The sequence below is a fragment of the Maylandia zebra genome, linkage group LG11 (genome assembly GCF_041146795.1).
Source record: "Maylandia zebra isolate NMK-2024a linkage group LG11, Mzebra_GT3a, whole genome shotgun sequence".
Taxonomy (NCBI): Eukaryota; Metazoa; Chordata; class Actinopteri; order Cichliformes; family Cichlidae; genus Maylandia; species Maylandia zebra.
The window spans coordinates 19,490,293-19,632,180 of NC_135177.1; the positions used below are offsets into that span (position 1 = coordinate 19,490,293).

Genomic DNA, 141,888 nt, shown 5'->3' on the forward strand with positions numbered 1-141,888 from the left:
CCAGTGTGGCACTAAATGTCACTGAAATTCAAGGGCTGACCTGATTTTACTGGCTCTGTAATGAAAAGATGAGCTGTGGTCACAGAAGAATCCCTCAAGTGAAGTTTACCATTTGTGAAGTAAGGTCAAATTAACTTGTGAGCTGTATCCCATGCATTTTATTAACTTATTCATGCAGTGTAACTTATAGCAAGCTTGGTCTATGTTCAGCTCACATAGGTATTAAAATGATACCTATGGAAAAATGACACTCTTTTTTTCCACTACAAGGTTATTTTAGTGTAGACTGACTGGTGTAGCATTACAGCTGTGGTACATGGGGCGATGCAAAGGAAACCACAGGACAGGAAGCTGGCAGAGACCCAACTGCTTCACCTAAGCCAAGTGAAAATCCCTGACCTATAGATAAGAACTGCTGGTATCCTGGGTGCAGTGGTGCTGATTAATGCACATGCAAAATAATCACTTGAAACAGAAAATGATATACAGAAGTATTATTTAAGATTGGTACCACAGTTGTTACGACAAACTATTTACTATCTGTTTCTTATTTGCACTCAACAGTCACTGTGTTAGGCACATATTGAAAACACTGGGTTGGAAATTATTTTGCCTTCAAAAATTTGACCAAAATCTTTTGGTCAAAATTGATAATAGCATCACTGAGTTGCTGCAGATTTACCAGCTGTACATCAGTGATGAGAATCTCCTTTTATGCCAAACACCCCAAAAGATTTTTTTTTAATTTAGCCTTTGAGACTGAGTGTCTCACTTCCAAGAGACCTGCTCCAGACAAACATATTAAAATTACAACAATAAAAAAGCAATAAAATGGCTAAATATGTATAACATACACAGTCATATTAAAACATGAACAAGTTCCCAGAGATGATTTCATAAAAACATTTGTATGTCTTTTAAAGTCTGCAAGTGAAATCAACTGAGAGAGCTTCTGCAATGTACTGCATGAAGACAGGGCAGGAAAGGACAATGCCTTCTTCCCAAGCTCTGTGCGAACTGATGTTGCTGAAGATGCTCTACTGCGTTGAGATCTGGTGACTGTGAAGGCCGTTTGAGTACAGTGTACTCACTGTTATGTTCAAGAAACCAGTTTGAGTTCATTTAAGCTTTGTAGCATGGGACATTATTCTGCTGGAAGTAGCCATCGGATGTTAGGTACACTGTGGTTATAAAGGGATGGACATGGTCAGAAACAATGCTAACATGCCCAAAGTGTACCGACATCATTACACCACCACCACCTGCCATGACCATTGGAAGGGAGAATAGATGCATGCTTTCATGCAAAATAAACATCCAAGGGACTCTACCATGTGAATTTCACAAAAGAAGTGGCATTCATCTGACCAAGCAACATTTTTCCAATCTTCTATCGTCTTTGCCTTTTTCAGATCATTCCCTGTAAACCCCAGAAATGGTCATGCAAAATAGGAAATTCATTGGAAGTCATAGTAGTTCAGCAGTTTCTGATCTGGTACCAACAGCCATGCCACGCTCAAAGTCACTTAAATCAAGTCACTTCAGCAGGTCATCTGCACTAACAGGTGCACCTAATAAACGGACAGTGAGTGTATAGTTGGCACAGTAAGTAAAGAGCCTTTACCTCTAGGCACGTAAACCACATGGTAGCATATTTAACTTCAGCATGACAGAAGACAAACTGCAACTTAATTATGTTTATTTTGCAAAAAATCAAATAGCATCTTATTTACATCCATAGAAAAAACAATTATTTGTTGTAATATTACAACAGAATATCTAAAGGATTAATATTAAAACTCATCAGAAATAAGCCTATTGCACACCTGTGATGTAAACCTACTGCAAATGACTTATTTACTGTACAGGAGTTTTTAAGTGTTTGCATTCTTAAAATAAAAATAACAATAATAAAGTTGAAAATACTATCCGGTAAGCTTCTTTTTAAAGCCCTAAGATAATTTTCCTGCTTTTTTGTTTTGTTTTTTTCAAATGGCTCAGTGAATTTGCAGTCAAATGTTAACCCAGCCTGCAAGAGCAGTCTTACTGATCATTTCACTAATTGGACATCAATAAAATATTAAGTACACCTGGTAACAACACTTAACAATGGTATGTACAATAGCATGGACGATAAGCTGAAAATGGTTACTGTTCTGTAACTACCACTTTTAGGATTACTCATTTACTCACTTCAAGCCCTTGGCCTGGCACCTGTTGCTAAATACACCAAACATGCAGTAAAAAGCATGCCTTATGAATACAAATGTCCATACATTCACACAAAAGTTGGACAGAACAATTCATGTCATTAATGTGAACTTTATAACTTATGGTATAATAAATAGACATTGTAAAAATGCATAGGTTTGTGCAGATGTCCACATGAACAGCAGTTGTCAATATTTTTAACAGCTATGCGGTTTCCTTTCTTGTTTTCAGTTACTGTAGGCAGCAGAGGCTAAAGCCATTCACATGACAGTTCCTTTTTGGTCCACTTGGAAACTTTGAGCAACAGCTCACAATGACATTATGTAAAACACAACAAATCCATTGTCAAACTGCACAATCTGAATTCATTTTCAGGGAAAAATATATACACATAGTAATGTTTACTAAGCTTTTATAGTAAGTACAGGAAAATATTTATATAACTGACTAAAAGTTAGCTTAGTAGGTAATTCAATCACATACTTAAGACACATTTTGGGAATAGTTTTTGCTTTTTTTTTTTTTTTTTTGCTAAAAAAAAAAAAAAAAAAAAAAAATAGTGCTTTGTGCTAGTTGGAAGCATCATCGTATCTCACTGAAGCCAAGAAGAAAAAAAACAACATTGATAATAGTTTCATATTGATCATACTGATCAATTCAAAGGGAATCAAACAATTTTACAAGGAACTGACCAGAACCAAATACCCTGTGCTTAAATACCTTAAAGCATGTAGAGTACGCCTTAAGCCACAATACAGCAACAACCAGAAACAAATGTCACAATGAATAATTATGGTTGGAGTCTGCATAATCAGATTAGAAACACCTTCGCTGTCACCGGTCTCTGGAACAAGACTTGGAATTTAAATCTCCTCAAACCAACCTTAATTAATTGTACTGCTCAGTTAAACCCTTCTCGGGTCGTAAGTACACACATGAACACCCTCTTCATACCAAAACCTCTCCTGCTGTAGAGTTTAAAAACTACTGAAACGTCTCAAAATGACACGAGACAGTCTCACACTACTTTGTACACCTTTCTTCCAGCAGTTAGCCACTACTCTGCCCATTCAGAGGGGCTCTGTTCTTCTCTGAACCGTGAGCATCTCTTGTTCTTATTTCACACCACCTCGTCAGACTCAAGGTTGTATTCTTCATATAATGCATCAAGAATGGCCAGCTGCTTCTCCATGGCAGGCAGATACACTCCCAGATCCCTGTGCATGCCGTTGATAAAATCGCTCTTCAGCTTGTCACCTTCTCTTGACACTAAAGCAGCTGTGAAACTTTGATAAGACGGGGAAGCTCTGAGCGCCAACTGGGGGGGGGAAAAAAAAAAAAAGTCAAGTACTTGTCACACAAAGAATAAATATACTCAGAAGGTATTAATACTGGACTGGGTAAAAAAATAAAAATACCTACAGCAAATACACCACGGACAACCCACCCGTGGTACTGCCGAAGAGTCTTCCCATAAGCGTTGTCTGGGTGAAAGAAAAGAAGGAACAATTCAACACTTTTACGTGTTTGAACTTATGTTAAGATGTGCATTGTAAAACAGAAATGCATTACTTAGTGCTCCCTGGATGTCTTGCTCTCCAGCGTTGACTTCTGACAGAAACTCCTTGAGGAACTTCAGCCCTCGTCTGAGCCACAGCAGAGCCTCTGTTGCAGAATTGCGCACCTGGGCAACATCTGTCTCTACTTCATGCAGCACAATAGACTGTAGTGTAGAAAAGCTCTCAGGGTCTGACCTTAGCTTCTGGTGAATTTTCTACAACAGAACACGAGACACTGTGACATAGTACTCTCTACTCCGGTAGACTGTTCTGACTTTCAACGACCAACTGCAATTAATGAATATTTAATACACAGTATATAGTTAAATATGCTTGTTGACAAAAAATATTAACAAGAAATGGACAGAACACTAAAGCTAAACAAAAAAGGGGAATGAAATAAATACCTCATTACTGACAAACTGTATGACTGATTGGACTCTACTCTTTAATGCAGTTTTGAAAATGTGATTGAATAATTTAGAGCAACTTTTAAAGACCAACTTCACTGTTATTCCTTCGATTAACCAAAATCATGTGCTCTTACCTTTATGTTTCCGACAAAATCCATTTTAACTGGTGCAAACACTGTGGATCCCAGTTTGTCTGAGAAGAGAGAATCTATGATAACTTTTTTTTGCTGGTTCTGAAGCACAGATTCTCAACTTGTGTCCTACTTTGAGTGCACAATGTTTTGATGTTTTTAAGTAATAACAGGCTGCTTAGATGTCCTTCAGATTTAAACTAAATATAACACTGAAATGAGGGATTACGGTGCACTCTAAGACCTACTGGACTGTATTAAGTATAGGACACACACAGACAAAAATAGGTTACCATCACTGTGGGCTGTAAACTTTCAAACAAAGCTGGGAATAGGCTTTAGCTAAGAGGTCACGTTAGTTCAGATACAAATTTAAGCTTATTGAGATGTTTTATGTGTTTATCTATAGACAACCATTACATACATCAAGTTTCTCTCTTATAAGTAATTTTAACTTTAGAAAACAGCTCACTGTAAGTAATAGAGGTGGGAATCACCATACATCCCACGATACGATATTATCACAATACTTAACGCACGATACGATATTATTGCGATTTTTTAAAAATATTTTGCGATATTCAGATTCTGTACATAAAGGTAAACTTTATCAATATTCATTTTATCTAATATCAAAGTCTCGCACTCAGTCTTTCTCTCATTTCAGTCAGTTTTATTGTTGACAAACTGAACGGTTTGTATTACAGTCTAGTCCAACTTAACTGAATGCAACCATCTGGTACAATTATAGCTATTCTGAACTATGCAATTTATGAAAACTATGCAGCCCATTCAGCAACTGAAGAATTTGAAAGTTAATTAAAACAAAATATAATTTTACATTAAATAAAAAAGTTTTAAACTTAATTAAAATAAAACATGTCTTAAATTAAAATACGTAAACTGTCATGTTTATTGCTACCAAAAAAAAAAGTTAAACACATTTGGACAGTGAAGGAATGTCAGGATTCTTGCTCAGAAAAAGGAGCTGATCAACATGCTCTGAAGTCAGAGTTCCAGTCCACAAAAACGTTTTTTGTAACAAAATATCGATTTCTGCTGTCCCTGTATCGATACATTATTAGCAAACAAAATATCACGATACTACACAGTATCGATTTTTTCCACCACCCCTAGTAAGTAACCTTTACTGATGTCAGTTCATGTGAAATACAGACTAACATTCCCTTCGACCTCTTACATGTGTGCTAATTGAAAGCTGTTGTTTAAAGATAATTCCTAATAATCCTACTTCAGCCTTGGTATTTGTTAACACAGGAATAACTCTGACAAACAAGGCAGACCCTTTTTATAAAACAAAACAAAAAAAACAATGTTTTTGGCTCCATGTTACTCAGGTCTTGCACTTCTTCACTTTGTAATTCTGTGAATGGCGACTTTTTATCATGACGTAATACACTGTGAGTAACAAAGTGTGCACACAGCACAAAAATGTGCATGACCTAATTCTTATGATTAACCTTGTCATATGATATTATTTTGGGCTACAAAGAACAACTAAAGACAGACATACATGTGCAAAAAGAAAGTAACAGAGACATGAAGGAAAAGTGTGATGAAGAACCTGTGATAGAAAGCTGCCACCTCATTAATTGCAAAGATTATGAAGGACAGAACATGTACATAAAAGAGGGGGAAAACAGCAAATGAAAGTGATTGTCTTTTTTTTCTTTATCGGAGTTAAAAATGCTGAGATTACAAGAAATGCAAATGGGAACCATGAGAATTAGGAACAGGGTGTCAGATAAAGATGAAGAGAGGCTTAAAGTAACCGGCCTACCTAATACAGGTACTATTGCATAGCATGAGTCCAAAAACTCTTGTGTAGGGATACCATTGTCGTCATCCAGTCTTATATCACTAAATCTAAAAAACAAAAAACAAGAAGTAGAATAGATTCAAACAGCAGAATATATTAGAGGGAAGCTATCCCATATCAGTTTTTATTTGACCAAAAGCAAACAGAAAGAAAACATGATAATAAAGATTAGAAGAACAATACTGTGGATGCTTAATCAACATCCACACTAATTAGAGGAGCATACATTTCAAAACCAAGCCAGAGAGACAAGTCACACAAAACATCATGCAACTCTGACAAAAGTACCCAAGACTACTTCATCTAAAACTTAAAAGAGCGGTGGTTTTCACTAATCTTTCCCTTTGTTTGATTCCTGCATTACAATAACATTCACCTCAAACAGTACAGATGTAAATCACACTCTAGCCACATGTTCGATTACACTCTCAGAATCTTAAAAAAAAAAAAAAAAAAAAAAAAGTATTTGAAAAAGAAAGAAAAGTTAACAAAACAGGTTTACAAACCCAAATATCAGACGAGGGCCTCTCTGTGTCATGTGATCAAGAGAGAACACACTGATATAAAACACTTGACTGTAAGATCTTAAAAACTGACTTTTTCAAACTTGTTATTAAACTATTCTGTGCAATACTGCAGCACTATTATTATTAACAAACTAAGTCACTGTGCAGTCTAGTCAGAAGATACAGCACAAGCGCAGAGCCTTAGTTACAAATATACTATACATATAAATTAAATGAGTTTAATACTGCAGCAGTGAAATATCACAGACAATTGTATACTTAAATTCCCACAGTAAGTAAAGTGTCCTAAGGGATGTGAGCTTCCTGAGTGGCATTTTCATACCTGTGACTCATTGTGCTGAAGAATGTTTCCACCTGCTCTGTGTCTTCTGACTCAGTTGACTTTCTGGGAATCTCGCCTTCTTCTTCACCCTCTTCTTGGTGCTGAAGTCGAAAATCCTTCACGTCCCCATTGTTGTTGTCATGCGTCTGACTTTGGTCCACTTTGTCCATCTGCTCTTGTCCTATCTGCTTTTGTTCATCATCTTCACTCTCGTCATCCCCCTCTGCTGGCTGGTCATAGTGTTCAATCTCAGGGGTGGTCTGGGTAGTAGGTAAGCTAGGATTAACTTGATCCTTGTGGACTTCTGAGCTGCTGGCTGTTTCAGTGTCTGCATGAAACAACGATGCATGAGTCTTTTTGCAAATTAGACTGTCAAAAATCAGTCTAGTGTCTACACATTTTTTTTTATTAAACACGACCTATGACCCTGAGAAAGCTACTCCAGTAGCATCACAAATTCACAGTTGGTACAGCAACTCAAGCCATTTTAGGTTCCTCATCTCTCCCTGTAAGACAACTTTCTTCTTATTGGCTGATGCTTGCAAATAGAAGATTTGAATAGCAGGTGGGTGAAGCAGCTGCACCCAGAGCCAGAGCTGTATAGCTGAGATGACAATATGAAGAAATACGAGCACTCACAAAGAGACAGCTATCTTTTTAAATGGCTATATTGCATATATTAATTTATTTTCTTATGCTACATTAAAATACAATATAAGAAAATAAACATTAAAAACCTCTGCATCTCCATTGACTTACTATATAGATCCCAATCAAAGTAATAAAGTATGAAAAGACTAGTCTTATTTCTCAGCAATGGCCCCTTTGTGTAAAGGCTTTGTCACTGCTAAGGGAAATGTAATAATGGAACAAGTCATCCATCACTGTACTCACTAAAAGACAATAATCTATTCACTTCAGTTCATAGAATACACAAACAACAACCAGGGCCCTTGAGTGCTGTGTAGTCTTTCCTTTGTGGAATGCGGTAATGGTTTTTAGTTCAGGAACTTCCCCAGCAAGAAAAGCGAGTGGCTGGCAACCTGACCTACCTGATGGAGAAGATTGGTTTTCTGGTCTGCCTGGCTCATCTGGTCCCTCTGGCCCGGAGTCAAGGGTCTGGCTGTCATGTGCAATTGTTTCTCCTGAGGTTTCGGACAAATCTTTCCACCTGTAATATGTTTCAGGACAATGTGTCAATTCTAAAAAGCTGGGACAGAAATTATGCCCTTGACAAAATGCAACAACAATGGCAGAATATCAACAGAAACCTTTTGAAACTGTATTTTTGTTTGAACATCTCTTTGCTCTGTGCTACCTTTAGCACCTACGTGGCACTTCATGAGCGATAAAATCATTCAATACAGTAAGAGAAGCCACCTACTTTTCTCCAAGGTTCTGATTTAAATGATGGCTGTGTTTAATCTGTGGAGACAGCACAACACAGACAAACACTGGGTGACTACGCATATTTTGATTTTTGGAAAACAATCCCAGAGCAATTATACTAGCTTGCCCACACAGAGCTGGTGAGAGAAGTATACCTTCTGAGGTTTGATGGGTGCTACTGGAGGAGTTCCTGGTGGACTCTGTGTTGCCAAATCTGTAGTGAAAGTACGATTTGCTATCTGCATGCATTCCTCTAGAGTCTTAAGGAAAGTCGTGCATGTAGACTTCACCATATTCCCAGTGTCTAGACCCATCTGAGAAGGAAACACAAACATACATGTTGGGTGTAGATTGCTAACGAAATCTGCTGAAATCCAAGCCAAAAGATTCAAGACGTATACAACAACTGTTTCTTGTCTATTAATACGTACATAGCAACTGCAAACTAGCTACTCTATACTGCAGTTTCACACTAACAGCAGCATATCACATTTCATCAGCTCATCCAAACTTTAACCTTACCTCTGGCGTGTCTCCTAGCTCATCATTCTCCTTGATCTTGTTTACTTGTTGGAGGAGAAGGTCACAGTACAATCTGAGTTCTGACATCTTAGTTTTCAGCGCCTCTGTATTCTCCTGAAGCTCTGTATTCATTGTGCACACAGACAGCAGATCAGAGTTTGAGAAGTCGTGCAAATGCCTTACAACACTTGTATGTAAGTATGGTCTGTACTATTCCAGGTCTAAACGCTTTTAGCCTGTTTTTACTTGCAACAGTATCTTGTAAAGTATCCAAATACCTTTTTCTCTCTTGGTTCGGTTGTCTGTAAGGCAAGCTTTGGCTGTTCCCAGCGCCACCAGCCATTTCTGCCTTTCTGCTGCATTGATGGCTCTGAGGTAAAAGTACTGCTCTCCTGGTATGGTCAGGTCAACTCGTGTAGAGTCAGAGGAATGAACTAAAAAAAAAAAAAAAACAGCAGCAAGCAAGGGAACATGCCTGTCAGTACTGCACCCAAAGGATGCTTGCTCTGGTTAAACCGTGCACAGAGTAAAGTGGAGCACACCGACCTTGGATTTCACAAACGGAAATTTTAATGCTGCCCTTGCACCCTTTCCAGGCATCTTCTTGAGAGTCATAGTAGGACAAAGTTCCTCCATGAAGCACAAACCAGCGAGGCTGCCAACCTATAAAGCGTATGGGAAAAATAAGTGAATCAATGCTGTGGCATTACTGTAAACTGCACTTAGTTTTTAGCATTAGAAAAGTCATCAACATACAGCGTTACCCAGCTTCGTGAACTTGACGAGTCTTAAGTTATGTTAGCAACAACTAATTGGTTGTGAAGTCAGATTATAACGACAGGTGGTGGACATGACCGAGCGCTGCTAGCTAAGACTGACGTAACGGCTCAACTCTAATTCACTGAACAGCTAATTTATCAAAGATAGGAATGCTAGTGGTCAATACGCTACCAAAGCTGGCGGGCAGCTAACGGTAGCTCGTCCGTTTTAACGTCACAAACTCGCTGTCATGCTAGCTAGCAGCCTCAAAACGAGCTCTACAACGGAAAGCACGCAAAGACTTTAGTGTTAACCTACCACTTATGTAATTGGTCCACTTATACAGCATTCCTTCCATTATTTAATTGCGTGTTTTTCCCGTTCATTACTTGTTTATCACAACAGGACGTGATGCCCAGCTGACTGTAGCGACTCCATTGGGCCCGAGTGTGATTTTCGGAGTAACGTTCACCGCTTTGCATTCCAACTACGTCGATAAAAGTGCGTAAACTTTTTCGTGAATCTGCCACTAGCCGATCCTGAGCGTTACTATCGCCTTTCTTCACCACACCCCGCCCCCCTCCTTCGTCATATGGGTTTAAGTAGCCTAGGTGTGGATTGTAGTGATTGGCACATGGAAGCATCAATGAAAGAAGAGATTCTAAAGAAAGGGCGGGGCTTAGGAATGACGCTATCCAATTGCAGATGGAGGAGGGCAGACAGCTCAACAGTGGGTGCATTCGTCGCAGAAGTTGGGTGCCACGTATGGCATTCTTTACATGTCTTTATTTTAAATTCTGTAGAAAGAGAGAGTGAAATTGAAGTTATCTCATCCACTTCTCATGAGTAAGTGCTGTTATCTATAAGTATGATCTTGTTTTCTCTCTGCTCGTTATTGGCATCACTGTTTGTGTTGGTCACTGGGGGAAAACTGCCCGAGCCCGAAGTGAAAATTGAGGTGATACACAAACCCTTCATGTGTCACCGCAAGTCAAAAAACGGAGACATGCTTCTTGTTCATTACGAGGGATTTCTGGAGAGTAATGGCACCATGTTTCATTCCAGGTAATAAATGTAACAGTGATGCATGTATTGCATATACTTTAGTCTCAACTGCTTATTAAAACTGTACGCCGCTGAACATGTGCAGCATCTCATATTTCTGCGTTTGTGCAGCTGTACAGTCAAACTCAACACTTATATCCTCACATAGTTGGCTGGCACTCACTTAACCCTCATTCCACTTACATTTGGCATATCAGTCCTCTGTATGGCATCCGGATATTGACTGCATGTCTCTTTTTGACTCCTGATAGCCGCAAACATGGGGATAAAAACCCTGTGTGGCTTACCCTGGGGATCCGAGAGGTGCTCAAGGGTTGGGATAAGGGTCTGCAGAACATGTGCACAGGGGAGCGCAGGAAGCTGACTGTACCTCCATCGCTGGCATATGGCAAGGAAGGAAAAGGTAACACAAACTATGTGCAACACATACAGAAAAAACAAAACAAAACGTTCCACTGTAACATCTCTGTCACTTGGACATTTTTATTGGTTTACAGGGAAAATTCCTCCAGGCAGCACCCTCATTTTTGACATTGAACTCATGGAGATTCGAAATGGGCCCAGGTCACACGAATCTTTCCGGGATATGGATCTAAATGATGACTGGAAGCTCTCCAGACTGGAGGTATCTGGCTAGCTAGCTTGCGATCTGTCTGCCTGGCTATCTGGCTATCTATTTTGTCATTACTATTTTCTCTCCACACCTTTCAGGTAAAAGAGTACTTGAAGAAGGAATTTGAGAAACATGGCTACTCACCCAACGACACACATCATGAAGTTATGGTGGATGACATCTTCAAAAACGAGGATGAAGATAAAGATGGGTTTATATCTGCCAGGGAGTTCACCTACCAGCACGATGAACTGTAAAAGACTTTTTTTTTTATCAGTTTTTTTAAAATAATATTTTCACACTATTTGAACTCCACTCTCATATTTTTGTGACTGAACTTGAAAATATCAGCTCGATGTCGTGTTATTTTATATTAAAAGGACTTTTTAATTTATATTTCTATTGTACATACACTGAAAATGCCACCACAAATGCATTTAGGTCACTGTTCTGGATTCATTAAACTATTATTTTGAAAATAAAAAAAATCTTTGTTAATTTATCTTTACTACGTTTATAATTAATGCCCCGAAAAAGTATATTGTGACATAGCTGGAAGTAGCCATCAGGAAAATGGCACATTCTAGTCATAAAAGCATGATAATGGTAGGCTGTGGTGTTTAAACAAGGCTTTATTGTATTATTAAGAAAACAACCTGATCTGTTGATGCAAGGTATAGCCTATAATGTATGAATGCCACAAAACAATCAACACTCATCAGACCAGGCAACGTTTTTCTAATCTTCTATCGTCCAATTTTTGTGAACCTATGCAAATTATAGCCTCAACTTCTCGTTTTCAGCTAACAGGAGTGGCACCTGGTGCGGTTTTCTGCTTCTGTAGACCATCTGCAATGAGGTTCAACTTGTTTTGCATTCAGTATTGGATTCATTTTGTATCTTGCACATACCTGGGTTGTAATAAGGGGTTATTTGAATTGTTTCGGGATTTCTATGAGCTCAAAGCAGTCTGTCCATTCTCACTCTGACTTCTGTTCTGTCATCAACAAGACATTTTCATCCAGGAAACTGCCACTCACTGGATGTTTTTATTTATTTGTTTGTTCAATAATCCTCTGTGAACCCTAGAGATGGCTGTGCAGGAAAATCTCAGTAAATCAGCAGTTTCTGAAATACTCAGGCCAGGCCATCTAGCGCCAAACCACGCTGTGTAAGAAGTAACTTAAATCACTTTTCTTCCTCCTTCTGATGCTCAGTTTGAACTTCAGCAGGTCGTGTTGAACATGTTGAAATTCTACCATGTGACTGGCCAATTAGATGTTTGTGTTAATGAGTAGGAGAACTGGTGTAGAGGCCCGTGAGTATATGTCTGTATTTTCTTCTGTGTGTTTGTTCAGCAGTCAATAGAGGGCACTCTTGTCCTTCTTTTGTTTTCTTGAATGCTTGCAACTCTTTAATCTCTCCAAATAACAAAGCCAGCGTTCTCCCTATGTTGGCTGCCTAATTACCCAAATGAGAATGCAGCAGTACAGTCCCATATAGCACTGCTTACTGTCGAGAGAAAATCATCAGACAGTTGCAATGCAGTTTGAGCCACTTATAATGATGGATATAAATATTCCATGTGGTGAGGCTAAAATAATTTTATCTCTTCATATTTTTCCAGTTCATTTATATTTACTAAGCTTTCAATAACTATCATGTTATATTAGTGGCATCCACAGTACTGATTTTCTTTCAGCGCTGAGGCCTAAAATGTGTTTTAGTGTTTCTTCAATCCTAAGTATACAACAGCACTTATCAGTGTATATTTAATCATATATACACAAAATCCGGCTGTCATTAAGAAGCAGACAGTAAGTGCGGCCACTGTTACTAAACTAGTTAACTTGACAGTGTGGCCTGGATAGGATGGTGGGTATGGAGTATCACAGTATGGAACACGGCATTTGCAGGATATTTAAGCCATACAGGATGTTGAGCAGAAGTTTAGTTTAGGGATGATTCAGCAGGCTGGTAATATTAAGTTGCAATCTGTTATGCAGCAGAACAATGCTTCACAGATGAAAGAAGTCACTAATTATTGTCAGTGCTGTCATTTTGGCTTAGCATGGATCAAATCGGCATATATCTTGTCAGTAAATCTAAGCTTCAACGGCTCCAGAAGTTATCTGATGATACTGTGCAGAAAGCTTTCCAGGATGCATGAATAAAGCGCAAGTAATTTACGCCACAATTTTTTAGATGTTTATAACTAATCGCTTAATAATCTTACAAATAATGATCTAGATAAACTGTGATGGATTAACGATATATTTTTATAGCAATCATTTCCTGCTAAAATGTAGTTCCAGTTAAATAAAATGCTGCCATGAACCAGTGATATGCTCTGAAGCCAGAGAGAGAATTTAAGCAACCAAACAGGAAGTGAACACTGTGGTGCAACTATGTCCTTTCTCACAAAGAGAACGACTGTTTTTTCCCCCCTCACTGCAGAAAAATTCCACCCTGCTGAACACACCTACAGGTAAAAGTGGATCAGTGGGAGGGTTATGTAGCAAGAATGAGGTTAAATGTTAAGACACTGTAGCGTTACTGGTTAACCGAGATTTTTTTTAAAAAGCTCTTCCAATCACTGCGCTTCAGGATATAAGCAATCATCACTAGCAACAGGGCTGGGCCTTCACTCTGCCTGAACCACTTCTACTGCAACTTACTGAAGTGCAGACTATCCCTATAAAACACTAAACTGCAGCAGCTCACCCCATTTCAAACTCAAGCTTTAAAACCTTTAATAAATCATCATCATTTCATAAATTACATTATCAACTGTCACAAAAATACAATTTGATAAAATGGATTTGTAGAAAGGATTCAATCGAACCAAGTGTGAAAGAAACACGCCCGGTACAGCTTTAGTATGACAGTTAAGCAAACTGCAACTCAAGCTGCACAGAGCAATGTTACTGGCAATAAAAAAAGAAGAAGAAAAAAAACAGATCATTATTGAAAATATTCCAAATTACAGCATGAAATACTGAAACACTGCAACATGAGCAACCGGCATGTATACAGAGGAGCTCTGCTCATCTGTTGCAGTCTTCAATAGGACATGAATAAATGACCAGTGTTTAATCCACATGTGTATTCCTCACATAACACTGAATACACTGAAAGTCGAAATGGTGCACCCACGCACGTTTGCTTTTTCTGACAGTACTCTTCTTTCGAGGACCGTTTTTGCATCGACACAAACAAGTCCACAAACAACCGGCCCCGACAGAATATATTATTTGTGACAAAGAACAATGCAGAAACACAAAAATAAACATCTGTACAAAATAAATCTATACACACGTTGCAAAAAAGTGCTTTATGAGCGCCCAATTGTCTCATTTCTTATTATTTCTCTTTGTTTGTACACAGAGTCAAAATATCGATCATTGGATGATCTGATTTTATGTACAATGACAGGATCTGCATTGTTTTATCCCATTTTTAAACCAGCATTCTCGCAAACAGTACAACATATGCACACGTCATGTTAGAAACATTAACTTGGCTGATCTGTGAGGCTTAGTTTACACAGCTTTCACTGACTGACAATGTGCCCAGAGCAGATTTCACACAGCACTGTCATTATGACTGAGTCTACACCAGGTAGTGACAGTCTTCAAATTAAACAGAGGAGGGAACTGCACTGTAGGTAGTTAGAAACACAGGATCCTTTCCTAATATCTAAATGATGGTCTTGGCTGAGCGTAGAGACCCAAAACTTACAGTAACAAGACGATGTCAACACTAAAACCGACAAAGTGAAACTGTCATGCGACAATGAATTCAGACTCTTCACTAGAATTAAGGTGGCTTGAATTTCCTCTGATAGAATAAATAGTTGTCCTTCTCTTCTTTTGTAATGGGCGGACGCCTCGCTCCTTAGAATAATACATCTTCATGCTCTATTATAAGCTGCACCACTAGCTTCTGCTGCCTCATGTCATTCAGGGTTGTCAAGGCGTTCTGCTCCGGCGGCTGCATAAGAGTTGGACCGAAGACAATCCCCAGGTTTTCAGCATTCATTAAGTTGTACTTTTCAAACATTGTCACCCTGTAAAATAAGAGAAAAAAAAATCAAGTTTGCACAGGGAACAGATTTATGAAGCATCCAGACGAGTGTTGTTTTGACATGTTTTTATTTTGAGCCATGTGTTCATTCAGTGTCTCCAGCCAGGGCACATGAACCTTGTGGGAGGAGGGGTTCCTGCAGTAGCTAGGAAGCTAGTGGACAGATTAGCTTGACGAAAAAAAAAGTCTGAATCTTAGGCAGACACTGTAGTTTTCAACAAATCTTTATAAACTTATGTAAATAGTGCATTTAATGGGGACTATTTTCAGTTGCAGGTTAATACACAGTTTGTTCTGTGGAGCATCTTTACAGGTATGTAGGATTGACTCAAAACAACCTACAGTGCCCATATTCATGGTTACGAAGAAACCCAGTGTCATCCAATCACAGCTTGTCTTTTTGTCAGTTTTGCAACAGCATAACTGATTAGTGGGCGAAGTTACCTCTTGAGGTGAGCCATCAGGTAGCGTAAGGTCTCATAGTGGGCCGGAGGGAGCTGCAGCAAACCTTCGTGAATGGCCTCCAGTCGGGATTCAGCATTTGGAAGTTCTGCATCACATTAGTAAAATGATTAGTATCAGAGCCCTGCAGAGAAGTACTAACACAGTAATGGTGCGGAATAGCAAAACCAAAGCACTCATACTTGCAGCTTGAATAAATTTGGAGTACAAGTCAAATGTAATGACTGGAATGGGGAGGTCTCTAAAGTAAAGCTTCAAAGCACCAGCAATTATGTTAATGTCTGCATAGGCACTGGCACTGATGTCAGCCTTCTCGCCATCTGTTGACACAAAACAGAAAATATATGACTAAGATGCCGTTTTGTATTTGTTCAAAATACAAAATCATTGCTGTAGGTTTCCTTTGCCATTTCCAAAATAAAATACAGCACTGTATCACGCTCCTCTGCAGCTGAAACACTTTACTCAAAGGTTCGAACCTCTGAACTAAAACCCAGAGCATAGAGCAAAGGAATTCACTGTCAACAAACCTCGATCAAAAGCAAGCCTCACATCCTCAATGTGCTCAGAGAAGCCAGACACCCTGTAGAGACCTTCGGATTTCATACCTGCAAGAGAAAATTGGAAGGTTTGTGTCTGTTTCTTTGTCACAAAAACATAAAAATGAATCAAAGAAAATGCAGGCGTCTTTTGTACAAAAAGGGATCAATGGCATTTCTAAACATTACAAACGAGTAAAGGAATAGAAATAACTGTGTATTCTACTTTCCTTTACCAGTAATAAGTGATGGATCTACCTCTGAGTTCTATTTCTCGAATACACATGTCCACCACCATGGGCCGCGTTGCGTTGTGAGCTTTGACAAGTGTCGTGAGGTCACAGCTAAACACTTTCTTTATCCTGCGCAGGTCCGGCTGGCAGTCGCTGGGAACAAGCTTGGAGCACTGTTTGTGTACATTCAGCCCACAGTCTAGCAGAGCAAAAGTGAGATAAAAAGAGAGAGAGAGAGAGACGATAACACAACCATCATCCCAGGCTTAAGAAAGCAGTTTGAAAAGGTTTCCCAGAGTCAGTGATAAACTGCACTGTCAGACAGTGCAGCTGCTGTTAAGCTGTCTCGGTGTACTGCGCCAACGGTGGATATCAGCGGACAAGGCAGCACTGGCGGGGGGCTCTTGTTGTAGTTTCGGTCACGTGGATTGTGCTGGACAGCTGGCAAAAGCAGTGTGTGTAAAAAGTAATGCCTGCTTGTGTGGCAGCACAGCTTGAAATAAAGGTTTTTGAAGGAGTGGTACTCGTAGACCAGGCGGCGTGGGGGTGTGGGGGAGGTTGGGGGATGTTACTCTGAAATCGTTCATCACAAACTTGTTTGTAACCGCCCGAGCAGCGTTAACGCCGGTCGGCTGATTGGGGTCCTCGTTCTCAGTCAGTGTTGGAGGAGATAAGCAGAGAACTGAGGGACAGAGAGAGAGACAAAGAAGTCTCTCCTGCTTCCCATAGCACATGAGGTGTCTGATGATACCGCCGTTTGCCTCTGGCTTATCAGCATGGCAAATGTCTAAACAACAAACTCTCTGTTTAGGGAGAGAGCAACAGAGTCCACAAGAGCGCACATCAGCCCCAGGATTGCGTCTGTGCAAGAAAACAACCCCGTGGAGGCCCTGAAAACCTGCAGTTATGCTGCTATATTTGGACAACAGCGACACCGCGTTTGGCCTGTGTTTGACCCGAGTTTTATATGTCATAGGTTATCTGTAGCATTTACTGTTGACATAACCTACATTTGGATATAAATTCTATCAGCATGAATTAGTTTGGACAGTGGCAGTTATTAAGCAGCTACGGAGTGCTGTGGAATAACATTTATTAGAATTATTTGGTGGGAGTGGTACAAAATATTAGTGAGTGGAGTGCTCAGAAGGAGTGATAACAGTTAAAGCTGTGATTCTATAAAGATGTCTGTTCCTCACTGTGTTTAAATGTCTTTTGATGAGTCAGCAACAGGACGATGTCATCTTGTTTGCCACAGATGTAACAGGGAAAATACATAACACCACCACCACCACGCTAAATAACTGAAACATCCGTGAGAAGACGCAGATCTTATAATGCCTCGTGTAATCCGACTTACGGGACAGGATATTTTCAAACAGTCTACCACATGCAACATTTTATGTTGAAGTGCGTAGAGTACCTGAGCAGCGGACTCCCTGTGCAATGAGGCCCCACATGAAGTTAGCACAGTATTCGCACCAGTGCGGCCCTCGAAAGGTATGTACCTGGGAAGACACACACACACACACACACACACACACACACACACACACACACACACACACACACACACACACACACACACACACACACACACACACACACACACACACACACACACACACACACACACACACACACACACACGTCAATGACCAGTTCACACAGGAGACCTCTCCACCTTTGATGCGCTGGATTACACTGTGATGCCAAGCCATACTGGATGGAACTCTGCACCAAATGAGCGCATTTGTAGTATACACGAGGCAGATTAAAGGATTTACTACAGCGCGTCTGGCATCTGTCCTGAGCAATTGGATACATGCGGGGGAGCACAGAGGCAAGCCTGAAAGTCAAAATAACAGATGTACGCCTATGGTAAGAACAAGGATAAGGTGGCAAATGGAGTTACACTGATGTGCACTTGAACACACCTTCATTGTTACTTTGAATAGGTAGGAGTGGATTAATGAGTGCAGAGGGCACATGGCAGGTGGTGAGTGGATAGTTTTTGTTCGGTTTTCAAAGACAAAGCAAACAAAAAGCTGGGGATCACTGTAGCTCACCTCTTAACTGAAACCCAAGACACCACTGCAAGAATTTTAAGGTGCCCAGAGGCAAGTATGTCCAAGTTCTCATTTGTGTATTAAGAGAGCCATAACTCTTGCACTTGCATGCAACTCTAACACTTTTTTTTTTTTTTAGAAAATCAGAAGCTTAAAACAAAAATAGATCTAAGAGCTTTTAAATCAATGCTAATCAATGTGTTCTGTTGTTAATGGGTTGTGGTATCCATTAGTTCCCCTCAATGCATATGGGTGTCAGCTGCATGTGTTCTCATCAAAACAGCAACACACACACACACACACACACACACACACACACACACACACACACACACACAGTGGTCTGTGATCCAAACACATCTGCGGATCTGGAGATGCATCTCGCTAAAGAGTTGCTTAACCAAAGGAAAAACAAAAGTGAGCTACTACAAAATAAATGAATAGTCATTTAGGAGAAATGTTAACAATGTTGTCAGCAGCTGACACTTTGACTCATTTCATTCCTTGTGTCTAAGAAGAAATTGCTCACCTTGAAGTTGTGGATCTTTTCATAGGAGCACTGCTTCTCCGGCATATCTTTCAAGGCACTCCGTCGCACCAGAGGTGAAGAGATCTGAGGACAAGAGGCCAACAGTTTAATAGGCTTCCACAGGAGAGTCCCCTTGCTCCCCAGCTTGACTCCCAGAGCCAAAGCCAGCAGCTCCTGGCGCTTCCTCTCCTGTCTCTTAGCCTTGTGGGTAATCAGCTCGGCTGCTAAACCTATGTTTTCTTCAGCTTCCATGCTTGACTGATCGGGCTCCCAGAGACTCTCCAATTCCTCTGAGGGAAGGTGTGAAGGGGATCCGTGAGTGCTGTGCAGCAAATGCTGTCGGCAACTGTCCAAAGCAGAGGCAGCAGCTACACTCCACTCCCCTGTGACCCAGGAGGGCGACTGATGACAGCCAGCGCAGCCTCGACTCTGCATCTGATCTGAATCCAGTGGCAGCAGTAAGCAAGAGCAGCAGTGGGAAGAGGACTGGTAGTGGGCGGCCTGAGGGCAGGAGTGTGCCTTGCACAATGGTCCTCTTTCACACACCCAGAAAGAGGGAGAGAAAGAGAGAGGGAGGAAAAGGGAGAGAGCGAGAGATAGAGCAGGGTCCTAGATGGGCAGGGGCTAGAAGGTTGAGAGTGAGGGCAGCCGGGTGCTGTCAGGACCAGTTCACACAGCTCAACAGCTCTCTAAAGCAGGATCAATAGTGCAGACGCCCTCTTTATAGCACTGAGCACACTCCCATTAGCACAGTGCCTTCCGGACACACTCCACTTCACTTAACTGCAGATAATACTTCACTGCCAGCAGCTCTCACTCAGCACTGGATCCTTTGAACAGGTCACTCGCCTGCTCAGAGACAGACCCAAGATTGTCAGCCTTGTCAGAGCTGAGGCTGTGTTGTCATAACTCAAACAGATCTTGACCTCTAGCTGTGTCTGTCAGCTGGTGGAATTCCCCACACAGCAATCCAAACTAGATCTTCCAGACACCCGGACTGCACTGCCCTGACTATACTGCCCTGACTACTCCAGTCTGTGACAATCACTTGTGTCAGAAGACCAGCAGAGCTAGACCATTAACTGGTATTCACAGGGATTACTGTAATAATCCTTACACAGGGAATAATCCAGGAGTGCCCAAATCCAAGCAAAATCCCATAGGAAGCTCATTTGCAGGTCTGCAGCAGCGTCTTTTTTGCCGGCGGGGGGTTGTTGCCATGTTCATGCTGAATTTGTCCCCATTAGCTGTGCTCGTTATTAGCCAGTAAACAGCACCACGAGACTTGCTTCCAATTGTCACAATTTCTAAAACGAGGTATTGCACACAAACGACACATCACATGACATTCCGAATAAACATCAGCAAGACTTCATGTCCAGCAGCTTCCAGGTTACAAAACAGATCAGTCCATCTATTGGATGACATCATTAAAAAAGTGATTTATTAAGCTACTGCAAAGGTTGGAAAGCCCGTAGGCACTGGATTTGTGAGATAAAGAGCTGGTGCAAAAGCAGAGTGGCGAGGCAGAGAGCAAAAGACCCAAAGGGTAACTGCAAAACTGAGATAAAATGAAGGGGTAGGAAGCTAGGCTGACAGACAGAGAAGCACAAGGGAGGGGGAAGGCAGTGGACATGTTGTGTACCAGCTTGTTCCTTTATGTCTCTGATATCTGTTGGGTAAACTAGGCCTTAGCTGTAAGAGGGACAAGACAGGTGAAGAAATTTGTCACTGTGACAAGCATTCTTTCAAACCTACGCATACCATACGGTACAATTTAATTCTGCAGCTAAGTCTGTATAGACAGATGAGGAATAGACCACTCCGTGATATTTTAGCCGCGCAGAGGGGAGGAGAGGAGAGGCAGGGGAAGGGAGGGGGAGACAAGGGTTGTGCTCTTTGTCTGCAGGCAGATGGCTTCTTGTCTCTTAAAGAAGAGCTTGGAAGAAAGGACACAAAAGGTGGTCCCACAACAAGCTCTGCATTCTTTTCAGCAGTTTGGCTCTTTTATTTCCCTCAGGACTTTTGTGAGAATGCAGCTGAGTGAACTCAGTTATGATTGGAGTTGTAGGAAAACAGCACAGTGGACACTGGCACAGTGAGACAAAGGGGACTAAAACAAAACTGCTCTAACAAATGGAAAAATAGGCATACTGTGAAGGACACAGTATTGAAAGATACTGAAAATGGAGGAAACTGTCACTTTTGTCTGGGCTAGGACCACCGAACATGCATCTATCACACTCTGGAAAAGTACCACATAAAAATACTGTTTAAGTAGCGTTTTGACATTTTGCAACTAAAGAGACATAAATAGTTGTTTTTGCATTTTTTTTTATAGCAGAGCAAACAGGTAATTATCCTAAAACACAAACAAATAAACAAAACAAAAAAAAAAAAACAAAAAAAAAAAACAACATGGCGAAACCTTTGAAAATCTTTCTTGGGCACGCACGCAGGGCAGCTTGTTGAGAGCGCCACTGAGATTAAACCAGTGTGGTGAGCATCAGGAGCAATGTGGCTTTAGAGAGGCTTTAGTCACTGAGTAAATTCCTGCACACGCAAAGAAACTCAGGAGAGTGATGGCTCACTCAAGTGCCCCCTTTCACCTTGTGAGAGGGTTTTAATTACACAAGCATTCACAGTTACGGTATTACATAGGTGTCAACCCGACACCGAGTAAACACGCGTGAATTTTGAGTGTACAGTGAAGCTTCTGTGGCTGTTAAAGGCCTCGGGGTGGAGCTGTGTAATTGGTAAACACAAAGTTTAAAAGCGACCACAGATTCAAGCCATCGGGTCAGGTCTCTGCTTCTCAGACGCGGAATATTTGAGCCGACAGAAGACAGTCTCTCTGTGAGAAGAGACTGGCAGGTGGTTTTCAAACGGTGCCTGACAAAGTCTGCCATTATCACAGCTGTCACCGGCTGAGATACTTGGCAGGAGGAATGCATAGTCAGTTTTTCAAAGACACACAGATAGCTGAAAATCTGACATTTAGCTAGAGACATGCTCCAGTTTTACTTGCCAAATGGGATGCTTATTACAGAATGCAGTCCACAGTCATTCAAACCTAAAAATCAGGCTGTGGATCGAACACACGAGGGACACTTTTCAATGAAGCGCTGCACATCTTAGAGGAGTTCTCGGTGTAGCCGTATCTGTCAAAGTTTATTTAAAACAGCAATAAGTCAATGGACTACTCGCTGACCAGCAGCCAATGCTTGCATTAATGCTCTCGCGTTACAGAAATCGAACTCAAGACTGATGATGTTAACACAGCAATGATGGTCCTCCTGACAGGCTGCCATCTGCCTGTTGCTGAGTGATGAACTAGAAGCTGACATTTTCAAGACAAAATATCCCAGAATAAATCAAAGCTGAGAGACACATTAACGATACAGCTCACGCGCTCACAGCAAAACAGCAAGAAATATAAAAATAGTAAATAAATGTAAACATTAAAGCTCGGCTGTGACTCTGGCTGCCATCACCTCTTAAAAAAGGCACAAGAACTAAGTTCAGATTGCCACCTAGTGGAAGGACACTTTTAAAAAACATGAAGAAGGCAGACATTCCTCATCCTGATTAAGAAATCATTTACAGACCTTAATCTGACATCAGCTTGTGAGTGCCAACGAATACAATGTGAAACCTGTCTCACCCAAGATCAACGTGTCTGATATGGATGGCAGGCCGGGCAAAGTCCCAGTCCCCTTGGTCATCATTACCTTTCAGTGAAGGCAATGAAGCATGGCAGCAGTGAACACACCCAGAGGCAGCAAGGATAATGTACGTCTCACTCACAGGACAAAGTGTCCTCTCAGGAATGCTCTCGTTCTACAGGAAATGTACTGGAAATGTTAAGTAGTATGGAACTGGATCAAAACCCCAGTATTTACCCAGTGCTGGTGATAAATACCAGCTACTGTAATCTGCAACTCGTTAAATCTTTGCAATAATGCTGGCTTGTTGTGGATGTTTTGAAAGATTATGGGCAGCCAAATAATTTGGATGAAAAAAATAAAAAGTGAAAACAAGTCTGTTTGTTATTTACTATACTTTAGTATTTTATACCATTTGGATGCAGAATTGTGAACAATATAATGGAGAAGTTTTCTTTTGCACCGCTCCCTTCCTGTTGGAATATTACCCAAGCCAAGAGTCAATAATTAGCTTGCTTAGGTCAATCCACAGAAGCAAAATTCAAAGAAAATCTAATTACAGTTACCGCATGTACCACATCCACAAAATGCAAAAATCTGCAGCACAAAACAAAGAAATATTTGGCAGGACCACCCTCAGCACAAATTCCCCCAGTTAAACATTGTTTTTGAAGGTATTTTGTAGAGCTCAGTTCAGCTTTGGGGAACTTCTAAGAAGTTTCTGACTCTTCGTGTAATTCCAGATGTTTTGATTAAGGGATGCGGAGCTACACAGTTTGTTGTAGGATTTCTTATTCTTCTTGCCACTCAGATTCTTTCCGAGTCTGAATGCCCACAGTTTCTGAATGACTCAGAGACCCTGATAGTGTTTTAGGATCAGAATCTCACACATACACACTTCTATTTACTCTACATGGTATACACTTGTTACAAACTGGATGAGCGCAGTACAACATCCAGTCATAAAACCCACCTTTTCATCTCTCTGGAAGGTGACCCTGCGTGGTTCTGTGCGTCCACGGCTCAGTCTGTGCACCATTTTGTCCTTGAGCAGCGACGTGTAACCAAGATGCTCGTAGATGGGGTTAGTGGTCATTTTGGCGATGTACTCTGCTGCCTTGGTCTCGATGTAAAGAGTGATGAGGGCGTCCGTCACAAGGTCGTGGACCGACTCAAACCGCTTCTCCCCGACAAAGTGCTTCCCATCGTAAAACAATCGGTAGTTGAGGGTCTGGTGTCCAAACCTGGATGGAGAATGAGGATGTAGTCGGTAGATACGTTTTAGAGGTTGAGCGGGTGAGTAAAAGCGATCAAAGTGGAGACTCGGTGAGTGTTGGGATGCTGGTAGAGCCGACCTCTCAGGGATTCGGTGCTGCATATTGATGGATTTGTTACCTTAAGGCCAAGGTGCATGTCCCTGGCTGTCTTTGGCTCTCCCTGATGAGGTAAGCACCCTCTGTTCCCACCAGCAGCTCATCAGCATAATCTCGAGAGATCACGCCATGAAATCTATTTTTTTTTTAAAAAACGTATATAAGTCCTGCAATGTGATTTCCTCCTCACTCATGAAGCTTTACATATTGAATGCTGATCAAAAGACAAACAAATAGATACATATCCACACCCACTTATAATCTACGACTGAAAACCATTCACTGTGCGTCGCGGGGGGAAAAACAACATAGAAATGATGAAAGAAATTCAGTTACACTCACTCTCTGCCATAGTATTTCGGTCTGCTCTCCATCTGTAAACCAGAAGAAGAAATATTGGCTGCAGCAATATAACATGAAAGCTCAATCAAATAGCTTTGCAAATTGTTCTTACAGCCTGTGTGAAAGATAAAAGGCCCAACACCACAGCACAGATTACCATCTGTACCCCCGTGTCTATTCACAGCTACCAAAGCCACAAATTCAGCTCACACACTGTGGAGATGAATTGGAGGCAAAGCACTAAAACAGCTGGTGATAGATGGCCAGCTGCAAAAATTTATATTAAGCCTGTTAGTGTCTATGTATTACAAGTCTACCAAGAGATATGGCTAAACCTATTTTTAATCTTGAATGTAAATATAACCACAGATATCGCTATAGTGATCGCCTGCAATAACACAAGAGGGGTTTTTTCATGTCATAGATTTGAGCTTTTATAGCACTGCCACGGTGAATCATGACTTCTTTTTTTCTTCCTCTTTCCTGGCCTTCTTTCTGTAATCTTTTATAGATAATAGCTATGACGACATTGGATTTGGTAATATGTCAAACATCATTTTGTAGTGAATTACTGGACAACTACTTATCTAGTAATAGCAGCCCACAGGCTTCTCTTAGCTCATCAAAGTGTGGCAAGACTCAAAATAGGATGAGACACGCATCATTTCTGGACGCTTATACAATAGAAAATTCACAGATCTTTCTGCGAGGGAAGTAAAAAGTAGAGCAACTTGCTCCATGAGCTTTCCTGACATAACTGAAGGGATCGAATCTGCAGTCTCCTTCGAAAGCGCCCCTGATCTTGAATTTCTCTTCTACACTTGTAACACATCTTGATGTTTCTTATAGGATAAAATGTGCAATTGTAGCTGCACTATAGGTGATGGCAGCACTTCAATCGGCCCTTTCATTCACGGGATTGAGAGAACAATCAAACCCTGTGCAAGCTAAAACGACATAGTAATTGATTTGGAAATATCATTAAATTTTGCCTTAAAAAGTCCCTGAAAAAAATGCTCCTAAACAAACTTTAAGGAAAGGAGCGTCACTTATTTAATTTTTATTTTGCAGTTTAAATGGTTACACTTTGGGTGCGGGAGGTTCAACAAGCAGCTCCCCGCAGGTTACCGAGTGGTCTGGCTCCCAGCTGCCAGACTCGATCACTTGTCAGCGAATGTGTTCCACGGGAAAAACCTGAGCGTGAAAACTGAGCAGTGGTGTACATGTAGCGTGGTAGACTGACTCATGAAGGGAAAGACACTCAGAAATAATAAATTCGAATTTGATGGTGTCGATAACTGTGTCAGTTAGCTCCAGCGCCTGACCATATGGTCGATTGTTATATCGGACATTTGGCAGCAATAAACAAACAATGAATACAATCACAGATGGGATTCATGCTTTGCTTGTATTCTGGCTTAGTTTCGCATCAGAACGTTTATTGTTGCTTCGCTGCTGCTGTGCGTTGGAAATTTTAAACCATACAAATGCAAGCCTACATGAATTATCTGAGCAATCAAGCAGTTTCAGAAATTTGGACTTTTTCTTAATTTAAATGCATTGAATTTGTTTATCATTTATCACTGAGGTAAGAATTGTTTTTCACATTTACAGTGACAAAAATATGATTATGATCCTTTCAGCATCTATGCAGTTGTTCACAAAGCTGCACATACCTCCTGAGGACATGTGATCCTCTTTGGTCTTGGGGCTTCCTGCTGTAGCTGGTACACTGTTAGAGAAACATGCATATTGATGAAGGCTCCATGTTTTCCACCAAATAGAAGCGTGGTTAATACACAGTTAAGAGGAAGGAAATAAAGTGTGCTGTGCAGCATTTACACAAAGGACAACAGCTATGAGTAAAGCCATATTTCCACTTAATAGGCTGCAGCCTGTGGAAGAAGCTTCTAACCGCTGCTCAGAGAGCAGAAGTAACAGGTACATAAGGAGCCATTAGCTTTTGTGTGCAGTGCTTAGCAGTGAGTGGTTTACAGGGCCATATATCTGAAATCCATTTGCGTGAATTAGGACCTGTTTACCTAATGTGCACTTATAACTCCATAGATTGCTTTCAACTTTGAAACACAAAGACACTTTTACACACGTGGTGCAAGTGCAAGCCTATTATTAGCGTTAGTAGTGAAACAGGGGAAAAAATGGAAATGAGAGATTTGTGGCAGGGATTTAATGAGCACAAACATCTCAGCCGCCTCCCAGAAATAGCACGTTCAATTAGCTGTTAAAAAAAAAAGTGAGCAGCCAAAACAGAGAATCAGAATCAGTAGCTAACCATGATTTTTTATGAGTCTAGAAGTGCACTTTCCCTTTTACCAAAGCAAACTTCACAAAATCGCCAACAAACAAATGAAACAAACAAAAATGTTTCCTGTTTTAATGCTCTCAGTCCCATCGTTTGGCAGCCTTGTGTGTGGATGACGGCTCCACTCCAGTGTCCTCACTACTGGCAAGCAGTGCTAAAGAAAGTGCTGTGTGAGGCTGAGCTAAGTCTTCACCGCAGCAGATTCTCCAGGCAGGGGGAAGGCTCTCCTGACTGTGAAATTTCATGTTTTGTCAGGCTGACTTAAGCCAACCAGCAAGATCTGGACATCATCCATTCCCAAGACAGAGGGAATCCAAAAATACCTCAACATAGGACGAGAGGAGTCAGACGGGAGCAGCATTAATGTAAAATTACGCAGACTAGACATTTAATTACAGGGGAAGTTATTTTAAAAAGCTATAAATTGTAATTAGTTAAGCAAAATGTAGGACAGACATTTTCCCCAGCAGAGACGATTTCAGCTCAGCTTCAATCAGTGCGTTTACCTCTATTCTGACGAGCCAACCCGTTTCCTCCCACATGGTAAAAACACTGCATAATGAAGTGGGCGTTCTGAGGACCCCGTTTTAAATGAGGCTCTTTAGCAGGTAGAAAATCCTATTTTCCTAGCTGCTGGTAACCTATTTTACTCAGAGATCAGGAATTGGCTGCTTTGCATTTGCGCTTGTGTGAATGAATTCAGTGGGCGAGTGTGTTCTCAGTGTGTGCCTTTAAAGCGTGTGTGCGTGGCCTTTTGGAACCTGCAGTGCATCTAATTTTGTTATGCTAAACCAAACCTAATTCTTCAAAGGACAGAAAACATTTCTGTGTGAAATGTGGAGCAGGAAAAAAAAAAAGGTGAAGCACACCAAAGGCAAAGTTAGGTGAAAGCACTGCTAATCAGTGTATAAAGGGAATTAATTACTCACAATAAGACTTCCATATGGGTGGCTGATAATCCTCAGGGTCTGCAAAACACAAAAATACAAAAACAGGCTTTTGTCACAAACTCATGATTGTGTTAATAAACTCTCCTGTTTTCTCTCATTACAAAAACTCCACTTCTAGCTTTTTCCCAGTGGGATGAGTGTGCGCCCTTTACCACTGTTATGTCACTGTTGTTTATCTCTCCGCTATAATTATGCATATGGATTCATGCTGCGCAGCTGCCTCTTGAGACGCACCAGTGAATACAATTCTAATCAGCGTCTGCGCTTCAAGGACAGTCGGTACGGGCTGATGTCCGCTTGCTAAACATTGTGTCGGCACGCACCTGATCTATATTAACAACCACCAAGGTCCCCGACAGCACCCATCTGCCCTGCGGTGAGACTACAAACACGCCAATCAAAATTAGCAGAAGTAAATACAATTTGAATCTTGCTACACACAGCAAGACATCCCCGTGGGAAATGTGGTGGCTGAGATATGATTATGTGATTATGGAGCACGATGTTACATTAGCTCAGGAAACGTTTCAGAGAAGGTGGAGTAAGTTCTCTGCAGCAAGTCAGAGTTTACTCCTACTGAGAAAAGAAATGACTTGTAATACTCTGAGAAAACGTCACCGAATGAATTAAAATGTGGCCAAAGGCAAGTCATAAAAAAAAAAAAAAAAAACCACGTTGACACCCGTAATCATAAGAATGGCTAATATACATCGTCAGGTTTTCTTTTACTGTACAGCAAAAAGGGAAATCACACTACAGCACTGTAGGCGTTACACTATAGTACTGTATATATTTTCAGTTTTCCTGATATAGTCCCCATAAACAGTTTGTTACATTAAAACTTAATACATTTGTGCAAAATCCATTTTTGGAGTGTTTGGTTTTGTTTTTTGCACAGCAACTTGTTACTTGTACACATCAGTTTCATGATGTAGAAACTGATATCCCTTTGTTGTTTTTGACTGTGTTTGCAGAGCAGTCTGACAAGATCCCAAACAAATCAGCGCTCCTGGCGAGGACTTTTAGGTCGTGTCAAGCTTCAACCTTCAAACTCAAACGTTTGTTTGTTTGGTTTTTTTAATCGTGTTACAAGGTTGTAATTACAAAAACCTGAAGATTTTCACAATCTATTAAATTGCAGTCAGTTAAAACATGCTAATTTGACACCAGTTACAGCTAAAAATCTCATAAAAATTAGATTTTCTTCCCTTAGAAGAAACAATTAATTGCATGTTTGAAAATTACTGAATGCCTAATATGCTCAGCATGCACACTGTGACACTGACTCAGTCATACAATATCAGTCCTGGTGGCCTATAGCTATCACATAGGCAGATTAGACTTCATGCCAAATGCAGAAAATAGCCAGCAATGTCACTCCCAGTGCCAGAGAGAGAGAGATTTACCCAACTGCGCCCAGATGATACATGTAAAGCATTCCTTTGTACTCATCAGCAAATCCGCACCACACCCCTCTGGCGAGGAAGGAAAGTAATAAAACACACCTCATATGGGGATGGGAATCAGATAATGAAAACCAGTGAGCACTTGCTGGATATGGCCACCGAGGTCCAGGCAGCTAAACTGAAAATCATTAGTCATATGAAGTGCATCTGTGTTAAAACTGTTCCACTAACATCTCTATGTTCCTCTTTGATTTTTTTTGTGTCTGACAGCACTTGAAGAGCAGACAGTCAGGGCGCTTCCTTCCTGCTGGCTTCTCTGCGAGCGGTGGCAGCATGAGTTTGACTGGAGGCTGGTTGCAGTATTTTCAAATAAAATAAAAAGCTCATCATTGCGGCACAGTCACTGTGCAAAGAGCTCTGTTTATTACAGGGCACAAACAAGACAGGTGCACACAATTAACAGCTGAATATGTAAATGACAAAAAGAAAAGGCAAACAAGCCCGACCCCGATAAATTTTGTTGCTGAAGCCCTTCACAGAGTGTCTGCCTTCCAACACTACCAAATAACCTTCGGGCTCCATTTGCCGATGCGCGGCTAAGCTGCCTTGGAAAATGTATTGTTCAACACTGACGCTTTGTCACTGTGTACTGCACTGGCAACAGCCTGAAAGATTTATTCCACTGCAGCTTATTTAAAGAATGTGATTTCATCTGGTGGGCTGCCAAATATTCTCTTTTCAATCTAATTCTTAATAATGACGAATGGCATTTCGGCCTGGAATTGAGCAGCAGCTTTGGCTACAAAAGAGGGAGCGCGTAAGTGCTGGTTCAGATGCAAACACTGGCAGACACTTGCCCAAATATACACATATGTGCAAATACCTACCCACCCCCACACACACACACACACACACACACACACACAAGCTCGCACATGCACATAAACACCCAAAGAACATCAAAAAGAATTTCCAAGTGGCTCAGAGTTTGTGTGGCGTCTCTCTGACGATGATCAGGGAGAATTTTAAAATTCTGAAGCAGCCAGAGGGCTCTTCCCCCCCGAAGAAACAGCTATTAATTGCGTTGCCCTCCATTACTCACCAAGTCAGAAGCATTCAATAAAATAATTACCAGCGGGTGTTTGCTTCGATGACAAAGAGAATTTGCGATGAATAAAGATCAAGCTAAGAGTTTTATCCCCCGAGATACCATCCGCTCTACTGTCTGTGCAAAATGCAAAAGAAATATTCCGCTTCAGCGCCTAAAACAATGACTTGTGTTGATGTACACTGAATGCGTGGCTGACAACAGCAACTTTGGAGTATTTTAAGACAGGATTTCTGTGCACAATCCTCACTGCTGTTGTCAACAGTGAAGGTGACACAGAAACTACAATTACAAGGAGAAATGAGACCAATACCTGACCATCTGATGGGATGTTTCCCAACATGCAATGCAATGCTGCATATCTGGGGGCGTATCTGCAGAGGTAATATGGAGCCAGTAATTTCACTGGAAACTGGGACCCACTGTCACTGTATCGTACGTGCAGATGTCTTTAAATCTGATTTGTGCAGTCCTTTTTACAGCTTATAGTCAGCTCCCAAAATTTGTGGGACACCACTACGGTGGATTTTAAATCAAGCAATTGATATGTGACTGAAGTGCAGACTTTCAGTTTTAATTCAAGGATTTCTTTCCTTCATTAACTGTTTAAGAATTACAGTCATTTTTTTAATCCACAGTCCCCCATTTTTCAGAGGCTCAACTGAAACTGGACAAATTAAAACAATTTTGAATATAAGGATTATTTTAATCACTTGAATGAAAATCCTTTGCAGTCATTGACTGCCTAAAGTCTGGAACCAATAGACATCACCAAATGCTATCGTTCCTCCCTTGAGATGCTCCACCAGGCCTTTACTGCATCATCTTCAGTTGTTGCTTGTTTGTGGGTCTTTCTACTTTCAGATGTGTCTTCAGCGATTGAAATGCATGCTCTATCGGGTTGAGATCAGGTGATCGACTAGGTCATTGAAGAATATCCCATTTCTCTACCATAAGAAACTCTACTGCTTTTACACTATGCTTTGGGTCATTATTCATTTGCACTGTGAAGATCTGTCAGTTTTGCAGCATTTGTCTGAATCTGAGCAGAGAGTACAGCCCTGTATGCTTCATAATTAATCCTGCTGCTTCTGTTAGCAGTCATATCATCAATAAACACTAGTGACCCACTTCCACTGGCAGCCATACATGCCCATAACCATAACACTCCCTTTGCCATGTTTGACAGATGATGTGGTATAGTTTGGATCATGAGCCGTTTCTTTCCTTCATATCTTTTTATTACCATCATTGTGCTAAAAATTCAGCTTTGTTCTGTTTATCTAAAGATTTTTTTGTATTGTTTGGGCTCTGTTAGGTGTTTTCTGGCCTCTGAAAATCAGGCACTGTGTATAAAAACGTCCGTAATTCCAAAATAGTTATTCACCGGACTTCAATCACATGCTGATTGTACAGACTAGAAAAATTGTGGGGATTTTTAAGCAAATTATGGACCAACAGTACACGACTGCTTTTAGTTTATTTTTTTAAACCTTTCAAGGTCTTGTTCTGGCAGGAGGAGTCCTTAATTTCAAGTCCTTTGAATATCTTCTACAGTTTCAAATACCATCTGATTTTTCCTCATTTTAACCATCTAAAGATGAAGAGAACAGAAATTCTTATTTCTGTTCTTCGTGAAGACTGTAAAGATGCTTATGTATGATCAGAAAAGGCCGTTTCATAAACATAACAAAAGGTGACTGTGAAAAATAATTTTACTGTTGACCACTTGTGGGGAAAAAAAAAAAAAAAAAACACTTTGAAGTTTTAGTTACAGGTTTGAGATTTATCCACACGCATAAGGAGGATTAAGAAACGACACATTCTGGAGAAGATCTCCAAGTGTGCGTACCTCACAAAAATACTTGCACACACAAGCATGTCAGTGGGATACATCAGAGCTGCAGCAGGGAGACCATCTGTGTGTTACAGTGATCCAAAACAAGTATCTCAACACAGTCTTAGCTGACCAAATAACATGTGACAGGTAGGAGAGTGTCTCTCTCTCTGTGGAGTGTGTTTGTGTGCTGCTGGCATAGACACCCTTAGGGAAAGCTGGCTGTTAAAAAGAAGTGTAGGCGAGTTTAAACAAGGAAAAATATCATTTGGTAACCTGATTTTGACATTTCTTTGAGTCTGCTGTGGAGAATGTGAATGCAAACATGCAAGTAAAACATGACACAAATCTAGTCCTGAAAGATTAACAAATAAATGAGGAAAAATAAAGAAGTAACAGAAATATGTTGAGATATGTTGTAAGAAATGTGTAGGATCGCACTTAACAGTCAGCCTGTCTGTAATGCATGGCGACATGTCTGCCTCCCTGACCAACTTTATCATTTAAGGCTGGATCTAAAGACATACTTTCATGCTGTAGCCCTCACAAAACATTTTCAAAGCTTCATTTCCTGAAGCCGTCTGCCAAATGGTGTGCTGCTGGTACAGTTACATGCTTCCATGCCTAACCACGCCAAGAATGTGTAGGAATCTCCCCGATTTAGACAGAAAGCCAGAGGATATGTTTCCAGGGAAAGGATGAGATTGCAACATTTATGTTGCAATCTTATGGCAATCATTTTGGTTGTCTATTGCTATAATCAACTTCAAAGAATAGAGGCTATAGCTATTATCTTCCAGCTGTATATTAAACATTCAGTTCAAAAATGTCTACAACATGCTTTTTGGTGATTTGCATACAATCTAATACCCCATTGTATTGGGTTTTGTAGATATTTTGCAGAAAGTAAAGAAACAAATCAACCCAGTTACCTCTTTTTGTTACTTGAAAATAAAAGAAAATTGCCATCAGTTACAATTCGATTGTGCAGATTTACAAATATGATGGATTTAGCCAAATATACCAAAGCACTTTGTTTGCAGCAAGAACAGAAGACCTAATATGGAGCTGGAATTTCACAGAGATTCATGTTTCAGTCATATGCCTCATAGACAAGATTATTCAAATGTTGCATCTGGCTGCCAAAGAGCTCTGCACGAAAATAATAATACCCTTGCGACAACCACTCCATCCCTGGCAACAGTGCAGCTTGTAACCTCTGATAATTATATTGAGAGCCCAACAGTAATGACAACCCTCCAATGCCACAGAAAGAAGAGACTTTCCTCTTAAAGCAGCAGCGGTCAAACAATAAATCCACTTCTTTCTGAAACGCACACATGAGATAATGCTTTGTGAAGCCTGTGGTCACCCTGGGCTATATCAGCTTGACTGTCTGTCCCTCCCACTGGGCAGTACCTTGGGAAATGTGACGCTGGTGTGTGGTCAGGATGCAGAGACAGTGAGAAAGTAAAACAAACACTTTATGGAATGTCCTCGTCCTGCCATAAATTAAATGAAAATCCACCAAAGCAATGCTGAATTTGACTTTTGCTGCAGCTTTTTTTTCCCCTCTTTTTTGCACATTTTCTTGATGTGATTTTATAGTCCAAACATAAACCACGCGTGCGGAGGCTCAGCGTTACAAACAGCCTCATCCCTCTGTCACACACGCTCGCCCCTGGTTGTTTGGTGGGGCTTCCACATCAAGCAGTGCTGCGATAGTGGAGGTTGTACTTTATACTCTGGCAAATACGAGCTACTCCTTATCAACACACAAGGGACTATGCGCAGAGAAAGCATTCTGCTGCTCCCACTGCATTTTCAGGGTTTATTTGAACAGCTGCTGACAAACATTCTGCTTTTCCTTCTGTGAAAAGCAAAGCACACAAAAATGACAAATAATATGCGCTAATCACTGAGCTATACCATTGTTTATGCAAAGGGGATTTGGCTGGAGTTTTCTGCAAACTGAAGCAGTCTGAGATGTATTATAATCACTCAACTGGGCATATTAGATTAAAAAAAATATCAGAAAACACCTCAGCCTGGTTGATGTTGCATTTTTGGAAAATGGTAGACAAAGGAGGCCAAAGATAATCACAGAAGACAGCCAAGTGGAAAGTCAATAGTGGAATTGTGGAAATGATTGGCAACGTTAAGGACAACATCCAAAACCAAGCGTCACACTGACTGCATCTCACGACCTTATAATCCTTGTGCACATGAAGGGCTTTCCTTTTACCCCAGTACCTCCACAGCTGCATCCACTTAGAGGGTTTTTTTTTTCTATATTATCACAGCTGCCACCTCGAGAAAGTTTAATGAAAGGAATCTGTGAGACAGATTAATAGAGATTAAGATAATGCGTGGGTTGTATACAAGCCAACGGGAGAGAAAAGTTTGATTCAAGCCAAACGAAAGCATTAGAAACTTCTCAAGAGGAAATGCAATCCTATTATTATTTCTATTATTTAGTGCAAAGCTTCTGTGTCTGTTCGTTTGGGGAGAATTTGAACTCTTACCAGAGGATAAAGATGAACCTGAGAGGCTTGAGTTGCTGGATGCTGCCATCCCAATCACTTTCACGACTCGGTTAGTCCTGTTTGGCCAAGGTGGGCTCACAGCAGCTCGTCCCTGGCGGTGCCTCCATTTCCCTCACGCCCCAGTGTGCTTCACCTTTGACGCCTGACTGGTGATCATTTCATGTCTTGTTTGATCCCGACCCCACCAACACCACCCCTGTCCGTCCGTTTGAATCTGCTGATCCTTTCCTTCGCCTCGCTGCGCGCCTCGGCGAGGAGTTCACGCTGCCGCATACACCGTGGGTGCCGTGGATTCAAAAATAAATGAGAAAGATGAAAAAGACTACAGGAACGTGCTCCGTGGGTCGGTTTCGTCAAAACGTTTCCTCCCCACAATGGACCGAACCTGTAGGTACAAAGTGTCGTGCCATGCAGAGCCCAGCCACGGCGTCCATGTGCCACTTTAAGGATCGCAATAAACACACCACACCGCAGCCTAGACGCGCCTTCTTAAAGTGAAAGTTTTGTGGAGCAAGGTTTTCCAGATGTAAGCAGTCCTGACAGGCAAAAACAAGCCCAAAACAGCAGAGCTCAGCTCCGCTTGCGGAATGTCAAACAGACGGAACTTTCTTCCTCAAACCACACTCGTTTGATTCATGAAAAGGCACAAATGGGCAAATTGTATTATTCCAGAGCTGGCAGTTCTTATTTTCATTTTTGATGAAACAGCTGTGGCGAGCCCGGTGTCTGTGCGCCATCTGGTGGTGCAAAAATATATATCGCTCGAAGAAATGAACGTTTTTATCAGTTAAAAAAAGAGCGATGGAGAAAACGATCAACTGGCTTACATTTTGCATTATTTTGACAGCTTCTGCACATCCACCAGTTACATGCTCACGACTTCACCCTGACCTCTGCCCAACAGCAGGGTGTGTGCAGTGTGGCTGCACCTGCAGACAGAATTGTGTACTATAAGCAAAACAGTCAATAAAAACACACCGGAAATTGATAGAAAAGCAGATTGTTAATGACGTTACAACCGCCTCAGAAAAAATCTCACCATCAGCTCTTTCCAAAAACCTTTTGCAAGCAGCTCCTTGTACCGTCTTTTTTTCACTGCATCGGAGGCAGAAGGATCAGTCATTCACACACACAGACACACACACACAAGAGATTTCCATCATTGTTTCAGAGTTGTGTGTTTGAATGTCCTTGGCACGATACATGCCAGGTTCACTGTCACGTGCCATTGCTTGAACAACAGAGAGCAGCCATCAATGATTTTATTAATAATAGTTTCCCCCTTCATAGTGGAAACAGGACAATAATAACACAACCATCAATCAGTGTTAAAGAATGAGTGATTTTGTTTACAGGTTATTGACACACTGATTGTATCATCTAGAATAGCCGACTGATGCTCACACGCCGACGAGTTTAAGCACCATATTCAAATCTTTTAGCTCTGGTTTGGTCTCCTCCACAGAAATGATCGCCAAGTAAGTGAGTCTCAATTCAGCAAAAGGCAAAATATCACTATATTTAAAACAATGCTCAGTCCCTCAGCTGTTGAGAACCGTTTGAGATCTGATGGACAGCTGTCTCAACCTATCACATCAGCCCTGGTGCCTGCCACTTTCACTTTACATCAGCTCCAAGCACTTTCCAGATGTCAGTGAGAAACAAACCCAAAGGATTCCTGTTTCATGATACCAAATAATATAGAGTGCAAGCTATTTGTTGATGCTTTAAAGCAGATAAACTGTTATTACTCCTATTTTAAATGTTGCCCAAGTTTGCAGTACTGTTAGGCTCATTCAAAGATTTATTACTTGCATCTGTGTTCACCAGAAACACCAGATAATTAGTTTCCACTTCACCTTTTTCCAGCTGGCCAGTGCATTGCTATTTTTCTATGTGAAGGTTAAAACACCTCCTTGGCAAAGGCTAAATATACAGTGCTCAAAAAAATTAAGTATATTATATATTACAGCATAAAATAAATTTTAGGTATACAACTAACTTAGTAAACATAAACCATTATTTCATCTGCTCTTATCCAAGTAAAAGTGACAGCAGATATCCTGGAGAGTGCCCGGTTTTTCTTTTTGTCAGTGTCCTTGTCAGCATGAAATGTTGCCTGCAGCACATTCAGGTTGCACGGGTAGCCCAGCGCCTCCAGGATGACACATCCATATGTGCCATCACCAGAAGGTTTGCTGTGTCTCTCAGCGCAGTCTCGACAGTCCTGAGGAGAAACCAGGACACGAGCTGTTACACGAGTGCTGTACAGAACCATCAGCTTCAACAGCAGGACTGTTAACTGCTCCTTTGTTTGAGGAGGACCAGGAGGAGATCTGCCAGAGCTTGACAGAAAAAAAAAATCAGGAGGGATTGGGACACTACCTGCAAAACCATTCCCTTTCTGGGAGTTGTTGCTTCTCCAGTGCAGCTGTTGTCACTTAACCACAGTGGTTTATGCTATGTGTACTGGACAGAGTAAAATCCCTGAAGTTTTACTGACTTTGTGTTATTGGATCTACTCTGTAGTCACTTAAAGAACTAATTACATTTTATTTTGAGCAGTGGATAAAGTATTACCAAAACAGCTACTGAAAACTGTCTTACTTTGAAACTTTGTGAACAAATTATGAGAGGAGATGAGATGAGATAGCCTTTATTTGTCAGTTGCAGGTCTTTTGCCCACAACCGAGATGACAGACCTTGCCGACCGTACATACAATACACAAACATCACATTGGGGAGACAGGTCAGGCTAGGTAGCGAGGAAAAAACATTGAAATGTGTAACACAAAAGGATAATACAGGAATGCACAGATATCAACACACCATAGCACAATAAACACAGACAGTTCCAGTGTGTACATCTGATCTGGGACCGCTGCAATCTTTCGACTGCGCCTCCAACTGACCCGATGTCCACATCAGAGGGGAGGTAAGCGTTGGAGGTGGTGTTGGATCCGGGGTAGGGAGGGTGATGCGTCGGTGAGTGCTTATCAGTATCAGTATATGTATGTGTGTGCGTGTCCATAGTTCAGCTGAGACAGTGTCCTTCGCCCTGCCAGGCTAAGTAAACAGTCTTCCAGCCAACCCTGGTGGCCTTGTAGGGAATGGGAAGGAACAGACTAAACACAGTCGTTATCAGGGTATTTTCTGTATGTTTAAAAGTGTCAGTTAGTGCTTTTTAAAAAAAAAAAAAAAAGTTAGGAACTGCTGTCTGCAATTTACAACCAGGAGACTAACAGAAAACATGCCAGCGTTGGTGCTGCATGGTGTAGTTTGTATTATACTGTTAAGGTCTGTCTAGGGACGTTGGTGTAATGACACATGTGGCCATTAAAGCCACAGTCGAATGGCGTCTCCTGCTAGGCACGACTGAGGGCTGATTAAACAACAACGACCACGTGATCCAGTATCTCATGTGACCGGCACAGAGCCGATCATGTGACTAAAATCACAGTGAGACCGGATTTGTTACTCCACCTGCCTTCGCCTGTGTTAGAAGGTGAAGTCTGTGTTGCTGCCGGTGTTTGCGACAATGAGGTGAGTTTTGAAAGAATGACGATAAGTTCATGCTCGCAGTCAGGGGCGTGCAGCCTCGCTGTGGTCGCACTGTTTTGAAATCTGAGTGTCTTGGGGGTGCTTGAGGTTCACACATCGTTGGCCAGGCCCGCATTGTGATATCTATGTTACATATATTGGCAGGCTGCTGAGAGAAACTCTGGGTGTCCTCTTACTGTGGGCCTGTCTGCACTCCGCCGCCTTCGGGGGCTGCTCGTCGTTTTTCTGCCGAAAATCTCCCCGCGTCAGCGGCCTGAACGGAGTCGACCCCGGTGCCCCTCTCTTTCTCACTCCTTATCTGGAGAAGGGCGCTATAGATGAAGGTAAACTTGTATTTGTGTTACTACGAAGTAAAGTACTATAGATTGGCTTCGTGCTTTTTGTGTTGCACATCCACAATGTGGCGATATCTCGTTCTTCCAGCCAGGAAACTGAGTCTGGTGGGAGACCTGCCAGGAGGCAATAAGTCAGTCAAGAGTTATGCTGGATACCTCACAGTCAACAAAAAATACAACAGCAACCTCTTCTTTTGGTTCTTCCCTGCTTCCATGGTAGGCCTAACTTCTTTTACCACAGGGGCTTCCCAAATTTACAGTACTCTTATTTGTGCAGTGTGACAGGAATCACTGAGAGGACGGAGAGATTTTAGGATCAAATCTGTGTGGGGTTTTCAGAAGTCAACTTTATCTTTAGTCCCTCTGTGAAGTTGTGATATTTAGTCAGCTGCAACCAGGAATACCCAGGTTTTCCTTTGCTGATTTTTAAAGCAAAAATCCTTACAGGAAGAGAGCTTGTTTTACTTTTTAACTTACACTTGTGCCTTTTTTATTATGTCTTTTAATCATTAACTGAGTGTTTTGTTTTTTAATTTTATTTATGAAAATGCTCCAGAGCAGTGGAGATTGACGCATTTAATGACAGCAAGTAAAGTTTGAATCTTACTGAATGTTTTTTACTAAAAAGCCTCCAGGGAAAAAAAGAATCTGGAAAGGTTCTAAACAACTTCCTTTTACCCCTGTTGGACCAGAATACATATACAACTGTGATCAGGAGTTTAAATCACATTAAAAATGAGCATGAATGTTAGGGTCACTATGAACATGATTTCTTTGCACTGTTTTTTCTCTAGGGTGGAATGATTGTGCAACACACATCTATAATTACGTAAAAAACAGGAATTGGGTCAAAAGTATACATAGAGGTTCAAATCTATTCATTCACTTAAATCTTTTAAAAAGTAGCGCTGAAGGTTCTACAATGTCTTTTAGCTTGACAAGGCCTATTAACTTCTGGTTGATTGATGACAAGTGGTAGGTTCACTGTCTCAACATAAATAGGAAAAAGTTTGACACTACCTATCAGACCAATGCTCAGAACAATGGGGAAAGTCCAAGCAACTCGGTGGAAGGAGAATTATTGATTTACACAAGTTAGGAAGGTCTTTTGGGGCCATTTCTAAACACTGCAGATTCCAAAATCATAATTTTAAACAACTGTATGGCGGTAAAAGTCCACTAGGTGGCGCTAGTTTCTTAAACTTTGTGCTTGCTCTGATGTGACTGATAGGCAAACCAGGAGAAAGCTCCAGTCCTGCTCTGGCTGCAAGGTGGGCCTGGTGGCACGTCCATGTTCGGTCTCTTTGTGGAACATGGGCCGTATGTGGTGTACAAGAACATGACGGGTAAGAACTGATTTGCAGCAGCAAGACTCCCAGGTTGTTTAAACCTTCTTATAAAGTTTATATCCTCTGTCTTTGCAGTCGGTCCGAGGGATTATGCCTGGACAGCCAGATATTCAGTTTTGTACATTGATAATCCAGTATGTATTTCTGATTTATCATCACATTAAAAAAAAAAAAGCAGTATTACTTAAAATGTCATTTTCACTTGGTGCTTTTGAAACATTGAGGAAGTGTTGGGATTTTATGTTTTCTTTTTTCTCCTCTCTCTCTAGGTTGGAACAGGTTTCAGCTTCACTGAAGATGACAGAGGTTTCGCTCAGGACCAGGATGATGTTGGCAGAGATTTGTACAAGTAAAATATGACCATCTAATTTGCATGTAGTCATTTCATTTATCTTCACAGTAATGATCGTTACTAACTCTTTTTCTTATTCTCCTCTTTTCTTTTATAAGTGCTTTGACACAGTTCTTCCAGATCTTTCCTGAATATCAGTCCAATGAGTTCTACGCAACTGGAGAGGTCAGAAAATAATTTTTCCACACTTCACAGAGCAGTATGACACGAGTAGCTATTTAAACAGAGCAACATGATTACAGGGCTAGCAGATATATACTTACCATGCTAACCAATTAATACTTTTTGCAAAATATAATGAAATTTTAATGTCTTATTTTGTTAAGATGGCCTCCTCACCATGCAATACATTCTCTTTGCAGTCATATGCAGGGAAGTATGTCCCTGCCGTTTCTTACTACATTCATAAAAACAACCCTACTGCCAAGGTGAAAATCAACTTCAAGGGGATGGCTATTGGCGATGGACTCTGTGATCCAGAGCTGGTGCGTATGTAGAAGAATTTTATTATTTAGACGTAAACTCTGTCCTAAGATTGTTCCTGAAAGTGCTAATGTTTGATTCATAAGACATGCTTAATCATAAAACTTGCTCAGGCAGGAATGACATTTAGAACTTAAGCAGCTGTGTTGCAATTTTGTAGTTGCACAATGCCATCGCAACTCACGGTGCAGTCGGAAAACGGCCAACAGAAAAGCAAACTCTTTAGAAGACCTGATCGTGACGATGGTAGAGAAGGTTTGGTGCTGCTGCGGTGAGCGAGGTGTGGCAGAACAAAAAGAGTTTTCTAAAGGCTTGGACTTATGTGTGACCTAAACTGCCATATCCCTACGTAACCGGCAGGAAAATCTCCTGGATAAAGTCTAGAGTTGGCTTAGAAAGAGTTTAATAAAGCATTAAAGCATCTGTTTCATGAACAAGACTCATTGACTTACACATTTTTTTCCCTCATATGGTCTAAATGTGTGTCTTCATTGAAACACAGGCTGCTGTGTCTTTTGCTTTCATTGTCCACACTGTACGTTCGTCCTCCACTTTGCTCATGTTTGATGCCATCTGCTCCTATATGCTGATGCAGAAAGGTGACAGTATAGTGACAGTTTACTGTTCTTCCACATCAGATGCTGGGTGGCTACGGTGAGTTCCTGTACCAAACGGGAATGATAGATGAACTCCAAAAGCAATACGTTGACCAGCAGACAGACCATGGAGTTAAGCTCATCCAGCAGGAGAAGTGGGTGGAGGCTTTTGAGGTAATGAGTTGATGTTGTTCGTCATCTACATTTGCAGTATTTTCTAATTGTTGAAGGCACACCTGTCATGGATGCCTTTTTCATTTCAATCGTCTGACTTCAGGTCTTTGATCGTTTGCTGAATGGCGATGTAGATCCTTATCCCTCCTTCTTCCAAAATGCAACAGGTTGTACCAACTACTTCAACTACTTGATATGTCAGGTACTCGGAGTTCCTTGAAGTTCTTTTTTGTAAACTGTTGCTTTTTAACAGCTTAAAGAACTCACAAATTTCCTTTGTGTTCCTCAGGAGCCTGAGGATCAGGACTACTTCTCCCAGTTTGTGACCCTGCCTGAAGTGCGACGTGCCATCCACGTGGGCAACCTGACGTTCCACGATGGCTCTGAGGTGGAGAAGCACCTCCTGCAGGATGTCATGAAGACCATCAAACCATGGCTGGGGGTGCTGATGGACAACTACAGGGTAAAAACTGCAGGGTCATCCTTTTTTCTTTTTTTTTAAATCTAAAACGCACAAGGGGAAAATGTGAAGGGGGAGAAAAAAATCAGGATTTTGCTCATGATGTTTTATATTTAGAGTGTGAGACAAATGTTTTACTTTTATCACTTTATTTATTTATTGACAAGTGAACTGGGCATCATTCTCAAGTCTTAACAGGAAACAATCTTTAAAAAAAAAAGCCCAACTCAGACACTGTTGAACTTCGTTACATCATCTTCTATGGATGGGGTCCAAAAGGAAAACCTTACAGAAGACTGTAGGAGCACAAAAAGAAGCCTGATGAAAACTGGAAGCGCATTCTTCGGTCAATGAGATCAAGATAAATTTGTTCATCCCCTGGTTGGTGTGAAGCACAGAGGTGTCAGCGCTGCGTGAGTGCAAAAAGTGCTTAGGGGGATGACTTCTACAGATGACACTAGGCGTGACCGTCGATGGAGCACAATACTGGATGACGAGATGACTCGCAGTCTCCAGAACTGAGTCAGGAAAGCTTGATGAAGATTCAAAGCGCAGTGAAAGGGAGGGGGAGAGAAAAGAGAAGTGAAAACTCTGGGGTATTTTAAAGAGAAAGGTGGAGGAATGCAACACTTCCAGGAAAGAGCCGCTGAGAGGTTGTTTCTGAAGAAGAGCAGAGCACGTCTCCGGGTGACGAGGATTCAGTCTGATATCAAAAACAACAGTTGCTGTGTGTGTGTGAATCTATGGAGTCAGTTAACTGATACAAGTTGAATGTATTTATCCAGGTCTTGATGTATAGTGGTCAGCTAGATGTGATTGTGGCTGCTCCACTGACTGAGAGGTTCCTGCCCACTGTGAACTGGACCGGGGCTGCCGAGTACAAAAAAGCCCCTCGCTTCCACTGGAAGGTTCAGCCCACTGACACGGAGGTGGCGGGTTATGTTCGGCAAGTTGGAGAGTTTTATCAGGTGAGCGGATTGTGAAATAAAAGGCCAAATGCATGATCTTAAATCTCTCGGCGTTATTGAGGTTTACCGTTATCCGCTGTCTGTCTCTTCATGCAGGTCATCATACGAGGAGGAGGGCACATTCTGCCTTACGACCAACCGCAGAGGTCCTTTGACATGATTGACAGATTCTTGTCAACTCAGGGCTGGAAATGAAAAGCACGGGTGGAGAAGTGCAAATGTTCAAGCACCTTCACTTTAGAGAGCACATCGAGCACAGAGCGTTGATTTAAGACTGATTGTCACAGCTAACTTAAATCAAGTTTTTGTTTTCATCATTTTTTTGCAGAACTTTTTAAAAACCAGAGGATACATTTCTTCTAAGCGTGTGCTCTCTGATGCACACTCTTAGCTTGGATGCGATATCTGGATTGTTGCAAACAGAAATCGTAAAACTGATAAATCAGGTTAACGTCTTAAATTTTAGGGGTTCATGTTTGTTTGTTTTCTCGGGTCAGTATGAGTTAATGAATGTTGTGTGAAATCAGTGCACGCTTCGGAGACGAAATTCAATGCAGCCAAAACACATTTCACTCATATCAAGATTTCTTTTAAAAGAACTTTTAAAACGGTTCATACAATTTTTAAATGATTTCATGTATTGAAGCAAAAGGTTCTAAGCAGTTCTTTGTACCTTCCTGTGGCACTTACACTAAGATAAAAGGTTATTATATGCAAAGTGATTGAATAAAGCTTGGAGGTGTTTCTGGTCCAACTGCTACCAGTTATGAATGCATGCTTTGTTTTCAGTCACTAAAGGTGGAATTATTTTTTTCTAACACAAGTTTGATTTGTATTAAAGAACCTTTTTCTTCAATATATCCAATTCTTTTTAAAGTTTGTGTTTTGTGTTTGAATGTCTGTCACAGTCAGAAGGGACTGTAAAGCCTTAAGTGTTGAAATTACTTGAAATAAAGATGTTTCTTTTTTTAAAACATCACATTGTGTTACTTACAACCTTTTGCTTGAGGCCATTAAGTGTTTTTATCATTGTGTTATATTGTGGTCTACCTCCCAGTAGATGAGAGACGGGGAAAAGCCAAAAATGATGGTGGTGCACACTTTATCTTGGAGAGGAAGTGGAGTCAGATCTGGTTAGTGTTGCTGTTTGTGGAACAGTGGTTTGTACTGTCACCTCACAGGAAGAAGGACCTGGATTCAACTCTCAACTCTGCGTGATGACCCTGCGATAGAGTGGAAACTTGTCCAAGGTGTGACTGGTCACTGGGATAGCTTCCAGTCCCTGAAAACTAAAACGAAACTATGGAAAAGAAATATAACTTCAGTAGAAGAAATGAGCGAGCAAAACCCTGTGGGTCTGAAACTAAACTGAGAAGTGAACCAATTGAGGTGGGATTTGAAAACATTGCTCGATGTGAAAGTATTGTTTGGGAAAGTGAATAAGTTGTACACCAGGGGTCATGATACTCCAAAGACAAGTCTCTGCTTGGCTGCTAACTGGCATAGATCATTGCCTCCCCAAACTGCTGTCAGTCATTAAATGCACTTTGAAAATGAAATCACTGGAGCTCTTGATCATCCGAAGTAAGGTCCTGAAAAAGTCCTCTTCATTACTTAAAGAGGTCCCTCCGCATGTGTCCACAGTAGCAGCCGGAAATGAATTTCTTACACAACAATGTTTATTTTTATTGCTTATTTGTTTCATTGTTGTGGCTAAGATTTAATTGTCTCTCTGCATCGGCAGTGATTTGGCATTTTGACAGGATTCAACAAAGATGTTTGTGTACTGAAGTTAACTGCCATGTTATTTCATCGGGCATCTATCAAGCTGTCTAGACAGTTCAATAATTAATGAGCATTCTAAACCTTTAAAGCATCTTACTATTTAATGAGCAGTCATTTTTCAAGGACAAGCATCAGCAAATGCTGTTGATCCTTTGATTGAAATATTACTTTCCTGGGTTTCAGAAACAATGACATCATGTCGCGCGAATGAATGTTACAGAACAAGTGCTTTATTTTCATACCGTAATGTAACTGCAGTGATACTTTAACATCTGTACAAATGCAAAATAAAATGGAGACAATGTAATTACGGACCAAAAGAAACAAACAAAAAAATGTACAAGGATATGCAGGCAGGAATGGATCCCATCCGTTTGTTACATATCAACAATGTACTTAAGCGCTGGGGTGAGCCTCGACGTACAGCAAAAGGCAACAAGTGCAAACATTATTTACAAACGTACCACACGTTTATTCTCCCTTCTAAAAGAAAGGTGGTTGCATTACATGTACAGGATTATAGAAATTAATATTATGTACAATATTTATACTTTTAGACTTAAAATAATACAATTACAACATCATTAATATGTAGGAATTGTTCTCTCTCACACACAGACACACTCACGCTGTACTTCCATAGCTCCTTTTTTTTGTATACCTATATAGTAACAAATGCATTTTTATTATGAACATGGATCCACTATCAGAAATGAAAACTCCTAATAATTCCAGTTGAAAGCGCGATGAGGTCATAAACATATTTTCACATGCATGAGGTTAATTTGGAATGGTCTGATCTAAACAGGGTTTTACAAACAGCCAAAATTAAGGCAAGCTTCAGTTCAGAGGGTCGGTGCAACAAAGCCCTTTTACAAAGGATTTTCTAAGACTCGTCACTCAATAATCATCTCACACACACACACTAAACAGCACGCACAGATTTTAAGGGTAAGAAACAACATGAATACATCAAATGCCTTCACAAAAACCACCATGTGGTCCGTTATGGGGAAAGATATTTTTCAATTAAACGGGAAAGAACAAATTCAACGCTATCAGGTCCTTAATCATGCCTGGCAGTGCAAGCTCCAGGTTCCATTATTCTTTTTATGGGCATGTGAAACAAGCCAGGCATATTTTCTCTATAAAGCCAAACATAGTTACAGGTTGTCGCTGGTGTGTGAAGACAGGGAGGAGGGCTTTTTGGGGGGAGGGGGGGGGGGGGGGGGGATCACTGAGAATTACCTCTGACCTTAATATGGCTATTCTACCCTCCGTCATAACAGAGGACAAAGTGCATAGACAGCTCTGCGATCGCTCCACCTGTGCGTGGAAAGTATTTCATCCGTCCTACTGTAAAAACACAGTGCATTGTGGTCATCATGCTCATGAACTGACATTCCTGGTCATATGGAAGTGGAAATAAAGAGGCGCTGCAGCCTAAAGGAGATGGATGTAGAAAAGGTCGCCTGTAAGAAACTCAGGAGATTTGGCCTTAGGTGTAACAGACATCTGTAAGAAAGCCCATAACAAAAATTCATAGAAAAACAAAAGAAAAAGCAGAGATAATTATGGTGATTAAAACGAAGCTATTAAATATAATAAGCCAGAAAAGCTTTTTAAGGAAGATTCAGGCACATTGTGATATCTTGGAAAGCACAAACACGAGCTGCTCTTCTTCAGGAATTGCAAGTTGTGGTGGTGGAAAAGAAAAAGAGAAAAAAAAAGATAAACAGATATATATTTTCTCACATACTTTTCTTTCTTAATACAAGTCGAACTTTGTTCTGCAGCAGGAAAGAGGGACAAAACACAAATATATATATAACAATATTCACATGCCAGACTGTGCACACACTCAATCAAATGTTATTTCATTTTGGTCTGAATGCACAACACACACACACACACACACACACACACACACACACACACACACACACACACAACAAGAGGCCTCAACGATTAAAAAGCTTCAGTTGGTCCTGGAGAGCGGAGGACGCTGATCTCCGCTGCTGAGCTGCCTCACTGGTATCACAGTGTACAGTTCTGTCGCTGCAACAGCATCAAATGTCCTTGGCCATTCTGATCATTAATGTGGGCGTACAGTAGAAAAAAGATGATCAACACTGTGATGTATTGCTTCCGTCTGAGCATATGGTATTTTCACTGTCACGCCGTATATTATAAAGCTTTTTTTGTTTGTTTGCTTGTTTTTAAAGAATACTGCCGACAGGGAAGATTGTTAACAGTCATATATGTTTCTTGGAAAAAAAGAAAAAGGGTCATTTCACCTGCTTGCATATTCCTGTCTTCAAGACATCCGTGTTCAAAGTCTGACTTTAAACAACAAATAAAACGCAGCGACGTCCCCCTCAGTTTTTCAGATTTTTCAGTGTCTTCCACATTGCTGCAAGCTTACGCAGCTTACGGTCACTCTTTATTCAGTCCACTGGGCACATAGAGATGTAAGACCTGTATTTTTGTTTTTTAAGAGATGACAGTCTGAGGCACGCGTCTCTGTCCTCTGGTTTCATGAGCATCGTGATCAATTTTGTACCATTACAAAACAGAAAAAGTCACTGAAATGGTGCATGAGATTAACAAAAATGTCTTTCCACTAAGCACAAAAAAAGCAGAATTAAAAAAACGCGCCAAAAAACATAAAAGTTTTATGCGTTAATAGGATTGGTCTATAAAAATAGATACTGTAGCTACTGTATAAAGAACAGCCTCACAGGCCTTTGAGGTTTTTCTTGATGGAGAATGAGGAGCAGCACGTGCAGCTGGCGACCCTCAAAAAGCATGGGTGGTGGGGGGGGGGGGGGGGGGGGGGGGATTCGTGGCTGCAGCCGAGGTTACGGTCTCCTTTGTCCCTAGTGGATGGGGTTAATGTCTGTGCAGTGGTTGGTCTGCCCGTGCACACTGCTGCCCCCTACAGTCGTAGTGGAGGTGGTGATGGTGTTGTGCTGGATGACCTGCTGCTGGGAGCACACTGGAGCTGGACTGCCTGCAGGACTGCTCTCTGGACCTGAGGAGAAAGCAGAGACATCACTGAAGATAGAAGTGATGCGTAAAGCACGCATGTGTGAGTGCAAGTACAAAAGATAGAACCGAGGAGCTGCACACAGGGATACATAAAGTATGCATAATGGTAAAATCTAGCAAAATAAACACAGGATCTCTCATTATATTACAAAAAAAATCTTTATTAGCAGAAGAGCATTTATTTCAAACATGTGACAACCTAAGGTTACACCAAATGTCTCATCCTCCATCTCAAAATAGACGATAATGGATAACACAAAAATGGAAACGTGAATCATTCCACTCCGTAAATACGCCTGATGGATTTTGGACACATTGTAGGTGACATCTTTACACCAGTTAGACTCATCGATGAAAGTCATTCCAGCCCAGGCTGGGAGTTGGCTTTCTCTTGTACAAAAGAGCCATTCAGCCAAGGGGGGACGTGAGCCTTATTTTCCTAAAGCTGCACAGGGAGGTGACTTATCCTAATTACATGGAAATGTCACTCGAATCCGTATCAAAGGGTGGGGCTCTGATGTCATGTACGGCTGAGCTGAAGCACAGTCCAAAAATCAGTGAGATCCCAGGCATCCATTAGGGCTGTGATGTCAACGTGCAGACTGTGATGTCTTTCTCACGTTGAGGCTCGGCTGCTTCTGTGCACAGAGCTGCTGTGAGATGGAAAAAATAAGTCTCAAAAGGGATTCAGACAGCCAGCTACCAGAGTGTGCAACACCCATATGTCAAAGGAAGAGTCCTGCAGCGAGCGTGGGAGCTGGATACCAGCACACTGGAACGAAAAGCCTTGCCAGTTACTGTGTGTCCATCAGACTTGTGTCTGTAGGGTTTATTCCTTTCCACCGCAGAGCTAAGGCACACAGTTAAAGGTGTGTGAGTGTGTTTATGTTTAAGCTACTCACTGAGGTAACCTTGGGACTCTTTCTGCATAGTGGTGATGGGACAGTCCTTGTGTGTGAGGAGAAGCTGCTTGAGCTGTGTCACCTCGTTCTTTAGCATTGTGACTTCATTCTGAGAAAAAGAAAAATATTTTCAGATTTCAGCGAATCAACATTTCTTGGCAACTCTCCATCCTTAACTACCTAAAAACAAACAGTAAAATACCCAGGTCATATTACCCAATATAAACAAATCAAAATCCATGGTGATGGCCCTGAGTTGCAGTTGTTACTGTACATAGATTTAGAGGCTCTAAAGGTGTTTTTTGATTTTTTTGGTTTTTACCTGAAGCTGCATGTTGGTCTGTGTGAGCTCCTCTGCCTTCTTCTCTAATGACATCACCCAAACTTTTCGCTTCTGTCTGCATCTTGTTGCAGCCGCTCTGTTTCGCTCCAGAAACTTTCGCCGACGTTCATCCGGGTCCTCGTCCACTACTCGTCTGCGCCGTCCACCACTGGGTGGCGGAGACTGCAACGTCTGCGTGGGCTGCATCTGCTGGGTTGCAGGTGACATCTGAATCACGGGAAAATGGCATTAACATTACTGATGTCCCCGATGGGGCAGCGCCTGCCTGCCACGATCCGACCACATATGTAAGCATCCTGACACAGCTGGAAAGCAGCCAGTCAGCTGTCTGCTGCAGCCGCTATGCTGCCTCAGAGCCTCCTGCCTCTAAACAACAATATATACATTACTTCCTGCAGGTATTTTATGTCTGGCAACTTCCCCAAAAACAACATCTGCTTGTACCGCGTGCCTTAAGAAGCTGGGCTGTGGGTGTCAGGAGTGAATGACTGACTAACTGACTGGGCTGATTCACTAGCTTGCCCACCTTGTTAAAGAGGTGTCAGGAGGCAGTTTTCCAACGCCCACTTCCACTCAGACTAACACCACCAGACGCAGTCAAAAGGCCCATTTCTATGCACTGACAAATCTTGACATATACTTGGCTAGGTCAAGTGTTTTCAGTCTTCAAAACATTACATTTTTATGAGAAGCATGGAAAATGCACGCCACTTTAATGGCGGCTGCACACACAGACAATATTGTTTTAAAGCTTTAATGGTACATTTAAAACATATAGTGAAATGCACTTCATGATGTGGCACTCTGTGCTGCAAAAAGGCTTCAAAGAACGCAAGGACAAAATGCCTCTTTTTTTAATGCCGTGAGCAATACTGTCAGTTAATACTGAAACAGGTATATTCACAGATAAGACGTCCCAGAACTATAAGCCAAGGCTATCTGTTCCTCTGGTTTGTAAAACTTCTTCTGCGCTTGAAGCATGCCGTGACTACATAATTGCAAGTGGTTGGTGCAGTGGAGCAAAGTTTTCAAAAGACAGTCCTGAACATCCTTTTGTAACCGTTTCTGAACTCTTCGTGACCCCTTCTCTCCATGGCAGGCATCCAACACTGACCTGTAGCTGACCAAACAAAAAGGAAAAAATACTTTTGCGCCGGGTGCCAGGAAACTCGCTATTAAGGATGCAGCAAGGGAAAATGCGTTCATCCACTCACTCGCTGTGAATTCTAAGCATCATTTTAGCCATGCTTCTATACTAAACCACTAATAGCTGACTTCAAAACTACTCAAAAGCCTTCCAAAGGACTGGCTTGTTTTAGTCATGCTGCATACACGCTGACTTCTAGCTGTGTGAGTGATTTTAATATGCAGTGTAGTTAATGTGTTATTGAACTTGTGGCTTTGCCTTTGGGCTGCCTAAAAGCTTCTCAGCTCTCTCGGGGAGACGATTTGCTTACCTGTGAAGCAGAGTGCATCGGAGGGTGCGGTGATGTCTGATGTGGGTGCCCAGGATGAAGATGGGGGTTGTGGGAGTTGTGATGGGGATTGTGTCCCTGCGGGTGATGGTGTCCACCCTGAGCGTGGCCCTGGTTGTGGTGGTGGTGTCCGTGGTGCTGGTATGCGTGCGGAGGGGCTTGCAGGTGCTGGTGCGGGTGCGAGTGCGAGTGCATGTGATGGTGAGCGCCTTGGTCCTGCCGTGATGACATCATCTCCATCATGTGGCCCATGGAGTTCATGTTGCCGTTTGCGATGGCACCGGGGTGGTGTGAAAGTGCAGCCTTTAGCCTCTAAAGGAGACAAAGTGGACACCAAAGACAACATTTAATATAAATCTCTGGGAGTATTTCGTCATTATGTTTGTACATATTCGCCTCCATCAGTGTGATGATTAAGCGCAGACTACGACGTGACAAATGGCTTCATAAATCCACATGTCAGCAGGACAAGTCAAAGCCACTTAGGCTGTCCTTCATCTCTCCTTCAGTCCTGTCATTCTTGCTCTTTACCTTTCATGACTGCATCCCACCGGTCCCTGCTCTTCATATTCACAACAGCCCCTCTCTCTCTCTCTTATGGAGCACGTGTGTTTGTTTGTGCATTTCTGCTGGTGAGATGAGATCGCCGGTAAGGTGTGAGACCTCAGAACGCTCCCTTACTGTTGACCCAGCAACAGGTTTGTTGCTTTAACTGTGTGGTCTACTTAGCACTGACTGAGACGGTGTCTCTGAGCAGTCTGAGATGAGAACCAGAGAGAAGCACACTAAAAGTGCACTTGTGTTCCTCATGTTTACCAAATACACCTCTCCACTAGAGTGTGTTTTTCTGGGCACCGCATAAAGACGACCGCAAGCGCAAAAACCCAGCACAAACCTAGACATAAATAAAAAATGCATGACATATTTACAGTTTAATAGCTTTTAACAGGTTGCAAAACCTTATTTAATGAAGAACCTTTTTACACTAAAACACTAACACTAAAATACATGGAAATTAATTATTCCTTTTACAGTTGATCTCCTGAGACATGTTTAGTAAAAAGTTAGCAGCAAAAATGAAAAGAAAGACATTGTGTCTAAGGCTACTGTTGTGAATTCCACAACGTTTTCTTTTCCCTTTCCCAGTATTCTCTTTTTCCTCTCTGCTCCCTTCCCCCTTCTCCCAGCTGCTGTCAGTAAGTCCAAGGCTCCATATCTTTTAACAACCTTCACATTCATGATTCCCATAGGGAATGGCATCCAGCTGGTCTGGATCACAATGCTAGGACATAAGCAGAGCACAACACCATCCCTTCACTTCCCGCTCAAACTGTCTATGAGTGGAAAGCTTTTTACAAGTAGTAAGGCAGCACAGTCCAATAAATCATTTTAGAAGATTGGGAACAAAAAAAGTGACTGTGTTTTACCATATTTACACATTATATGTGTGTGTGTGTGTGTGTGTGTGTGTGTGTGTGTGTGTGTGTGTGTGTGTGTGTGTGTGTGTGCGCGTTTGGAGTTAGTTGTCTTTTCTACGGACAGTGTGGGATGCAGAGAATTGCACATGAAACCGGCACAGTGAATTTATGACCTTGTCGAGCCAGTTTTAGTTGACTATAGTTTCTGTTTGTCACAGAAAGGTATGCCTGACACTTTGAAGCAGGTACTTTTCTGGAAGCGCGAGATTTTATCTGTTGTACCTCACTATGAATGTTATTTTAAACTTCTACACTTCTAATGTCATAGATAACACATCGTAAACCAATATAATCACACCCTAACCCCACTAACGGCCTTCACCAAAACCTCTAAGAATTGTTCTCAGGGGCCACAACCCTTCCTTTTTGTGACCAGAGAGACATGGGTTAAAATACCACAGTCTACACACAGCGAGTGTCTTCAAGCCTGCAGCTGTCAGCGGCATCATAGTCACACTGAGTCTTACTGATGCACTGAGAAGTCTCTGACTTTCTTTAACACACTATAAATGGTAAAATGGTAAATGGCCTGCATTTGTATAGCGCTTTTCTAGTCCATAGGACCCCAAAGCACTTTACACTACATTCAGTCATTCACCCATTCACACACACATTCACACACTGGCAATATAAACTACAAACACTACAAATAGTTACAATCTGCAAAGGGTAGCTATCTGGAAATAACATCTTAAAACACGACAGCTAATTGACATGCAGCTGAAACAGAAAAGGGATTTAAAGTGCTTACAGATCAATCATAGTCACCAGTGTTGACAAGGACATCTTCTGTACATCACAGGATGAATTCTGAGTTTGACAGCTCTCACTGAGCACCTTCCCTGCAGCCTGCAGTCGATCAGTATGAACCAGAGAGGTGAGACCCACTCCTTTTGTGCAAGAGAAAACCAATCAAGGTCTGGCAAGCTCCTGCCACTCAAGCAGGGAATCACCTAAATGAATAAAAGCCAGAGGAGTTTGCTGGCAGCATGTCTACCTTTGTAGTCTCTATAAGACGTTTAGTAAGCTGATGGCCGGTAAGATGCTCTTTTGGTGTCACTGAAACTCCCTTCTAGAAAGGGAGGACGCCAGGTGGAAGACAGAGAGCATAAATGGTGAAGGGGAGTATTAAGAGAGACAAAGACTAGAGGTGGGAAGAGATTAGATGGATTCCAGTGTCTCTTCCCCACACACCATTAGCCTGAAACAGCATTTAGTCATTTGTCAGCGTCTCAGCGAGCTGTCCAGCTGGCACTATCTGTATATTAATTCAATTAGCCTGCATTCAAAGCGGCCTGCGAGTGTCAAAGTACAGAGGGACTGCAGGTCAAAGAGCCAAGGGGCCGATGCACAAGCCTTACAAAGTACAAAAGTAACTGAATGTAATGCAACACAAGTTAATATAATACAGTTCAACAGAGACAGCATAGCTATTACACATAACAAAATCAATCAAAGAACTACAGAAACATCTTGACAACATACAACTTAAATTTTTAGTACACGCATAGAAATTAAACCACTCTCTTTGACTGGATTAGCTGGCAGGACCTTCCCACTTACATGATGAATAATGGAAAATCCAGCTCTTTAAATAGGCAGTATGAATATATAAATGCACCACCTTAAACTGATAGGTTTAAAGAAAAGGACACAGTTAAAAGAGAAAACCCTTACCGTGATATAACCCTATTCCTGAAGCTAGCTCTGTACAAGTGTCTACCTCTCCTGCATCTGAAGTCGAGACACAGCTCAGTTAAACCCAGCTCAGCCAAAACTTAAGTCTTTGTATCCAGAACCACAGTGACGCAACTAAGGGACGTTAGCAGAGTGATGATGAGCAGGCTGTGATTCTCAAACACCTTCATCAGCCCCTTAATGACTCTTTAACACATGGTTGTATTTCCCCAGACTGTGCTAAGCACAAGAACTTAACCACCATGTGCATTTTACTCTAATGACACACACACAAACATATACATTTCTCCTGCAGCAACATGGCTGCCACAGAAAACAGTCATTAAATCAGTGCAGGTGTTAGCTTGCGGCTGTGCAGAGCGCTCAAAGATGGGACGGTATGCATCCTGTTCTACCACCGTCTGCCCTGCTGCCAAGTTGCAACAGGAAAATGAAGTCTCCGTGACACCATTAGAAAGTGGTCAGCTTCCTTCACAATAATTTTTATATAGTAGCAGCATAAATACACGCATTCTGACAGTATACTGAAAGTAGCAGTGCTATTGATTTTCCACCATCCCTGATTCAGCCATCTTTTGCCCAGAGGGGAGCTATCTCCTCTCAGACCTTTGCCCCCTGACCTCTCCACTCCCTCTCCTTTTTTTAGGCCTCTCTCATTTATGTGGTTTCAGGGATACCAGGTGATCATCCATTAATGATATTTATTAATGGCTGTGTCCTCTCTGACACAGGGGCTTTGAGTGATGTCCCTGTGAGTGCTCTGGGCACATCCTGAGAACACACTCAGGTTTCTGCTCACCAGATGACTTCATGTCTATTAACCCTGGAAGGAGAAACCATGATCATGAAGCAGGTACAAAGGGAAGAGACCACGCCTGCCTAAGGATGGGTAAATCAAACCTAGCAAGGTCAGGGTGAGCACTTTTATTCCCCTTAAAAGTGGAGCATTGTACTATCAGGGGACCTGTGGCCCTCTGGCGCCTCACAGTAGGTTTGAAAGATTTGATCAGTCTGTGGAGTCACAGTTCAACTGCAAAAAGATCAAAGATTCAAATGGTGCTCTTTCGCTTCACATTTAAGGGTCCGCAGAGAAACATTAAAGCTTCTGTCTCTCACTGTCAGCTTCTTTGTTAACATCAGGCAAGCACAGTGATCGTGAGTAAGCACACAGCATTTCTAATTGCATAATATATCAAAGCTGTAACTTTCCGGGAGTATTTTATATATGCCTCGGCCCCCCTACCTTGCACTCTAAACCCAACCCGGGTTCACCATCTGCAGCTGAAAGCAGGAGTTTGGCTCTGCTGCTTTGCCAAGCACTCCACGGATCCTGTTCCATCCTCCTCATCTCCACCGCCAGCACTACCCACCAGTGCCTGTCTACAAACCCACTCTCTGTCCCCTAAAAAGCCCATACCCCCATTAGTTCAATTTTATTAGATTTCCCTCTCACCCAGAGAGGCAGTAACATCTACCACCCCCTCTCTCTCTCTCCTCTTTCTGTTTCTCTCTCTCTCTCTCTCTCTCTCTCTCTCTCTCTCTCTCACACACACACACACACACACACACACACACACACACACACACACACACACACACACACACACACACACACACACACACACACACCTCTTGCCTTTTCCTCCACCCCCTCTCCCTCTGCTTGCCAAGAGCTGGGGACTGTTAAACTGATTTCCTCAGGGAACAGTGAGGCAGACAGTCTGATGGGAGTGCTGGGCTGTAATATCGCCCCCTCTCTCCTCTCTCAGGTTCTGGGCCAAGCTGATCAGAGCTTCCCTGTGGTTCCAGACACAGACATGGAGATGGACATAGACTGACTGTTCAGCCAGGGCCAGACGTTCCGGTGGTGCTCGGAGGAACCGTGGCAGTATGGGTGCAGCAAGACACACGCCCACTGAGAAGTGTGCTCCAAAGCATGCGCTCATACTCTTGGCAGCTTCTGCAGCCTGTCAAGTTAATGGATGGGCCTCTGACTCCAGTCTGCATATCCCCACTGTTCCCTCTCTTGTAAAGCCCTGCTCGAGTGCAGCCTACATGGTTATCACTACACCCACTGTCACAATCTTGAATACAGACAATGCCCCTGAGTGAGAGAGACAGACAGAGCATGAATACAATGCTAAACACTTACATACTCTTAAGTTGTGGGATTAAAAGAGGCATCACGAGTCATTGTGTCGATAAACGTAAGTGGAATCAAATGTAGTTTGAAAGATGTTTAAAATATCAGATCTCTAATGTTAGTGTATTTTGGCCGTTACAAATCTTTCACAATAGCTTTTTTTTATTAATGGTTTGAGTTTTGGTTCTTGTTCTCTGATAATAAATAGCCCCTCTTTACCCGCACTGTCAATACACCCACAGGTGTGAGAAGCCACTTGTGTTTCGACATGCCAAAATTTCCAAGAAGTAATTGTTGAAAACATGAAGCACGAACTTGTCTGATTCAGATCACCTCCTCAGCATTGTTAAAGTTATTTTGGTGTGAGTGTCTTGTTTTTTTTGCTCAGGCTCCAGGAGTGCTAATGGTGGCTGGACCAGTCCGGTCTGGATCACGCAGTGTTGATGGCAGCTGGTTTACCCAAGCTTGGCTCTGCTTGTGTCCCTTCCCATTCATAGGCCCTGAACCATAACCAAATGGCCTTCACATACACCACCCATCAGCACACCTAAAAAAAACAAGCAGTCATCCAAAGACAAACAGATGCGACACTCTGTGCCACCAACGCCACTCTTGTCACGAAAACTCAACCCAACATAGAAGCGCACAATCACACACACACACACAAAACTACTCAGAAGCTTCCTCCTCTTCCATAAAGCTTGCTGATCTTGCTTCAGAGTGTATTATGAGCCAGGAACATGTTTTACTCCTGCTAGGCCCCCTACAGCCCCTCAATCATACTAGTAGTACCTTGCACAAGCTTTCGCACCAATCCTTTGCCCAGGCAAGCACTTTAGCACATTTTCAACAATACTTTCCATTTACAGTTACACATATATCACCATTCACATACACTGGTCACATGAGCGCTGGGGTAAAAATGAAGCAAAAGGTCAGCTATTTCTAGAAAACACAACAACACAAAAACAGACAAACAGAAATGAAAAAAGTATAAAAATAGATTTTTATTTTTTTAATGCATTTATTTTGATTGGCCCCACAATGAAGTGGAAGTGAAGCGAAATATAACACATTAGTATAAAACAGCCATGGCAGCAGAAATCATAGATCAGCTGTTGTCTCAAAGCAAGTGATGCTTTGAGCGCTATCCATCATCAGAGAAAACTATGGTGATGACAAATGTGTACCGACGCAAAGGTATATGAGCAGAACTATAATGTGGGGTTTTTTCCATTTTAATGACAATCAGAAAACAAACTCTCTGTCACTGTTTTGTAATGAGAGTTTTTAACCTAAAACTTGATCAGCTGCATTTCCAAAAGTATCTGTTAATGGTTATAAAGTGGTAAAAGTATGGATGCATGCACGTTGTAAGATGAATATGCGTCAGTACGGCTGTACCTTGAAAACAGAAAGGATCCCAAACTGTGGATCTGTTCCCTAAGAATCAGGTCAGCAAATTTTGGGGGTTGTGTTCTATATCAAAGCTCAAGACCCTTCGTATTTACAAAATGGATTTGTGCTTGAATTATCAGGTAAAATCTTTTATTTCAAAGTTTTGTTTTGTTGTAACTGTGCACGTGCTTCTGCTGTAATTTGTCTCTATTCTTATAGTCAAGCTCTCTGATTTTAAAAAGTGCTATTTAATAAAAAAATAAATAAAATTAATACACTCACAGACACCACTGTGTAAAGTCCTTAAAAGACCGATAAACTAATAGACATGAAACGTAAATTTCATGAACTTGTCCTTTAAATCGTTTTCTAACTAACCGATGGTACAGAATGGGAAGGAAATCTCATCAACTAACACATTACTCATTCCTCCTGCCACGCTCACTCACTATTCAAATGTGAATATGAGTTTTCTAAATATAATCTTACAATAACACAATCACACGCACGCACACACATATATATAAACATAGAGTTGTTTTGTTGAGTTCTCACTCATAGCGTAGTATCCCAATATTTTCCATGGCGATTTTACAGGGACATTAAAACACTATCAAAATACTGTTAACAAGAGGGCTCATCTAATTCACCACCAATCTGAGATAATGTTGGCCGAGCAAACTTTTGTTAAATCGGCTCAGCTGAAAGTACATCCAACAGAGAGTCCTGGGAACCAAAATTCTGGCTGGGTTTATTCAGTGGAATGGAAATCAATTTATAACTTTTATCTAACATGTTTTCTTCTGGATTTTCTGTAAACAGATGTTGGCAGGCATATTTTATAGTTGAAAAAGGTGATAAATTGTGGTGTCGTGAGGTTTTTGATGATTCATCTATTTATCTCACAAGTACAATTTTAGTCGCACTGAAGCAGAAGTTCCTTTCTGGTTTATGTGGCAGTTGCACTGATCCAGCAGCTCTTGCGTCACACTCTACGCTGCTAAAAGGACTCATCTCTGTAGAACCCCCCCCCCCCCCCCCACCACCACCACCACTAGTCATATAAACTTCTGCTGCATCCAAAATATTTAACCTTCTCTCTATGTGTCCTTTGTACCCTGTCACTAGTTGACTGCACATCTTCCACGTTTACTTAACTAACCACACATATGCATATAACTGATCTGTATCACAAACCATATGCAAACTCTGACTTCATGGTTTGTTTTAGCCCACTTTGTCCACAGATGTGTTTTGGCTCCAAGGACAATGAGTACCAGACGGGGTGCCAGTGCAGTGAAAAAAGAGGCATTTACACACACAATCATGACCATGCATACAAACACACACAATGTACATACAAGCTAGAGTTAACGCAAGCAGTCTGCAGATTCAGCTGTGCTCTTAGCTCAGCGTCTCTGCTCAGTGACATCATACCCCGACAATGCCACCATTCATACAGATGTTGCTTACAAAACCTGTAGTTAGACTCTCATTGTGTGTACTGCTCCTCCTCCTCCTCACAACAAGAGAATTTGCCAGAGGTGCTCCCCTACTATGGTGAAAGAAAATGAATGGAACACATAACAGGGTTACAGTTTATGCTAATGGTTTAACTGCTTACAAATGATTTTATACTAAGGTAATCATTTCATCAATCATGACATGGCAGAGATGAAAACTGTAACATCTGCAGCTGCCTCACTTTTTTGGAATTTGTGAGCAAAATAGGTGCAGTGCAGTGCAGTTACTGAATTGCAACTAGTATTTGGATTATCAGGATTAAAGATCAAGCGTTTCGCTAAACAGTGAAGATGTACGAAAGAGTTACCCTGAAGAACTAACAGCAAGGTTTGTGCAAGTGAAATGAAAACTCAACATCAGTGCACGTGGAATACTTTGATTATTGGCCCTCCTGTGTGCTATGAAATGTTCCTTTAAGAGAAGCACTGCTTGCCCCCCCTCCCCCCCTTCAAGTAAAAAGGAGCATATTTAGAGCATGCCAGGAATTATGTCATCCACCAATCTAGTGCCAGCTCCACAGCCAAGCAGGCTGCAGTGAAAGAACATATAGTATTGTTTACCACATAAAAATCTCAGCACCTAGCCCGATGCTTAGTGACAAATTTATTGTCCTTAGTAACAATATAAACAATAGATAATTGGGAGATAATAAATAACACATTTTCATACACCAGCACAAAGCCCTTTCAAGGCGCCTCTTTCTGAAATTAGCAAGCAGTCAGGATGTGTGGAAAGCATGGGACTCAGTTAAAAGACACAATAAAACAATGCCAAAGTGCACCATGCTGAAAACAGTGCCACTGACATGAGCCATGCGCCACAGCGGGCATTCATAGACTCGAGTTTGTTTTTAGGGGAAATTTGATAAGGGCTTGTTTGGGTTTTTCTTGTTACAGATGAAAAATGATAGCAATTACCTTTCATTGCATGAACAAAAATATCAAAATTTAAGCATAGGGGGTCTGTGGTGTGTGAGGGTTGGGGTGGGTTGGGGGTGTAGGTGTGGGGAGTAGAAAACAGTACAAGTATTCAGAAATGTTTTACAGTTTTCCTTTATAGGCATGCATGTATTCTGTGTGTGCATCTCATCTGTCAGTCGTTTTTCAAGTAGTCTTGGCTGCCTGTACATGCATGTGTGGGTGCACGTGTGTGCATGATTTTGCAGCTATTTGTACAAGCAAGATGACACAGTGCTGGTCCACACGCGGTGCATATATGTGTGTGTGCGTGCGCTCGTAAGGAGTGGTGATGTAATGCTTTGGCCAGCATGCTGTGGAACTTGGCCTCCTCTGTACTGCGTTTCCTCCACGCTGCGAGGGTCAACTATCCCACAAGCTCCAGCACACAACACTCACTATTCAATTCCCCAGACCACAACAGAGCAGAATTCAACCACACCCGGCACCAAGAGCACCCAGTCCCTCACAACAAGAAGGGGGAAAAAAACACTTGAGCTAAAACTAATAAAACATTCCAATCCCAGCAACCCTCCCAGGCAACAAACTAAAAGCATTAAGAAAAAAAAACATATCAATTATTCCACCATCAAGCTTTGCTATACCACTTAAATGATGGCACTTAAGTAGAAAATCAGAAGAACAAAGATGGGCACTGATGCAGATACAGTCTTTAGCCCAGAGAGCACAAACAGAGAGCTTAGAGCAAGATATGAGTCCCCAAGGGGCCACAGCAGTCCTTTGGCTCATTAACTATTTACACCAGAGACAGGCCTCCCTACTGCTCTGGCCCACCACAAAATCAATTAGCCTTCATTAGCCCAGGCTCAGGGCATGCTTTCTCTGACAGGGGAGGGATAATCCTGCTACCGATGCCTCCAGTTACCACAAAATATCAAACAGCAGCAAGCTCACCCATATGGCCATACATGCATGCACAAACATGAAAAGACAAAGGAAACTGGTTCTACTTTTCCCTAAGAAGTCTTCTATTTTCTCCCTTCTTATTCATTGTTTGATCTTGCAGTATATCAATATTGCTTCTCGCCTTTTAATTCTATTGCCTATTCTGCCTGTCTGTCCGTTTCCTTCATGTCTATCAAAGTCCCACTCAATCCCCTCTTCTGCTCTCACAATGTAAACGTTGAGCACAAAGAGTGCATCCAGATCCGTTCCTCCGAGGTGTGGGGTTACAGTGCGAAGATTTCCCATTGGCGGAAAGTCAACATGGTCAGGGTAATGCGATTAGAGCCGGATTGAGATCGTCGCAGGGGACACATGGGCCTGATCATGGCCCAGTTATCCGATAGCGAGGCCGTATTTATCGACCAGGCCCGGGCGAGGATATTGGAGACATTAGAGACCCCGTCTATGCTTATGAAACCCACGCTGGAGATCGCACCCGGATAACACAATTAGTCTCTCACTTTCTGTCCACAATCACAAAATTCCATCAGTTGTGTTCAGACATCAGGGAGCAGAATCTCAATTGATACACATTGGGTTGCTGTGCCTCGTGCCCGAATGGCCAACTAACCAGAAAGTTGCATGGTTAGGGGGCCTGCAGCCATTTAGTGACTGCATATGTTTATAGGAGGCCTAACAGAGCATTTACAATTCAATTACACAGATAGGAGGAGAAAAAAAAAGAGTAAGACATGTCTGGATGATGGCCAGGGGAGAGATAAGCCTAATACACTAATATTGTGTTACCCTAGTGTGTTACCATAGGAACAGTTGAAGAGATTCAAAAGACTACAAAGGCGATCAATCTTGAGAGAACGGGAGGAAGAGGGAGAATTAAATGCCCTGGGACTGCTCCCGCTCTCCTCTATCAGACCAATAACTCTTCTAATGACCTCTGCTACCCCTCTCTCTCTCCCTCTCTCTCTGTCTATGTGTGTGTCTTTGCCTCTCCAGGATGTTTCTCTCCAGTAAACCCAGCTATCTATGAACCTTTCCAAACACAAAGAGCAGCCAACTCTTTTCATTATGGTTTATAATTTCTTTTTTCTCGATATCCATGTCATGACACTCCAGTTATTTATTTTTAAAACAAAGGTTGGCAGTTGGTCACGTTGCTACAGCATTAATCAATTCATGTCACCTTAAATGTAACTTTTTAGCTATTTTTCATTAATCAGAGGTGCGCTGTCATGAACCAGTGTTGCAGCAGTACTGGCATTCAAAATCAAGAACAGTGCAAAGAATCTTTTCTTTTTGAGCTTTTTCTTCTGCCAGTCCTTCTTTGACTCTCAAAACCTGTGCCTACATATTATTCCAACTTCTACAACTAAATGCTTTGTGAAAGGATGAGGTCATTTGATTTTTTTCCCTGCTGTGTTAAACTAGTGCTAACAAGTTGCAGGACCTACAGAACATGTTCTGTACATTAAGATATACATCAGGCAGTTGGTGGGCAGCCGAGCCACAACCACATAAAGGGCCCTTTATTCCAGCCAGAGTCTCCGGTGCTGCACTGGCAGGTTCAGACACAGCTTTGATTACACACTAAATGATGAAATCCACACAGGCCTAAGAGTGCAGCCTTGCTGGCAGAGCCCAGTGGAAAAGAAGGTTGCAACACTTTTCAGCTTGTGTGTGTGTGTGTGTTTGTGTGTGTGTGCAGGCATAAAAGTTTATGTATGCATGTGAATGCTTGCATATACTCACCAGTTTGGCCTCTGAGTGCATGGAGGGAATGTGAGTGGAGGAGCAGGAGCTGCTGTGGGCGGGGCTTTGCATGCCCATCATATTGGAGCCCATGGACATTTGTCTCTCCATCTGAAGATTACAACAATACAATAACAATCACGCAAGTGTAAACAGGGCTTTATTTAAACACATATCAATCATGCTGTACTATTTATGCTAAGAGTGGTGATTTTTCAGAGATGCAATCACTGCTTTCTCACAGGTATGCACCAAAAACCTTTAAGCATTTTAAGTGTGAGACCTATCCTTTGAGGTTATGGAGCATGAGATGAGAACGCATGAGAGCCTGATTTCACATGACAGGCTGCCCTGTGCACAGCTCTGTGTGATGATAACTGGAGCTGACCCAAAACAGGAAGCCAGCATGCAGGGACTTAACACAGGAAGCTGGGCAACTGGGGTGTGTGTGTGTGTGTGAGAGAGTTTCTAACAGCAGTTTGGTGAGTATCTGTCAGACTAACATCAAAGTCGTCTAGTTGCAGGATGTTTCAATAAGGACATAGGTTAGTTAGCTCTACAAATTTCTAACCATCTGTCTTTGTGTGTATGCGCTCACTACCTGTCTCTGATTGATTCTAGTCTGGTCGTTATGTGTCATAGCTGAGACCTGAATGTGAAGAATTCACATGACATGTGGTGAAAGGTGACCCGTGTTCACCGTGTGGTGCAAACAGGAAAGAAGATATGTTTGCTTGAACATCTACATGCATGTGTGCGTGTAAGGTGTTGCGGCCTCTTAGCTGCTGAAGTTTTGGTGAAGTTTGCGGTGCTCTCCATGAGGCATGGGCCCTCTCACCCCCACCCCTGGCTGGACCTTTTCCTTGCCCTCCCCTTCCCCTGGTCCACAGAGATTTGGGTCTAGAACCTGACACACAATCTTAATTGCAGTAAGTGTGTTTTGTGTAAAAATATCACCCAAACGTGCACCCCTTTCCTGAACCGTCAATCTTCCCAAAAATCGCTTAGCCCTTAATTTAATAAACATGGGAAGGATTTTTCCACACCATAAAACTGAGCCGTCTTATGTTACAAACGGAACATATGTTGTATCATTGCAATCCTGATACGAGGGCCTTTTGCTATGTTGTTATCATTTCCTGTTACACAATGTGATTGTTCTGAATTTAGTTGGCTTAATTGTAGTGAAAATTTACATTTTGAACTCACAGGAAAAAACCATTCATTTCTGCAGGAAGAGTCGAAACTGCACAGCAACACCAACACAGCTTATGTTCAGTCTGAATGTACAGTGCACTGTCATCACAGGAGTAAACGAGTCTACTTCTGCATGCGTGAGCGCCGCTGTAAGTGAATATGCTCTGTAATCTGTTGTGGTACTCACAGGCATCAACACAGCAGAGGAGCCGGGCATGGTCGGGTCTGGCAGAGTTCCAGGCATGGAGGCTGGCAGAGGCTGCCTCTGTCTGTTTCGTAGGTGCAGTAGTGAGGACAGCGAGCCGGGGACGGGCCTAAAAGGACACAGACAAGGAACTTAAGGGTTTGTCCTGCTACACACAATCTAAGAATATTATTCTTTGTTGTTTCATACACCAGCACCAAATCCAGCATGAAATTTAGCGCTAGTTTTTAACGTGTCCTAATAAGCACAAAATTAATGTATAAGCATATATTAAAGAAAGAAGTGATAATATAGTGTAACATCCCTTTTTAGTATATTAATGGACATTTACTAATTTCTTCTTTTTTTTTTACACACACAAAAAAGTTTAATTCTCAGTTAATTTTATCTTTCTGTACTTTCAGAGTATGAATAATTGTATTATACATTATAGTGTGATATAAATGACTCACTGTTTTTATATTTCCTACAAATTAAGTGCTGAAATAAATTATTACTATAATATACAAAGGCATGAAAGAAGGCAAGTGAAAAAATGCACGACAAGCTTAGCTTAAGTCACCTTTGTGAGTTTAAAAACTGTATGTTTAAAAACTACAGTTGCTAAAGGGAATTTGATTACCCACTGATATAGTTGGTGATCATGTCTAACTTTTATACTCAATTCTAGCTCTCTGGTTTGAAGCTCATTCACTCTGAAGACAGGAACATCAAAAACAGAGCACGAATATTACTATATATTACATTATATATTACATTACTTCATAACATGATAATAATATAAAAAATATAGGGGACTTCTGTCAATCGCAGTTTAGAGGATTAGGTATTTTGCTGTCACCTGATGTGACGCACTGATGTGCTTATAAAAACTAAGGGTCTGTGGCTCCGTTGACAATAATAAAGAAAAAACTTCATCAAGTGTTTCCTTTTAGACTAAAGGGGCTGATTCTGTCATAGATACTGAGAGAAATGTTGGTGCTTATATCAAAAGATTCAGAGTCTCTGAATGCAATGAATTGCTTTCATTTTTCGTATTTCTGGTTAAAAGTGTAATCACTTTCCAAACATGCAAGTTGGCTGCTGCCCCATGTTCTCGGAAAGCCCTGAGCTGAAAGCGCGCACGCTAAAAAAAAAAACTATTGTATTATCGTAATTCTACAAAGTGGGGCGGCTAAGGAAATCTATTCGTACACTTTAAAGTAAATTTAACATTTTGAGAGAAAATGCTTTCCGCAAGCTCGTTCTTTTTTAGTTTGCTCTTCTTTCTACAGCCACAAACTCAGAACAGAACCACCCCCCCCCCAAAAAAAAACATTAGTGAGCCTGTGCGCATGCTGCACTTCAATCATCTCATGAGTTTTTGGATATACTTTACTTTTGTAAAGTATATCCAAAAACAATGGATGAATAATGATTTTGGTGATGATAAATGACTAATATTTGTCATAACAACCACATGAGATGAGCATGATGAGAATCATATTTAGAAACTGCTAAAGCAATGGAAGCCCTGTGGGGAAAATCTCTTTCAGTGACCACAAGAGCGGGCGGACCAACGGGCTTATCCACACTCACGGCCACATCAATAAATCACATGTACAGAGGGCCCAGGCTAAGCTTAAACTATTGACAGCAGTCCTGTCTCAGTCACTGGCTCAAGGCCTTGGCCATACAAATACCCAGACCAATACATCTGCGCTCGGTGACATCATTTATACAACTGTCACCAAATCCCTGCTTCTAAGAACAACAATTCCCAGCTGCAAGGTGCTGCAACACCCACATGAATGCAGCAATTATTCAGTCCTCACATCTAAAAGCAGCATTCACCGCACGATTCTTCAACAACTTGCATCAGAAGAATCAATAAATCTCCAGTTATCTGTATCGCCACAATCAGCGCTGCCACTCACCAGCTATTTAAGCTCCATTTCCTCCAAGCAAACAAGAAGCATTTAGGTTAGCTGTGTTCAACGGGTTAACATAATCAATTCACCACATCACAGCCTGGATTACGGTAATAGTGAGTGGTGAAGGAGTGATGGCCTAATGGAGGGGGGGTAACAGGGCAAACGTTCCACCACCTGAATAAATACCTGTATTTTTCCAGACCTAAATATGTGCATTTATGCTCCAGACATTTTAGATTGCTGCACACACACACAGGACTATTACCATCCTGACGATGTGTCATGCCAGTATAACATCCCAATTTATCACAATCACACTCATTTAACAGCGCGTATGACATCTGAGCAACACAGCGAATTCAAACATTTCCACATGGGAAAACTCATGAAAGTACAATGAGGTATGCAGTGTAGCTGCATCAACAGTTTCCCTCAGTGTTTAGACTTTGCCAGCATTCAGAAGGATGAACAGTCGCATGCTGGTACATGCTGTTGATTATGTAGATGAAGACTACATCATTTTTTCATAACTACGTGATGACTCGATTTTTCATTCAGACGCAGACTGAAGTTTTCTCAACAGATTTTTGCAACACACTGAAGTAAAAACGAATGCTAACTTGAAGCACGTCTGTATCTCATTATGATGTGTCAATTAGCTAAACAAAACTGGCTCATTTAAAGTATTTTTGTTCTAAAACTGTCACAGTATTTGCTTTCGTTTCCCACATGTATCATGTGTGCTATTCTACTAATTTAAACAAACAGTATTTTGTAAGAAGGATAAGCTTTATACGTTTATTTTTTTATTAATTAGCCCTATTTCAGTCATACTTCATCCTTAATCCTGGCAGCCACATAATAAACAACAACATTAAAAAAAAACACGCAGACACACAGGCTCTGTGACACAGAGAATAAAGGCTCCTTTTGAAGACCGTAACTTCTGCACCTGTCTGTTAGACGAACGCTCTGTCCATCACGACCACATTCACCAAAACACAACCTGCTTGTCCACTGGGAAGAAAAAAACAACACTAACATCTGACAGCACTTCCTCAAGGGATTAACCCGAGCTTTGTGCTGACTCTGCTGATAAATAAAGACATTTCAGACAGCTGGCAAAAAGTCACTAACGGTGAATCCAAAAATCTAGAAGAAACAAATATAACTTACTTGTTGAAGTGAACACAATGGCAACTTTTCTTATGCATTACAGTGTCAGAACCACACTGTAAAGCGCCTCAGCAACAGTTCTGAAAAAGGGCTGAACTTGTTTTTCTAGCTTTTTCCAGCAACTTAAAATGAAAGATTTCCTGCTTCTGATGAACTCTTAATATGTAGTATTGTGTCACTCTTTCCTTTTCCTGTGCGTTTTACAGACTAAACCATTTATTCTTTTTTTCACTCTGATAAATACTATACTCTACAAAATAATGCATTTTAATATAGCACCATCGTACACCGTCAGTAAGGCACTAATCAAATACAGTATAAAGAGTTAAACAAGAAACTTTCTATATTTCATGCTCCCTCCTGCTTTGTGTATTTACATCCTCCTGCTCAAAGTGTTTATATGTGAATAAGTGCATATGTGAGTGTGTGACTTTTTCATTAAGCTGCGTGTGAACATATGCATGTGTGTGTGTGTGTGTGTGTGTGTGTGTGTGTGTGTGTGTGTGTGAGTGAATAATGACAGGCTCGGCTCCACTGAGGGGACTGATAATAGCCTGGGCTGTGGGCCCCAGGGGAGAGCAGGTAGATACTCTGCAGTTCTGACCCTGCGCTCTCACATTACTGAGTGCTTCGCTCTCAGCCCAGCTCTCCTCCACAATCCCCGCCCAAGAACCGCCGCCGCCCAAACCCACCCATCTTCACTCCACCATGACATCATTAGTAGACTTTCATCCCTCTTTATGCCTTTTTTACTTTTTCTTGTGCTCTCTTATTTCTAATTGTCCACATCATTATGATATTTCTTTCCACCACGGACCCCTCATGGTGTCCACGCCTAAACCCACGTCCCCCTGATCTACTGTGTGTAATCTACAAATTTTGTAGACACACTGTGCTTTACTGTCCCAATCCCAACAGTCCCAACTCCAACTCAAGTACTGGGGACTTATACACAAGGGGGTTGGCTGCCATCCAACAGAGAGAGAGAGAGAGAGAGAGAGTCCACTGACTCATATCCTTCCCTTTCTGACTCGGCTCCAGCAATGATGTAATGCTCTTGGTTTTTCGCCCTCCCCCCACCCTGTGCCTGCCTACCCCCAGATTTTGTCCCTCCCTCCCATCCTCCTCTCACTTTTCCCTCTCTTTCCCTCCTCAACTCAGTCCAGCATCACTGTACTCACTCCTCGCTGGGTGAAGTCACTGCAAGCTCTGGGTAGACACAGCAGCTAAAAACTTTTGAACGTAACCAAAACAGCCTAGGGCCAAGTTCCAGACGTTTGGGAGATGGTGGTGCAGTCACCATGGGAACGGAGGTAAATACCGGGAGAAACAAGGGCCTCAAACAGCTTGCAGCTGCCTGGCTCTCTGAGTAAACACTACACAGGACCTGCCCCTGATTTACTGCCTTTAATCACTGGTGGGAGGAGAGTGCCATGGGGTTTGGACTGAGGAAATAATACAAATCTGATCAAATAAATCAGCTATAATGGGTTACGACACAGGCTGACTTTTATTAGCGCTCTAGAGAAGGGATGGATGCTGGGAGGGTGCTTCACTGGAATGGATCTGGGCTGGGGTGTCCTCACATTAGGGTGCCTCAAGCTGAGTTAAGGCATGCCAAAGCACAGTTTAGGAATGGTGGGGAGTGACACTCTGGAGCAAATTAGTGTAAGTGTTGCGGTATTTATTCACCAAATATGATACTGTTTTGAATCATCAGATGCTCTTGGCTGAGGAAAGCAAAGATGGGTTGGCTTTCATTTTAACGAAAGCATGTCAGTGCATTCATATCGGCGGTGAATCGGAAAAACTCTTCAGCAGCTAATGAGTCATCTTGTTACAAGCTACCCTGGGATCTGTCAGCAGCACCTGACTGGTGCTGTAACATTTGGCATAAACAGACCCTTTCACTTTCAGAGATACTTCATCTTTTTCCCTTTTCATCTACTAAAACTTCACTATTTATTAACATGTTTATGTCTCTGCTGTAAAGCCAACCTAGGCTCCTGTCACCCTGCCACCTGATTCCTGTCTTCTGTCAGTCTCATCTCTCATTCAGCTTTCCATCTTCCCTTCTCTTTCAGAATCTCCATACATTTTTCCCACACCCACGTTGTTCTGATGCCATGTTCTTCATGCTTCTATCTTTTCCTCTAATTCTGTACACACCATCCAGCAAAATCCATGTCCTCACCATCTGATGCCACTCTTCACTCTCTCTCCTTTACCCCCAGGATCTGTCATTTCCTCTCCGCCATCTATACCTCCTAATACCTTCTTCCGCTCCTCCATCCACCTCTGATCCCATTCTTCCCCTACTCTGTCCACCTCTGATCCCTCTTTTCCACACTTCCCTACATTGTGATCCCTGTGCTCCCCAGAGCTCTGAGGCACATCCCTGTGTGTGAGTTGCTTGTGCAGGAGCCTGCATGTGTGGTGGCCCCAGGGCAGGGATGACACAGACCCGCTGGAATGAGAGGGAACAGAGTCTGGGCGTTCCTCTAAAAACGCACTATTAAACCCAGTGCAGTACACAATGAGCTCATCTTAATTCAGGTCAGATGTACATCCTGCTTTCTCTCTCTTTCTTTTTGTCTTTTCACTATTTTTTTAATTGATTACATAGTTTGAGCTTTATTCGTCTGTACCGTGCTTACCAGTTTTCTCTTCTGTCTACCTCCTTCCTTTCTATTTGGATTAGCTCTACAATTTATTCGGAGCCAATAGCCACTTTTTTTTGCGGAGAACTAACAAGTTCGAGCACGGGGGCAACTTAAGCTTTCTGTAGAGGTCACACACTCGTATACGCAGGACGGACCTCCCTCCTTATCACAACTTTGTGAATGCAATCTAATCATAAACAATAATAAAAGACATCTTGTTTAAATTGTAAAGTTCATGAGGTCAAACTTTATCCATAAACAGCCCATAACATCCTTTCTCTCTATGCTCATGCACCAGTGCAGTGCACTTAGAAGGCAGCACCACTGGGTTATTACAGGCATGGAAAGAGTTATTATGCAATCTATACGATATGCAGTGTGTATCATGAACCACCTATCGGCACCACTGTATCAATATTAATTCAGTATAGTAGGTCAGCGGTGCTATTTTAAACAATTGATGAAGTAGTGAGTATCAGATTACACTGTATGTAAAAGAGCATGTACACATTGTGTTTAGACATGAACATCTGTTCTCAATAAGTGCTCACTAGCTATAATATCTGACAATGATCGTGGATTAACAGGATGATCGCAAGCTTTTGCAATCAAATAGAAATGCAAATGTTCTTTGTCACAGACACTTATACATTTTAATAAATTGAACTGCTACAATTCAATCTATTAAAAGCAAATCTTCTACCCAGTGGTTCTTCATGATCAATCAGCACACTAGCAAATCTCTTTGCAAAAACACAGGAAGTTAATATCACTCTACACTTTGCATGAAACCTTGCTGTTAAGAAGGCATGAAGACCAACATCTATTTCTGCTACTTCCCTTAAAGGCAAAGACAAGGACCACAAGTAGAAGGGTGCTGAAGGTGTGAAAAATATTGTGCATTTAAAGCAGCATGGGAAACACAACCACAAATTGACTTCCTTCAAACCTGTGCACAATGTGACAGCCAAACTTACAAGTTGCACACAGTACGCCCAGGGTGGGACACCGCAAATGATAGATGTATAGGTTTAAAGATAAATCCACAATCTAGAAAAGCGAATAGACTCTCCGCATAGAAAGAGCTGCTTTAAAGTTAATGTGGTTATTGTCACATTTGTACAAAAACAAAATGAGACAAAGTTCTATTTTCATTATTGAAGGTAAATTGAAAAACCTTTTGGTTAAATGGTGAAAAACCAACACTGCCTGACAGCAGTTAGTGGTTTTGAGGGCTGCATCTCATAAGTTCAAATATTGTCTTTAACACTTTAGTAGGTTTAGACATCTGTAATGTACATTTAACAAAAAAAAATAATAGTTGAAAGCAGTACTTAACTATCAAATTATCGGCAACTGATGATGAAATCTGCCACATCTGTACTGTATTCACGTAGCCCAGATGCATTCAGGTTGATTGTGCTATGTAATGGAAACAATCAGGCTGAATTCCTTTGTGCAGCCAAAATAGAAGAATGTCATTTTTTAATGCCTTGTGCCCACACCCATCCACCCAGCAAGCTCCACTTACAAGTGAAAAGGCTGAGGTTTTCACAGAATGTTGTATCTCACATGGTTGACTAGTAATGTCCAACACATTTAACTCTGACATAACTCAGCACCAGATGTTTGTAACTGAAAAGCAGAGAGCATTCAGAACAGTTGGACACCGCTTCACTTTGCATGATAATGATAGCCGTGACATTAAGATCTGCTGGCTGTTTCTTATGCCTGGTTTTAACACTGGTTTGTGTCAGTGCAGCTCCCCCAAGACCTCCTTTAAGGACTCAGAGCTGAGGGAAGGAGAGAAAAAGCGAGAGCGAGAGAGGTCCTCAGGTTTCACAGCTGCAGGCCCAGCTCAATCCTAAAGTAAATGGACTTGAGGAAAGCCAATCCTAATTGATTCCAAGCCTCAAAGCTCTTTAGTAAACATTGTGGAGCAATGAAAATGACTTGTTATCCTAATTCATTGGATGCTCATGCTGTGCACTCAGCAGAGCAGAGGAACAAAATGAAGAATCAGATGAAAGTGAGATTAAACTGATTTTGTTTGGTGATTTTGTCTCATTTAGAGACATATTTACCACAGAGCCCCATAAAGTGTGTTGATACTAAAAGATTTATAGACCTGCAATGATCAGATACACAACCTTTACCAGTCGTGACAAGGATAACCATTTTTTAATAGTCTCTTAGGTTATTATGGTTCAAATTAAACACAAAGATTTACATAGCGGGAACCTAACTGTGCTTCTAGTTTTACATGATGACCTTGTTCACAAAAGCACAGTAAATCAAAACATATTGAAGCCTACAATTCTCATGAATTAACAGGCTAATATCTGGACTGTGTTGGACTGAGTACACCAGTCTGTGAAGTGTCCAGCATGGTCTCTATGTAGGAAGTTCCTGTGGAGAGACCCTGTGCACAGAGGCTTTGGTGAGCCCTAATGGCTTCCTGTGGAAGTTCTGCTTTTCAGTGGAGGGGTTTCCTCAGCCCATTTTCCTGCTGATGTGAACATTTCCAGATCAGTTTTCTCTTGTGTGAATATTCCCATCCTATTCATGTTTCAGGATTCCGCCATCCTCGTAAACAAGTGACGCATCTGCAACTTTAGACCATACAATTGCTGCTCAGAGGTTGCCTCAGATCATGTGTGACAGATCACTGCAGCTGGCAACTTGGTGCAGTTCTGTGGCTGGCAACCACCACCACATGGCATACCGTCTCTGAATTTTGAGTGATGCGATTTTACGACAATAAACAATAACACAGCTCTCTCAACAAACCGGTAAGGGCTCTGTGGTCAGAAAGGGCTGCGAAGTGAAGTGGTGAGTCAGGTAAAGAGTTTACAATGACAGGTAAAGTCAGGTGAAGCAGGCCTGACAACGTCTCTGTTACTGGCAGTGATTGCTGCTCCTCCAAGGGGTTGAAATTCCATCCCTGTCCTCAACAAAGAGCCTGATGGGGTGTCAGTCAGACTTAGTGATGGGCCTCCCATCCAATATTCACTAGCTCCCGAAGCTGTAAATCTACACAAGACAGCCTCAACACAGGGCTGGCCTAACTCTGAGCCATCTCAATGTCTAACAAGTTTGCCACAGGCCTGGTTTACAGTAACAAAGCCCTGGCACAGATTTGAAGGTGGCTGAAGTTAAAGCACAAGGAATGAATGAGGTCAGTGGAGAGTCCTCATGTGGGAAAAAAGGTGCATAAATGTTTGTGTGCGTTTCCTATAACTGTTATGTCACTGACGTATTAAGACAGAACTGCAGCAGAGGGAAAGACGTTTCACTCAAAGAGATGACAGCCCTGCAAGAGTTGGCAAAATTTATGCAATCAATACCCAATGCAATACCCCAATCATTACGTACAGTGTGCATATACAAGTAATAAGCACAAAGAAGCAACCCACACACATTGTAATTAATATGGTTTCTCTATCTGCAAAGGTTCCAGAGAAGCAGAGCTCTAAGGCAGCTGCCATTCCCATACTGTGAAAAGAACTATTTTAGAACATGAAATGCTAAACCTGTGTAAAAGCGGTCACGGCTTAGGCTTCAACAATGACTTCATCTTATCCTCTGGGACCCTCTTTGGCATGCTCTGCTATGGGACAACAGTGAATGAACAGCAAAACACGAATGGCAAGTCCCACACACACTGCTCCAAATGTAATGAAACACTGACATTGCCTCAGAGACAATGGGGGGGATGACAGCTGGCACAGAAACAGAGGGACCAGGATGAGACTGAGGCTGTCAGTATAACAGGGGCACACTTGAGGTGAGAGAATCCCCAAAGATCACTGCGCTTGTCAGGCGGTTTTCAGTCTGTCATCAATTCTCAGCAGTGCTCAACAACTGCTGTTTCATGTCATACAGAAAAGAGAAAATGCCTCTCTCAGTAGCAAGTTTCATAAAACCTGTTTGTACCTGTTACTTGTATTTACGCTGCTGATGTTTCACGACATCTTTCGGCCACTGCGGTCTGCTTACCCTATCTGTCTATTTGTTGATGGAGCCTGAGTTATGACAGAGCTGGACTGAGGAGAGGGCAGGGCCTGCTGGATCACTATGCTGGTATCATGATTGCCCATTCGTGAGTGGGACTGCTGGTGCTGGCCTTGGCCTGCTTGGCCATGCAGTGAAATGTTCTGTAAAGAGAAGAGAGGAGGCGAGTGAGCACAGTATAGAGGTTTAGGACTCTATAAAGAGCATTTTCAAGTGCAAAACAACACAAGCATTTCAACCATTTGGCCTTGGACTTCACACATTCAGTGGGTGGGAATGGGTAATGAGGAACTAAGTAAGGTATCATCTACAAGCTTTTCTGTGCTGAGCTGAGAGTTTATTGATGACCATATTTCCTTTATTTTTATTTTACCAACAGTTTTTAACTGTCACATTATGAATATTCATACTAAAATAGCTGCAAGTGATAGAATACTCACACTCACGTATCTCTCACACACTTACAGTGCCATAAAGTATTTTGCATTGCAGTACAATTACTTAATCTTCACCATTATGATAGTATATTGCAGGATATGGAAATAAGACTATTTCATACTGTCTTCTTGGTGTTTTCTTAAAGTTTCAAATTTTTAACTCTTATCTTGTTGTGCTTTACACTCCCTGCAAGTCTTGCTCTGACTCGCCTCCTGCTGACTTGGCAAAGCCTCCCATCATAAACCACACAGGCTGGGCAGCCTAGACATGGCTGACCTGAGCACGCACGATCTCCAGAGCCAAACCACAGAGACAACAGCTTAGCTGCAGCAGGGACTGCACACACTCCCAGACCTTAGATAAGCAGTCTGTCTTGTGGTGATTTGACTATTACCCATGTTTCAGGTCAAGGTGCTTCAGGGCAGATGTATAATGCATAAATGATCATGTTCTTTGTCAAACGTCAGTGTTTGTGACTCTGCTCACATACAAGACTGTCTGGTCAGTATTTTTTCCTGATTACTGCTGAAAAAGATGTCTCAGGGGTCTGTCTGTCTGGGAGAAATAGGACTCCTTCTCTAAGCAATGAAGATCTGTTTGAAGCTGCAGGTGGAGAACCTGATATCTTTTGTCCTCATCTGTGATGGGTGACAAATCTCCACCTGCTAGCCCTGTCTGTCACTGTTGACAAGTCAGATGAGGTTAAAGCAGCGTGGCACTAGTGGCATCACGAGAACTAGACAGGGAACATATAGTTTGGATAAAAGAGAGAAATATAGCAGAAATATTAGCGGTGAATAAACACTTGTGGCTATCCATTTTTGAACAAATGGGCAGAATGTGGTTGCATGAGGTCTATGTGTTTCCAGTCTATAAAAAAAATGTGTTATCAGCTCATGCAGTGTGAGCCGCTGTTAGCGACATTACTCATGTGATCACTCCAGATAAGAGCTCTTAACCACCTAACCTCTGTGGCTTTGGTCTCATCTGTTTTTTGTTTTGTTTTTTTTAGTCTGAGTTTTTTTTCCTTTTTGTTCCAGTACCTGTTTACTGTCCTCTTCTTCCTGGGCTTTGCAAAATTCCTGCTCAATTGAGCAGTCCAGGTCACTGAACAAGCCCACCTCCTCACAGTTCTTTAAAAAACGTGTTGGCGTAGGTGTCTGGTCTGTAAACGAAGAAAAAATGTTTTTCAGGTTTAAAAGTAGAATGTGGACCTTTAAAAGTTAGAGGGAAAAGAGTTTTAAGGGGTTCCAAATGGCAAAATATATCCGCAAGCGTAGTGTTTTCGTGAAAAAGTTGATTTCATATTTGTCTTTTTCCTTTTCCATTTTGTGATATTGTGTGATGCTTTTGTAAAAGATGTATGCCTAATTCTCATTTGCATACCTGAAACATATATACAATGTAAAAACTTACGCAGGCAAAATGAACCAAAATGCAAATATGCGCACAACAGTATTTAAAACAGGAACCATGTCTGCAAGAAGTTAAATGAGACACGAGAAAGCATTTAAATCTGTTTTGACAGCGCAGCATGTTTTATTCTGATAATTTGGATAGTTTTACTGCTAACTTTTAATTTGATTCTGTGACTCTTCTTGTACTCTCCGATTTTTATGACTTGTATTTTTTGTATTTTCTGCCTCATTGTTCCTTACTCTAAAAAAATGATGTCCAATTATGTGAGCCAAAGTTTTTACCAGCATGCACTTTAAGCAAGCTAATGGAGACCAATCCAAAAAGAATAATGAACGTACACTGTTGTTGCACATTGTGTTTTTAAGTAAGCATTACTTGTATTTAGCCGATGAGAGACACTACTTTTGACAGCCCAGTTTTTTGCTGACAAAGTACAGATCCCACCTACAGAGTGGGGTCTCATTTGTCGAGCTCAGTCAAGCTGTGGTATTCAGCTTGACATTGTGGGGGGTGCACGCAGATCGGGTTTCAGACTGTTGAAGGTGATTTTGGGATCACAGTTGTTTCAAAGGCTAAAAGCATACTCCATGGCGTGTTTATCCATTCTGGCTAGACTGAGGATTGACTCAAACTTTCGTCATGACGTGTGTACTCAAAACACAGTTTTACTCTGCAAATATACAGCGCCGTTTCGATCTGCAGAGACTGACGATATTACTCAAGCTCTATTAAGAAACCGAGTAATGTCAGTTTTTAGTCGAGTCAATGCAAAGCAAATAGAGCAGGTCAACTTTAGGTCATGAATTATAGTACTAAAAGTTAAGCGTAGACAATTTTGCATGTGACATTGTGTGTCTGAGGTGTGACTTTGTGTGCTGCATAACCACTGATTATTTTATCCTGAGTTCAGTGTATCAGTAAGAAAGTAGTCATAGTTGTAACTCAGGCGAAAAGCGATAAAGACGCCTGGCTTAGAAAATCTGATCCTACTGACTACCGAGTGTAAACAATAAAGAAGAAACTACTTGAATAGTCTGGCTGTAGCAATTTTTACTAGACGATGGCTGATGCATTAGGAATGTTATAAGGAGTAGAGATCTACACTATTGGATTGGCCGCTACTATTGGTTTGACTCTTACTGGACTTTTGAAACTCTAGATTAATGTCCAGATCAGCGGCTCAACTGGGCTTTTGCACCCTGTAAAACTTCCTTTCTTTCGACGTGATATATAGAATGATGACGCACCGAGTGACAGAAAAGCGCAAATCACATGAAGTAACAGGAAAGACAAGCTCACACATAAAATGCTCATTTGTCCAGTTTTTGTCAGGCAGCTTCTTTATATGTTACTGAAGTGTTCATTGTGAATGACACTAAGCTGTAGGGTAGCATGCCTCATATGATTTACATTATTGCAAACAACTTCTGGAGGCACTGTAAAGCATACTGATGATAGACGAGTGTGTCTGTGCATGAGTCACAAAGACACAGCTGCAAACAAACTCCAAGTTTCTTTCAAACCCTGCTCAAATAGTGAGGTAGTCTGTATTGAAGGAGCATAACTCACCTGATAACATGTTGTCGTTCTTTATGGAGGGGAACTTAAGGGTCATCTCATGTTTGTGTCGATGTATCATTAGATGGTCCTCTGTGGGGAATCGCTGTTGAAAAAAAAAAGAATTGTACATATGTAAAGAGACAAGTATGAGTAACTGATAGGAAATGAAGCACTACCCTAAAATAACATTCACTGTTATTGTAGTCATTCTTGACTACATCCTAAAAGAAACTTTTTTTTCTTTAGGTATTTTAACACTAGACCCGATCACAGTTTGTGTTTCAAGCACTTCCATGGTATTGCGCTTCTCCCTCATGCGCGAGAGATAAATCTACTCCGAATCCCTCTTTGGTGTATTGATATCACAGGCAGACATACATATACACATGCACATGTACGCATTGAGTTTTATCACGACAGTCTCACCTGAGAACAGCCAGGAGCGTTGCACACGAACGGCCTTTCCTGGTCCGAGTTCATCACTCTGGCCAACTTCTCATAAAACTACAGAAAAAGACAAAAGAAGAAAGCAGTGAGGAGAGCTGAATAATTTTGCTTTCCTTAGACGAGGGAAAATACGCTCGTGTCATGCTAGACATGAAACTGCTACTGCACCTGCACTAGTTTTCTCACGCTACAGTAATCTGGGCTCCACTAAAATGACATCAAGGCTGAGGTTGTGGAAACACTGGGTCCAATAACTTCAGCAAAACTCAACCACTGGGAAAACTTTTAAATATTTCGATAGATGGATTTTCTTTATATCCACGTTTTTATTGCACATTACCACATAGATTGTAACACACTTTAAAGCTGGTAATAAACAAAATGAACAAATGTATCTATATAGACATTGCTTCTCAGTACTTATATATTTTTTATTAAGGCAGCTATGTAGTAAGACAAAATTGACTTTAAATAAAAGGCACTTACATCTGGAAAAAATAGCTCCACATTTAAGTTTCAGCCATACAGTCATCGGTTTCTTAATGAATTGATTCGCTGGTTATGCATCTTTTAGTGAGAACAAGAAAAGGAAGCAGCGGCTGTGCAGCCGTGCACAGTCAGAAAGTGCAGCTTATTTGATAGAAAGAAGAAAAGGAACTTTAGTTGGTGTTAGTTTTAAAGCTTAAAAATAAGCGGGCCTCAGGTTTTTTAACGTGCACTTTAGGAACTTCTCAGTGCACCCATATCATTTTAACTTTAAGAATTCAAAGCAAAATGGGACAAGTGATGGTAAAAGATAAAAACACTAAAAATAAACCTCTACAAATTATTTCAAATTTTATCCTTTTCCTCTTTTAACTTTGAAAAACCCAATCAGGCAAAACCAGTTAAAGAAGTCAAAATTTTCAACTGTATTTTTTTCATACATTTCAAATAAATTACGGAAACAACAGTTGGATTTTAAAATATATCGATCAACATCAAACGCATTAAACAACACCTATGTGAAATATGATATCCACATGATGGAGCGCACACATTCAAACATTTATATTGCACAGGTTTACAGCATCTTACTTTATTGTTCCTGCCAATAATTTTTTTAAATTATTTTAGGCAGGAATAGGAAGGAATATATCTTTTTATTATTATTACTACATTTTATTTTGACGTTTGACTTTTTTTAAAAGTGATATTCAGGATGCCAACCACTTGTAAGCTTACCAAGGCAACACACACAGTATACTTGAAGTTTGGTCAGATTCTGAGCTAAATTTTTGCTTGCATTTGCATTTTTACTGAAACAATTTTTGTTAAGATCTTTGTGTTTAGACAACATTAAACACAGAAATTTATCTCACTTGTGTAAAAGAGAAAAACGGTTTTCGTCACAGTCTGCAAACTACTGAGCAAAAAATATTATTTGTGCAATCCTTGTACTTTTTTTTGCGACATCATACTTGGTTCGCAGCTTATTTAGTATTTCGAGATCTTATTATTGTTACAGTGCAAAAGTATAAACTATTCTTCTAATAAACACTAACAAAGAGCCTCTGAGCAGTCATCACATTTCAATAACACAAATGCCAAGACGGATGTCGTACCAGATGTTAAGTAAGTACGATTATTTGTCTTTTAGGGTGAAGGTGGACATGAACATGCAAAACATGCAAAACAGGGATGCACCATTATATATAAGGAACATCAGTACTGGCTTATATCAGCCTTGCTGGCTGCCATTTACCAAGTTGTGGAGAACTGAAAGATTTTAATGTAGTTTTCATTGTCTCCCGGCACAAATTATTACATACCGATAAAAAAAAACCATATATGCTGCATTGGTACTTTCCAAGTTGTTATTTTAACATAAAATTTCTTAACCATTCTTGCATCCCTATTTCACACCCCACACATGGAAACCACACTTGGCTGATGTGTGGTTTCAATGCAAAGCCCACAAAGCGCTTGGGGTGTCTAGCCATATAAGAAATGGATTTTGTATTTAATTATTTAATGATTCTTGGCCTTATGAGCCTTATGAGTCTTGGCTGCATGATAGTTTCACAGAAACCTATTTCTTCTATGTTACAATAACTTAGAATTGCAGTTAAATAAAGAAAAATTGGCATTATGACGTAAAATGAGACACAAAACTTTTTGTGCTTAGTTTTATCTGCTTTTTATTGCCCAACTTAAATGTAATCAGAGAAGGGGGTTTAATAAGACACTAAGAGTTTGATGATCATCAAATAGGTCTGTGGTTTATCATGTGTCCTCTCAGTACAACTAAAACATCTGCAGTATTTACAACACTGATACTGGACCACATCATTTTTATTTAATGGCACATTAAACATTTCCTTTTATCGCTTGCATTATTATCACCTCTCCCTCCTACCAGTTCACAAGAACCGCACCACATCTGTAATTCTGTAATAAGTCTGTAATAAGTCAGTGCGGCATGTCAAGTGTCAGGCATGAATACTTTCATACACTATGTGCATGTGTCTTTTTCATAGGTACAGGCTATTTCCTTAAGCGCAGTCAAAACAGTCAAATATTGTGTTATGCTAAGCAGTCCTGTTTTCCTAACAAGTTGTACTTCATGACCAAGCCCGCTTGAACAGGGTCTGGAAAGGGTCTCACTGTCAGAGAGCAATGAGACCTGGTCTCTCTTTCTATCACCAGTTCAGTTCTCTAAAACAGGGCCCCTAAAAACTCACCTGGTCTATTTTGACACAACAAACACGACCAACACTGCTGATCATTAAATAAAACTAAGCGCTAGATGACAAAAACAGTGTCTGTAGATATGGCGCAACTCACTCGTGTATTAAATAAAGGCCCCAAATGTTCATGAAACAGCATGAATCAGCTGTTGTGTTTCAACTCTTGTTGGAACTGTTGTTTACTAGCTCCCTTCTTGATTGCCAGTATGAATTTGAAACAGTTCTTGAAACATAAAAACTTTAAAGCAAGGCATTAAAAAAATAAGAGAAAAATTGTTTCCATAACTGTAAAAAACAGAAACGTTTACCTTCCTGTTCCTGTTTCTAAAACGGGACTCGATCATTCCCTCACATTTACTAGGAAATTCAAACCATATGATACATAAAACTTCCAGCCATTAATTCTGCGAATGCCTCTGCGAATTATCCAATAGCTTTCACACTTCAAATTATCAGCATTCAACGCCCTTTCCTTGGACAGGGCACTTGGCTCTCATTTAATATAGATGTTTTCATTTAGCAGAGGAAATTTGGTTACACTTTACATTAACTGCATCCTGATGTGAGTGAGGGGAAGGATTAGGGTCCGGCATTCGATTTCAAGAGGAACTTGGGAAGAACTCTCCAGGTAGAACGCATATTAGAATTTAAACAATATGGTGAGGAAAAGAAGGGTTGGGGTGCAAAGGCATATGGGGTTAAAGCAAGCACAAACATGCACAGCAATTCAACTCTCCAGCTCCAGTGCCATAACCTGGGCTTTTGAGAGTACAAATTGAAGGAAGGATTACGGCGAACCCTGAGACAACGTACACGGGACCTCTCTGACAATGTCTGCACTGAACTTCTGCTCTTAAACTCAATGCATGACTAGAAGACTGGTTTGACTGAAATATAAACTTCAAAAGCTTTCAATTACTGGTCTCTGACTCAACATAAACTCATAAATCAAAAAATTAACCCTCAGAGGTCTAGCATGGGATTAGCACTGCTCACATTATTCTAACTGTATTATTCTTAGCGTTCACTTTGCAGAACTTTGCAGGTAAAGGCGAAAAGAAAGCTCTAGTATTAAAATAAAATGCTCTAACTTCTGTGGTGTACTTGTTGCTCAGACTTGAGACTGCCTTTATGTTTGCTACCTTTTCACACCTTCTATATTAGTAGAGACATTACCAGGGGTACCTCAAGCACAAGAAATGCAACTAACAGTTTACTGCTGCAATCCAGCTTAACATGTAAAAACCATATATCCATGAAGGTTAGTAAATAACACTATTATAGAATAAACAAGTGAATTTAAATGCATTAACTATAGCTTATGATACTTGGTCTAAGTTTATGTAAATCCTAATAATTATTATGAACTATTTTTGGATTATGTATTTTTGCTTTAAAAATAAAAAAAAATTTGTCCAGCAAGTTAACTTTACTCAATCTGATAGGCTACATATTTTTATGGAGACAAATTATTGCAAAAGCTTTCATACAAAGAAACTCCATCCCAGTCTACATTAAATGCTGAAAAAAGTCGCAACAGGCATAAATAACACTTTAACAGGCGTTATTACGACACCGAATAAAAACTCGGGCACAATAAGTGGAATCGTGTACGAGAAACATGTGTTATTGATAGTGCTGTCACATAAACATAATGATAGCGGCCGGAGAGCAATCAAATAATTAAAGCATCTTTCTCTTTTTTTAAAAAAGCCGTTCCGTCACAAAGTGCGCACCGTCAGCACAACCTTACTCAAAGTAACCCTCAACATCTTAGCGCTTAATCAAATATCGACTGGCCTGCAGAATGACGTAATCTTGATGAACATTGCTGTTCAAGAGAAAAAGAGGAACATAAATTTAACGTAAACAAGGATACCCTGGGGTAACAGCGTAACCACCGGCCCATTATATTCCAGACAGTCATTGGTGAACCGCAGCATGCACGAGTCCCGAAGATTAGCCTGCTCTGCGTATCCCTGGATGGGACAGGCATGACAATGATGCAGGGGTCCAGCTTCGGAGATTTAGAGCTAAATGAAAACTTAGAAGACGTGCCAAATTGGTGTGAAGTGCAACGAAAAGCGCCCGTTGCAATAAAAATGTTCGTGTTTTTGTCCTTTCAGATAATTTTCTGCAGACTTGCCTTAGCTGCTACTTGACAGACCGAGCTGCAGCGGCACTTGACTCCGCGATTCAACTTCAACAACAGTGTAAGAGACAGGCCAAACACACGGAGCGCGAAGTGACATGACAATGCACTCACTCAAACAAAACTCGCACGACACAAAGCTGCAGACACCAGGAGGTGAAAGAAATAAAACAAAATCACATCTTTAGAAAGACTGCTGAAGCGAACGAGAAAACAAGCTGTTGCATGAAAAAGGGAGAAGGACAAGTGAGAAGAATCGCTTTTTAAAAGAATAAAAATAAAAAGATGACAAACCTGCAGAGGCGCGTGCACGGTCCTCTGCATGGTGGCAAGGCTTTCAACTTACCAAACAAGTGCAGAAAATGTGAAGCAGTCTCTCAGAAGAAACCACGTTGGACTGAGAAAAGATTACAATACGATCTATTTAGAGAGCATAACGTCACCCTGGGTGACGTCACGTGGGATTCCTGAACTTCTAAATCATTGTGGTCCGCTGGTGGGTGGAGCCAGCGGGGGCGGAGTTTGCAAATGCACGCCCAGGGGCATGTATGAACACCGCTGGCCCTTGGTGGGTGTGGTCCAAAGCTGGAGCGCCAGTACAGAGCAATGAGTGCAAATAAACGTGCGGTGCTGCAGCTTCTATCTGTCAACTGCGAGAGCGATAAACGGGAAAACCTGCTAAACAGTCCCACGCGTGAAGTATAATCAAGACCCTGCAAACTTTAACCAACAAAACTGAAACTTTATAATAGGAAGCTCCCTACAAGTAAATAAAAATAATTCTACTATTTGCTGATTTCCAGCTCCATATCTTTATTCTTGGACTCAGTAGCTTTGAACATTAGCCACAGCCTCACAGCAAATCCACTGCTGAACCAAGACGTTTTAACTCCTCTTTTAAAAGCTACACTTCCTTTACGCCAGCTTTCTATTGATTGACTCCCCCTTGCAAACAGAAGGCTTGAACATCAGGCTAGATGACTGGGATGACTATATTAGGGCTGTTTCCTCTCACAGGAGCTTTGATTATGGCAGTATTATCTATTTATGTACATGCGAGAAAACAAGGAAACACAACAAAAGTCCCCCTTTAAAAGGAACCAAGCAGAAACTGACGTTTACAATGTACCTTGTGTGCGCTTGTGTGACATGATGAGTGAAGTGTTTTTCATGCAAGAATACAAATTTTCTCAGACTTGTAGTCCTCGGATTTGCTAATTCAAAAATTCAAGTAGAATTTGGGAAAACTACCTACAAACCTAAAGAACCTAAAGTAATTATGAAACTGGGAATCTCTTCAAAATAAATTATAATAAACATACATGACCAAGTCTAATGACTCCAGAAACAGGAAAGTTACTTTTTGCCAGAATTACGATTCAGCCTCAGTGACAATCTGCATACTGTATTACTCCCTGACGTTACTGTCAGGGCCTTAGAAACGTGTTTTCGTCAAACTGGCTTCATTTTTTGCTTATGTTTCACAGTGAGACTATAACCTGGCAGGACTCAATGCATCATCAACAGCTTGACTGGCAAATGAACTGAATGTGCAAAACACAGAGTGTTGCCTGTTGCCTTTTCTAAAGTGTGCCTTAGCTACAGCACATAGAAGAGATTTAAACAGCTCTGAAGTATACAAAGCATTTATGTTGGAGCTCTGCACGACCTGCTGGTGCCAACTGGCTGTGATTTCTTGGGCCACAGACACTGGTAGTGAAGCCATCCTCGGTTCCAGGGATTAATGACTCCTCACACATTGAGAAATGTTTACCACTCGCCACTCCACTAGACACACTAAGAGCTCTGTCACTGAAACAATAACGCAGTCTGAAAAGCCCTCATAACTCAGAGCCTCTCCGCCTTTGTCTTTTAACCAGAGCTTTAATCAACATTTATGACATCCTTTTGTCTCTTTATTGCCAATATATTTCCCAACCAATCCAAACATTATGCTCCCAGAGGAGCAGACTATTAAGGTTGGAAAGAGCCGATACAGTTTGGGTCAGTGACCCACACTAAAGTGGACTTGATCTATATTATACTAAACCTTTTATTATTATGCCTTTGTGCAATGCTTCTAGCTAAGATCACCTTGGGAAGATAAGGACCAGTGATGATGCTTTGTTGTAGCAGGTGCAAAAGGTGAAGGAGGCTAATAACAAAAGCGTCTCATAGGTTTTCAATTTTCATCAAAATATAAAGCACTTTAATGAATATTCCACTTTGCAAAGCAGTCAGCTATAGGAAATAGATGTCCAGATTAATGCTGCTCTTCATACCTCAAACAGAGATGACTACGCCCAAAGAGATATTAGTATAAAGCTCTTAGTAACTGTGCAACAACAGAAATCTAAGATATTTAGTTATCTGTTACCGCTCATATAAGCAAATACTTCTCCAAAATTTGGGGTAGAAAAAGCAAAATAGAAAATAGAAATATAAAACTAACAAATGATTGTAGGTCTTTGTCAACTGGTGTTTTCTTGTTTTCACGCACTACTGGTGCATCCTCACCTTACATTTTGGGTTAAAAAAAACTTCTAAAACTCTGATTTTAACCAACAATATATCAAAGCAGTCACTTTAGTCTGTAGATGAGATCATCCATAGTGGTGTGTTTGTTTTAAAATCGCTACGTTTCAATCAGAGGCTTCACCATCGAACTCTTATCACATATTTAAGACCAAGCAAGTCATGACTGTTGTGGCAGAGGGAAAGATGTAAGATAAGACCTAAGCAGCCAAGTCAATTTTACTGGCATCTGAAAGAAGATAGTCTGGGCTTTCCACAGCAGTAGTTATGTTGACAGATTCAAACTTTCTTCAGAAATGTTCTATTTTTTTAAATTACTTAACAGAATAAATTGGTATATAGTCTGAATGTCAAAAATAAATAAATAAATAATGTAGAGTTACTAATTTGTCTGATTTGAAAACATAATCATATCTTTACAAAGCCAGGAAAATATACCAGCCTAGCTGACTATAAATATTGAAAGACATTGCTTCTGAACTGGTGGGAATATCGTTCCAAGTGTTTGCTGTTCAGTGGTTAAAGATCAGGAACTACTATGTGGTGAGGGAAGTTCTACACAACGCCCACTGTTTTAAAAAGGCCCAAAACATCATAAAAGACACCTCACATCCTGGCCACTCCCTGTTCGAACTGTTGCCCTCAGGCAGACGGTACAGGGCAATCAGAGCAAGGACTAATAGACTCAAACACAGCTGTTATCCAACTGCAATAACACATCTGAATACTACAAAAAAATGTCCATCACGCCACTCTTGTGTTAATCTATGCACGGTCTGAAGCATGTGTGTGGGAATGTATGTGAATGTTTTACTGTTATATCTTATTAGTATTTTAAGTATTCTATCTATTTTATTTATTGAATTTTATTGTTTTATTTATATTTTGATATTGCTAGGGATGATGCAATGATCGGGGACCATTCTTAATTTCGTTGTTCTCATGACAATGACAATAAAGTTTCTGATTCTGATTCTGGAAACCTCAGGACATACTGAATATCACAGTGTTGACACTCTGACAATGTCAAGGTCTGTGGGTTGTAAAAGAAAAAAAGTAGATATATTTGTGTTACTTGAAAAATGAGAATGTTCAGTAATTCACTGCATTGCAAAACAACAATACAGTAATAAAAAATTCAATACTGGTTTATGGGGATGTTTTGCAATTAAACTTCAAAATAAGGATAGAAAACCCTTTACTCTACAGGCAGTTGTTTAACCAGTAAATTTACTTTTGTGCACTGCAACATCTGAGTTACTCAAATTTCAGCATTCAGATTAATCATTGAAATACTGAAATGAAGCTAGTGGTTTGAAACTGTCAAGACTCAGTAATTTCTGTCTTGGTATGTCAACTATCTCCGCTGAGCTTTCTAATGGCCCTGGGAGTCTTGTCCAACAAAATATATACTCTGGAGGGTCCTCAGTAGATAACCTTAGTGGCTTTTTCTCGCTCAAACACTTGACCCTATAACATTTACATTAGGTGGACGATAAATGGTGGTGCCTGAGTGAAAGCTATGGAGATTTGTAATTGTGTAGGATAATCTTTTTGCACAGCACTTGCGAGAAAGTTTATCAGTCTAATGATATATGAACTTGTCTTCTGTGTTACTTAAAGGGGATTATTAATAACATTTTTAACAATAACAATTTTTAAATGTTATATGGCGAGGCTAACAATAACACTATCATAACACCTTTAGATTACATTACAACACTGCATGGATAATATGTTGTGAGTGGTATTTCCATTGTGTTAGTCATCCCTATATGATTTATATTGGCTTGCGGGACCCGCGGTCCTATTACAAATCACTTAAATAAACACACTGATGATTTGAGTTAGAAATAAAGTCCCTAGGGAGCTGTTTTCACTTTCAGCTGTTTGAAATAAGTCTCCACTCCATGCAAAAATGAAGCCAGAAGGACTGAGGTGCCCTTTCTTTACTGTAGAGTGTAGGAGTGAGGAAATTATCTTATTGGTTGACTCAAACTTGCTGGGCAGTTCCCAGAGAACAGAAGGGTTTGGTCACTTACGAGCAGCTATTAAACGTGACTTTGCCTGCATGTGTTTCCACAGTGAGGTTGAACAGTCTATTCAGTACATCCTAAGCCCAAAGAATCCCAAACATATCTATTACCTCATCTCTAAACTTAAGAGTAATGATTAGGTGAAGCCTTACCCATCAAGCAAAAACTTCAATAAATAACAGAGGATAAGCCATGCCAGGATTTTTAAAAGAAACCCATCAGTTTCCTCAAACAAGAAGCTGTGAGTGATGTAATGCTTTCATAGTAATATCCCACAGTGTTCTCATGCATAACTGGAAAAGAAAAAAGTTTTACCATCACTGGTCTGAAATTTGGATGAGCCCAGTTATGACCCATTACACATTCATCAGGCACAGACTCAAAGATACCACACAGTCCATGGATGCAAAAAAAGTAACTAAAGAATTCTTCCACTCACTTTTTTGCCTCTTTAAAAAGGAACATTTGTTGCATATTGTCACATATACATTGTAGAGGCCCGTGTTTCTCTCTTACAAGTTGTTGCATCAGTCACTCTGTTCTCCTGAAAACAGTCAGATGGGGGGGGGGGGGGGGAAGAAAACCAGCTCCAGATTAGATTAATGACAAGGCACAAAATGTTTCAGATCTGTTACTCTGACAAGTAATTTAATTAAATGTAGCGTACACATGCTGTAGTTATTCAGAACCTGTGCACATTTTCAAATTGATTTTATGCATTAATGAACGATGAAAAATGGCAGCATGCACTTAATTCCAGCCTGTCTCTACCTCAGACTACCTCAGAAAATAAAATCACTTTGCAGAACAAGGCATGTGAAGTGCTGTTGATAGTAGGAAAAAAAACATATAAAAATAAAATCCTTAGGAAGGATGAAACCTCTTGTAGGACTATACTGTTGGCTGAGTTAGAGATAGTCCTGGGAGACCTTTAATCCACTGAACATGACTTACCTTTATTCACTGGCCAATACTGCCGCTCTGTGGCCATTAGATGCTCTTAAGCTACTTGTTGCTCCAAAGTGGAATTCACAGCACGACTTATTAATTACCCACATTTACTACAAAATATATGCACATAATTGCAAATGTAACAAGCATCAGTCAGTTCTAGAATACGATTCCGGTGAAGGCAGACACTTAGTTTGTTGAAGTGACGCACATCCTACCTGGCACTTAATTAAAGGTAATTTGAAAACTGAAAGAAAAGGTATACAAATAAGTCAATATAAGGAAAAATATTTGCAGTGACGATGTCTATTAATTAGTCAAGCCAAGTGTGCAAACTCCATGCGTTAAATTAGGCAAACTGTTCAAAAAGCAACTTCCTATAAAGCATTACAAGAACTATATAGCCAACTACCGTACTACACAGTTTCTAGGAATGCAGTTTGTTTGTTTGTTGAGCACAACACCATCCCTTCACTTCCCGCTCACACTGTCTATGAGTGGAAAGCTTTTTACAAGTAGTAAGGCAGCACAGTCCAATAAATCATTTTAGAAGATTGGGAACAAAAAAAGTGACTGTGTTTTACCATATTTACACATTATATGTGTGTGTGTGTGTGTGTGTGTGTGTGTGTGTGTGTAAAATCGCACTTTTGTTATTAGATAATTGTCATTTAACGTTTACTCATCTGCTGTTTTACTTGATAATTCAAATTTGACCAACAGTTCACGTAATTATAAACAAACTTTTAATTTTTTAAATAAGTGATTAATGTAGCTAGACAGACCAAAAGATGACGTTTCGAAATGTATATTTAGGCTCTTGGCATAACAATGGCAACAACATTGTGTATTTTTATTTAAAATAATCAAAATTATATTTTAAAAAAATGATTACGTCTTTTAAAAGGAATACGAAAATGTTTATAAACTTCAAGATGAGGTCTATTTCAATTCTCATTTAATATCCTGTACGACCCTAAACTCTAACAATATATCCTAGTTTGCCAAAAGTTTAATTTTCATCTAATATATTGCCATCCCTTCACTGCAGGCGTGCCATAAGGACTCACTTCAGATACGAACTGTATAACTAGAGGCAATTTAGAAAAATTGTTTGGCTTTTTTAATGAAAGTCAAACAGCCTCACTTCCGGTGTCATTAAGTGTCTCCAGCTGGTTTGACGCAGCTGAGAGAAGTCAGCCTGCTGCCAGTGCGAGCTCCAGCTGTTTCCACCGCTGTCCGCCCCGCTGTTTCCCCGCCGCTTGCCCTCATTTCTAATGCTGCAGCGACCATGACAGGCATCGCCGCTGCTTCCTTCTTTTCCAACGCTTGCAGGTTCGGGGGCTGCGGACTTCACTTCGACTCGCTGTCCGAGCTCATCGTCCACATCGAGGATAACCACATCGGTAAGAACTGATAAGTACCGAGCCCCAGCCTGCAATGGCCATGGCCCCGGTTTGCAGCTTAGCATACGTGGCTAATTAGCAACCTAGCAAGTTACTTCCTGCGTCCTGACAACCCTGTTGCTAGGTGTGGCGGCAGTTGATGTTACCCCTCTTCTTTTCTCTTTCAAAGCTGTGTCACTGTGTTATTTTACTGCTGCAACATCGAAGAAACACAAACTTGAAGTTACTATATGCGCCCGGGTCGCGCGTGCAATTAGTTAATGCAGCGCCAGGCCCGCGCGCGTAGCTGGAAACGTCGTGAGTCAACTTAGAGTCAGCAGCTTGTTTCAGTCCGCCTGACAACGTAGTTAACTGGGCTATATAAAAATATACATTGCATATCATTTCGCCAGCTGACATAGGAAAAAAAATACTACGTCTGGGTATTGGCCCTTCAAAAGAGAACAATAGTATGAAAAACACACACACACACACACACACACTCGTGGAAATATATTATCTAACCAATGTTGTTCAACAATTCAGATATTATCCAAACTACCAGCGTTTTTATTATCTGTCTTAGTTCAAAGCACCTTGGAGTTATCTATTATTTAATGTGTGTGGGTTTTTTTGTTTGCTTGTTTGTTTGTTTGTTTTTACAAGTTGTATTCTTTGTTTTGTAGATATACAATGCCCCAAATCTAAAATTTGGGGAAATTGGCTGGAAACTGAGAACTGTATTGCTTGGTAAATTTCCATAATTTGGCTTAATACGACAAGTGCAAGAAAAAGTTAGAAAACCGGTGTTATTCTACAATGTCCAAATCTAAACCTATGCTATTCCACATGGGTGTTTGTCTACTGCAGGCTAGCAACACAGATGCTGCCTCCCACCCCAAAAGATTATCATTTAATGGCGCCTCCTCTAGTTCATGCTGGGAAAGACAATAATAGCCACTGCCTGTGGGTGGAGATTGGGAAGCAATTATAGATGGGGCTGTGGAAATATTTATTTTATTAGCCTGTTCATCATTTTTTTTTTTCTGATTGCTGTTTTATAGCCTCTCGGGGAGTTTATCTAAATGAGTTCGGCTGGCACATAGTTAATCTTAATATAAGTTGCTTTTGTTAATGAATTGAAATTAACTGATTACATTTTTTTCTGCAGAGGGATACTTCATTAGTTATCTTAAGTTAGTGCAGTGTAATGCATTTGAATTTAAGTAGGTAAAGATTGTAAACCAATTTAAATGAACCTCTATATGCAAATGAAGTGAAAAAAAATCCCTCTTTTAGAATAAAAGGGAAACAACTATAGACTGAATATGCAGCTATGGTCTAAAGTTTACATACACTCATCATGAACATGAGTTCTGAGTGATTTCTTTAATCTGTTCTTTTTCAGGGTGGAACGCTTGTGCAGTCTGCATATCTAATAATTTTACAAAATAAGAATTGGGTGCACAAGTTTGAATTTATGTTGGATTTTCTCAAATCCACACAGGTTCAAATATATCCATACACTTGACTAATATTTGGTTAAATTTCACTTAGCAAGTTACACCTCAACCAGATGCTTTTAGTTGCCATCAACAAGCTTTTGGCATAATTCTGGTTGAATATTTGGCCACTCTTCCTGGCAGAATTTATAGAGTTCAGTTACATTGATTGGGACCCAGCTAAGCACAGTCTCCAAATATTCAGTTGGGTTGAGGTTGGGACTTTCCAGAAGTTTAATGTTAGCCTCCTTTTTCCATTTCAAAACCATGTTTTGATGTGTGTTTGGGATCACTGTCATGTTGGAAAACCCAGTTTTGTCCAAGTTTCACCCGTCTAGCTGTTGATGTGTGGTGGAGGTGAAGGTGAAAAACTTGAAGGTACTCTTCTTGCTTCATTATTCCATTGACTTTGTGCAACATACCTGGCAGCGAAACAGCCCCAAAACATGATGCTACCATCACCATGCTTGACAGTTTTCTTAGGTTTGAAAGCCTCACCCTTTACTCCTATAAACACATCATGAAAACATACCTCAAGTAAAGTACTTTGTTAGTGTACTTAAGTACAATTTTCAGGTATCTCTACTTTGCTTGAGTAGTTTTTTTCTGAAAACATTTTACTTTTACTCCCCACAATTTTTAAACAAATATCTGCACTTTCTTCTTACATTTTCATAACAGGCTTGTTACTTTTGCTTTAACACATTTGGGGGGAGTTATTGTTTTGTCACTGCGAGCCTGCATTTATTAATCATCAGAGGATGTGACATAAAAAGAGATGACATGTGCCATAGTCAAAGGTTAAACATGGGACAGTGGTTTCTTTGTTTGTTTTTTGCCACAACATCGAATTACTGCAGGTGTCCATAAGTTGAGGTACTTCGGCATCTAGCTAGTGCTACAGAAGGGGAGCGAGCATAAAGGGAGTTACTTTTTTTTTAACTGTCAGGTCATTTCTATCAGCTCAGCAAACATCAGCAAACACACAAACTGTTTTTGTGCAGTTTGTCTCACAGTGTGTTGCTAGCTAAAGGTCCAGCTTCTGTATTTCACAGGGAGAGAAAAGGAAGAGAGCTAACTTCACTCAGAGATGGAGAAAGATAAGAAAGACAGGACATGAGAGGAAGAAGAGAGGTTAGATTTAAAGGTAAGGACTGCTCAGTGGGATTTGATAAACTGGAAAAGTCCTAATGTTTTTAAATCAGATATTGGGTCTGTACATCTGACATTATGTTTTTTTTTCATATTGTGAAATTTGCTGCTAAACAAACTGAGCTAGACCATCAACATCAAGTGAAGCAGAGATGAATTTGAAGTTAAGCTGATGATGCTTAGATTCATTCGCTGAATTCTACCCTTATATCGACTTTATACTGACTAATATAAAGACAGCATAAACAGTGTAGTGTCAGCTGTGAAACATCTGCTGACTTCTTGTTAAATTCAGTTGTGTAAATCCATAGTGGGCAGCAGGTCAGCTGATCACAGCATGTACACTAAGAAAATCTACTGGAGCTTTCAATAGAAATTATTGTGTTACCCTCTACAATGTAGGCAACAGAAATCAGATTTATTTTTTTTACGTCCCTTCTTTTTCTTCAGGTTCAAGCTGAGCATAATTACAATTAAAAAAAATTCGGTTATCTTTGCACAAAACCAGAAACATCCTCCAAAGAATTATTTTTTTGCTTTCTTATTTTGAGTCTCTACTTTTTGACTTTTACCTGAGTAAAGAAATTGAATCAGTACTTCAACTTTTACTGGAGTATTTTTTAACAGTAGTGTTTGTACTTCTACTGAAGTACAGAATGTCTGTAACTTTGCAACTCTGTATGAAGTTGTTTGAAATTATGATGGGCAGTTGTTTAGAAATGGCTCCAAGAGACCTTCCCGACTTGTGTAACCCTACAACGCTGAGTTCAATGGACTTTCCCATTGCTCAGATTATTGCTTAATCAGTGAGTGGTGTCAAACTAATCATTTTTACATTGTTAAAGAGAAACTGCCAGTTGTCAATCACAATCACTAACGAGAAGTTATTAAGCATCAGTCTTGATGAGCGTATCCAGATTTCTGACCTCAACTGTAAATTCTGTAGCTACTGGATCCAAAAAGTGAACCAAATGCAGTAGTTCATGGCCTCCATGCCTATGGCCTCCATACCTATGGCCTCCATGCCTATGGCCTCCATGCCTATGGCCTCCATGCCTATGGCCTCCATGCGTATACCCTAAGTCAGGGGTCCCCAATCTCAGTCCACGAGGGCCGGTGTCCCTGCAGGTTTTAGATGTGTCCTTGATCCATCACAGCTGATTTAAATGGATAAATTACCTTCTCAACATGTCTTGAAGTTCTCCAGAGGCCTGGCAATGAGCTAATCATGTGATTCAGGTGTGTTGACCCAGGGTGAGATCTAAAACCTGCAGGGACACCGGCCCTTGTGGACTGAGATTGGGGACCCCTGCCCTAAGTAAACATTTTCCTAATTAGTTTTTGATCTCAGTCACTAGTTTCACATCTTATCTAATACAATATGACACTCATTTTGTAAACTATGGTCCCCATTAAAATCAAAAAGGAGGACAAAGCATAGAAATTCCACCCTATGAAGAGTGCCCTGTGGTTTTTCATTTCGATCTAATCCTTGCTTGTCACGTTTTTATATTAAAATGTTATGAATACTGCATTTTTTTTGATAAGTGCTAAGGCATTTATGTCTTTTTAACAAAGGCTAGTCAAGAAAGTGAATTCCAATCCTCACGATTTGAACGTGTGATCGTCAAACTGTGGGGAACTACATCTGTTCCCTAATGTAATATTTCAGACTCTTGCTATTGAAGCTGACAGGGCTCAGCTGCCTCTGTTGTTCTTGTTTGTTGCCTGACTGGCTTTAATATCCTCCGCTCTCTGACTATGTGCTGTGCATGTGTCCAAGGTGTTAGCCTTAGAAAAAAAAGTCTTCCAAATGACTTATTGGGGAATAATGAAGCAATTAGTTGGCTCAAAGTGGAAAAACTTTGCTGCCCCCCTCCTTTGTCTGCTGGCCTGTGCTCACTCTGAGAAGTGAGAAATCTTGCGCGTTGTGCCAAGTGCCTGTGAAGCATAATTACAGAGCGAGTGCTTGATTTGGCATGTCTTCCTCCTCATCTGGTGGCCTGCTGCTTAAAGAACATTCTCCATTATAATTAGGCGCCTGGAAAACAAGAACACATTCTTGTCCACTGCTAGCCAGCCTGCTGGTTGGGTGTGTGAACAAAAGATGGCGCTCCTTTGCTGTTGGTTGCTGTCTTTTTAGATGGGTATTATAGGCCAGAAGTTAGTCAGTTCATTTTAACAACTCTACATATTTTTCACATTCTAGCCTGATCGAAGAGTCTAGCTAGGGTGATTTATCAAGAGAATATTGAAACTTATTGCTTTTTTGTTAGCTGCAATGAAAATATAGATTATCAGCACAGATGAAGTATAAACTCAAGGTAGTGGGGTTATTTTTATTTTTTATTTTTTTTTAACCCCATTGTGAATTAAACTATATTTTGAGTTTTAAGTTAATAATGAGAGTCAGGCTGTCCTCTTGGGCCTTTTGTGAGCAAAATCGGCACATGCTAATCAGGACGAGGAAAGTTTGAATTCTGACTGTAATGCATGCTGGCTTAAGCCTGAAAGAGCTCCTGTGAACTTGATATTCTTGTGTGGTATAAAAACTGTACCCACCTATTCGCTGAAATGTTTACTTTCTCACTGAGCAACCAGGCCACTGTAGACCAAAAGAAAATGGCGATCGTGTTATTTAAACCTTTTAGTGTGTGCGTATGTGTTGCTGGGTAGATGGCCTGTAGTGTCCATACACGATAACAATGAGTCTGCTTGTTGCCAGTCCTCACTGGAGGCTCGTTTGGTAGATTTTGCTCTGCACCCTCATAATCTGCGCGGAAGTAATAAATTTGGGAAACAGCAACTAGTTCCCTGATCTGTGCACCTGGTGAGCCTAATTACATTTCCCCAACCCCCGACACTGCTGCTTCTGTTCCTGTGCGGTGACTGCAACATACTTCATAAAAAGGTTTCACACAGGAGATAATGTACAGCCTATGTTGACATTACACAACATGCGTAGTCAACGTGATATTTTTGCTGGAGTCTATTATTTTAGTGATTTTATCTGTAACACCCAAGTTTGACCTAAAGTTGTTTCCTGGTTACTTGTCGCACATTGCTTTGCTATGCACAGGACTTCTTTAGCCTTCCGAATACACAAGTTTATAAACAAAACAGCTGCAAAGTTAAATTCAGACTCAAATTTAAAAATAATTATTCCTGGCACACCGTGCTGGAATGGTTTATTTATTATTAGAGTAACAGAAAATCAATCTGAAGTCTTTTTTTTTTTTTTTTTTAAAAACTAAAAATATTAGTTATTTTTAACGATTTGTTGCTTTGCCGTGTTTTACTGTAAGCTCAGTATTTTTGGGATTGGGACTGTTTGTCAGAAAACATTAAGAAACTCATATTTTTTATTATTTGATACACCAGGGAAATAATTAATTCATTAAGAATGTATTCTCCAGATGGATCAAAATTAGAAAATGGCCATAAGAAATAATTATTGTATGTTTTGGTATGTGTTTGTGAAAACACATCTTTGTGAAAGCACATGAGGTTCTGTCTGAATTAAACACATCGATAATGGATTATTTTAACCCTGCCATTTTTTTCAGTAAGCCACAAAGGCAGCTTGTACACATGGAGATTGACTCTGTTTCATTTCCTCCTTCGAGGTCACATTGTAATGAATTACCTGTGCCACCACTCCTGGTAATGTTCCCTGCTGCTCAGAGCCACCATAAACATGTCACCATAATGCTCACCACTCTGCTCTACCCTGCAGTGCATTTGGCCATGAGGGTGGAGAGCTAGACACTGGTGGAAATGAGAGAGGTGTGTGTGTGTGTGTGTGTGTGTGTGTGTGTGTGTGTGTGTGTGTGTGTGCGCGCGCGCGCGCTTGTCATGAAGGGTGTTAGGGGAGAATAGCAGGCGTCACTTCCCCTTGCCCCAGGAAGGTTTGTTGTGTGATAGTCTCTAGGTTTCCTTTCACAGAATGTCTTAGTGGTCCAGAGATACACTGAAACCACTAATTCAGTCAGGATTCACTCTCATACACAAGTGTCACATAAATTAATTAAGTGGTTTATACCAAAATGTAAATGATTGTGCATCATCATGTCAAGGCTAGACCTCTTAATTGAAATACTTTAAAGTCTTAAGAAATGCTTAAAAAAACTGCCAAGACAAACTCCTAGATGAAAGTTCAGTGCTCTTTTGGAAAAGAGTTTAGGTCCAATAAATGTTTGTTTTTTGTTTTTTTTGTTTTTTTTTAAATAACATTACTACAAAAATTAACAGCGTTTGTCATTGTATCCAGATTTTTTTTCTTGCATGTTGCTAAATGAAAACTTTTCTTTGTGAACTGTGTGTTGTTTGTGGGGGGAAAAGGGAATTTGCTGAAAACCACAACTTGTGTGGGAAGTTTTGGATTGCAGAGCAGAAAGTGGTTTAAACTAATACATATTTTGATAAAATGTCAGTGGAAATCAGAAATCAAATTACATATTAAATGTTTTAAGTCTGATTTGTCTTTCTTTCCCACTTGACCATGAAGGAGCTTGTGCTTCTTTGCCTCTAGAAGTAGCGATGGTGAATAAATCCCCTTTTTTTTTGTTTCCCAGAAGGCTTCTAATAACTGGCCACCAAAGTGGACCACCTGTGTAGTCTGATTAGAGGGGTTCCCATCTCTATTTGAGGCGCCTTCGTCCTGGTGCTTGACTGCTGGTGGCCCCAAAAGAATAGCGGAGGCTGTGGGGAGCTGGCCCCTGCTGGCCTCCTCTCTGGTCCTACCTGAGGTGTGTGTGATTTACAGCGTGCAGGGACAGACCGATCCACTGCTGCATGAGCAGACCGCCATTCCTTTGCTTGAAACTCATTAGGGATTTTAGTAGGGATTTCTTGTGCACTCTCTCACAGACACATGCCATTATCCACAGCTCAGAAAAGTCCCTACAGTAGTATATGCACAGTCCTGTGCTTTTGGCATGGGAATAGTGTCGTAATGAATGTGTCTTTCCTACTCTATGTTTCCATGACTTTGGCTGGAGAGTAAAGAGAGGTGTGCTATCCTTCTCACTGGGGATAAATCCACTGTTAATGAAACACTTGCTTACGACTGAGGCCTTGAAAGAAACCTTCTGCCTTAGGTGCTGAGATTTGACCTGCTCTATCTATCATAACACTCTGCCACAATTTACTAGATATTTGGCTGTACAAACTAACTGTACAAAGCTCTTTGCCTTCTGACGCCTATGGTGACTTTAAATTAAGACTGACTGACTGATGCCTTGTTGATTATATTTTTTTATATTTATATTGCTTAAATGTGGTTTGGGTTTCACTGATAAAAAATTTAGAGCGTTGTGTGAGGTGTCCATGTCTTTATGAGCAATTGTGTCTGCATAATTTAAATCTCTCTCATTTGGATTTTTTTCTACATTTAGCTTAACCTATATTTCTCTTATACATCAAAAGTCTGATGTATTAGGTGGAACTTCTAATCATGTGGTATTGTGGTGATGTGTGGTATTCAACTCCAGCCTTGCAGTTTTATAAATAGCAGGTATATTTAGAAGACAAAATAAATAGTCACCTAAAAGGGAAAGAGAGCCCCTAAACCTAACAAGTTCTTCTTTGACCCTCTAGGTCTTTCTGTCCAGGAGAATTGTATTCGAACTCGGGGAAATCACTAAACAAAGAAAGATGCAAACAGGAGTAAAATCCCAAGGCAGTGGAAGCAATAAATGAGCATGACTCAAGATTTTTATTACAGCATGAAAAAGGTGTTGCTTACTCCTTTAACCAAGAACTTTAATTGCATCTTTACCATGTGTTTCATATCAATGCCTTAGTATTTTTTTTATATTATATCAAATAGAAATTGGCAATTATCAGTATGATTAGCATTATTTTTTTTGTTACTCAATACACATAGCTTGTTAAAGCAGCACTTTAGTATTTGTGCCTTACAAAACCATAATTTAAAATTCAGTGTTGGAAATGGCCTTAGGTGTAAGTGTTTAAGTGTAAGTGTACAAATAAGCACATAGGCAAAATGAGTAATAGTTTTAACCACATGGGGTTAGCAGTCTTTCACAGAGTTGGACATGGAGGTTTAGTTGGTAAGTGGTAGAAACTGTTGTTTTATGGGGCATCTTCTCTTTGCCCACATGGACAGCAGTGGGAAGAGTGTTTGAAGTCAGCCCTGCTTCACCTCAGGGTGTGGAGATTGGCTATTGTTGTACATTTAGCACCACTGAGCAAGATGAATGTCTGGAGCACAGCATGGGAAAACACAGTATGTGTCAAGTGTGGTCATGTGTAAGCAATGTGGCGTCTGCAGAGCAGCTTTTTTAAAAACTGCAATGGAAATTTAAAACAGAAGGCTCCTGAGCAGTCTTGTTCTATATTTTATATAAAACAGTGTTGTAGAACAGAACAAAATTTTAACCATTAGAGAAAAAATATTCACAGCCGCCCCACAGATGTGCCATTAAGTATAGCCACTTTCAAAACTGCTAACATTTATTTAGTCTTTGTCTTCAATTTTTTGTTTTTCTGAGTTTTCTGAGTTAACTTCAATAATGTGTTCCTCTAAACCATCGAAATGCCTTTAGACCCCTCAATTCTACTCAAAAACGTATACCATTAATTAATGCTCCAGTTTTAAATATGATGAATAAATAAACCTTTACTTAAAAGCCCTTTTTTTGATTCAGCTGTCTTAGCTATATAGGCCAATTTCTTACCTTCTCTTTTTATTTCTAAAATTTTTGAAGAAGTAGTCAAATGATTACTTGCAAAGAAATGTTTTGTTTTTTTTCTTTTTGAAGATTTTAAGTCAGGATTTAGAGTGCATCATAGCACAGAAATGGAAATAGTGAATGTTACAAATGATCTTCTTACTGCCTCTGACAGTGGGTTCATCTCTGTTATTGTCTGGTTATATTTGAGGTGCAGTGTTTGATCCTGTTGACCACAAAATCTTACTACAGAGATTAGAACACAAAATTGTTATTTAAAAAAACAACAATGCAGTGGTTTAAATTATATCTGACAGATTTTAATTTGTGCAGGGTAATAGGGAGTCCTCACACAGGTTAGTCATGGAGTTCCACAGGGTTCTTTGCTGGGACCAATACTTTTTACATTGTCCATGCTTTCCTTAGACAATACTATTAGAAAACACTGCATATATTTTCATCGCTATGCAGGTGATACCTAGCTTTAATTATCTATGAAGCCAGATGATACAAATTTAGTTAAACTATAGCTTTAATGACATAAAGGCCTGGATTAGCTCTAATTTCCTGCTTTTAAATTCAGAAAAAGCTTAAGTTTGTGTACCTGGTCCTACAAATCTTCGAAATTTGGTGTGTAACCAGATATTTACTTTAAATGGGATTGCTTTGACCTCCAGTACTGTGAGAAATATTTAATGATTACATTAAACAAAAATGTAGGACAGCCTCCATTCATTTGTGCAATATTACTGATGCTTCATTTATTCATGAATGTAACACTTCTAGGCTACACTGTTGTAATTTATTATTAGGCCCCTTTACTATGTAGCCATATCCCAGTTGTGATTTGGGAGATAAACAGCCTCATTAATTTTCAGATTAGGCTTAAAACTTTGCTTTTTGATAAAGCATATAGTTGGGTGGTGGATCAGGTGACCCTAAGCCATCCCTTGGCTATGATCCAATGGATTCGGGCTGCTTGGGGGCTTCCAGTGATACATGTATGAGTGGTTTGTTTTTTTTCTTCACTGTTTTAACTCCCTGTTTATTTATACATCACTGCATTTAATTACCAGTAACTATTAAACTCTGGTTCTTTCTCCCATTCTTGTCTCTTTTTGCTCTGGGTTTTCATGTCTAAATTTGGTTCTGTCTGAGGTTTTTCCTTCCCGCTGTTTCCAAGTGCTTACTCCTGGGGTTGTGCGATTGTTCGGGTTTCTTTCTAATATTGTAGGATCTTTACCTTACAATATAGAGCACCTTGATTGTTGTTGTGATTTGGTGCTGTATAGATAAAACTGAATTGACAGTCTAGACATTGTTTTGTTTTTTTCTAGCGTTAAGCAGATATGACATGAACTTTGTAGACGTCTTTCAAAGGACACGAGAAGCTGGTTTAGAAGCTAACATCAGCTTATGGATCTTCTCCAGCATCAGTTTTCTTGATAATCATTACATCATCTTTAAAACAATAATGATGTGCATTGCACAATACCTTGCTTTTGAGTAGTTCTACAAAATATTTTCAGAGCTGAGCCCACATCCTTTTCTTGACAACACATCCTATCGAATTCTTCCACACAAATGAATACCTGGAACTCTTGATCAAAGCGCACTGCCAAGGTGCACACTGACTAACCTTTTGCAAGACCCTTAATTTATTCATATATGTGTTAGTATGACACAGAGTAGATTACAGATGACTTACAGAGCCGTTTGTCATGTTAACGTTATCTGGTGCCAAAGTTTTGAAAAGGATACTTCTCTAAATCTAAAGCCCTCCATATTTACTAGCTGCTCTATTTTTTCCTTTTCATTTTTGTTGCCAAAACTCTTCCTGATTATATTTCCACTGTGTCAACATGCACAATAAAGCTGGCTTCTAAAAACACCCCTTTAAAAATCACTAAAGTCAGCATAAGTTCCCACATAGCCGCACCTTTCCTCTGTGCCTGCCTGTCTGGGTAGAAAAAGTACTTTGCCACAAACATGGAACACAACAGTGCATCCAACACAGCCTGGCATATCACTGAAAATAATTGAGATAGTTTTGAGGTTGTTGGGGTTTTTTGTTTTGTTTTGGGTTTGTTTGTTTGTTTTTGGTTGAGAGGCTAGTTCTAGGTGGATAATGCATACTTTTGTGTGCTTCATCCTCCCTGTGACACCAAGACTGCATTGGAGGAAGAACGGGCTATCCTTATTTAGGTCAAAAACACCATTCTGCCTTATGGTGCATTGACACAAATTCATTTTTGTTTTAAAATGTGAAATGTTTATTACTTTAGAGCTGTACCGGGTTGGTCGTATGAATCACAAAAGCTCATATGAAGCTTGATGATGCTAGCCTCGCATGTAATTGGTGATCCGTTCTTCTTGTATTCTGACGAGAGATAATGTAGTGCTCTGATGCGGTCTTCTCTCTGGAATACCTACCTATGTTTTTGTCACCATGATCATACAGCAGCTGTTCTGTAAAATGATGTAATGGATTACATTTAAAACAGCTTAAAGATGTCTTTAGTTTTTGACTGTATAGCTTAAAACGTTTTCTATTGTATTTAGTTTATGCATTGAGTATAGGTATGAATATTTGAATGTAGTTTGTTTGCTGTAATACTTCTGAAGTTATTATATGGCAACTTGCTTTATGTAATTTCATATAATAGTTATTATATAACCAGATATATTATCTATTAGTTATACATATTTTATTTTCATTCTTTTTTTTCTTTTTTCTTTTTTTTGTTATATGAAACTGTTTGGAGTGTAGGGACCCTGAAAAGTAATTAAGGACCAAATTGTATAAGTAATTAAATTCAGTTCAACAGTTGTCTTAGGGTAATAAATGGATAACAAAAAATAAAATAACTTTGGCATGAAAATATGACAAACTTTAATGTAAAATTGAAGAATTGTGCCATTGTTCACTGGTATATTTTGTGGCTAAATTTCTGCCTTTATGTCTATCTTGTCTTCCCAGATACAGACCCATGTCTCCTGGAGAAGCAGGAGCAGCAGCAGCCAACATATGTTGCTCTTAGCTATATCAACAGGTAAAGAAACAAGTTTCCTTTTGAAATAACCCCACTGAAGGTTAACTTAGTAATGCAGTAACTCACTTTTCAGTAAAGTGACTTTAATTTACTAAAATCTGACAAAATCATAAGATGAATATTATTAGTGGTTTGCCTGAAAAGATTTAACTAGAAAAGTTTGTGCTGTACTCCTTTGAGGTTCTACCAACAATCTAAAAAACGTCATCTGGTGGATTGCTTAAATGAATTGCTACAGTATTTGGCAGTTGGGTGTTTTATTGCACTGCGTTCATCCTGGTTGTCTTTGATATGCTGCTTGTGCAGTCGTTTTAAGAGCCTTATGCAGCAAACCATTGTACAAGAAGGTCTGCCTCTGTCTCCCTGCTCACACAAACACATCTTGATGTGGCTATCACCTAATTTGTTAATTCCACATTTGCTTTAACAGTGTCTATATTAACATTTTGGTTTTATGGTGCACATTTGCTGACGACTTTACTGTCAATCATAAAGCCCAAAGGGAAATGCACCCACTGATTTTTTTTTTTCTTAAGCAGTACCAAACCTACAGTACACTAGATTGTAGTCTGAATGAGATGATGCTCTTTTTTTTTTTCCATCCAAAAAGTTTGCAAACCCTTACAAGTTTTATACCTCACAACGCCAGGTTCATGACAGATGCTGCAAGGCGAGAACACGAGGCCCTGAAGAAGAAGGTGCAGCCCAAGTTGTCTCTGTCTCTTACAGGCAATCTGTCACGTAGCAATGTTTCCACACCACCCCGCCACACCAGTGGAAACCTCACCCCTCCAGTCACCCCACCCATCACCCCTTCTTCTTCTTTCCGTAGCAGCACACCTACAGGTAACCATAATCAACACACTAGTTCATCTAATTAGGTTTCCAGGATAGGATGTGTATTTCCAGATGCTTAACATTCATGTATTTTTCTAACTGAAGCTACAGTTAAATGATTGGTTACTAAAGTTTGTCATTCCTGGTGTTGATCCTTGTGCTGAGTCTTTATTATAAGGAAATCTAATAGTTTACTGTTAACACCTAATATTTATTATATGTATCTCTCTGTTTAATATCCATGTTAAAGCCAAAGTTTCTGTTTTTAGTATCATCTAAATGAATTATCCTGTAAGTAAATCAGCTAAAAAACACAGGTTGAATAACAAAAAATATTTTTCTGTGATTGACAGTTTTTGTTTTTGTTGAATTAAGTTATCCACATGCAACACTACCAAGAACAAACCTCACACAGTCTGTGGGCTTTGTCTTTTTGCTACATCCTGCTGAAAGAACTATTCTACTAAAAGAAGTCCTTTCAGGATCGGGAAGTCCCACGATCAGAGAGTTTTGCTGACTTTGATCAATTCCCTGGGAGAAATGTTCCCTGACTCGGGCTGAGTTGGTGCTGGTAATTCCAGTCTCCAGTGTGGCCTCTGCAGCAGTCTTCCTCATTGAGCTTAATTACAAGCAAGCAGCCACTTTGAGTCTGTTTAGTTTGTATTTGCCTGTTCAGGCACTATAGCTGCAGTGTTTTATTGCCTCGGCTGTCACTATATAAAAAAATCTTTCATGTGTCTGGTGTTGACATGAAAAGTGACCACATGGTGTCTGTGTTCATCTTTTCTATCTATGCCCTCATAAATGCATAATCTATTCTTTAGATTAATTATATGATTGAATTATTACATGTTTTTTAAATACCATTAAAAATTAAAAGGACAAACATCATAATAGATCATGATGGATTTTTTATTTTTTTATTTATTTTTTTTTGGGGGGGGGGGAACAGTGAGAAAGTTCTGGAGCTTGCTGGGCCTGACTTGACATCCATAAAGAAGCTCGCTGTAAGGCTGTAAAAAATCAGGGACAGCCCTTAAAGTCCAGCTAATTAGGTTTCTTTATTTAGCTTTATAAATAACAGGACCCCCCTTTTATTTTTTTGCAGCGTTTTCCCACGTACTTCTGTCTTCTTTTTGTGAAGTATGCATTTTTCTGGAATGGCATCTTTAATGAATTAATAAAACAATAGCAGCGTGTTGACCTAAGACCTCAATGAAATGCCTAAATTCTTTCCCACAATTTGCATATTTCAGTCTTTCCAAAAACTTGCAACAAATGAAGTCAAGATTGTGGGAATGCTATCCTTGAACACATGCTGTGAAGGGTCCACGTTGGTCAGGCTGAAAGCTCAGAGGCCAGGGTTTCATCGTCATAGAAAATATGCATAAAACAAAGCTTCTTGGAAGCAGGTTTGTGTAATATAATCCTGGTGAAGATGCCCTCAGGCGTTTGCTATTTGACTTTAAATCTTTCACCCTCTAACAGGAAGTGAGTGTGATGAAGAGGATGTAGAGTTTGAGGAGTCTGACAGTGATGAGTCATGGACCACAGAAAGCGCCATCAGCTCCGAGTCCATCCTCAGTTCCATGTACATGAACGGAGGAGATGAAAAGCCTTTTGCATGCCCAGTTCCAGGATGTAAAAAGAGATATAAGGTAAGTTTCATTCGTGGTCTCTTAAATCTTATTAGGATGCCTGTTGTAAACATAATAAAACGGTGTGAAATATCTTTATCATGACCAGAGAGACCAAATGAAAACCAGACATATTTGCATTGTATTAAGTGTGAGAGATGTGATTTTATTTACTTTCAAAATAAATCCAGCCGATTCCCTGCTGTTGACAATGGAAAATTGGTTCTTAGTTGAGCATTACAACAACAGAAATGCATACATCTAGTCCACTTCAGAGATGTGGAGTTTTTATAGCATTTTCCATCCACATCTGGTGTATGTGGTTGGAATAAATTATGTGCAGCCTGAGAAAATTGCATTGCTGACGTGAATGACAGGGTTATAGGCGATGACTTAGTCTGAGGTAGCAGGCAGCCTTAGGCATCTGTTTAGCAGTAAAACAAGATAGATTTGAAACAAGAAAACATCTTGTCCTACATTCAGATGTTGACTGGTAAATATCATAGATATACCCAAGTCTGTGAATTCCTTTAATGCTACACTATAGACTACCCTACCCTAACCCTACACTATATATACTATATTTTAGATCAATCATAATATCCCTTGCCTTTTTCATTTTGGTATGACCATGATTTTAAAATACCGGTCTCTAAGAATGAAGATGGGTATATAACTATATCTGTAGGTGCGTATAATTTTCAGAATTTGTGATTTTTGCGGGGCAGGAAGGACTGTGATGGAGGCCACAGTTCTGGGAAACAATCTGTTCCTCAGCCTTCAGACCTTTGGATAAAAGGAAACAAAGGTTTAGAGCCAAGCCAGCTAATTTCTGCAGCGATGTTCTGAAATCTGACCTTCTAACAATTCTGACAATTGGAACCTAATATAACTATACTTTTATGCTCATACTTTTGGACTGGCTAATCAGACGCACATGCGTATAGTTTTATGTGTCAATATTCTTTTCTCCAAGCAGTGCACACCAGAATTTAAAAATCAATAGCTCTCCTCCTCCAGCTCTCCCCTTTCTGTTCTGAGCGTCTCCTATTAAATGATCATAAGCATAATCATCTGCTTTATATGCACCAGAAATGTGTCAGTGAAGAGTTTTGGCTTAACATGTGATTATTTCCAAGTAAAAACACTTTGCATTGCTTTGGTTTTGTAATCTATGCAGGGGAGAACACAACCAGTTTCCTCCATAAGTCACAGACTACTATAAATAAACTAATCACCTTTTGAAAAAAAGGAATATGTATATCTGCACTAAATAACAGTCTTTCCACTAACAAGGACAACTCTATAATATTAATTTTAATATTTTAAAATACATCAACTAACCCAGAGTCCTTGAGAGTCAATGCAGATGTGAACTAACTCTACACATCCTCCATTCGCAGAGAGAGAATCCTGGTCCTCTGACTGGTTAAATTACAATAGCTTCAAGGTTATTTTGTTGTGTCTTTGGTTGGTGCGTGTCTAAAGTGGTGGCTCTTTCATTTCCTTGTTCCATTACAGAATGTAAACGGAATTAAGTATCATGCCAAGAACGGCCACCGAACTCAGATAAGGGTGCGCAAACCCTTTAAGTGTCGTTGTGGGAAGAGCTACAAAACATCTCAGGGTCTCCGCCACCACACAATCAACTTCCACCCACCCATCTCTACTGACATGATCCGCAAGTTGCAGCAGTAGAGCCTGAGTGAGGTACCAGCACTTGCCTTCAGGCTATGTCAGCAACCATCAACAGACCACTATCACCAGCAGCAGCTGTCTCCCCCTTTTCTTCCCCTCTCGTTGTATTTTACTACACTACACACTATTGCATGGTATAAACATATTATTGTTCTTTCATATCTTTTATTCAGAATGTTGAATCTTTATTTTGTTCACATTTTTGCATTTTGCACATTTAAACTATCATTTATTTATTTAGCATTTGACAGATGGTGAAGGCATGTGTTAGCCCAGGTCACAAGTAGCCTTACATGTACTGCTGGGCATTCTGGTTTAAAGGGAAGGAGAGAAAAGATTGGGATAATTGTTGAGAAAGGAAGCAATCATACCATGCATTTGTCACATTGAAGAGTTTCTTTTTTTACGATAAAATGTGACTGAGACAAATTCAGTGTTTTATATAATGTTTTATAGCATGAAATCCAGCATAAAAGCATTATTTGGCAATCTCTAATAGGCTTAATGTTACTGATCATTTGTTGGACTTATTGTAGTTACTGTTCCTTTCATATCACAAGAATTCAAAACATTTTTGATAAGTTTTACTTTAAACATGTGTGTGAGCACCAAAAGAATGTTCTCAGGTGATTTTTTTTTTCTTTGCTAACATTTCAGCATCATAATCCTGCCCAAGTGTTCTGATAGTATTTAAGCTGTCATTGTTCCTCATGTTCCTGACAGCTTCCCTGAAGACGTAAGCAGTTTTCCATGCTTATTTACAGTAAGGGATTGAAGCACTTTTATAAAAGTTGCCAAATAAATTAGCATTTTTACCAACATCTTGTTTCTAGTGTATATACAGTGAGTGTAGAGTTGCACGTTCTACATTGCTCCAAGGAAAGATGTACATCAATCATTTCATCTTTTCAGTATTGTAAGATTTCTGTAATAACAGCAGTTGCCTTGAAATGTAAACCATTCCAAAAAGTCTTTGTATAACTTTATTTTCAAAGCTGCTGAACACAGGCAGTCAGCCCACTCTGTTTACTATTCACTGACTGCCTGAGGCCTGAGTTATGAAGCAGGTTCACCATACCCACAATATCTATGCCATAAGTGAACCCAGATAAGGTAATCAGGCAGAGGTGGCTTTCAGCTTAGTAGCTGTGGGATGGCGTTGGTAGCATCTGACCAATCAGAAACATGGACAGGTCTTGTGGCAACAGATTGATATTAAAAAGGAAGCTTTTTATATTTTTCTAAAATTAAAGACATGATACAAACTGAAAAGCAGCACAGCTGTGAGTATGTGTAGTAACAAAAAGCACTATAGTATATCAGTGCTGTATGGATGTGTTTGAGCTTTAAGTACTTTTTTGAAAATGACTGAAAAAGCACTTTTATTGAAGCTATGAAAGAAAACTAACAAGAATGCTGACCCTGCAAGTTGGAAAACTTATCAGTATCAGCTTTATACTTAACACACAGGACAATCTAATAGTTTACCATAAATAAAAAAAGGCTTAGCCTATATGCAAAGTACAAATGGGTTCCCCTTTTAGGATTATATATTGTTTCTTTAAAAGAATAACCGGAATATAAGAAAAGTGCTTCTATGAATTTGCATTTCTTGACGTGATCAAGAAAAACCTCAAATCTTCCAAGAATGGGAACGCCATTTTCCACAGAACTGATTGGTTAGATTTCGTACCTGTTGGATTATTATCTCAAATACAGGTTAGGTGTATGTGATAAGTCAACATGGCGATGTACGTTGCTAAGAAGTGAACCTCCTTATTGAGTTGATAACCCAGGTTTAGCAGATTTTTCCTGGATAAGCCCAAATCCTGTTTCATAGTACAGGTCTCAGGTCTCACAAAACTAGCTGTCTGTCATGGATAATGGGAAAAGAGGAACTAGTGTCAGTATATTCAGCACATTTGCATTCTCATAGTCCTGCTCTTAGGCTGCGAGGGAACACATGCAGCTCTTAGTTTGTGCCATAAAAATGTGTTAGCCATTTGTAAAGACTTAATAATTAAAGTAATTGAAAACCGAGCGTGAAATTCTCGAATCTGAGCCACTAGGTTATTTTCACAGCTTGGTGTTTGTGTTAAGGAACTAAAGTCCAAATAGGAATCATGGCAAAACTGAACTGCCAGTATGGAGACAACTCTTTGATATAGTGTACAGTGAATGTATTGTCTAGTGTCAAGTGCATTAAATTATATTTTCATATATTTCTGAAGTTTAAAAAAAAAAGTATGGAAGTATATATCTGAAACGGTAAAACCAGAGGTGGTGACGTACTGTATTTCTTCTTGAAGCTGCTTCATGTAAACGTTTGTTACTTTACAATAAAGGTTTCTCTGCTCTTCTGACGTTTGCATTATTAACTCTTTGGACACAATTCAGTTTTAGACAGATTTTATTAATTCATTTTAGATACATGGAACTCACTAAACTAATGAAACATTTCTATGAATGAAATAAGTTATTACTGTAAAAGAAAAGAACAAAAGGAAGGTCAACAGAAGCTCGGCATGCAGCGATTAGCTGATGATATGAAAGTTCTTAAAGATTCAGACACAATTAAATAATTCAAACCCAAAGAAAAGGAAACCTAAAAGTTGTACATAAATTATCAAGGCTGTCACAATATTGTTGGCTTTAATTATTCTAAAATAGATGATCTGAGCATATACTGTATAATCATGTATGGATATAATCACTGAAGAGTTCTCCCTGACTGCATATAGTGCACCAAGGTTGCTGTCTGACTAAATGACGTGTACAGTGTAAGGGGGCAGATTTGGCTGCATGTTTGAAATGTAAGTTTGGTAAACACTTATCTCTTTCCCTGATTCATTACATCGTGTGGACTAAAAGATCTGTCCGTTTAAAGTCCGTATATATGCGTACAACAGTCTTATCCCCCAAAAGTATCCTTAAAATCCAAATTAAATGAAACCTTCCACCTTAAAAGAAAGAAAATGGTGTGAAAACAAATTTGGTAGCCCTGCCATGTCACTGAATCATTTTCATTTTTAAATGTTAAATCAGCTCCAAGTATTTCTCTAAGGTGAAGTAAAAAAAAAAAGAAAAAAAGAAGCAAAATTCAGTATAGTCCTAAAGAGAGGATCTTCACACCATTACATGCAAAAAAAAAAAAAAAAAAAAGAGGAAAAAAAAAGAAAAGTGTTGTGAGTGGTTGACAGGAAGTAAGCAGACTGGATGTGCTGATTTTCTGTTTATCTAGTCGAAGTTTAGCGGGTGGCTGTCGAAGTGAGTAAGCACGTGATTCTCAAACACTTTCTGGTCGCAGTCCAGCGGGAACTGCTCGCTGCACATGGGGCAGATTTTCCAGTGGCTCTCCACGTGCTCCTCAAACTTACTCTGGTCATAGTTGGGTGGGAAGATGACCTCACAGAGGGGACATCGTTTCATGTCCATGCTGCGCGTGGGAAGTGGATGGCAGAAGAGAAAGAGGGGAGAGAAAGCTCACGTTAATAAGCAGTCAAGCAAAGACGTGGGCAAAACAGGAGCACGGCTAATAAAGAGCATCCGTCTGATGCAACGTGGGTGGCCTGCGCTTCATCTAATGGGGTGGGGGGGGTGCTGCAGACGTTTTTACACACGTCAATACACAAGTTTAACACACTTGGAGAGTTTGGTTATTATCAAGGTGTGTTACCTGGGATCAAAGCAGAAGGCATTTTGTCCATCATTCACAAATGTGCTGTGAGTTTCAGTTACCGTGGGCTGTTCGCTGGTATTACCCTGAGAGAGCAGCAGAGACAGGGGGAGACGCAAAATGGCATTAAAATAATCAAACGCACATGATACAAATTAGAAGTACTGCATACTGCACATGGGAGAGAGAATATTACATTATTGTTTTGCTTTTCCTCTGACTCCTCATGGCCTTCTGGCCGGCTGTGGTTGCGGGTAGGCTGGATACACACCACATTGCTGTCCCAGGATGGCGGGCCTACAGGGGGCAGCCTAAGTGGCTGGTCATCTGAGAACTCATCCGCATCATCTGCAGGAGGATTTTCAGAGACACGGCTACTGTAAATAAAAAGTCACTCATCTCTGCAATGTTTAGTGAAGACTTCTGAAAAGAAAACAAACCTTTTGAGTCCGAGATGGAGTAAGGGTTCCCAAAATGCAGCTTGCTGGGGCTCTGAGAAACCAACAGAGGGGTAGGGGTATCCTGTGCATACGGGACAGGGTACTGCAGGAATAAAGGCACACTGGACTGGAGGTTCTCCAGACTGGTTTTCTCACTGGTCCCCTGATCTCCCTTCCTGCTGCTGCCCTTCTGGAGCTCCTGACGCAAAAGGGGAATTGAAACAATTTCTTCACAACAGCAAAAACCACTGACAAAATTCAGTCCCATCATGTGCATATAGTGAGAACACTTTGTTTTAACATGTCTTTAAGATATAATCTTAATTTCCAGAAAAAAAACTGATTGCATTCACAGCCCAGTACAACCACACACTAACCTGCTGCTGACCATGGAGCAGCTCCACTGGAGCCTAACGCACTGCTTTTTCACTTGTTCCACTCAGATTCTATCCTGCTGGTCTCGTCATGAAACCCGCAGCCTTCCAGACAGAGAAGCTGCTTTTCTAACCTTTAGGGCATCGCGGCCACATATCTGATTCTATCTCAGTGTGGCTCTCCAGCTAAAAAGGCAAAGCCACATCATCCCAACACAGAGCTGTGACTTTTTTTGGGGGGAGGGGGCTTTTTGTTGTGCTCACAAAAGCAGTTTAATTAACACCTTCATTAAAAAGAATTTTCTCACTTTCAAAGGGAACAGGATTCTGTGTTTTTATGTCAGTAAGAGACGCCAAGTTAATTTACAGTCTAAACCTCAAATTGGGTCATTCTCCTCCTCTTAACTTTAGCAGCATTACCTCAAAGCAACATTTTAGGTCAGTGAGGACCTTGCTGTGGCCTAAAGTAATGGAATGGAAAATAAGAAGTCATTTACTCTGCATCTACAATTAGAGGCATATTAAACACAGACCAGATTGGGAGAGGGGAAAATGGCAGGGGAATGGCACATTTCAGGCAATTTTTAAAATGGAAGGAGTCTATAAAAGAGAAAATGAAAGCTGTCACTAACCCCCTCCAGTTTTTCCTTCTCCTTCATAACAACCACAAGTGTGTCCTTAAGCTCCTTTAGCTCCCGTCCCTTCTCAGCTACCTGGCTCTGTAGAAAGTAAAGGGCACAAAAGCAGAAGAATGAAGAAACACTTTATATACTTAAACTCTTGATGTGCTGCTGATTAAAAAATGTGTAAGTGAAATACAGTCAGACCATAGTGCGTGACGTTAATTGATCACAGCCATAAAAGGCTTCTCTTTGCTGAGGACTGATTTATGCACAATACTGCTCAGAGCAAAACAACCTGCTTGAATCCCTGTGAGACACTAAGCAAATATCCGCCTGACCTGAGCCAAGCACAGCATTAGCCAAGCAACCAGAGATGAGTCCTGTGAGCCAAGACTTGCTTGTCTCCAGAGCCTGACATAAACAGCAGTAAAATGTCGTCTTACAGATCGTCCCGCTCATAAACAACACTGTCAGAGAAACTGTGTTCAAGGGGAGAGATAGCATCAAAGGCTAGATCCTTGAGCTATACCAGCCATACACAGCGGTAAAAACACAGAAGAGTCCAAATCAGGTCTGCTTTGAAGGAGAGCATCACTGGCAGCTGACAGCTTGGGCTGTGCTAAGTGTCTGCACTCTGCCTACACTAACCTTATAACGATCTTCCTCTGCTGCCAGCTGCAGCTTCAGGTTCTCGTTGGTCTTCAGTTGCTCTTTAAATTTCACTTCCATCTTGGCCAGCTCATCAGCAAACATGCAGCTACGCTCCTTCTCCTCCTAAAGGGCAACACATGATTCAGTTTTCATCACACCACAATATACACAGAGGAGAAAAATAAATGACAAAAACACTGCTCACAAGGTATCAGAGGTGCAGGACCTATAAACAGTCAAAGTAAATAAAAGATTGGTCTGCACCAGCTGAGATTTTTCCACGTACTTCAGCGTGCAATGTTTCTTTTATTCATACCATTGAACTACAAAAGTCTCTCACACGTTTGAACATCTTATTTTGGGACAAAATACAGCAACAAAATAAACAAAAAAAAATGTTTCTTACCATCAGCATCTGCTTGCATTTTCTGTATTTGTCGTTCCTGTCTGACGCCTCTCTGCTGATGCCTTTGAGCTTCTCCTGGATGATGGCTTCCAACATTGGATCAGCAGAACCTGGACTTCCTATAGAGTTATGTTTTTATTAGTTTATTATTCTTCAACAAAAAAAAAAAAAAACCCTCTGCAAAATAAAAAATTTACATACGTATCACCAAACTGCTAAGGAACATAATTTAGAGAAACCAAGAGTTCAAAATAAAGCTAATGAGAAATAGAAGATAACTGTCTAAGGAACTACACAACTCCTGTTTTCTAAAGATAATTTTTCACTTCATAATTTGACTTGGGTACCTGGCACAGAAGTGTCTGGACTCCCCGATGGAAGAACTGCCATCATTTCTTGGGCAGAGCTTCTCTTCAGCTCCTAAAGACGAGAAAAATGTAGTGAAGACATAATAACAACAACAAATGCAGAAAAAAACCCAATTCACAAACATATTTACAATGTATTTTACAATGACATTTATAGATGAAAATACATCTTATCTGTATAAAATATTGTGTTGTGTGTTTATATATATATATATATGAATGAATGAATGACAGGATTAACACAGGCTTGAGCTACTTTTACTTATAAGAATTTGTAAAAATCCAAAATAACAAAAGATAAAAACTGGGAACAATTATACCAAGATTGAATTTTCCAGTTTCCATTTTTGATGTATCTACAGTGAAATTAAAATAAACTTTCTTTTATACAGTCAGACTGAATGATAATGAAAATGAATTTGTCTGATGTGTTAATTTTCATTTTCAGCTTGCACTTCTTTCCAGTCAAGACTGGCAAAATGACTGAAGGCATTAACTAGTACAAGTGAGGCAGGCGTAGTGTTACAAAGATACAAATGGAAATTCTGTTCTTTCACTTGTTGGGACATGAATACAGTATGTTGGCTGGTATCCGTGGGGACCTACCCCTTGCTGTTCAGAGAGTTTCAGCACTTGTTTTTGCAGTCGCTGACATTCCTTATATTTTTCCTTGTAGTGTTCTGCAGCCATGTGCAGCCGCAACTTTAGATCCTCCACCTCTCTCTGCAGCTCTGCTACAACAGCTGGGTCTGCAGCAGCTTCGTCCTCTGCTTTGGCCTGTTGATGTAAAACATTACAGCAGAACAGATCAGAACTCCGGCCAACTGCAAGGTCCACTGTGACAGTGCAGCGATATAACTTCCTGTGAGTCATTAACTATAATCACTATCACTGTTTATATTGAAGTGATTCTTTAGCATGAGACTGGTGGTCAATAAAAACAGCAAGTATGAGAAGAATTACAACATCTTTCAAATGCAGAAGCAGTTTAAAAAAAACCCAAAACAAAACAAACAAAAAAACTGTGTGGGAGAAACGTTTTCTGTTTCCATTATTTTCATATCGTTAACTTTCTCACACAGTGCTCAACCAAACAGCATACCTATACACAACTGGACAATTATATACGATATGATTTATTATCTTTTATTTCTTTATGGTGACAAAATATTAAACGCTATTGTGATCTAAATATATGACACAAAGTCTTCACCCTCTTACATCAACTTTTGATGAAAGTTGATGTATAATTTTGAAAAATGTTGAACTTTTGCATATTTATTATTTAATGTGTTATTTTAGATGTTACCAGACATTAATCCTTGTTCTTGATCTGCCTGTTTACCATGATATTAAATACGCTTAACTTCAAATGAAGCTCTTTTAAACACGAAAGGCTGTCTGGCTATTTGAGTTTCACTCTTACTGCTTCCTGCGTGGCCTCTGCCTTCATCTGCTCCACCAGGCATTCCAGGCGGACGCACTGGGCCTGAGTTTCAGCCTTGGCTTGGCGGAGGTTGTCAGCCTCAAGTTTAATGCGGTACAGTTCAGACATTGTACGATCGCGTGCACTGGAGGCGTCTCTCAGCTCAGCAGCCAGCAAAGAGGACTGCTGCTGGTTAGCCTGGAGCTGTTCTTCCTTCTGCCGCAGCTGCTCCTTCAGGGCTTTCACATCTCCCTGCAAGAAGTAAACACGTTTAAGGCGACTGACTCTCATTTCTCTTTAAAGATCAGTTATTACATCTCAGTTCTCCTCTTCCTATTCTTTCTACTGGAAATCTTTAAATTTCATATGATATAATAATGAATTATATTAAATACGGTTTATTATCTACTTCTGACCTCAAAACAAAAATCTTTTTTTTTTCTTACCAAGGTGGAAACTTTGGCCAGGATCTCTTTGTACTGTTTGTCCTTCTCAGTGAGGCAAGCCTGGAGGCGCCCCACCTCCTCTTTAAACTGGGCAATGGCGTTTTCCTTGTTTACGTCCACAGACTTCAACATCTGCAGCTCCGCACTCAACTTAGTGTTCTCCAGCTCCCGGTTTTTCAGGTGAATCTGGCGCGCGCGCACACACGCACACACACGCACACACACGAGAAGTTATAAAACACAAACAGAGTGGGGTTTTTTACCTCATTTATACAACACCGATCACAATCAAAGACCATATTAAAATAAATGTTGCATGACCTCAATTACAAAACAGAGATTGAGATAGGCCCATAAAGTCGTCCTTTTGAAACAGACGCAGTGTGATGGTGCAAGTTAAATTAGGTAGAGGTTTTCTGTGGGAGCACAACAGTATGTGGCACTCCCAGTTCCTGTGCAGTACATACCACAACAAAGACACAGAAACACCAATTGCGCCAGAAAACGGAACAAGGCATGTACCGTTTACAATAAAATACCGTGCAATCGTGTGCCTAAAAAACAAAACATTGAATCTTTATTTAAAGATTATATTGGTAAGTTTGAGGATTTAGTATTGATATCAACAAAAATAGAGCATTACCTTGTAGAGTTCCTTCTCATCTTTTTCATTCTTAAGATGAGATTCAAGAACCTCCTTCTCTGCTGTAAGTTTCTTAAGTCTGTCCTTAAGACTGGAGAAACAGAAACAAAAACAATATATAACTAAATAGTGCATATGTTCGCATTAATAACTCTCTGTACATCTAAACAAACAAATCTAGAAAATCTAGTGAATCTGCCACAATCCTTTTACTGAGAATTCACCTGTCTAGCTCTGTTTCCTTTTGAATGCTTTTCTGTGTCACTCCAATCAGATCTTCCTCCAACTGTATGATTCTGGCTGTGGCCTCATCCAGTCTCCTCTTTACCTCCTCTTTCTCTTCCAGCAGGGCCTGGGAAGAATGCTGCACTTCCTGTGAGACATAAGACAGAAGTAAAGTTCAGCTGAAATAAAAAGAAAGCCTCATAATTCATAAAAAAAATACAACACTTCTTGCAGTACCTAACTTCCTAACATACAACTTTCCATCTCTGACTCAAAGCTTGAGGAAAAATGTGTGCAAAACATTAAAATTTTATTGTCTTTGAAATACAAGTCTAATTCAAAATGAACGTGATGGCTTGATAGAGAGTTTTAAATGTTCAAGAAAAAATGAAATGAATATTTTACAATTTGTTTATAGGCAGAATTTTGGAATCTTTATATTCACACACCATAAAAAAATCATATAAAAGTCTAGTCATAAAATTAACAGCCACAAAATCTGTAATCATGTTTTCATCTGAAAGCCGTTTTAAAACCAGCAGATTTATGGCAGAAAATGGCAAAGTGAATTATGACTGACAATGCTTTTAAGACCTAATGTTATACTATAAAAAGCAGAATTACAACTTTGATAATACAGACATCCATATCCATCAGTGTGTGATTTATTTTTTCAGTACATCATGTGTTTGGATACATCTGCATGTTAGGACCCCTTCACTAGGGGGTGCTAAGAGACTGCTGGGCCAAATGTAAAAAGGTCCATGCAAGAGCCAGTGCATTAATACTATAAATCACTGATTTCCACATGTGCTGCTTATTTTAATGACTATTAAAATATATAGCATGGCCTGAAAAAGGCATTTTGTGTTATTTACAAGTTTTAAAACTGCTACAAATACTGCATTTCTCAGCTTACTTGGTTCTCTCTTCTCAGCTGAGCACAGTTCTCCTTCTCTTGCTCACACGCCTTCTGCAGGCTCTCTTTCTCAGCCTCCAGTTCCTCCTTTTCCTGCTGCAGGAGGGCCATGTTTTTAAGCAACTCATCTTTCTCCCGTTGCACTTCTTCCACCTTTTGCTGCCAAGAAAAAACAAAAACACTTTTCAGTATTTTTAAAAGCTTAATTTACTGGTAACATACGACTGAAATCATAATTTTCAACTGTGCACGCCAGAAATTGATATTGAAGCAAAATAAAACCCAATGAAAATCGATGCGTACTGAGCGCTGCTGCTCAGGCAAATTGTACCTCGAGAATGCCAGCTTTCGTGGTGACCACCAGGATGTCAGAGTTGCATTCATCTTCCACAGTCAGCAGCTCATCCTCTGTGGGGCTGCTGGCACGGAACTGAAATGGTGTGCTGGCCCCTCGGATCTCCCCTTTGTGGGTCACATAACAAAACTGGTAGAACTCGCCATCATCATTGGGAACATAGTACCCTGGGGGAAGTAAATCACTCAGTCAGTGAGCTCAATGTTAGACAACAGAGCAACACGAATCATATTCCTCCACAAGTCTAAACATATCTCAGTTATTAGCGAATCTTAACCTGAACACTTAACCCAAAGTTACAATAAACTGAGAGAAAAAAAAAGGCACAAAAAGAGCACAAATACTACGTAAGTGTTAAGTCCTGGTCTGGCAAATCACTTTAATTGTGCCGGTTTATGAAGGGTGGTATAAAAGACAAAAACAGAACATTAACTCAAATGTCATTAACACCAGAATGGAGATGTCTGGGAAAAGTTTCTCCTCTATCCATCCTGTCCACAACTGCACACTTAACAATTCACTCACCAACCCACATGATATTCAGTTATTAAAAGGTGTCAAAGTTACTGAAAAGTATGTATGCTCTTACCCTGAAAGACCACTGTTCTGTTCACTGCAGTGCCTTCCACATAGTTCTCAGGGAGAGGCGACCACAAGAATGTGTAATAGTCCCTCGCTGTGCTCCAACCAACCTGTGAGACATTGTGGGGAATTCATTCAACAAGACACCCTCACCACATCAGTGCAGCATAATAGCAATGGATGGATTAACAGGGGAACTTTCCCAAATCCGCACGCTGTCACTTCCAAAATATCTCAAACTAGTTTATTGCAGTAATCACAGGGCTTTAAATCTATCTTCGGATGATAGTGTAAGGACATGCCTACTGTAATATTTTTTCATTTACAAAAGTTATCATCTGGAAACCACTCCTGCTAACCATGTGCATGTGGTCTGGCCCTTATCATGAAAAAGCCTAGCTGTGGAAATGTAGCTACAACTCACTTCAAACAGGAAAGTGGAAATAGGTGAAAATTTTATACATAGGCAACTTGAAAATGAAAACCAAAATTTAATTATACGTATTTTATGTGTTGTTAACTGATGACTGATGAGGGGGAAGTGCAGAAAATACATCCATAACTTCAGACTGGTGCCATAAAACTGTCAAACAAAATCAGTGTCACATTGAGCTTGCTGGTTTTTGGTGTGCACTCCCAGGCGCAAGCATGCATCTACAACAAGCCCAGTTAAACCCCATTACACCATTACACCTAAGTTGGTTAAGTTGTGGTGTGACTTTCAAAACTCTGCTCTTAAAAAAAGGCAACGAAAAGAAAAATCATACAAGCAAATTGCACTGCAGATACACTGTGTTTCTAGAAAGCTGCATGTAGGAAGCCTTTTTGCAACGTCTGGGCAGTTTATTTTCTCACCTGTGTGCAAACAGCCTGCAGCCACAATACTGTGAGTGTTCATCAGAGCCAGAGATAGAAGGCCCTGGTGCTCCAAAACCCCCAGTGCAGTTCCAGCCTCCAGCAGTAAAAAACAGGAAGCAATTAAAACATTCACCTAGTTAGTGAGTGTCATTACTGAAGGCTAGCCCTCACCAGTCCACTCATTAGAGCTGCAGAGGTGGTGGTGGTGGGTGAAACCTCTGTAGGGAAATTACAACAGAGGACTTTGCAATGTTGTAAATTCCTGTTTTTCCTCATAGATATTAGACAAAAGGCAGAGAAAGTGTAAGGCTACCATAACAACACCAAAACACTGGTTTCAGATCAGTGACTAAGACAAAAACACAGATAACACTGTAAGAGTAAACTTTCCAAAACCTAAAAGAAGTCTGAACGTCTACCTATGCAACATGCTCTTCAGCTTTAACACGATTTTTCATCAGCACTTCAGCAAGAATGCTGACAGAAGTGAGTGACAGTATTCCCCCAGGAAGTACTGTAACATCTATCTGCCAATTAGCCTATATAAATTCAAGAGTTATTCATGAATCACACAGACAGGTTGTGGTCAGACAGGTTAATTATAACGTTGGGTTAGCTTTCTCCTGGGCCAATGCTGACAACCTGCCTCAACATTCCTTCATAAAGCCGAAAACAGCTAGCACCAGCTCCATACTTGCAGTTATGGAACAACAACATCAAACCGACAGGGACCCATACTAAAACAAACATTTCCTTAATCCATTTACCATCAAGACCTTAATTACTTTATCTAATTATTAATATGATTAGTATTAATTTGACCAAACTAGTTTGAAGGTTGCTGTGCTTTTCTATTTCCTCTTAATAAATCATAAGCCTTGTATAATATATAAATATAATACTTGTATAACTATGCATGTGACGAATAAAAAAATCTTGAATCCTGAATCTTAAATAAGCCAGGTTACCGAGTTATTTAGTGGGAACATTGAAAGGAAGAACGAGCCTGTGCCAAAAGCAGCTATAACTACTCTTTGGAGCTCACGCGAATGTGTGTAAAGCTCTATCATTTGCCTGGATAGGTAAATGATAGAGCTTTGGCACCAAGCATTACGTCTGTCAACAGTGTCAATGATTTATACAATTTAAAATCCTGCACTCAGCCTTTTCTGCTGACGCTCTATTGTTTGGAAGCTCAAGAAATTTGTAGTTTTAAGATTTATGCTGCCAGTTGGTGCCTACCTTCAGGCTAAACACAATGTGATGAGGTATCACAATGCAGTACCCAATTTGGTATGTAAACAGCCTCCAGATAATACACGATCCAACTTCAATATGAAGGCATGACCTAATTTATCAGTGAGGTTAGGGAAAGTGTCTCTGCATATACCCACAATAATATCACATGTAAAGCAAAGTGCACACATCAATAGTTGACATAACAAGGACAGTAAACTTAGGAGCTTGAATCAATATTGCAAAGAAATTAACAATTGAACCTATTTCTTGGGCTGTATTACTTGAACTATAGCATGACATTAGAATGAGTGCATGCTGCAAATAACATATATATATATATACACATATGTATGTGTATATATATATATATATATATATATATATATATATATATATATATATATATATATATATATATATATATATATAAAAAACTGAAGTTTTCATCTTCAGTCATCTTTTCCTTTCCACTAAAGTAACACACGTTTTGCAGTCTCAATGCGAGTAAACGATCTGTGAGTTTATGAGTCACAGACAGTCTAGTTGAATCCTATATAACAATCCTGCAATTACCTATTAATGAGTGACACTGTAGTCAGCATTACAATATTGTTACATTATAACCTGTCCAAATTGTAAAAGAAAGGTAACATACTTTTTAACTACAAGATAAGCAGTTATATTTGCAAATTATTTCAAGAGAATTTGGGGGTTTTAATACTTCTATTAGGAAAGGAAGCCACTGTTAACACATGTTTTAAAACTTTACATGCAACTGTGTGCACCTGTGGCACTGTTAAAGTATAATTTATCAGTTCTGTCTCTTCGTATATGCTTCAGCTATAACATCTGAGGAAATACACTGTTACAACTAATTTGGCTGTGGATTTAGCTTTAACTCATTATTTAGCCATTGTTTAATTCAGAAGACAACTAACAAAATCAGCACAAGCAGATTGAGAGAGAAAGAGCCATAAGGCTGGGTTCGTTAATGTGATGTATTTAATCTTAGCTTCCATCTCAACTTCAGTAGATAAAAAGCATGCTGGTCTTAATAATAAGCCTAAAGTCACGATTCAATGCAGATGAGGCTAATGTAAAGCTACTGGGTTGGATTTAATGCACTTCTATAACAAGGCCCATATGGGACACCCAAGCACATGGTGGAGGTTAAAATGCTCCACTTCCTCTGTCAAGTTTCAAGTGGATAAACTTGAAATCTCTCTTTTATTCCATAGATAAAATAGTTTATACAACAGACAGTCTAGATGTAAACTGCAGGCTGTTCATAATACAAATTAAATTATCAGACAGTATTTTTACTTTCCATTATATCACACATAAAGTGCTCTAGTGGTCTAGTTATGAAAATACACATTGGACTACTTCTGTTAGTACCATCATGGATTCATAGTCCTCATTGATCATAATTATATATCGTGCTTTATTATTCCGCTCATTCACCTTGAAAATGCCAACCCAGTCCTTTGGATGCGGTTTGATGAACTGTGTCAGGGTATAGTGACACTCCAACGCAGCATGGGGCAGGTAGCTCTTCCCCACATTCTGGAAGATGACGTGGGCAAAATTTGACGTGTCCATGTTGTTGCTTAACAATGTCCTATCCAGGAGCAGTGCCATAAAATCCACTCAGCAGTGGCTACAAAGGAAGACAAAAGCAATCAAATATATATGAAATGCCCACAGAAACAAGTACAACAAATGACTGGAGTAGTGAAAAGACAAACTAGTCAACTTCAATGAAGGTTTAATCATTCGATTCCTAAATTTTGGCCATAGAATGTAATTTATGATAAATAGACTGTTTTTTTTATATAGCGCTTTTCCACTCTACTTGAGCATACTGTCTAATATTCACACACATTCACACTCCATTAAACATATTAGGAATAACCCGGGGTTTTGTCCAAATACTTGCAGACTACAGCAGTCAGACATCGACCAACTAAACCCCTGATTAGTAGATGACCTGTTCTACCTCCTCAGACACTACTACCCCTAAATATTTATTCAATGAACTGTTTAGTTTACATTAATATAAAAAGTATTCCAACGTAAATGGTGGTTTTTAACCAGTTTAGCTTTCAGGCAAGCTAGAGTTAGTTTGACACAGCAAATACAATCCTTATTATCTGCAGACATTTCTCAATGAGCCCTTAAGATATGTTAGCAAGTGGATGGACAAATCTATCTTGAACTTCAAGTCCCATTTCATTTTGGTAAGCGGTATGGATTCCTATTTTCAAACCTCCATGAAATCAAAGCATTGGGAAGTCCTTGTGAAAGTGTTAAGTCAAAAAAAAAGAATAACTTCAACACTGTCATTAAGAATTTGATTTAAATGGCTGGCAAGCTTGTAATTTGCCAGCAGTAAACTCAGCCACGGTTCATGACAACCAAATTTTATTCAAGTCGTGACATTTTAGTTCCAGAACATGTCAGGAAAAAAATTAAAAAGAATTACAACAGGAAACCACTAGGGGTGCAATGATACTCGTATCGATATTGAACCGTTCATACAGTGCTTTTGGTTCGGTACGCATATGTATCAAACAATACAAAATTTTAAATTTATTTTATCAACTTTTCTTCTGACGATGCTGTCTGTGTTGAGCGCTCAGTGGATCTGCGCTCGACAGTGCAGCCTAGGCGGAGTAGTCGAATGCAGATTCACTGAGCGCAGGGCAAGCTAGCGAGACAGAAGTTAAGCTCTCCTTACAACATGGCAAATTGAACCCCCCACTAGAGCTGGGCGATATAAGATTTTTTCATATCACGATATGTTTTTTTCATTTCAGGCGATAACGATATCTATCAGTGTAAAGTAATCAGTGTAAAGTGTAAAGTGTGCGTGTTAGTCCCCATAGGGAAATAGTTCCTCTGCATTTAACCCATTCACCCAGTGAAGCAGTGGGCAGCCACCAGTGCAACGCCCGGGGAGCAGTGTGTAGGGACGGTACCTTGCTCAGGGGTACCTCAGGGTAGCCGTTCAGTGGAGTTGAACCCCCGACCTTCCGATCATGGGGCCACCACTCTACCTACTGAGCTATCCCTGCCCCCAACTATCACGATATAAGCCAAATAACTATATTTGTAAGATTTAAATGTGCCGTTGCTCACAAGTAAAATGTGAAATAATCAGCAGCTTGTTTTCATTTAAATATTTATTTCCCATAATAAGTTCAACAGGGTAGATGTACTTAAGGAACATGAGACTTTTTCAGATAAATAAAGGCAAATATTGCAAACTACACAAAAGGCAGCCGCTAAAGCGTTTAAGTTTCAAAATAGAACAAACAAAACAGACTAAATTGTCAATTCCCCTTAGAAACAAAATATTAATTCTAAAAATAAATCTTAGTTTGTTTTACAGAAGAACAGACAAAACTGACTAACTTTTGTCAATATCAAATAAACTGAGAACTAAAAGGAAATTCTCAATCTCTCCTTGTTGTATAGCTTAGCTTTTCAAACAGTTTTAACAGTTACTTTAGTCTGACAAAAGCCGAATGACGAATTAGCGCTTCCAGTCAGAGACTGAGGCTACGTCCACACGTACACGGGTATTTTTGAAAACGGAGATTTTCCGTTTTCGTTTTAAAAAATAATCCCGTCCACACATAAAGGGAGAAATGAAGGAAAACGCTGCTATGAACATGCCAAAGCAGCAGGTGGCGCTAGATTCCTAACCGTGCAGAAATGTTGGCCAATCAGAAGTCTAGAAGCCTCGGTGGGAAAAAGTAAACAAAGCTGGGGCATAGAAGCAGAACCGAGTCGTATGTGTGGAGGGACAGTAACTGTGTGTATATGTAAGCATTTAAACACTGCAGAGAGTAGAATTGACAGTAACAGTATTGTAGAAATTCATTTCACCGAAACAATAACGTGGCGCACAGTGTGACGTCAAAAAATGCGCACACCTTTGACGCTGCGTTTTCTCCGTTTTTCTAGTCCACACGTAAATGCAAAAACTGAGTTTTTAAAAATCTTCGTTTTCAGTGACCAAAAACGCCGTTTACGTGTGGACAAAAGGTGCAAACGCATAGAAAAATCTGCGTTTTCGAAAATACCCGGGTACGTGTGGACGTAGCGCATGCACCAGTTTATTGTATTTCCAGACTTGCTTTCGGCACAATTTACAGTGCACGCTACTCTGTTTTTTGTCAGACTTGAAATAGCCGAAATACCTTCACACTACGGAACTTCTATGGCTCTTCCGTTCGACAATCTCTCCGGCATTGGAACCATCATCTGTTTTCTCTTCGGTAACCTTCGGTCACGCTCAGTTGATTTCTCTAGTCGGCACACTCATTTCCTCCATTACCCGGGCAGTACGGTGGCTGGCTGCTTTCCAAACAAATACACATGTGCGGCTTGGCACTTGTGCTGTACGTAACAAGTCACGTGACGTGACGCTGCGGCTGTGATTGGTTCGGCTCTGCGCTACTTAATTTGGATTGGCTGTTCTTTTTTTCTTTTTTTTTTTTAAGAGGACAAGAGCGGCGAGGTCTATCGCGATAGTTTAATTTTTCTATCGAGAAAAAGTTATATCGCGATACATATCGTTTTTGTTCTATCGCCCAGCTCTACCCCCCACCCTAATTCAGATCTGGCGTTTGGAACTATTTTGGTTTTCATGTGACGTATGACCCTGAAGGTAAGCGCGTAATGGACTAAAGTAAAACAGTATGTTGGATGTGCCACGCAATGCTCAATTACATTAGTGGGAACTAGTGTGTTACCGCAGTTAGCTCATTAATGTGTTGGCCGTCCAGCCCCACGCACAGGGCGATCCGCGGTAGCTCGTTAACAGAGATTTGCCGTGTTGTGGCTTTAACGTCATTTCAACGAGATTAACGCTGACAGCACTAGTGGGAACACAACGAATATGACTGCACATTTACTCCGACAGCATCCTAGTACAAAGACAAGTGGAAGCAGACAAAAACAACAAGCACGCATGCTACAAACTTTACCAGAGTCATTTAGACAGCCGTTAGCACATGATTCTCCTTATGGGGACCTGATATGTTTAATATGCTGCTGAGAGTATGCCCCAGAAGAAGCGTATAGTATAGCTTTTATTTTGGAAAGAGCCATTTCTCTGTAATAAACTCTCTTTTCCAAAGATGAGTGATTCCTCAATCAGACATATTTATTTATTTTTATTACTTTGTTGTTTCAGCAACATTAAATTTAAAAACTGTACTTTTGAGTTAAAATATATATTTATAATTTTAATAAATGACAAATTAAAAAGGCATGAACATTTTTTTTGTATCGAAAAAATATCGAACCGTGACACCAAAGTATCGAACCGAACCGTGAATTTTGTGTATCGTTGCACCCCTAGAAACCAACCCATAACTATACACACGGTTTAGGGTCAGCTTTAAAGCCCTTGGAGTGTGTCCTGAGCTGATTAACATCCTGAGATCAACTGAAATGTATAATCTCAAGAAAAAGCCCTGACACAGTAGAGTAAATATTGAAAGCTGAAACAAAGTTACTCTGATAACAAAGACAGGCATACAAAAGCCTATTATAATATGATAGTATCCTTGAGATTTAGTTAAACATTTATTTTCTTGAAAGCAAAGCAAAGAAAGCTCTCCAAAGCTAGAAAACACATTACCCAGCAGTCTTTTAATTTGTACTTTGTATATACCTCTGATCACTTTACCTGCACACGAAAGTAATTTTTCAAATTAATACAGTTTGTAATAAACGATCTAATACAAACAAACAAACAAAAACACTTGTTGGTTTTTTTTATTGCAAACAATCCGGGAGATCGGGTATTCTTCTTGTAAGTGTAAAGTAACAGGGAATCTACTTTATAAGCCTGGATGAAGCATGGCTCCGTTGTAATTTATACTTAGCCACATTTTAGATACTGAATACATTCTTTCAATTCATACGCGATCTACTCTTTTAATACGCGAGGGGTTACCACTGAATTTTAAATTGTGCCTCTTAATGACGATATATCCTAGCACGCGAGGTGACACAGTGCCAACTCATAAGAAAAACTAGAGAAAAACAAAGCTTATTGGCCTACTACCACCAAGTTAAACAACATAAAAAACCCGGCCACGTGAGTAAGAAGGGGGAGGGATTTTCCATTTGGGCCTTAGCCAAAATATTTTTCTTCGACGTAATTAGGCCTTTGACTCAAAACATTTCCCCAGTCGATGATCGGAAATTCAGCCAACACAGCCATAATCCACATCAATCGAAAAAGTTATCAACCCTAAGTATAACATCAAATTAAAAAAAAATCGCAAATGGAAATGGCTGAATCCGTGGCGAGGCCTAACTTGAAAACATTGACCACATCTGGCTAAGTTAGCTATACAGCTAACTGGCTAATGCTAGCAACATACTTCTTAGGAGACTAATAACCACAAAACAATGGAACTAAACTAAAAAAACGCTAACCACTCGGTAGAATATCCATTTTAACTCTCTTAATACATGGCGTTAGATTAAACACGACAAAACAGCGGAGAGAGCAGTGCTATTGGGGACAAGGTTAAAGCTAACGTAAACAGCTCGCGACGATGTGTCGCGAGAAAACCTCTAAAAACAAACGCAGATCAGATTGAAATACCAAGAGTCGTATACTTCATCTAAATTATCAAATAAACCATGAACATACCTAGTTGTCATGTTGGGCAGCAGCTGAAATCCCAACGTATCACAGAAACAATTGTTGACGCAGTTCAGTGCTTTCCCCGTGCCCCCTTCCTGGAATAATAACATTACGTCATTTCCGTAAAGGGCCACTAAGAGGAGAAATTGTGACATTATAATTAATAACTTTGTTACAAAGAATACATCGATGATAACGTTGTAGCAATGTGTAGATTCACATGACACACCTTACTTTAGTGGGATTCGTTTATGTTTCTCCCAAGATCAAAACAAAGTATCAAACAAATGATTACTATGTATTTTAAAAACAGCACCAGCAATGTAGTTATATAATAAAATATTTAGGAGTAAAATGGCAATTTTTCTTCAACAAAAAAATACTAATATTAGTTATTTACTGGCATAATTATTTACAGGACCTGAATAATTCTTCCAACACCGTGGAGCTGTGGCTTTGGTCATCTGCAAGAAATCAGAATCAGAATCAGAATCAGAATACTTTATTGATCCCTGGGGGAAATTATTTAAGAAAACACATGTGCGTAATCGGGCACACTTCTAGATATATATTCATAAAGAGAGAGTATATGTGTGTATATAGAATGTTAGTTTCTTTTCAATCAGAATACATAGGTTACTTCCCACAGGCACCGTGAATAGAATTTAATTTATAAGAAATAGAATAAATAAAATACAAGATGTAATATAGTATGTGATGTGAACTGTTGGGCATTCTGTTATTTTTATTTATTATTTATTTATGTTTTAAGCATAAGCGGAAGAGAATGGACGTTTTTTTTTTTTAGTCTTGACCCTCCCCTGTAGCTCAGTGGCAGAAACCGGTAGGCGGTATTGTGCAGATCTCTAAATTGATTGGAGGGCTCAGCCGTCATCATTGCACGTACTATTACGTCACACGTAAGGTCAAGAGGAAAGAAGTATGGCTGCTGTGTTGAGGGGGTCTCGGTATCTAGTAGGAAGGTGTTGCAAGCATGTTGACTTTGTGTTTGGTAAGTACAGTAAACTGAGACCGTGTGCGCACTGCGTAGGGCGCCTCGCGTACTTTGCAACCCAAAGTTATTCTTTGAAAGATCTTCGTGGTGTGAAAACGGCATTTTTTCTTGAAATGTAGAGAGAGAAGTTTGAGTAGAAATTTCGCTGGACTGAGTTTAGCTGCTGCAGGGCATTCTGTTGACGATTAACTGCTTAAGGATATTTTTTTGTTAAAGATTACACCCTCCTTGACGGCGAGTTGTCTACCAGAGCTACACACTACTCATTATTTCAAAACGGTCCAGGACAAAAATTGTCATCGTTTGGTCTCACGTCTTACCGTGTCTTGCCTTTTTATCCAAGGCACATTATGCAATATTACCACTACACACTGTAGACATAGACATGGTCTGCATCTTTATAACATCTTACAGTTGTTTAGAGAAACTGATGAGGGGGGAGAAATGTAAATATTTGAAAAAAAAATGCTGTCTTTTGGATAGCATAGATATTATTCAGAATATGAATAAACAAAACGCAGTGATTAAAATTCCCCCAGACAGGCATGTGTTGTATCTGTTTTTAATGTTAATACCAAGGCACAACAATGGTATTTATTCAACACGTAACTTTTAACATTGAAATAAGTTTGTGTTACGAATGATGCCCTTTAATTAAGTAAACATTAAAAATGGTGGTACTTTGATACTGCAGGACAAATGCACTATGGACTGAATATATTTTGTGTTTTAGGGAAGATTTCAATCTAAATATATATTTAAATAAAATTAATTAATTCTGTAATTTGAAATTCAGGTAATTATTAAAATTAAATTACTTCTCCGCATAAATAACGGGGACAATGTGTCTTATAATCTTCAATTTGGTGGTTGTTTTCCAGTATCCACAAGGTCTATGGCCTCAAAGACACAGGTGGGGTTTGTTGGTCTGGGAAATATGGGAAACCCAATGGCGAAGAACTTGCTGAAGCATGGATACCCAGTCATTGCTACCGATGTGTTCCCAGAGTCCTGCAAGGAAGTGCAAGAGCTGGGTGCTCAGGTAGTCTAAGCTGAATGTTCGCGCATCTTTGTGTTAAAAAAATAAAATGATTGTACATCTTGTAACACTTTTTTTTTGTTTTGTGTATGTGCCTGTTTGTTTTTGGGGTCTTTATTCCTCAGATTGTGGATAATCCGGCTGAGGTAGCAGAGAAGGCTGATCGTATTATAACAATGCTCCCCTCTAGTCCCAATGTCATCGACGTTTACACCGGACCCAATGGCATTCTTAAGTACTATTTTTGCTTCTCTTTGAATATGTGCTGCATGTCATGCTCCCTTATCTCTTATCTCAGATTTATCTAAACTTATTGAACCTTTATCAACAGAAAGGTAAAGAAAGGCTCCCTACTCATTGACTCCAGCACTATTGACCCAGCTGTGTCAAAAGAAATGGCTGCTGATGCTGAGAAGATGGGGGCCGTTTTTATGGACGCACCTGTATCAGGAGGTAAGTTTAATATTTTATTTATTAGTTTTATTATTTTCACCTGTGTTTTTCAAACATATTACAGTTAAGGAGTTTGATTATTTGATAAACAATTTTTATTTGATTTGAATAGATTTTTGTTTCCCTGGATAGATGTACCGTATTTTGGTTCAGCTTTATAGTATTTGTGAAATTGCTGGCTTCCCATTAAATTACTGTGTAGGACAAAGTAATTTAAGGGTATTAATAACCTGTCCTTATATCTTAATACTCCTGAGGACATTCTTCTGATAGCAATGAGAGACTGATGCATTGCAGCTTTTCTTTCATGTAGGCTAACAATGGTAGATGGTTAACAACCATGGACAAGGTCAAATGCTATGAAAAGGTATTTGCCCTTCCTGGTTGTTCTTTTTTTTTTTTTCCATAGTGGTTTCATGCTGCAGATCATCAAACAAACTTAAATATTAGATAAAGATAACTGGATTAAAATAATTAAATACAAAATGCAGTTATTTGTATTTTTTAAATAATGATTTCTTTATTAAGGGGGAACAAAGCTATTTAAACTTACCAGTGGTATGATCTAAAAAAAACTCAAGGACAGCTGAGAAACAGAGTTAATGACATCAATAAGTCTGCAAAGGGTTACAAAGCCAATTGTAATGCTTTGGGACTCCAGTGAAACATGGTGTGAGCCGTTATCCACAAATGGAAACATCGTGGAACAGTAGGGAACCTTGCCAGGAGTGGCCGGCCTACCAAAATGACTCCAGGAGGTCATCCAGGAGGTCACTAAAAGAACCCAGAACATTATCTAAAGAACTGGAGAAGTCAGAGTTCATGATTCAACGATAAGAAAGAGACTGAACAAAAATATCATTCATCGGCGAGTACCAAGGGGAAAACACTGCTGACCAAGAAGAACACAAAGGCTCATCTCACATTTGCCAAAAAATATCTTGATGATCATCAAGACTTTTGGGGAAATTATTCTGTGGATTGATAAAACAAAAACTAACCTTTCTGGAGGGTTTGTGTCCCATTACATCTGGAGTAAAACTAACACATTTTATAAAAATAACATCATGCCAGTCAAACATGGTGGTGGTAGTATGATGGTGTGGAGCTCCTTTGCTGCTTCAGGACCTGAACGGTTTGCCATAATTGATGGAATGTTAAAGTCTGCTCTCTACCAGAAAATCCCGAAGAAGAATGGTTGGCCTTTAGTTTGTGGCCTTAAGCTCAAATGTACTTGGATTGTGCTGCAGGACGTTGATCCAAAACACAACAGTCCACCAAGTCCACCTCTTAATGGCTCAAAAAAATAAAGAGGAAGGTTGTGATGTGACCTAACAAAGTCTGGACTTAAAACCATTCTTTCCCCTTAATAAATGAATAATTTTAAAAACTGCATCTTGTAGTTACTAAGCTTATCTTTGTCTAATATTAAATTTTGTTTGCCACACTGACATGTTTCAGATCAATGTAAAAAAACAAAAACAAAAAAGTCAGGAAGTTGTCGAGCACAGCACTGGATATGCAAGTAACTCCTCCAAGCCAAAAGCTGAGACTTCTGACTACTCCAGTATTCAGTTTCTATGTCAGTGACAGGGGATTCATTCCCCCACCCCTTCTGTTCAAACCTTCTGTTTGCAAGGGGCAGTTAATCAGTACAAAGCTGGTTTAAAAGTTGGGTGGTCCTAAAGAGACAATATAAATAGCTTTTTTCATAAACTGAGAATCTACACCAAGATGAATAAAAAAAATTTTTATGTGATTTGAATAGATTTTTGTTTCCCTGGATAGAAGCATTTTGGTTCAGCTTTATGGTATTTGTGGAATTGCTGGCTTCTTGCTAAGTAACTTTAGCATAGCACAAGAATCTAAACATGGAAATGGATCCACGTTAACTCTGTGAGATTTATGTATGTCAAACCTGTAGCACCACAAAATGTGATTAGCTTTTGACAATTTGAATTTTAGATGATTAAAATGGCAACTCTAATGAACACTGTCTTTACCAATACATCCAGATTAACTTTGAATAGATAAAGACATCCAAATACGTCTTTCTATCACAGCAAGTTCAGTGTCACTCGTGCTGATTTGTTTTAGTGTTTGTTAATAAGAAATACCACCATCGTGCTAAAGGAGGAGAAATGGCTTTGCCTTCAAAGATGCTTTATAGCTGTGTGTGTGTGTGTGTGTGTGTGTGTGTGTGTGCGCGTGTGTGCGCGCGTGTGCGCGCGCGCGCTCATCCTCTGGCTTTCTTGAGATCCACAAAGAAGCACAGCTTCTTTGAACTTGACCTAATCGCTGTCAAGACAGCCACTTTCTTTGAGTTGAAGTTGGTCCTTTTTTTTTTTTTTTTTTTTTTATGGACTGGCTCTAAAGATTACTAATGATTTATATGCGTCCACCCCATTGTAGTGCACATGGATTAAAGTTGTCCTGCTTTCTGGCTCAAACTTCTTTGTGTGGTGGCGGCAGTTTAAGTAATGCAATCTGAACCGTATGTCATGCTCTGACAGCACGTCAGTCACCAGGCTTTAGCCCCGAAATGAAGTGAACATCTCTCTTTCTGTCAGGCAGAAATCAAAAGGAGTACAGTGGCAGTGTGGTGTAAGCTTAAACTTAAAAGCACACACGGAGAGAACATAATTGAGTCAACATGTGTTTTAAAAGTTGTTTCTTTGGGTGAATAAATGTTAGGACCAATTGAGAAACCAGACTGAAATCTTTACTGTACCAAAGGCCACAGTCAGAAATAAGAGAGGGATGCTGAAAAGGAAAATCAATGTCCAAAACTGTTCATATCACAAGGAAGGCTTCATTTTGAATGTCTATGACATGGAATTGGATGGCAGAATTCCTCTAGACAAGTCTGAATTACATTTGGCAAAAAACATTAGCTTTGGAATTGATCATCATCCCAGCCTTGCAAACTGTTGGCTAGTTAGTTAGTGTACAACACACAGGGTGTAAGAAATGGATTACACACACATTCCGAATGCAACACACACACGCTCCCAAAACCTAAATGATGTCAACAAATCCCACATCTTATTCGAAAGAAGCAGTTTTAACCTAAATCTAGACTCTCTGAATGTTCTTATAAAATAAATACATTTGTGTCTAGTTTCAATTTATAAGATAGATTTGCTCAGATTTTCATCTTTTTAGATGTGCCTTTGAGTACATTTTGGTAATATTTAAATGATAAATTATATCCAATATTACCAGCAGTTTAAAAAAAAATTAAAAAAAATAAAATCCATATACTTGTCCCCGTTACGTCACTACTCTTCAATATCAAATAAATTTTCCGTCTATACTTTACTGTAATCCAGGCAGTTTTCAGTGTTGTGCAGATGACACAGCTGTGAATGTTGTTAACTGCTTCCTGCGTGTCTATGAAGTTAATCAGAAGTCGTGGTTATCTCTTTCATCACAGCTACTTGTTATATTGTTAAATGCCTCGGCCAAGTGTCCATGCTGTTCCTTTGAACAACACAGAGGCACTACATTGATATGCCAGCGTAGTTGTTAAAGCTTTTGGTTTACAACATAACACACAGGTTGTTTTTTTTTTTTTTGTTTGTTTGTTTTTTTTAAATGTACCTTGTTTCAGGATGAGTTTCAAAGGCATTACCCATGCTTTTCGTGCTTCTCAGCTTGCCTGTTGTAACTCCCAGCACAGTGTCTTTCTAGATTCCCATTAATACAAAAGGCTTCAGGCAGACTGCGCAGAAGGATTACGGAGTCACATATTCCGCCCATCCTGGCCCTTCTCCTCTGCTGGGTTCCTGTAAACTTTAAGATTAATTATAAGACACTGTTGGTTAATTTCTTGGCACCCAGTGGCTTGCACCTGGTTATTATATTTGCCAAGGTTTTAACCCCATATGAACCTGAATGCATGCTTAATGCACAAAAGAATCCAGCAACAGCTGGTTTTATATTAGGGCAAATCCTGACCAACAGTGGGAGAAAATACATTTATCTACAACTTATTTGCTTTCAGCTCTTCCATTTGTTGTCGATCATCTTAATTTTTCATTCAAGTCTTTTTTGGAGGGATTTTAATTATATTTTATATCTATATTTTTATACGTTTATTTTATTTTTTGTGTGTTTAACCTCGCATACAGTCTCATTTTTGTCATTTCCATGACCTACAAGATTTGAGTTGACAGAATATCACCTTTTATTTACTTTTTTCTTCGTAGTGGGTCTCTTTTGTTTGCATTTGAATCACAGCACCTTTATTTTAAAGAAGGCAGGAAACTGGGAGTGCAGAACACTAATAAAAAAAAAATGCAACAAGATCTTTTCTCTTTTTTTGTTTTTTATAAATGTCATATTAAACTAAAAATATTCCACTAGCCCTGGATGTACTAATGAAATCTGTTCTTCTACACTATGCTGAATGTGTAAAGCATAGAACGGTAGCTGCTAATAAGGCTGCGTGGTTATGGATAGTATATTTTTAAAATTAGTTACTACTTAGATAATTTGCCTTCTTTTTAAATTTTTATCAAACAAATGACACTTTTAAAAAATGTAGCACTGTATACCAGATGTTGTATGTAACCATGGTTTCCCTTTCCCAGGTGTGGGTGCCGCCAGCTCGGGTAAACTGACTTTCATGGTTGGAGGAGCAGAGGAGGAATTTACTGCTGCTAAAGAACTCCTGAGCTGCATGGGAGCTAATGTGATCTATTGCGGTCAAGTTGGAACTGGACAGGTGTGAGCCGTTGTCTGGCCTTTGTGATTCTGAGAAACACTGATCATGTGTCCACAGGTTCATTCGTAACCATTTCACAAAATGAGAAATGTAGATGTCACCTAACGAATTACCATTTTGTTGTAGGCTGCTAAAATTTGCAACAACATGCTTTTAGCTATTGGAATGATCGGGACTTCTGAGACAATGAACTTGGGAATCAGGTGAAAACGCTTACTTAGCATTACAGAAAATGGATGACAAATAACATCATGTGGTTAAATTCTAACATTGGTTTCAAATCCCAGACTTGGTCTTGATCCCAAACTTTTGGCCCAAATCCTGAACATGAGTTCAGGCCGGTGTTGGTCTAGTGACACCTACAACCCTGTACCAGGAGTCATGGAAGGAGTCCCCTCTGGGAATAACTATCAGGGAGGCTTTGGCACTCAGCTAATGGCTAAGGTTAGTTTGTAAACCTCACGGTCACACATATGAGGGAGGAATTTTATTTTATAGTCATAACATTTCCTCTCAGTGATGTCGACGGCTTATTGCCAGCAGCACCATTATTTTTAAATAAGTGTTTTGTCATTCATAAAGTATTTGTTTATGGTGTATTTATTTCTGTGCCTTACTTTAATGACAGCAACTCATTAATACAACACTGTGGTCTTCTAACTTGTGGTTTCAGAATGACATTTTCCGCTTTGATTGTGTTTCTAATGTATGTGGGGCTTTTTTTTTTCTTTCAGGACTTGGGCCTCGCTCAGAACACAGCAACCAACACAAAGACGCCTGTCCCTCTCGGCTCCTTAGCCCATCAGGTGTATCGTATGATGTGCGCACGTGGTTACGGCAATAAAGATTTCTCCTCAGTGTTCCAATTTTTGCGTGAGGAGGAGGGCCAGTAATGTCAGCCTCCACGCCGTCCACAGCCTTTCCATGCCCAGCTCTGCACAGGACTAACATAGCGTAGTTAGGGTGCATTTCACCACAAGGGCTTTTTTTTTCTTTCTTGAAGGTCTCAGAGCTCCAAAGTGTGACAAATCAAATGAAAACTTCATTCCTGTCAGGAAATCATGTATCCTGTGTGATCTATCCTTTTTATAGTAAAAACACTCATTTCATTTTTTATTTACAAGATGTTGAATTATCATCTATGTATCTAAACTTTTAGCAGAAATTCTTCTTAGGGTTGAACAACTACAAATGCAGTTTGTTCTCTGCGTATTTATCTATTGTTTGCAATGGTTTCTTTATGTTGCTGTTTTGTTTTTTGTTCATAGGGGAGTTGATGCTTGGGTGTCATGTGGTATCCTGTTTAAAAAAACAAAATAAAGAACAATGTTGGCGTCTTTAACGGATTTATTTATTTGGATTTTAGCTTCAAATTGACTTCAGTTTTAATACTTTTTTTTTTTACTCTTGCGCTTTCATTGTGACCTTGTACAATGGCAATACGTTGTGCCCAGGAAGCACCTCAAATAACCCAATGTGCGCAGTCCGCAAACTCGCAATTAAATGCAGTCAAAATTCACACACTCGGAAAGAAGGATGCTAATTCTCGCGAAAGAGATGGCAATTTAAGATTTAAATACATTGTGCAGCTCCTATTTGGTCTCGCACTGCGTAATTTTCACCCCATGCTTCAGAGCACTAGTAAGTTAAATAGCTCCCAAATGTTACTTCGTATCGTGTGTCTTCTGAATTAGAAGTCACGGTAAAATGCTGAACAAACAGCTGCCACGGGAAACTTTGCTGCAGAGGGGATGCAGTGATGGGATGCGGCGTGATAGAGAAACACATGCAGGGGCAAAACTTGTAGAACAACTTATTCTTCCCCGCTCTCTAAGATTTTCATATTTTTTGCGCTTTGACTCGTCAGGCTAAGAAACAAAGCCGTGGTAAACTGCTGCACCAGGTTGTCCGCCTCATTAGTTTGGGAATCTACCCCTCTCTTATATCCCCACTTACGCCAGACAGGAGGACGGCATGTTTCTGATCTAGTTTGCCAAGAACCACTGAGAGGCCAAGGTGCCATAGGTCATGCGATCACAAGACAAACCCATAAAAAGTCCATTAAGCACTGTAGGCTAAGAGCTGTGTTGTCATCTACTTGATAGGTACTGCAAACAGAGCAGCACTTTGGTCTCCGCAGACAGTAACACACAAACATCAGCGCGCATGACACGCCGAAGCTCAAGTTATGGCATCTTTATTTTTTAAAATAAATTATACATCCAGCCGTGGGTTTGGTTTCTTCTCTCTCTCTCTCTCTCTCTCTCTCTCTCTCTCTCTCAAAATAAATAAATAATATGTGTATTTGATCATGGATCGTGTCAGCCAAACGAGGTTCTTTCAGGCTCTGCCTAAAACTTCTTTCATTGTTTGCAAAAAGTTGATATATTCTAATGTTGATCGTGTTAAAAAAAAAACACATCCTCGGTGTTTTTTAAGTTCCAAATGTAATAAATGGTGGCTTATCTTTTCTGTTTTTAATTTAAAAATGTAATAAAATTAACAATTAATATGTTTATCTATCTATATTGTTTTTTATGTTTATATTTATATATATATATATAGCTATATTAGGAGGTGAAAAACAAGCCCTATACAAACAGAATTATAAGCATCAGTAAATCTGTCTGTGTTATCCGCCTAACTTCAGAGTCTTCTTCTATATTTAATTTATACATTTCTAGGTTCTTTGTCTTCTTTCTGTTGTGTTTGTGATAATTAGTCCAGTATTTAGAATCTGCAATCACAGTTTCCTGTTAATCACTGAATTTTCAGACAAAATTACGCAAAGTAGTTTAATGCTGAATCTTGCGTGTGTGTCTGTGTGTATGAACACACTGAAATCATCTTTACTGATTTTCCCTAATTTTCAGTCCGTGATCGACTTTCAGTTGAGTAAACTGCTCAAAAACTGATTTCTACTAGCTGTTATATTCATTTTAGAAAGGCATCCGCTTTTTAATGTGTGAACAACTTGGCTCAGATTCCTTTCGAGCCAGCTCTCATTTATTGTAGCTCAGCCGCTTTTGAAATGCGGAGATTTTTTTAGATGGGAAAAAAAATGCGAAGTAGCATAATGTTTAACAAAAAGCAGATTCAGGGTAGTTTATCGTGACAATGCAATAAAAAAAACAAAAAGCGATAAAAACAATAAGTATTATGAGTTTTTTTCCCCTGAAATCCAGCCTAGACTACTACTCACTCTTGCCTATTAGCTATGAACTTGGGCCATAAAGATTTACGGCCTCAAAAGGTGGGAAAACGCTATTAAAAACACACACACATATATATAAACATATATTTTTTTAAAAGGTGCTCAAATTTAGTTGGGTATACATTCCTCTGCGTTTGTGGTTTCAAACTTAAAATAACCACATAAATTTTAAATGAAAATAGTATGTAAATTCCCTCCCGTCCGTATTCACCTTTTCAGTGGCAGACTCACTTGCACAGACTTCCACACGGGCTAAAATGTAAACATTGGATTTGTTGCTGGTTGCACTGCAGACCGATGAGAATATAGCATCTGTTTATGGTAATATCTGCCCTACTTCTCCGAGTTTTTTAAAAGCTCTGACTCAGGAAAATAGTAACCCACGTGACCCTACAAAGATATAGGTTTAGCATATTTCCCAGAAAGTCCTTCATTATTCTTCTTATTATTAGAGATTTTATTCTTACTTAATTGCAAAGTCTTATCATAGGAAGGGAATGGTGCAAATTCAAGTTACTCCTCGTGGAAACCGGTGCCGCCCAAGCAGTCCGCGGAATTTAGCGCTTCTTTGTCTTTGTGCTTTAAGTGTCATTTTGGCAACACTGCAACTTCAACTTGACCTTGGCCCTCCGGCTGCGTCTCACTCGCATGAGGTAGAGTGCAACCAAATGCGCAATGTTTGTTGTATTTTGTGGACCCCAAATTTGTGTTTGCTAAACGTGAGAACGGTTTCATTTTTGATTTATTTCATAAAATGCATTAAAATATATCCTTAAGAGATGTGCTTACAGCTTTGTTGTTTGTGTGTGTGTGTGTGTGTGTGTGGGGGGGGGGGGGGGGGGGGGTGTCTGTCATCCTAGATTTAGTAAAAATCTGCACGTTTTACTTAAAGCGCATTCAAAACATGTAATGTTTGCAAAACTGGTTTAAACCCCACCAAACACTGGGAGTGTGGAAGTATTATTTTCTTTATCAGTCAAGTTAAAACATGTTTCATTGTACGGGCGCGTGTGCATACAACTTCGCAGGGGAGAGAAAAAAAATCAATAATCACTTACTGCTTATTTCAAACAGTGCGTTACACAGTAATAAAATATGACTGCCTCCACACGAGGTTCATTCGGTGTGAGACTCCAAAAATCGTTTCCGATAGAAAATAAATGCCTGCGGGTCTTGTTGGCAAATACTGGATGCACTGACGTGCGGTGTCTTCTCAAACTCAGAGCCTGATCTGCATTATCTCGTGTCAAGACGTTTATCGTCTCCTTTGCATATCACGTGCTTGGCCCTGGCCAATAACCTTACGATCTTTACGTACTCAGGCGTGTTGGTATCGTTACTCTGCCCGAGTCCCTGTTTGGGCTCAGTCGAGGGGATTTTGAAAAAGAGTTGGTCGTCTCAATGTAGGGAATGCTATGACCGCCTCATTACTCCTCCACTCGCACTGGATTGACCCGGTGATGTTTCTGTACGAGAACGGTTTGGATGAAAGAAGCAAGAACATGGAAGGATTTACCGGAGGCAATTTTGCTGCAAATCAGTGCAGGAATCTGTTAGCGCATCCAACCTCACTGGCGCCCAGCACCACCTACACTGCGAGTGAGGTGCCAGTGTCTGGCATGGGGGAACCTGGCAAACAGTGCAGCCCCTGTTCTGCGACTCAGAGCTCGCCCAATGCATCTTTGCCCTATGGATATTTTGGCAGCAGTTATTACCCTTGTAGGATGTCACACGGCAGTGTTAAAGCGTGCGCACAGCCTTCTGGTTATGGCGATAAGTACATAGACTCATCGGTCTCTGGTGAGGAGTTCTCTTCTAGAGCGAAAGAATTTGCTTTTTATCAGGGGTATTCCTCTGGCCCTTACCAACCCAGCTACTTGGACGTCCCTGTCGTACCTGCGCTGAGCGCCCCATCTGAGCCAAGACACGAGTCTCTGTTGCCCATGGAGCCTTACCAGCCATGGGCCATCACCAACGGTTGGAGTGGTCAAGTTTACTGCACCAAGGAGCAACCACAGTCAAATCCTCTGTGGAAATCCACTTTACAAGGTATTTAAGTTTTTTTTCTTCTTTTTTTTTATTTATTCATACAGAAATATGCAGTCTTTGCCGGCGTGTGTAATTAAACTTGCAAAAACACGTGCTTGCAGGGCTTATATATATCAGGTTGTTTTTTTCCCCACTTCATTTTGCGTTTGGACTTTTTAAAAATATATTTGTTGATGCATTTTTTTTTCATCAATCCAGCAAATTAACGAACTGATGTGCTTTATTTCCCAGAAACTATCTCTGGTGGAGACAACTCTGTGCGTCGTGGGAGAAAGAAGCGTGTGCCATACACCAAGGTGCAGCTCAAGGAACTGGAAAGAGAATATGCCACCAATAAATTCATCACCAAAGACAAAAGGAGAAGGATATCTGCGCAGACAAACCTGACAGAGAGACAAGTGACAATCTGGTTTCAAAACAGGCGCGTAAAGGAGAAAAAAATCGTCAATAAATTCAAGAGCTCCAGTTAGCTCCGAGGATGGTGAAAGGTGGACATAGATGCCCTTTAATCCGAAAAAAAGAAAGCAAAACAAAAAGAAAGAAAAGAAAAAAGAAAAAAATACCTGTGCTATAATTTATTACTTTATGAACGCTTTTGTTGTCGCCATAGGCTCTGTTTTGTCCTGCACATTTCCTTCTCCTGTTTTAATTGGAACCAGCCTATACGGCCTGTTGACAGAAGATCGGAAATGATTTTGGAACACGTTGACCAAGGCAATTGTGCGTGGGATGCTTTAATATTATTAACCAAAGACATTCTGCTTTGAAAAAAAAAACTAAAAGAAGAGAAGAAGAAGATACACGCTGTCCGCTCACGGGCCTTTCTTCTACTTAATACAACACTGAAATCAAAGCTGAATCACTAACAGTGAAAACATTTATAGACAGTGTAATGCTAAATAAAAATGTCACTGCATATAAACAGGCCAGGCTCAGGTAATCACGGTCAAATTCACATATTAATTACAGGATTCAATTCTTCACACACGTTCTTGGCGGCTCGAAAAAAAACAAGGTTAAAAAACCATCTACTTACTGAACTTATTGAAATAAACTTTATCCTTTAGTATCAACCAGTAGTTAGGTAAATGTCAAACTCGAGACTGGCTTGTGTACTTCAGTACTGGCCTCCAGTTTATCCGCAATTCTCTCTTTTTTTCAAAGTTTTTCTTCTTTTGTTCAAAGGAATTCTCCTGCCAACGAGCTGATAACCTACATTAATTTCCTGGCTTTCAAGAAAATATAGGCATATTTAAACATGTAAATACTATGACTGTGACATCTATCCTCCCATTTTGACAGCAATAGACAACTTTTTTTATTTTAATAATAAATGTTTGAGAGTGTAATTGTGTCTTTCATTGCTCGTTTTTATTTCTGTCCGGTTGGAATAAAAAAAGAAGAAGAAGATGGCTTTCCAAAATCCTTCTCCTGGTAGAATATCATTTTCAACAATCAGTGCAGTATATTTCCTGTATGTAGGCCAACAGGCCTTTATGGAGAGTCTTGTCGTTGGACTGGAGCCTTTACCATTAAAAGATTTTATGTCGCCATCTAGTGGCGATGTTCCGTCAGCACAGCGCAGCGCGTCTGCTCATCGACTGCAGACATTTGTCTTCATGTCTGTCTTCACACAAGTAATGAGTAAGTGTGTGTGTGTGTGTGTGTGTGTGTGTGTGTGTGTGTGTGTGAGAGAGAGAGAGAGAGAGAGAGAGAGAGAGAGAGAGTAAGAATGAGAAAAAGGGAAAATCCTCGTTGTTTTAAACCTGACAAACAAGTCTATTATTAAAGTGTGTCGTGTGCCTGATTGATCAGCTAAGGTAAGAGTTCAACACAATTGTTTATCTCATTAGCAATAGCATTTAATCAATAGCTTTAGCATATCGTTCAAATATCGTAGTATTATGTAAGTACATTTTTAAAGACACATCTGACAAATATGAAGTCGTGGCAAAGTGAAATAGGGATGTTAATAATTATAATCACGCGCACACACACACACACACACACACACACACACACACACACACACACACACACACACACACACACACACACACACACACACACACACACACACACTTCGTATTCCCATTGTTATTAAAACATCCAACGAAAGAGCTTGGTATGAATACATACATACATACATATATATATATATAATGTATTTAAACTTTGAGTTTAAATACATTTTAAATAAATTTTTCATTCAATTCTTCATATCGCCAAATAATATTCCTGGGCATATTTTCTATATTATTTTAAAAAAAATTCTTTTTATCTATGTTATAAAAGAAACAATCCAATCAACCCTTTTTACTTCAAATTATATTTTAATAAGATTTTTTTTGTTTGTTTTTTGAAGTAAAAAATACATTTGTTGAGTCGTCATTAAACAATAATGAGAAATCCCGTCTTTGAAAAAAAAAAGTGGCCTGAAACTGTTTTAATAGGCTGCTTATTTATTAATCATCATCAGATTTAATAATCGGCAGCATTACACACACGCTGACTGCAACCCAGAAATGTTTCTATGTCGAATTCATAAAGTAAGAGCGCGTAACCAATCAGTTCGTTAACCTCTCTTCACCTCTCGCTCAAAGTATTGGGCCTCAGTAATCCAATATCACAATTACCTCAAAATATCTCATTTCCAAACGAGATCAATTAAAATTCTGCAGCAGCAAATTGCAGGTTAAAAAACTCATCTAATAACTGGAGGAATAAAAAAAAAAGTGTTGTGTAAAATAAGACTGCGTGACTGAAGTAATATAAGTCATGCTATTAACTTAACCGTGCTGAAGGCCTGTGAGGCCGGTTGCTCTTTTTTTCTGTCCGGTTATATTTGAAGGATGGACCTGTGCCATAAAAAGGAGCATTTTTAACGCTAACCAGGCAGCACCCTCTGGTGAGTGTCACCCTCTCTTCTCAGTCACATTGTGCCGTCCAGGGTAACAAACAACACTGACTTTATTGTCTATTTCAGAGTTTCGTCAGGATACTTTCTAACACCGCTCATTATTTCGAAATCTAGAAATTGCATTTTACGCATTTTGCTGGCTGGCTTCTTTGCAATAAATGAGGTTGTTTTAAATATTCTCCCACCATGAGATGGATTCAAAATCTTCCCCATGTGTGAATTGTCTACAAGTGCGAGGCTTCTTCTTGTTGGGTTGTGCCATTGCTCCCCCTAACAGCCACACAGGTAAATGCACCTCACTCCAAAACGTCCTGTATTGTGCAGACCTGAAGGTTGCTGCTGGATTAATCAGTAAAAGAGTGAAAACAGGCCTGCTGTTTAGTTTGATTTGAATCTTTAAACTTTATCTTTAAATGTAAATTATAGCGCTTGACAAGGAGGAAACTGGAGCCAAGAACATTTACAAGATAGCCTAACGAATGTGTGGCCTACAGCCTAACTGGCTAAAAATAAGAAGACGGGGGAAAAGACGAAAAGTGAAGCTTAACTCATCATGCTGCACAAAATGACTCTGGGTTTAATGCTGGACGTTAGCACTCTTCTATGTTCTTGTGTATTTGCATAGCTGGATGTTGGCGTTGAAGG

The 141,888-nt window shown here is 40.1% G+C and overlaps 9 protein-coding genes across 18 annotated transcripts; 5 read left to right on the plus strand and 4 right to left on the minus strand.

Annotated features, from left to right (window-relative positions):
• Positions 1 to 1,696: 1,696 nt before the first annotated feature.
• On the minus strand, positions 1,697 to 10,256 carry plekha8 (pleckstrin homology domain containing, family A (phosphoinositide binding specific) member 8). The gene is made up of 13 exons (XM_004541498.4): positions 9,992 to 10,256; positions 9,461 to 9,577; positions 9,193 to 9,348; positions 8,915 to 9,036; positions 8,548 to 8,706; positions 8,388 to 8,428; positions 8,056 to 8,174; positions 7,004 to 7,331; positions 6,116 to 6,201; positions 4,318 to 4,376; positions 3,784 to 3,985; positions 3,634 to 3,695; positions 1,697 to 3,529 (listed from the first exon to the last, which is right to left on the minus strand). The coding sequence occupies exons 1-13, from the start codon at positions 10,029 to 10,031 to the stop codon at positions 3,332 to 3,334; spliced, it is 1,689 nt and encodes a 562-aa protein (XP_004541555.2). The 5' UTR covers positions 10,032 to 10,256; the 3' UTR covers positions 1,697 to 3,331.
• An 87-nt stretch (positions 10,257 to 10,343) lies between these two features.
• Positions 10,344 to 12,733, plus strand: fkbp14 (FKBP prolyl isomerase 14). Of its 2 annotated transcripts, none has more exons than XM_076889946.1 (4): positions 10,344 to 10,519; positions 10,990 to 11,141; positions 11,236 to 11,363; positions 11,450 to 12,733. In XM_076889946.1, exons 1-4 carry the CDS (start codon positions 10,359 to 10,361, stop codon positions 11,606 to 11,608), a joined length of 600 nt encoding a protein of 199 aa, XP_076746061.1. In that variant the 5' UTR covers positions 10,344 to 10,358; the 3' UTR covers positions 11,609 to 12,733. The 2 variants fall into 2 exon arrangements, with proteins under 2 accessions (XP_076746061.1, XP_004541554.1); XM_004541497.3 differs by having other exon boundaries at positions 10,378 to 10,738.
• A 1,354-nt stretch (positions 12,734 to 14,087) lies between these two features.
• chn2 (chimerin 2) lies at positions 14,088 to 35,533 on the minus strand. Its single transcript, XM_004541495.3, has 13 exons — positions 34,799 to 35,533; positions 27,902 to 27,940; positions 26,326 to 26,381; positions 24,650 to 24,681; positions 24,330 to 24,443; positions 23,908 to 24,178; positions 19,270 to 19,353; positions 18,095 to 18,179; positions 16,697 to 16,870; positions 16,430 to 16,507; positions 16,082 to 16,219; positions 15,882 to 15,987; positions 14,088 to 15,420 (listed from the first exon to the last, which is right to left on the minus strand). Exons 1-13 carry the CDS (start codon positions 34,845 to 34,847, stop codon positions 15,249 to 15,251), a joined length of 1,398 nt encoding a protein of 465 aa, XP_004541552.1. The 5' UTR covers positions 34,848 to 35,533; the 3' UTR covers positions 14,088 to 15,248.
• Positions 35,534 to 38,226: 2,693 nt separating this feature from the next.
• cpvl (carboxypeptidase vitellogenic like) lies at positions 38,227 to 44,071 on the plus strand. Its single transcript, XM_004541494.5, has 13 exons — positions 38,227 to 38,362; positions 38,525 to 38,703; positions 38,804 to 38,931; positions 39,947 to 40,061; positions 40,140 to 40,198; positions 40,334 to 40,413; positions 40,515 to 40,581; positions 40,779 to 40,901; positions 41,538 to 41,669; positions 41,773 to 41,871; positions 41,959 to 42,132; positions 42,915 to 43,097; positions 43,194 to 44,071. The coding sequence occupies exons 1-13, from the start codon at positions 38,358 to 38,360 to the stop codon at positions 43,290 to 43,292; spliced, it is 1,443 nt and encodes a 480-aa protein (XP_004541551.3). The 5' UTR covers positions 38,227 to 38,357; the 3' UTR covers positions 43,293 to 44,071.
• Positions 44,072 to 47,716: 3,645 nt separating this feature from the next.
• creb5b (cAMP responsive element binding protein 5b) lies at positions 47,717 to 82,837 on the minus strand. Of its 7 annotated transcripts, none has more exons than XM_004541491.3 (11): positions 82,783 to 82,837; positions 77,535 to 77,612; positions 77,118 to 77,211; positions 75,173 to 75,294; positions 73,677 to 73,834; positions 63,908 to 64,034; positions 62,524 to 62,634; positions 50,636 to 50,965; positions 49,158 to 49,385; positions 48,836 to 48,944; positions 47,717 to 47,916 (listed from the first exon to the last, which is right to left on the minus strand). In XM_004541491.3, exons 2-11 carry the CDS (start codon positions 77,586 to 77,588, stop codon positions 47,762 to 47,764), a joined length of 1,488 nt encoding a protein of 495 aa, XP_004541548.1. In that variant the 5' UTR covers positions 77,589 to 77,612; positions 82,783 to 82,837; the 3' UTR covers positions 47,717 to 47,761. The 7 variants fall into 7 exon arrangements, with proteins under 7 accessions (XP_004541548.1, XP_076746063.1, XP_076746062.1 ...); XM_076889948.1 differs by having other exon boundaries at positions 49,158 to 49,364; positions 82,731 to 82,820; XM_076889947.1 differs by having other exon boundaries at positions 49,158 to 49,367; positions 82,731 to 82,820.
• A 6,265-nt stretch (positions 82,838 to 89,102) lies between these two features.
• Positions 89,103 to 108,280, plus strand: jazf1b (JAZF zinc finger 1b). Of its 3 annotated transcripts, XM_076889953.1 has the most exons (6): positions 89,235 to 89,364; positions 91,901 to 91,992; positions 101,673 to 101,745; positions 102,395 to 102,591; positions 104,071 to 104,240; positions 105,741 to 108,280. In XM_076889953.1, the coding sequence occupies exons 2-6, from the start codon at positions 91,962 to 91,964 to the stop codon at positions 105,915 to 105,917; spliced, it is 648 nt and encodes a 215-aa protein (XP_076746068.1). In that variant the 5' UTR covers positions 89,235 to 89,364; positions 91,901 to 91,961; the 3' UTR covers positions 105,918 to 108,280. The 3 variants fall into 3 exon arrangements, with proteins under 3 accessions (XP_004541543.1, XP_076746068.1, XP_076746067.1); XM_004541486.4 differs by lacking the exon at positions 91,901 to 91,992 and having other exon boundaries at positions 89,103 to 89,364; XM_076889952.1 differs by lacking the exons at positions 89,235 to 89,364; positions 91,901 to 91,992 and adding an exon at positions 91,154 to 91,223.
• Positions 108,281 to 108,309: 29 nt separating this feature from the next.
• On the minus strand, positions 108,310 to 125,942 carry tax1bp1b (Tax1 (human T-cell leukemia virus type I) binding protein 1b). Its single transcript, XM_004541487.5, has 18 exons — positions 125,831 to 125,942; positions 120,613 to 120,808; positions 117,059 to 117,161; positions 116,446 to 116,636; positions 116,115 to 116,273; positions 115,195 to 115,343; positions 114,971 to 115,061; positions 114,328 to 114,513; positions 113,882 to 114,133; positions 113,062 to 113,232; positions 112,435 to 112,507; positions 112,088 to 112,206; positions 111,679 to 111,804; positions 111,040 to 111,126; positions 110,034 to 110,232; positions 109,790 to 109,941; positions 109,594 to 109,679; positions 108,310 to 109,353 (listed from the first exon to the last, which is right to left on the minus strand). The coding sequence occupies exons 2-18, from the start codon at positions 120,787 to 120,789 to the stop codon at positions 109,155 to 109,157; spliced, it is 2,520 nt and encodes an 839-aa protein (XP_004541544.1). The 5' UTR covers positions 120,790 to 120,808; positions 125,831 to 125,942; the 3' UTR covers positions 108,310 to 109,154.
• A 764-nt stretch (positions 125,943 to 126,706) lies between these two features.
• On the plus strand, positions 126,707 to 134,402 carry hibadhb (3-hydroxyisobutyrate dehydrogenase b). The gene is made up of 8 exons (XM_004541485.5): positions 126,707 to 126,836; positions 127,721 to 127,881; positions 128,004 to 128,113; positions 128,210 to 128,331; positions 132,927 to 133,060; positions 133,187 to 133,263; positions 133,348 to 133,504; positions 133,795 to 134,402. The coding sequence occupies exons 1-8, from the start codon at positions 126,767 to 126,769 to the stop codon at positions 133,951 to 133,953; spliced, it is 990 nt and encodes a 329-aa protein (XP_004541542.1). The 5' UTR covers positions 126,707 to 126,766; the 3' UTR covers positions 133,954 to 134,402.
• A 3,233-nt stretch (positions 134,403 to 137,635) lies between these two features.
• On the plus strand, positions 137,636 to 139,672 carry hoxa13b (homeobox A13b). The gene is made up of 2 exons (XM_004541484.3): positions 137,636 to 138,323; positions 138,555 to 139,672. Exons 1-2 carry the CDS (start codon positions 137,690 to 137,692, stop codon positions 138,791 to 138,793), a joined length of 873 nt encoding a protein of 290 aa, XP_004541541.1. The 5' UTR covers positions 137,636 to 137,689; the 3' UTR covers positions 138,794 to 139,672.
• The last annotated feature ends 2,216 nt before the right edge of the window (positions 139,673 to 141,888 follow it).

What these genes read in the sequence shown, in the direction of transcription:
- plekha8 (XM_004541498.4), bottom strand. Translation starts at nt 10,031, where the DNA reads ATGGAAGGAATGCTGTATAAGTGGACCAATTACATAAGTG. An exon ending in CCGAACCAAGAGAGAAAAAG is followed by an intron (nt 9,037 to 9,192) that starts GTATTTGGATAC and finishes CAATGAATACAG; the next exon opens with AGCTTCAGGAGAATACAGAG. An exon ending in TTCAGCACAATGAGTCACAG is followed by an intron (nt 6,202 to 7,003) that starts GTATGAAAATGC and finishes TTTGTTTTTTAG; the next exon opens with ATTTAGTGATATAAGACTGG.
- fkbp14 (XM_004541497.3), top strand. Translation starts at nt 10,542, where the DNA reads ATGATCTTGTTTTCTCTCTGCTCGTTATTGGCATCACTGTTTGTGTTG. An exon ending in GGCACCATGTTTCATTCCAG is followed by an intron (nt 10,739 to 10,989) that starts GTAATAAATGTA and finishes GACTCCTGATAG; the next exon opens with CCGCAAACATGGGGATAAAA. An exon ending in GGAAGCTCTCCAGACTGGAG is followed by an intron (nt 11,364 to 11,449) that starts GTATCTGGCTAG and finishes CACACCTTTCAG; the next exon opens with GTAAAAGAGTACTTGAAGAA.
- chn2 (XM_004541495.3), bottom strand. Translation starts at nt 34,847, where the DNA reads ATGGCAGCATCCAGCAACTCAAGCCTCTCAGGTTCATCTTTATCCTCT. An exon ending in ACATGCACCTTGGCCTTAAG is followed by an intron (nt 24,179 to 24,329) that starts GTAACAAATCCA and finishes TTCTCCATCCAG; the next exon opens with GTTTGGACACCAGACCCTCA. An exon ending in GAGGCTTGCTTTTGATCGAG is followed by an intron (nt 16,220 to 16,429) that starts GTTTGTTGACAG and finishes TTGTGTCAACAG; the next exon opens with ATGGCGAGAAGGCTGACATC.
- cpvl (XM_004541494.5), top strand. An exon ending in GGTTCTTCCCTGCTTCCATG is followed by an intron (nt 38,932 to 39,946) that starts GTAGGCCTAACT and finishes TGTGACTGATAG; the next exon opens with GCAAACCAGGAGAAAGCTCC. An exon ending in AGTTCTACGCAACTGGAGAG is followed by an intron (nt 40,582 to 40,778) that starts GTCAGAAAATAA and finishes TTCTCTTTGCAG; the next exon opens with TCATATGCAGGGAAGTATGT.
- creb5b (XM_004541489.3), bottom strand. Translation starts at nt 82,760, where the DNA reads ATGCAGAGGACCGTGCACGCGCCTCTGCAG. An exon ending in TCAACAAATAGACAGATAGG is followed by an intron (nt 64,035 to 73,676) that starts GTAAGCAGACCG and finishes GTGTCCTTTTAG; the next exon opens with GCCCGTCCCCGGCTCGCTGT. An exon ending in CCTCTGCTGTGTTGATGCCT is followed by an intron (nt 62,635 to 63,907) that starts GTGAGTACCACA and finishes TGTAATCTTCAG; the next exon opens with ATGGAGAGACAAATGTCCAT.
- jazf1b (XM_004541486.4), top strand. Translation starts at nt 89,250, where the DNA reads ATGACAGGCATCGCCGCTGCTTCCTTCTTTTCCAACGCTTGCAGGTTC. An exon ending in CATCGAGGATAACCACATCG is followed by an intron (nt 89,365 to 101,672) that starts GTAAGAACTGAT and finishes TTGTCTTCCCAG; the next exon opens with ATACAGACCCATGTCTCCTG. An exon ending in GATGTAAAAAGAGATATAAG is followed by an intron (nt 104,241 to 105,740) that starts GTAAGTTTCATT and finishes GTTCCATTACAG; the next exon opens with AATGTAAACGGAATTAAGTA.
- tax1bp1b (XM_004541487.5), bottom strand. Translation starts at nt 120,789, where the DNA reads ATGGCACTGCTCCTGGATAGGACATTGTTAAGCAACAACATGGACACG. An exon ending in AAGGAAACAGAGCTAGACAG is followed by an intron (nt 115,062 to 115,194) that starts GTGAATTCTCAG and finishes CTGTTTCTCCAG; the next exon opens with TCTTAAGGACAGACTTAAGA. An exon ending in TGGCCAAAGTTTCCACCTTG is followed by an intron (nt 114,134 to 114,327) that starts GTAAGAAAAAAA and finishes TACTTCTTGCAG; the next exon opens with GGAGATGTGAAAGCCCTGAA.
- hibadhb (XM_004541485.5), top strand. Translation starts at nt 126,767, where the DNA reads ATGGCTGCTGTGTTGAGGGGGTCTCGGTATCTAGTAGGAAGGTGTTGC. An exon ending in GTCAAGTTGGAACTGGACAG is followed by an intron (nt 133,061 to 133,186) that starts GTGTGAGCCGTT and finishes ATTTTGTTGTAG; the next exon opens with GCTGCTAAAATTTGCAACAA. An exon ending in GCACTCAGCTAATGGCTAAG is followed by an intron (nt 133,505 to 133,794) that starts GTTAGTTTGTAA and finishes TTTTTCTTTCAG; the next exon opens with GACTTGGGCCTCGCTCAGAA.
- hoxa13b (XM_004541484.3), top strand. Translation starts at nt 137,690, where the DNA reads ATGACCGCCTCATTACTCCTCCACTCGCACTGGATTGACCCGGTGATG. An exon ending in GTGGAAATCCACTTTACAAG is followed by an intron (nt 138,324 to 138,554) that starts GTATTTAAGTTT and finishes TTTATTTCCCAG; the next exon opens with AAACTATCTCTGGTGGAGAC.